The sequence below is a fragment of the Ctenopharyngodon idella genome, chromosome 12 (genome assembly GCF_019924925.1).
Source record: "Ctenopharyngodon idella isolate HZGC_01 chromosome 12, HZGC01, whole genome shotgun sequence".
Taxonomy (NCBI): Eukaryota; Metazoa; Chordata; class Actinopteri; order Cypriniformes; family Xenocyprididae; genus Ctenopharyngodon; species Ctenopharyngodon idella.
In genome coordinates, this window is record NC_067231.1 from 22,107,632 (window position 1) to 22,233,727 (window position 126,096).

A 126,096-nucleotide genomic window follows, 5' to 3' on the forward strand; every position below is an offset into this window, starting at 1 on the left:
GCAATCATAGACAGAGCAGGTTACAATTTAGCAGCAATATCCGTTGGTGTAGGATTTGAGAAGTTATAAGTTGTGTATGTTTTGTATGTGTGTGTGTGTGTGTGTGTGTGTGTGTGTGTGTGTGTGTGTGTGTGCTGTAAATGAACAGCAAAAAGTGAGTGAGTGAATGAATGAATGTGTGGTGTTCTGTCTGTCTTACCAGGCCAGTGGGAGAGTTATGGCTGGACTCGGCTAACACACGGGCCTCTCCATACGCATTGACCAGAACCCACATGACAGGAAACAGAAGAGGTAAAATGGGCAATACACCCATCATCTATTGATCAGAGAGAGCAAGAGAGAGAGAGAAACAGAGATGGAAATTCACTATTAATACCAACATTGTTGTGCTTTAAATGTCATCTCTTTTTGACTTTAATTCTACATATTATGTCTCTCTGTGCAGTCAAGAAACAAACATGCAAAATATTGAAATATGTACGAATTCGGAATATTTACCAATAATAGTCCTTAGATACATTAGAACAGCGATTCTCAACCTTTTTGATTCCAAGGCCCCCCACTGGGCACAAAATTATTCCAGGGCCTCATGGCACTGGATAAGGATTAAGAATAAGGATTTTTAAGGGTTAGTTCACCCAAAAATGAAAATTCTGTCATTAATTACGTTCCAAACACTTAAGACATTCGTTCATCTTCTGAACACAAATGAAGATCTTATTAATGAAATCTGAGAGTTGAACTACCACTACCGCAACTACCACTTTCAAGCCCCAGAAAGGTAGTAAAAGGTAGTAAAGACATCATAAAAGTGGTTTAACCTCAATTTTATGAAGTGATATAAGTTCTTTGTTTGGGCAAAAAAACATAATTTACCACTTGATTTACAAAATATTAATCTCCAAGACGTTCACACAAAAACGTCTGCTTTCACGTCATCACAACACGCATATGTCGTGGTGTTCTCATGAACGCGTAGGAGATTAATATTTTAAAAATAAAGAGGTAAATTATGTTTTTTTGCACAAACAAAGCACTCGCATCACTTCATAAAATTGAGGTTCATTTAAAATTGATGTCTATACTACCTTTCTGGGGCTTGAAAGTGGTAGTTGCGTAGGCTGTCAATGGAGGGAAAGAAAGCTCTCAGATTTCATTAAAAAGTTTTTTTTTTTTTTGCTTTTGAGTGAACTAACCCTTTAACTCTAGTTTTTACTCATAATTTCTACCTGATACAATTTTTTAGAGCTTGGCATAAAATGTAAATTAATAAAACCTTATAATTCTATGGGCATTTTTATAATGAATATACATGACATGGTCTAGAAATCACACCTTTTAAAATAAGACTACCTCATATGGGAGAAATTAAGACAGTGGGAACCCTGATTCTTCATTTAAAAAAAGAAAATGTAAAAATAAAAAAAAGAGTGAAATAGCATGAGAAATATCTTGATTTTCAGTTGCTTTGGCTTGTTTTGATCTTGAGGCTCTTGGAAGTTTGCTGAGGCCCCTAGTGGGCCCCGGCCCTGTAGCTAAAAACCAATGTTTGAGTAATGGTTTTAAAAAAAAAACAATCATAAATAAAATACCTCAGGTTTCATAACATAACACAAGGACGTGCTACCCAGGATCTTGTAGTCATAACAACAAAACTGCTTTCTTAAATTGACCATTGTATGAAGAGCCTTGTAGACAGAAATTTTGCTACTTGATTTTTGTTTGGAACGATCCTATGAGCAGTGTCCCTTTCCCACAATGCCCTTCAAGGGTGCAAAAATGTCATTTGACCAATCACTATAATGGCCTAATATTATATATATATATATATTATAAAAATGTATATATTAAATGAAGAAGAGAACAGCTATGATGGACTCACCCTAACATTTACTATTGTCAGAGTGTGAAAGCAGTTCCCAATTTAATTAAAAAAAAAAAAAAAAATGAAAATAAAAAGAAACATTTGCATTGTGATTAACTATTATCAACCTGCAACTGAAGGAAGTTGAAGGGTCCAGGGGTGAGACCAGGAGTGTCAAAGAAGTACCGGATCGTGTTAATAGAGAAAAAGGCCACCTATAAATAAACAAAAAAGTTGACCAAAGATCATCATCAGCAAACGAACACACATTTTTTTACACTAATTATTAAATGTTATGAACATTAGGCCCATTTCACACATCTTGCATCTGGAGCATGTGAGTGTCGCTAGCTTTCACACTGTCAGCGTTTCAGCTGTGAACAGTTCCATGATTCTATGTTCCTTCATACAAAATAATATTGCAAAAGTTTGTTGATTAGATATTTTCACCTTATTTTCTGCTGAGTTCAGCATTCAGCAGTACTTGTGAAAACAGAAAACTGTTAATATGGGTGTCAAAATGGATGTTGTTTACAGGCAGACACAACATGTGTGAAACTTTGTGACACATTTTGAAAACTTAGAATGTCTATGTGTTTTAGCATACCAATACAGCAGGACAGGCAAATTTGGCAATAATGGACTGCACTGTGAACCGTTCGTTATCAAGGGCTGTGATTGGACGGGAGAGAGCCAGGTCAAGACTGTTCCTATTAGCCCGAAAAAGGTTATTAGTTAACTAGTGTGAGAAAACAAAACGTTCACATATCACAAAAGAAAAAGGTGGCATGAAAAATATGTCTAGTTGTTTGAGTCCACTGAGGTATTAACCTGACACTGTCGAGTATAGGTGTGCGCACCACCCTGAAGAGGCGGTACTGCTGAGGACTGTGGGGGCCCCTCCGCTCATTCACGCGTGGGGAGGGAGGAGGGGAAAATGGTGGAAAAAGGTCTCCTGGTTCCAGCACGATGTGTTCGTCGTCCTGGCAACAGAAGATTCAGTGATTCAGAAGAACAGAGTGAGAGAGCCACAGAACCCGAGAGAAACACTCACTAATGAAGCAAGTATTCTCCAAGGTTTGCTTTTGTACTGTTTCAGATTCCAGTACAAAATACAAGAATATAGTTCATTCTGTTTTAAAGCAGCTCTTAAAAGACAATAGTAAACAGTCATCATTCAGTTGAAATCAGTTCAGTTTGGTTTAATAACTGTGTAAAGTTCATCAATTATGGAGTGAGTTCAATTCAATTCAGGTATAAAGCAGCTCTGGAGAAAACAATCATGTCATCATCCAACTCAGTTCAGTTCTCATCCAATAGTGTCAGTGAAGTTAAGTCAATAATATTGCTGAATATTAAGAGTCCCCAACTAAGCAAGCCAGAGGCGACAGTTGGCAAGGAACCCAAGCTCCATTGGTGACGAAAATGGAGAAAAAAAAAAAAAACACCTTGGGAGGAACCAGGCTCAGTCAGTGGGCTAGTTCTCCTCTGGCCAACGAACAAACACGGTGTGATTATGATTTAGGTTGCATCACAAGTTAGCCTACTGAAATCTAATTGGTCCAACATCCCACTCCACAAATAAAGTTGTACAATAAATATCAAATACTTCCTGATTGGCTGTGATTGTGTCACAGTAGTAACAATACATGGAGATGGAATGTAAATGCATCATCTACGCGACTGAAAGAGCAAACAGTGGGGCTAATAGACGAAATCTCCTATGACAACTTTCAGTATTGCATATCATCGAGGCAGGGAAAAGAACACAACCCTGCAGACAACAGGTAAATGCCGTTATCGCTGTTTTCCATGTTCGTGGAGTAAATATGTTTACATGGCTTTTTAAAAATGCCGGGTGCTGGTGTCTGACATGCGTACACTTACATCATTGATAGTTCCTATAGTGCTGGTTTAGACCCTACTCTGAAGTAGGAACTAATTTAGTTCCCCCAAAAGGAGTTCCTAGAACTAAAATCGTTCCTAGTTCCTGCGGTGCAAACACGGTGCTGTTATTGTTAACTAAAATTACAACTATTAAAAATTGTTTTCATTAATTGAAATAAAGTTGAAATAAAATTTAATATAAATATTAGAAGAAAAACTTAAACTTAAAAAAAAAAAAAAATAGAGGATTAAAAATATTGCCTGGCCAACTAACTGAAATAAAATAAGTAGTAGTAAAATTACTAAAACTAAAACTGAAATAAAAATAAAGCTATTATTAAAAGAAAAAAACTGACAAAAATGACAAAAGCACAATTAAAATGAAAATATACAAATAAAATCTAATTCAAAATATTAAAAAAAAAAAAAATGCTATAATAGTATATAAATAATACTAAAATATCACTTTTACCATGGTAATTGTTATATATATATAGTAAAATAAATCTAAAATTGTTATGCATATTGTCTTTCATAAATCTACACAATACACAAACAAAAAATAATGTAATTCAGATCTGACATTACCTTGATGCCTCTGAGAGATGCAAAGGCTTCCTGGCCTGGCCTAAGAGCGATGACATCACCTTCCACCAGTAGACTGACGGGTAGATTGACCAGTCGCTCGTCTCTGAATGTCCAATGCAGTGACCAGGAAGGGGAGGTGGGAGTGTAGAGGTCAGGGTACAGAGAGGGGGCCCATCTGATTGGATGTCCTGCACTTCTCTCCAAATAATCTGGCAACCCATGAGGGAAAAAGTGAAAGAGTTAAGTGAATATTTACTTATTAAAACTTGGAATGACAAGTCTAGAGACATGGAACAACATGAGAGTGCATAAACAATGACAGAATGAACTATACTATAATTTCAGTTATATAAAAGCATATTTAGCATTGCGATGAAATTAAATGTAAATTAATGGAATGGAAGAACCACAGCATAACCTTCATAATTACTTCCTGAAGCATGACTGATTACTTTAAACATTTATATACTTGCTGCTCTCTCCTCACCGTTCAGCTGTGAGATGATGGACTTGAGCCTCCGCACCATCTCGCTGGTCCGTAACCTCTGCTGCCGTCTGATGAGGAAGAGGTTCAGCAGCAGCAGGAGGAAGAGCGCACCCGCGTTCACCAGCTCTATGCCTTGACTGCGATAAAAAGGAAAGCAGCTTACATAAAATAACATCAAGTGCTAAACCCAACGATTTGATAATGTCCATTGAAAATGCCAATCAAAAGTTTTTTTTGAGTCAAGCCCTGCCCACCTGCCCTCCGGCTGGCTGCCATGACAACACAACAGCCCAACTACCACAACCAGAGTGAGAACAGCTCCTGGCCAATGGAAGCACGAATGCCGGTTGTCATGATGAAGGAAGCTCTTGGCCCACAGCTCCTGCAAAACAAAAAGTAAAACCAAACACAATTTCTCAATCTCGGGCAAAACTAATTTAACTGTGAAGATAACAAGCAAAGCATCCTTAATCCAGAACAGACCTGTATGGTGGATCTTCGCGGGCTGAATTTCTGGTGTTGCCCCAGTAAGTTGGACAGCTGGTCCCGTAGGGTGCACAGAGCCTGAGCCGTGGACAGTCCCAGTGGAGTCGCCTCCTCCTCCTACAACACAACCAAACCAATCAATCTATGCAGGTCACTTTGTTTTTAAAAATGCTGGGGACAGGTGTGATAAAATGGCTTGGCTCATGAATATTAATTAGGTTATGCACAACTAATTGGGTATTTAAGAATCTGAAATGTGAAAAATGTTTCGAAATAAAAAAAAAAAATCAGCAAATTGAGTTTCAACTTTCAACATCATTGTTGCTGACTAAAGGTGCGGTGCCAAAATATCAACAAAATTTTACAGGCAAAGAAACTTCCATTGTCTATTGTCAATAGTGTAGCGTTGTATGAAGCACAGCTCACACTTAAGTCACTTTCAAACCAAGCAGCTTTCTGTTTGTCAACGGGGCAAATCTGCCTGAACATCATGAACCCGTGGAAATCTTTCGCCGATACACTAAATTCCAGACCATGTGAATTAAAGTGCTCAAATGAACTTTTTATTTAAAGCTGCAGTCCGCAAGTTTTGCCTCTTTGTCGCCATCTCTGTTCAATCGAACTGCAATTGCAGTTATTTGCAGAATTATCATCTTTATGCGGGTTGTGCTTCGATACGGCTCCTCAGTGTGGATGAATCTAATGTTTTGTGGAGGATGTGTGGCTGTCAGTCACCGTAACAGTGGATACTGTACTTCAGAATCACAGACTTTAGTCTTGGAAGTATGACCAAAATAAGAATTTTCACCAGAAAATGTCATCTGAACAAGTAACAAATCTGCCACTTTTGTTCTGACCAACTGAAAAAAAACCCATTACAATAAATCACGCTACCAATAGTGATCAAATCCAACGATCGCTTAGCTCATATCACATCAAACCATGCAAATTATTATTGCTATACTTTGTTCTCAAATTGTTAATGTTAATAATATCAGCATTGCGTGACTACATGTATTTAGTGTGTATTAGCATTACCTGTAGATTTCAATTTCTGTACAGTCTAATTTCTAATTGTCCATTTGTCATTCCATACAATCCGCCATCAAATTGATAAGTTTAATTACTCCAGCTGCTGTGAGAAAAGGCTATAAATGATCCGTCACCTGCAACATCCACACATACGATATAGCCTTCTAGCTGGGACTTGTTTTTTTATGTAAACAGATGTGACATAATGAGGCAAAGACAAACGGCGGCATGCTAGAAATTTCCCGCCGAAACCTACCAGTACCACTCGAAATTTAGAAAACATTACTACAAGCTTACCGTTATAAATCGGGCTAAGGTAAGGAGGTAGTTTTGAACACTGGCTGGTTATGTACTTGCTCAAAAATTGATTTTGGATCATTTTTAAACAAAAAAAAAAAAAGTTTAAATCTGACAATGTTGGTCCTTGGATATTGAAAGTCATTGAATAAATGGTACTAGTCTACACACATACAGTGTTTAGGTCATGGTGGTGGCTATACTTTATAAATAATCACTAGTGCAACATTTAGTTGCACTAAAAAGATTGTCCCAATCTGAGAAACAAGCTAATATAAACTTTGTAGAAAGTTGTATTTTAACCTGTAACATTCCATAAAACACAGCCAATCATGACATTATTAGGAAATCACCATCAGTTGTTTTTTTATTAGCTTTATTTACCAGTTCAAAAGCACTGAAGGAAAACTATTAAGGGAATGCAGACCCAGTAACTCAAACCTATTTATTTAGGCAGAAACTTTTATTGCTCAACATGCCAAGTATGGTCACAAAATAAAAGTATCTCTCTCCTCTGACGCATTTCGGCTATCCTACCAGTATTTAAGGAGTAGATTTCTGGGACAGCTAGAGTCCTGTAGTAGCAAACAAGTACCCACCACTATAAATAAACACACACTTTCCCACAGCCAGAGACTGAGTGCCTGCACTAAATCCATTCATGAGCATCACTCACACATCAACGAGCAGGGATTTACCACCAGCTCGCACACGGACATATGCGGTCACACACGGTGGCCCATTACGGGTAAAAACCACTCAAGACCTTTAAAAATGCACCACACAATCACAGCTGAGAAAAGTGCACATGCACCTGGCATGGCACTTTCACCTGTTCACGGTACTCAAGATTAATCACACACAAACAACAGAACTAAGTCTTAGCACATAAGACCTAAATGTTGGATCCCGAACAGTCGGATTCACACAGATCACAAACAACTGAGTTTGTTAGAGGAAGTGTACACAGATCCACTCACTTTATTCTTCCAGAACCAGGTCCCATTTTTCAGGATCATGGCTGCGACTAGTCCCTCTGCTGCCGACAGACTAATGTGTAACTGGTGCGTGTGTGGGTTGGACAGGAGTGTGCCGGGGTGCTACGGGATAATGTATGCTGCTGTTTCAGCACCAGTCGCACGGTCTGGACAGACAGTCTGCGCATTCAGAGGCTCTGTTTTGGGCACGTCCCAGCCACCCTTGTGTAGTCTGCCAGCTAAAAAAGCAGTGCACATTAAAATCAGTGCAACCGACCAGACAGGATGAACACAACTGTTCTTTTCAGCTGGTGACAGTCTCTTAAAAACAGTTAAGCTGAAGGAGAATGAATAGAAAAGAAAGGAGATTTTGTGAGTTCTAGCATTAATTAGTCTGAGAGCTCTGCAGAGGCAGCTGCAGCACTCCGCCTGAAGAGAAACAGGCAAAAAGGGTATAAAATGACAATGAAAAGCTGTAGGGGATGAGAAGGTATCAGGGTTGGGGAGCTTTTGAGAGAAAGAATTAGAGAATAACATGAGGAAGAGGGGCTTGACAGACAAGCAAAATCACGGTGTGCCCTCGCTGCCCTGTCCAGGCATTCATCCATTCCAGCTAACACAGCAATTTACGGTCCTAGCAGTGATGGGGCGCGGCAGGACAAAGAGCATCCTCATTGAACCTTACTGAAGTAGGGATGTGCATTTTTTTAATAGTGACAGATTGATATATATTTAATATATTTCGAATATTTTTAGGTGAAAAAATTGCCATTATTTTGACATTAAATATTAAATATGACCCCCTTCTGGTCTATGTATCCCTGCCTCTGCTATTGCCACAACATGATAATACAAACAACAATAAAATCAAAAATGGACTTTAACGCTCCTGCTGACCGTCCGGGATTCGTGATCCTGGTTCACGCGCATCAATCCATGCAGCGCTTTGCAAAAAGTCAGCGTGCGCCATTAATCTATTTCAGAGTGACAGTATGAGATTAATACAATGTTTCTGCTCAAAACTCACTCTACTGTGACCTAATGCACATATTGCATATAATAAACTGACGCATAAATGTATTATTAGACAGAACGTAGAAGTTTACTGTCACCGTAATGTGAGAATTATGATCACACAATATTGACTGATGGATCGGCAGAGAATCGTCTTTCTGCGATTTCATTAAGAAATTATGGTTTTGCATGATTTTGCATTCCTGGCAGAAATTAAGAATTATTAGTGTCATCGTAACCAAGTATTATCATAAATAGTGGTCAAATAACGAAGCTATCTAATCTATCTAATGCTTCAATGCTCAAGGTCAATATATAGCTCCGCTGTGTTTTTTTTTTTTTTACAAATCTTATATATATATATATATATATATGGGTAAGAGTTGTGAAAAAAAACAGAGGGGGGGGATGTCTATATGTATATATATAGATCCACCTGTTCCTGTCCCATGGCAACAACTATCCCAGCACACTCTCATTACTTCAGCAAAATCAATACAGGTAAGACAAGATCTCAGCAACATCATTACTGTCAAATTACACAGCCATACAGTGTTACAAAGTCATAGTGCCAATGATGCTGTCCAACACAAGCAATGTTAAAATATAAATTCAGGTAAATTTAGATGTTTATGGTACTTGAGTTTAATTGATTGAGGATAAATCTGTCATTCTCTCAATAAATTCAATCACAGAAATACACATATATGAGCTGGTGAAATAAATGATGTGACTGCTGACAAATGTACAGTATTTTAACATGACGATACATGAAAAAAGCACCTGCTTTCACTAGATATAAAGTCACTGGCCCAAATTCACAACATATCAGCCTTTCTTCGTGTCCAAAGTCAAAAGGACAATATGGCTTACACAACCTCTGCAACTTTCATCTCCATTAAAAAGTATCTGATGTGGTTCAAGTTTAACTGTTAATTATTACAGGACACTTCAAAGCAAAATTACCCAAGACTGGAAAATAAGAACAAAACTCCCTTGTAAATAAACATGTAGTAACAAAATATTCATTTTTCTATTTTAGAATTTTGTGTCCCTGAGTTTGATGATTGATCGTGAAAAAACAAGGGTGGTCAAGCGATTAATTTTTTTTTCTAATTACATGATGTGCTGATTAATCTAATTAATCGCACATCAAATTTGGCTGCGAAATAACCCCTAAAAGATCATTTAAAGTCATTATTGTGTTAAATGAGAAAAGCATCAAATAGACATTAGAAAAAGTAGCTTTAGAAAGAAATATTTTATTTGATTCAACATAGAATTGACTACACATAAACTTTTAGGCTACAACGGCCATGATTTATTTTTTTTTTTCCAGAAGCTACATCTGAATTTGTATTTAGATATATTTACAGATCAAAACAGTTTGGTTACCAATATTCTTCAAAATATCTTCTTTTATGTTCCGCAAAAGAAAGAAAGTCATACAGGTTTTAAACGACACAAGGGTGAGTAAATCTAAATAAACTGAATTTTTATTTTTGGGCAAACTATTTCCAAATATGAAATTTTTTTTTTTTTTAATGAAATGATACTCTAAGGCCTGGTTTTACATGTAACAGACGTAGGCTAGTAAGAGCTGTGCGTGTAAACCTCACTCCCCTGAACTCAAGAGATGCTCTAGCAACTGACACTAGAGACTGCAGTCTTTAGCCTCCTTGTTAGAGCGCCCACCTCCCATGCGGACGGGCCAGGGTTCGCGTCCCGCTTGGAGCGGGCATGTGCGAACTAGAGGGGCTACACACAGATAGGGCTTAGATTAAGCCAGGATTAGGCCTTAGTTCAATTAGGACATTTTAGTAGCTTTTATAAACATGCCTTAGAAAAAAAAACATTACTGGAGGTGCATCTTGAGACAAAACAATGGCACTGACATATTTTAAGATATGTCAGTGGAAGCTGCTTTCAGTTAAAACAGCTCAAACATGCATTTTAGTCTAGGACTAGGCTTAAGCCTTGTCTGTGAAACCACTGAATAAGTGGTTCACCTGACTGATTCGCTCAAAACGCGGCCTCGTTTAGAAACGAAACAGATGCAAAAAAGTTCTGCTCTGGCTTTATAGGTAATATTTTCGACGGTAAAATTGAGCAAAAGAGACAATATTGTGTAAAATATAACACAATATTAACTTGATATCTATTGAACTGTTAATAAGTGTTACTGTTAATAACTGTTGGTATAAAAACAATATCACATTTTCACTTGTGCTATTCGGCAAAAGCAGCACTCGTGTGATATTGCTTAACACTGTAAATAATGTTACATATATAATGTTAATTATATATATATATATATATATATATATATTTACTTATTAAACATTATATATTATTAACATACAAAGAGTAGTGTGATAAAATTCCCTTATCTATGTATACTGTAAAGTTATATCCAAAAATTTTAATGTTCAACTCCTGTTGCATTTCTTTAAATGTGATTTTTGTTTGTATTTACAAACAGAGGGGTGGGTCAAAATTATTTTCAGTGGTAATCAACAGTCTGAGTACCTACCCAGGAGGAAAACATTTCAAGAACTTACCTGTTTCTTATCCTGTAGCTCCATGGCAACCGCTGTCTCTCACCATGCTCTGTCGAGCCGCCCAGAGCTGGTAGTTACGGTCCACACTTGTCCCGATCCCAGCCCTGCTGGCAGAGGCAGGCAACTGTGGGCCCCCAGCTCCAAGACGCTGCACCTGCGGGCACTGCCAGTCTGAGGGACGGCTGTCAGGGCTGTAGTCGTTGCCCAGGAAGCTGTAATCAATGAGAGGCTGTGGCTTCTCTATTCTTACATTCAAAGGGATCTGATTGGGGTAGAAAGCATTACAAAGGGAATTATTAAAAAGAGACAATGACCACATTAATATTACCCAAGTCAGGTTTACATACTGCAGACAGTTACTGGAAAATTTCTGTATTCATGGCAATCAGCATATTCCAAAATGAACACATGCACGTTTCCCGCTATTTTCACCGGAAGTAAAGAAGTCAGTATCACCCTGGCCTTTGCTCGCTTACTCATGTACACAAGAGTGCAAAAATGAGCAGTAACGCATTTGAGACAACATGTTTGTGAACTTTTTTTTCTTTTTTAAACGAACATCAAGATTTGTGATTAAAATTAAGGTAAGTCTATCAGGCAAAGAGTACATATTTTAATTTATTTTATATGGTCCTACAGTGTGACAAGTTTACAAATATTCCATATACTCTCTGAATTAATATGGTAATGAAAACTGCATGCATAATAATTATAAAAGCAAAATTAGCTAAATTCTGTCTAAAAAGTTTAGAATAACATGTCACATTGCAAAAAAAGTATTTTTATACTTTTTATACTTCCCAAAAGTATTTTTATGTCAACTACCCAGATATTGATTTTATGTTCATTCTGTTTCTTTTCATGTTTGTGAAGAAAAAAAAAAAAAATCTCTCTATCTGTTACTTCTACTACTGCTTACAACTGCACCCAGAGTTACATTAATTTGGACATAAAACAAATTTCACAAATATTCCATTAGGCTACACCTTATTTCAAATTATGCCACCTGATATGCCACCTTATGCCAACCTGACATAATCCGGTTATGGCAAATTGGTAATCACAAAAGATGCATTTTACACATTTTGTTTAATATGGGAATATTCTTGTGGATATAAATGTGCTGAGCTTCTCTATTTCTCTCGTTGTCATTGTAAACATGACAAATTAGATAATGATAATCTAAAATTAAACAAGATAAATTATATAAGAGTACCAGTAATCTAATGTGGCATTTAATCATTTAATCTTTGGCTTTAGGTAAGACACTACCATATATTTGACAAACAAATCACTAAGAGTTTGGCTTATTCTTTAGAGAGACAAGCAAACTAAGCAATATAACTTACTCTTACTGACAATGAATGTCTAAATTGCCTCAAAAAGCTGTAATTAAGCATCACTGCCGAAAAAAAATAGCAAATAAATCACTGACATAATCTCTTAAATTCAACATATTCAGAGAAAGCAGTATTGACCTGTTTTATAAGGTAACAGTATTAGACAAATATTAGTAACTAGACTTTGATATTTGACTACAAGTGAGTGTAATAATAATGCAGGATTCATCTGAACAAGTCTAAGCAAATGACAGTTCTGTAGAGACATTTGTTTAGTAATATGTATATTACTAAACAGATACACTAAACAAACAGAGGTATTGCATAAAATTATTAAATACAGAAGTAACAGCGTGCATTTAGTTCTTACATATTATAATAAAGTACTATATTTCAGAGTTTTTACGGTATTATCATTAATGTGAAAGACAGCTCCCATGTTGATCGTTTGATCGAGGCTTGCGACAAGGCTTGTTAAAAACCCCTGCTTTATATCTCTGTTGAAATGAGCTGTCAAAGTTGCAGTCATTTCTATATAAACTTCATTAAACCATTTATAAATAATCCAAACAGCTGGTTTTCAGTTTATTAGAGGTGGCCTAGGGGTTAAATGATACTAGCTACATGCACAAATCACAATAAATCAATGTAAACTTACGTTATAAAGCTGTAACATCAACGACCCGCAAGTGGTATCGTCAATCATCAAGAGTGTTTAAACAGAATCAAATAATATTCGTCTCAAAATCCTTGGACTCACTCCCTGGTGACGGCCATGTTAGTGACTCGAAGGGCGTGGTATGTTTGTGCAGGGACGATGAAGTGGAATCTGATTGGCCAGTGTTATATGAGGGGCGGGATTTGTTTTGTTTGTCCTTTGTGATTGGTCAGTACTACGGGGTAGTCAAGTGGCGCTCACTTCAGAGCCAAATGGCATCCAGCTCCTCCTCACTGGACGTAATAGGTGGACCTTCTTGTCCTACTCCAGCTCCACCTCTGTGGATGGAGTTATGTTTAGAGATAGGGCTATGGGTAGTCTTTAGGGTTGGACCGTCTAGTTCCAGCCATTACGTCCAGCGAGGGGGAGCTGGATGTCAAGCTCCACCCAGCCTCTCAATCGGCTTGCCGGCCGCGAGGAGCCTCCGTATGGCGTAGTTACCTTGAATATCAAGGCTTTGATGTCATGTGTGGTTTATAATAAATTAATTGATAAATATCGCTCTTTAAATGTATATCTGCACACAAAACGAAATGATAATTCTTTCATGGTTTTCTGAAGAGGACAGATATCAGTGATTTTTTATTGAAAAAGAATGAAAAATACACTTCAAAAGACATTTTACACTATAATAGTTTAAAAAGATTAATTTCTATCCTAATAAATACTAATACATTTTCTTTTATCTGGATGCAAATAATTAAACATGATTTTAACACATACAAAACAGGTAAGTTTTATAATAAATATAACCTAAAAATCATCCCCATTTCCTATAAATTCATAATGATACTATATTAAACATTTTTGTAAAAAAAAAAACCCCAAAAAAAATTAAAATATAATAATTGTTATCAAATCATTAATGTTCATTCCAAAGAGTTCAAAATATCATGACATTTCTAAACAAATTTATATATGCTGTATGCATCTTCTGTGCAACCCCCAGTATTTTTACAGTCCCCTTGTTGAGAACCCTGGATATAATGAATTAGTGACGTGACGGCCAAGTATGGTAACTCATATTTGGAATTCGTCCTCTGCATTTAACCCATCCAAGTTAGTGCACACAAATTAGGAGCAGTGAGTCGTGAACAAACCGTGGCTATTTGCTGTGGCGTCCGGGGAGTGATTGGGGGGGTTAGGTGCCTCAGTCGTGGCTATTGAGGGTGGAAGAGAGAGCTGTTCATTCTGCTTTTGAGAATCGTACCCGCAACCTTCGGTTACAAGTCAGTCTGACTCTGTAACCATTAGGCCACGACTGCCCCAAACACTAATACTTAAACACCTGGTAAATATTAGCCTTGATCTTATGTAAACTTTTCAACATTTTATGAAAACATAATGTTTGTAATGATTTATGGCAGGAGACATATTTGAACTCAGGGTAAGTCATGGGATCTTAGGTGGTTTGCATATGTTGGTTGTTTAATGAGGGGTTCCGGCCCGACTGGACATGGCGCTGTAGGAGGGTTTCACCACCTCTTCCATAATCACAGCAATGGTGTGGCATAGTTCTTTTGCCTGAGAGAAATGAGAAATCAAAATAAGAGCAATCTCATTAATTAAAAACTTCCTGCTCTTTGAAAATGACAACATGTATATATCCATGACCTTTAGCTACATGTGTACCTGCTTTAGACTGATGCTGAGAGTCCTGGGTTGAGTTTGGCCACTAAAACTGATCTCAACTGATTGCAGCTTGTCCTTCTTGGGACGGATTGAGCGCAAGGACTGCACATCCTCTAGAGACACTGTCAAACATGCGTTCTGTGAAGTTTGTGATAGTTTAGTTGTGGTTGAGCATGGTTAAAACACACAATGACGATCAAAGCATCATCAGAATACTGAATGCTATTGGAGTGTCAGATACCTGTGATTTGGGATCAAGGACCGAGATAACTTCATGGTTGACTGCGATCAGCGAGGGAGAGGGGCAGCCGCGATGACTAACTTTCTGAACAGTGAATATATCAAATCCAAACAGAGGCAGCAAACTGACACTTTCTGGAAAGTTAAAAGAGTTTGTTTGGATATGGAATACAGATGTAAAATCAGTAAATGGAATGGGAACATTTAGCCAGGTTTGCTCACTTACTGATAAAGCGAGCTTTGGCATCAAGATGGCTGAGGGGGCCTAAGGTAGAAAACTGTGCTCGTATAGTAGCAAGAAGCCTTTCATCACTGGACTTGAACCGATCATTCCGGGGAAGGTACTGCTTTACCTCAGCACTGATGTTTGAACATTGATTAGCAATAAATATGTGTCAGAGTGTCAGGTTTAAAACAATTATTTGACTGTTTTGAGTCAGTTGAAATGACTGCAAGTTTAATTAATTATTTTAGGTATAAGACATCACATCGCTTCAGATATATATAATTACTTGGATGGTAGATCAGTCAGTCCAAGTGCAAGGTGTTGGAGAGCAGTAAACTCTGCCACCTGCTGGTAGATTGTAGAGCTGTTCATTGGCAGCAACAGCCTACCTTGCAGATAATTAACCAGAAGCTGAAAAACATACACAAGATCAGCATCCATCAAACATTAAAATGAGAGATATTTGAACTTAGGGTTCATTTATTTGATCAAAACAGTAATATTGTGAAATATTAACTTTTGAATGGTAGTGTATATATATCATTTTATATATATATATATATAATTAATGTAAAACAGGAAAACAGGTATATTTCACATTAAAAAAATGAATTCAAAAGAGACAATTTTTGTACCAGCTGGTAGTGGAACTCCAGGTAAAGATCATTGCTGAATTGGAGTGGCTGTTTCCAGATTAATCGATGAAAGGAGAGGGAGATCGAGCCATCATCCAGCAGGAAGTCAAATAGATACTCATCGGAGTGAATTGGGCGTGTCACATCACCTAAAGAGAGTGTTTAAACGTGTGAACAGTATGAAAGCATAAATTGAATGATATGTTAATGTGTGTTCATGTGTGCATAAGAGTGACAGAGGATATCTTACCTCCTTTTTTAGTAGCATGGATGGAAAATTCCTTTACTTCTGCTGGATTTAAGACACCCATCTCAGCGCAAAAGTCTTTTACCACCTCAAATGCAACCTATAGAAAAGCATAGTGCTACATGTAGACAACGCATCATCTTAAAAGAATAAAAATGGAAAGAGCAGCCCTCACTTACAGTAAAGCTGTGAATCTTGCTGGTAAAATCGTTTCCACCAGGCAGCATGATGGGCAGCCGACGAGTGTTTCTCCCAGCCTGCATGTGATTCAGATATTATGGTAAAGAAAACAATTTAACATGCTTGAACCTTCTCTGCTCATCATCTCATGTGTCTTCACTTACCAAAATGGCCTCCATTTCTGAATGTGAAGGGATGTGCCTGCGTCCTCCAAAATTGAGTGATCGTCTGAGATTCATTGCGCACACATTTGCCAGTTCTATATACAAATATTATATTCACACAGTCACAATCACTGCTATTGTTGTACATACAAACAGGTTCAAATTACTTTCTAATCAGATTGTATAGCAAAATCCACATGTGATGCAAACTTAGATCATGTTGGTGGGGTTATTGAAGCAAGTTATATGCACTATAAATACAGAATAAGATGTTAGAAGTGAGTACTGTACCTTGAAAAGGGTGGTTGGCATCCTGAATAATGGTCTCAAGGTGGCGGGTGCAATACGGAAATAGAGTGTTGGAACAGGGGAAGAATCCAGTCACCAGACTGAACAAACGCCAGCCACGTGTGCAGTTCTCCCTACAAAATCAGCAAACAATATACATTACCATTCAAAAGTTTGGGGTCGGTGAGATTTGTTTAATGTTCTTGAAAGAAGTCTCATATGCTAATAGGTGTTTAAAAATAAGTGTTTCTATTTTAATATATTTACAAATATAATTTATTCCTGTGATGACATGATTACTCCAGTCTTCAGTGTCGCATCATGATCCTTCATAAATGTTATTATAAATGTTGAAAACGTTTACTAAAAAGTTTCTGTGGAAATTGTGATTAAGTTTTCAGTATTCTTTAATGAATAGAAGGCATTTATTTGAAATAGAAACCTTTTGTAACATTATGAATGCCTATACTGTCACTTTTGATTAATTTAATATGTACTTGCAAGTATTAAAAAAAAAAAAAAAACACAACTTACTGCCTACAAAAATTTGAACGATAGTTATCACTCACCTGACTGGGTGTTTGGTGGTCTGCTTGATGACCTGACAGTAGATCTCATCCCTGAGGAACTCCTTCTCTTTTCCCAGCTAAACCAAAACAAGTTGTCAGGTTACAAATGTACAAATTCACAATACTGAAAATGAATATGCTCTAAATTTGGAGGGAAAGTTCACCTGCAAAATGAAGTTAACACAGTCGCTTTCTGTCTGATTTTTCTTCATAGGCTGATCCAACATAAACTGCATCAAAACTACAAAGAGATCATTGTGTAAAATATTTACTCTCTGGAATACTTGATTCTGATTGGTCAATCTGCAATCAAATATTTTGGTATAATAACAAAATATATTTGCAGGTAACCAATTTTTTCTTTTATTTTTATTTATGTTTAAATTTATTATTTTTTTTTTTTTTACTAATTTAAGTAAAAAGTGGGATAATGCACAGTTAGTCTGTCATTATCGCAAAAAAACAAACCCCTACAGGGTGATATAAGATTTTATTTTAGGACACCCAATGACTTTGACAAAATGTATGCTGTTATAATTGGTGAGTTTACAGTATGTCTATGATAACATTTGTCCACTTACACATGAAGTTTTGAGCACCCAGACGATTGAGATCATTGTCTGAGAAAAGGATCAATGATTCCAGAATGGGATTCTAATGAAAGTAAACACAGCAAGCAAAAAGAATCAAACAAACTCACAAAATCCCAGCATATACCGAGTGAGAGACTAAGAGATGCATACTTACTGGAGTGTATTCCACCATCTCATTGAGACTTTTGTCTTTCGTGTCTGGTCTGATAAAAAGAGAAACAGATCAGTGTTCAGTGCAGTTTGATGCAAAACAAGGTTATTTTATGGATAATTTCATCTGGTTGAAGTTTGATTTCCAGAGGTCTTTACTTGGTGATAGAATCTGTGAAGAACTTCCTGGCAAACTCAGTCATGATATGCTGCTGACGTTCTGATTCAGATCTGTTGATGGACGCCACCTCCACACTGTATTCACTGCTGGCAGCCACGGAGCGGGCAACAGGGGTGTTAGAAACTAAGCCATTGGCAGGTATGTTGGTCACAGTGCCATTGACAAGTTTGTTGGGGACGGAGCCATTAGCAGGTATGTTGGGGTAAGAGCCGGTGAGTCTCATACTCTTTTTTCGTTCAAGCTGCCGCTCCATGTTGCTGCTGTGGTAGTCTGGTTGGGCACAAGGCTGAGTGACGTCCACCGGGAAGAGTCCAGAACGGCCCCCACTGGAACCAAACATCCATCCTGCAAAAACAAAAAAACAGTCAACACCGTTTAGGTTTTATGCTCCTTACTTAATCAATCATATACAGGTGATATTCAACATCCCAGCTAACAAAAATGTGTTCTATAAAAGATTTTCTAATGATTCCATTAAGTTAGGCCCTGTTTACACTAGTGCGATTTTGTTTTAAAATGGCGTTTTAAAATAAAAAAACAATCCTCGTTTACACTGCCGTTTCCACAGAGTTTCAGAAACGATCTCCGTCTACACGGCCGAAAACGTATGTCACATGACCGTTCATGCACACTGGGCATGCGCGTACAAGTGTAAACAGTTGCCTCTTGCACATGTAGACAGCTGCAGTATTAAAAAATGCTGAGTTGAACTGCACAATGGCTGCTAAAAATTACAACAAAGCCAGCAAAGATTGCAGTTCAGTCTCCATGTTATTGTTTACACGGTTGTCAAGGATACACAGAGCGAATGTGGGCAGCCACGCCATCGTTTTCAAAAGTCTCAGTTTTTGAGGTTTAAAAACGTTGGTGTAGTGTAAATGACAGGTGTAACCGTAGCAAAACTTACGCGTTTTAAAACGAAAACTCACTAATGTAAACGGGGCCTTAAATTCTTAGAACTTTCTAAACATCCAGTTATATATATATATATATATTTTTTTTTTTTTGGAATATCATGCATAAAATATTCCTGCTTCCAAACAGATATCACTGAAATATGTGTCCTGGAAAATAACATGTCTTGTCACTTATGGCAGACCTAAGCTCAGTAACCTGCAGAAATGAATCTGATCGAATCCTTAATTTGTTAACAAATTAGAAAACTTGTTTTTAACAGTCAGACATGTCAAATTTTAGCTCATTTTAGCTTTAGAGTTTGGGACTTGCAATATTTATTTTACCAAACAATGTAAGACAGGGGGTGTTTGGGAAATCTGTTTTAAAATAATTTTATTTTGAACATGTTTTTGCTAATCTGTTTGGCGTCGCTAATGGAGTACAAATAACACATAGTAGTTTTAAGGAAAGGCTTATGGAGATCCACAATCCCAAATGGTTTTCTCAGGTTCTCTTCTCACCATCCTTGAGTCCGTCCATGTTCAACAGTTTAATGACATCGCCTCTGTGGAAGCTCAGCAAGCTCCTGTCATCTGTTACATAGCTCTTCACAGCGATCACATAGTCTGAGGTCTGCAAATGGAGAATCAGAGAACTTTATTCAAGATATCCACGCAAACGAAAATTTTGTGTCAGGATGACTCAGATTTCACAACAGGTTCAAGAAAGCTGCTTGGTTGTGCTTCATACATGGTTACACTATTGACAATAGAAGATGGACCTTTTTTTGCTAATGAAAATTCCATTTTAATGTTATGTTGACTTTAAGCGAAAAACTAAAGCTACATCGGTGTTAAGGCTAGTATGAGCACCTTAATCAGCTCCATGAGGAAAAGGCGAATCACAGCAGCGATATGTGGAGCCTGTTGGGAGTGAAGTTCCAATTCTTCATTACTCAAAGTGATCACAACTTTTCCAGCTTCATGCTGCTGCACCGACAACACCTGTGAGTAACTGAACAGTAACAACATACGGTTAAATAAACTGCAACACTTGACTTTGAGGTCAGTAAGATTTTTTGTAAAGAAATGAATACTTTTAATCAGCAAGAATGCATTAAATTGATAAAAAAGTAACAGTTAAGACATTTATACTGTTAGATGCTTATACTGTTAATGCTGTTCTTTTGAACTTTTTATTTATCAAAGAAACCTGAAAAAAAAAGTATCACGGTTTCCACAAAAAAATTGAGCCGCACAACTATTTTCAATATTGTTAATAATACAAAATGTTTTTTTGGAGCACCAAATCAGCATATTAGAATGATTTCTGAAGGATCATGAGACACTGAAAACTGGAGTAATGATTTTGAAAATTCAGCTTTGCTGTCACAGGAATAAATTGCGTTTTAAAATATAAAAACAGTTATTTTAATTTGTAATTATATTTCACAATATTACTGTTTTTACTGTATTTTTGATCAAATAAATGCAGTCTTGCTGAGCATAAGAGACTTCTCTCACAATAAAAAAACAATAGCGTAAATAAATCATTGAGGAATGCTTCGGCACGTTTAACAAGACATTTCCATCTCCTCATACTGTATGTTCTGTACCTGTAGCTGTGGAGCAGTTTGAGGTGTTTGGGATATATGCCTGAAGCTCTGGCCACCTTCAGCAGTCTGATTCCTCTATGAGACACTCCCAGAATCTGAGCATCTCCATTCCCCAGCTGTTAAAGCACACATGCAAAAACATTTCAGACAGCTTAACAAATTTCTTCTATGTGCATCATGCAAGAAAAGCCAAGTATTTTACCTTCACATTAAAGAGACGTGAAAAGTAATTGGACCAGTTGTCTCTTGCTGCCATGACAATTCTTTTCTTCATGGCATCATCATCTAGGGAACTGACACTGGATCCGATATGGAAATTTGCTGGTAATAAAGCAGAAAGAAAAACACAAATAAACCATGTTGAATTGTTCATATAATAGCTTATGTGAATTATTATTAGACTGGTGTGGCTTTAATATCATGTGTCCGTCATACCCAACAGGTCTTTCATTTTACGCCGCTCCTCACGTGAAATCCTCAGACAAGAATCCGAGTAAGTGTCTCGCATGATCTGTAGTTCATAAAAACAGTGTGGCCCAGAATTATGAAAGTATGAAATATCTTACATTTTGAATTCTATACACAACAAAAACGAACCTGCTGCTGGTATTGTAAATCAAAACAAGCAGCAATGTTTGCTACTGACCTGCTCACAGAGCAAATTAAGGATGTATGGATGGTTGAATTTTTCTCTGGGATAAAATAGCTGTGTACAAGAGAGCACAAATACAATGAATACACACAAGTAGAGCAGAAACAGCTGTGATAACTGTGTAGGAGCCATCAGTCACATAAAACTGTCTTGACGTAATTACCTCTTTGCGCAGAAAGAGTTTGCCAGGCATATTGGGGTAGGAGAAGTAGACGCTAGCAGAGAATCTGTGCAATTGGGAGCGAACGATCTCCTCCTCTGTCATCCGGCTGAACTGATCTTTAGAAACAGATAGAGGGTGAGATATTAGTGCATAAGATTATATGGGCAAATGCATTCTGTTTACCTTCACATTTGCCTCAAATTTGCATATAGGTCATTCCTGATGTGCAGTACCTTCTGAACTCAAGAACTTTCAAAATATTAATATGTTTGTTGCAAATTAAAGTATTTCTATAAAAGTGTACACCAGTGTATTTTACAAAAGACTAACAGGATGAAAAGATAAAATGAGCATATTAGAAAATCTATATAAATATTCCCAAAAAATACATTTAGTTTGAAACGTTTCGATTGAAGAAAGACCTGGAATATGCTATACATTTGAATACATTTTCTTAAATACTTAATAAATGACTAATTTATCAAAACAGGGAATATTTTGATTGCAGAAAAAAAAATCTTTTTTTTTTATTATTATTATTTCTTAATAAATATCCAGTTTTTCCAGCACCTGTAATGTTTCTGTTAGACAAGGGAAAAGAAACACCTGAATATTTTTTAAATCTATGTTTAAAATTTCTTAACTATTACAAGTTCTCAACACCTGGAATATTTCAAATACAGAAAGGAAAAAATGAAGAAACACCTGGAATATGTTTAATACATTTTCTTAAACTCTTAATAAATTATTAGTTTTTCAACACCTAGAATATTTTGATTTCAGAAATGAATAAATTAAAAGTCTGGATTATTTCTTAATCGTTTTTTAAATGATTTATTTTTTAAATTGCAAGTTTTTGTACACCTGGAATACTGGGGGCAAAACATGGAAGCACTGGGAACAAAACAAAAATGTCAAAATCCGTTCAAACTATGTTCAGTTAATTGTGCTAATTGTGATTATAGAAAACTAAATAGTATGATTTCAATCTTTTAAAACTGTAAATGTAATATTTTATCCAATATATCAAGACATATTTGATTCATATAATTACCTATATATAATATGTGACATCACTTACTAAGTCCAGGTGCAGGTGCCGGAGGCGGGTCAGGGATGCTGGGAGGTGGTGGAGGAGGGATGGGGTCACGAACTCGAGGCAGAGCCTGTGAGCGCTGCGAGCCGAAGAGATCAGCTAGTGAACGCTGCTTCTGTTTCATATCATTGGAGATGGGGCGACGGCTGTGGGACTCAGGGGGCGGAGGGGGCGGAGGAGGCATGTCTACCACCTGTTTCTACAGCACGAGTACATAAATGATTCATGGTGAACTTCTACATCCTTGACACTGAACTCAAGCTCAAAAAGGTCAGAAATTAAAGACAAAAACATGCATGATGGCTTGTCACTTGTCAGTATCATCTACCTTTTGTTGAGTGACAGGTCCCTGAGCTTTGAGAATAGCCAGTGCCTCTTCTTTGGGGTCATTTTTCTTTAAAAAGTGCTTGGCTGAAACCCTGTGAAGATCAAAGTTCACATTATTCCAGCTCTTACAGTCTGGGAATCACTCCAAGTGATCAAAGCAACATAATATTATGCAAGTGTTCAGTAACAGCAGAGGTTGCATTAAGTCAACAAGTCAGTGTGAATCACAGTTTGCACTGCAGACCATTTTACTTCCATAATGCAACATATTTCAGATAGAAACGGGACACACAATGAGAAAAAAATTAGGGCGGGATTTTATCCATTGAGAAATGATTAGATCGTAAAAAGTGGTCTCTAGGTGGAGCAAGTTATTGCTTTACAATAATGTGACAAGGAACATGAATAAGGAAAGTAATCAGGGTCACTTCTTAGCCCACCTGACAGGCTCGTAGGCTTTAGGTTCTGGAGTGGGCCGGCTCTGGTACCGCTTGATGATCTCTCTAATGTTGCTGGTAGGTTCTGGTTTAGGAGATGTGGGTTCTGGAGATTCTGGTTCAGGTTCTTGGTTTTTAGGAGGTTCTGGGAATGGTTTCACTGTGTAAAGAGGAGTTTATGAGCTTCCAGATACATTATTTCGGATGTTGACCATAAAAAAATAATCACAATAAAGGGATGTTAACCACAGGTAAAACCACGCATTGCACCTCTCTACCATGGTAAAAAGTAACTATCTTGTTCCTATGGTTGTTATGAAAACAGTAGCCTAAAGACATTTAGTATAATACAAATGCGCAAAAACTGCTATAGCTTAATAACAAAAAATACTGTAATTATATTCTATTACTCTTTTAATACATGTTGGCATTAATAATATAATACAATTCTATATGAATATCCCACATTTCTGCCATGGTTTCAGTTAGTGTTAATACAGTAAATCATGGTAAATGTTGGCGACTTGTGGATTGAAAAGCCTTCTGTCTGTACCGTTGTGGCTCATTGTTTCTCCTGTTTTCGGCGTCAGTATCGTTGAGAATGCCAGCGCTGTTTCATCCGGCTTTAAACTAGTTTAAATCTCGAGGCATTTGATTTGTGGTTTGTATGGGAGAACTTTGCATTGAACTGGAACACTTTTCACTGGATCTCACAGTACTGTGTAGTGGTCACGTGATTGAGATGGTCAGCGAGTAAACACATTCGCTATAAGCTCACACTGTGGTGTGTTTAGAGCCGAACTGATGAACGTTCCATGTGGCGTGTGGTTCAAATGAGCAGCTTTGTTTCGTTCCGCTTTTGGTATGTTTTCCGTTTAAAGGCCTTTTTTTTTTTTTATAACACTGAAACTCTCTTAACATCCTGATAGCAATCAATAAAAGTAATGGTCTAAATATTAAAACATGTACATATATCTTCTGTGGAAGTCTCAGGACTAAAAATGTTCCTCCAATCATTGCATTACATTCAATTGCATACAATGTCCTACCTGCCTGTCAACATATGTATTTCCTTCCGTTCGCACATCCTGTTAGCGCAGACAACACACATCATCAGCGTGTTCCATAAGGTGATGCAGAGTTGTAGACAGACAGTCACCGAGCGCCACAAACAAACAGCAGCCGCCTTTTACAGTTCCTCCTGAACCAAAACAACGAGCTTATGCTGCATTCACGCCAAGTCATAACCGTAATTAGAAGATGGCAACACGTGATGTTCTACCCGGAGCTGTTCACATCCTCAGACTGGGATCTATGCGTTTCTATGTCAACACTATTAGCGCTGTAATGAATCTGCAGCAGTCAGGTGGTACAAGTAAGAGCTCTGTAAGTCGTTTACGTTCATTATTATTGCAAAGTTATATGCTTTGAGACATGAGGTAATTTAACACCATCTCTCATGATTCTTAGCAGACTTTGCTGTGTGCGTTCATGTGTTTTAGAGGAGGCGTGGCTTTGGAAAGAGAACTCAGAAGGGAGGGTGGGATCTCATGCTTTCAAAGCTAGCTTGCTATTGTTAGCCTCTCCGAAATTACCTACCCTACCTTTAATGTTTGTCATACGCAACAGAAATGGTAGCACTTATCAGTTAGGCAAATTAGTACTGGCAGCAGTGCGACGGTATGCAACGCACAGTACAGCACGCAGCATTATTTGCATAGTGCGTTAACATTATATCGAACACTTATCAAACTTTTGTTATAATTTTATTGAGAAAAATTATATCGCGATAATTATCACTATCATTTTATCACCCAGCCCTAATATATAGTAAAGAAGACATTATAATGACGTAAATGTGAATTCAAATAAAGAATGAACCACTTGTCCTAGGTATTGTGGGTGGAAAAGAGAGGAAAAATACACAAAACAAACATCAACCTCGAGTCTTTACTGGAGGAGGTGATTTGGGTTGGGTCACCGGTGGAGTGGCGTATATCAGTGGCTTAGCAACCTTTGGCGCAGATTTTGGGCGTGCTTCTGACGTACCTGAGATGCATAAAGATACTGTAAATCTTATCTCTTATGCAATTTTGCTACATATTTTAGCCATTTTAACGATTTTGATTTGACAGCGTCCACTCACCAATCTTTTGAAAAAAATCCCTCTTCTCTTGAAAGGACCCTTGATCTTCCGGGGCCTTAAGATCCACCCTTGTCTCAGGCTGTGCCTTAAAGAAAACATTCATATGTAAGAATCTGAAGCAATTAATTACTATACTATACAGTACTAGTAAACACAGGCACTGGTCAAAACCATTTCTTTACCTCAGGGCTGCGGGGCTTTGGAGGGGCCTCTGGGGCTTTTTTCGGGGGCTGAGGGGTGATTCTTTCTGCCTGGGGGCGGCTTCGGGGTTTAGGTGAGGGTGAGCGTGAGCGTGAAGGTGAACGTGCACGTGGAGGAGAGCGCCGCCGCTGGTGTGGTGACCTTCTCTGTGATTCCTTCTCACGTTTTCGCATCTCTTCCTGCTGTTGCTTCTGGGACAGTGTCATTGCCTGCATGGTCATCTGCTGAGCCTGTAGGGGGGAAAAAAATACTTTTTTATGTTAAAAGCACTAATGTGACATGTGAGATACAATATATATATATATGATAAATAGATTTATTTAATATTATATATAGTATTGTATATTATTTATTACATATATATAATATTAAATAAATAAATACATATTATTTATATAATATTTTATGATATTATTGTGAGTGTATATATACATAATATATGTAAAATGATTTTTTAAATTTTTTTATTTATTGACATTTCCTTGATATCACCTGCTCTAATCGTGTTTTGTGACTCACCAGAAGCTGAGCCTGTTGATTGATAAAGGCCTGCTGTTGAGCAGCCATTTGCTGTGTGTTGACAGCCGGTGTGGCAGCAGGCATGGCTTGTGGCATGGCAGTTGGCATCATCATAGCTACATCCAAAACAAGCAGTAGGAAGAGGGTAAGCATTTAACAGATCATGCTATTAGAAAAGCACAACATGAGCAGCAGGGATGCTTACGTGGCATGGGCTGCATCATGGGCATCATGTTTGGCATCATTGGAGTGGCACCATAGCCAGCCATGGCAGGATTCATTGGCATTCCTAAATGATGGGTAACAGGAGGAGTAATCTGTAGTGGTTAGTTCCCATTTTCTGAATTATGTTTTGTTCCTTTTTATAAAAAAAAACTAAATAAAATATTAATAGTAAATAATATAAATTATAAATACATTGTAAATATATATATATATATATATAAATATATACATAAATATTGTGTAATATTGTAAATTCAGCAATCTACTTATCTTTAAATTGTTTTACACTTATCAGCATTAATAACACTGCTCTCTAAATATCAGAATCAGAATGAGCTTTATTGCCAAGTGTGTTTACACATACAAGGAATTTGTCTTGGTGACAGAAGCTTTCACAGCACAGACAGAATCAGAGCGACAAGACACAGATAATAAAAATAGAATAAGTGAATAAAAACTAAAAATATTTAAAAATATAAAATATCATATATATCATAAAAATATCAGCATGACTATCAGTCGACCACTACACACGAATCAAACACATATACAAACTGTACCTGCTCCGGCGTACATGCTGGGCATCATACCTCCCCCTCCTCTCATTCTGCGATTCAGCATGGCCATCCGTTCAAAGTCCTATCAATAAAAAACAATAAATATGCAGATGATAAGTCCTTAGGCCAGATAAAAGGCAATACAAGCAGATCTCAGAGTTAATAAGTGTCAAAGCTATGCAATCTTCGCTGGCTTAATGAATGTTAACAATATATCTACAGTATGTAGCCTACTGGTAAGCACATGTGCTCTGACATGTTGATCTACAGTGCTCACGCAGGTGACATGTTTGAGCTTTCATCCCTCCCTCTATAAATAATGTAAAAAGAATATGTAAAAAAAATCCATTAAATAATCTACAGCAGCATTTATTTTAAAAGAAAGACAGCACAAACACACGTTTCATTTATAATTCACTACAAGAAGTGTTTAATAGGTTTTAAATTATAAATAAATAGAAATACTCTTCAGTTACTATTAAATAATGACTTTTTTTTATTAATGTGAATTCAAAGCAGCTGTGAGTATGACTAAGAACTGCACAATAATATTTATGTATTTGAACTGGACGATACTGACCGGAGGACCTTGATCAAACACAGGATCAAAGAGGTCATCAACGTAAGCATCCATTGGCCGACCTCGAGATCCTAAAAGAAAGACTGTTGCAGGAGTGTCCTTTATAAAGTCATGGTGAAACTCATTTTATTTACTCTACAGGGTGAGACAGTTCCCAACCCTCATACTGCAGCTTTCATCCACTTTGATTTCCTTGATCGTCCCACTGCAAAGCTATGTAACATAGCAATGACTCAAAATTTACTCTGTGTTTCCTAGTAATGGTTGAACACTCACCTTGGGATGTGGAGGAGGGTTCATAGGTGGTGTCCCATGGAGATGCTTCAAAGGAGGGGAGACCAGGGGCCTGCATAGGGGGAGCAGGTGGTATAAAGTCATCCAGGTCTGTGGTTGCCATCCTGACAACAAGAGAAAATGGATTAATAGAAGGAGTTAAACTATAATTTCACAGTCTCCTTTGATTAAACTGTCAGCTTCGAGTCCCACAGAGGTGTACCTGTTGCCTGTGTCACTAAAGAGGTAACCGTTTTGAGCAGGTGGGTGACCCAGGGGCACATCAGCCTCCACTCCAGCCAGGAGATCCATGACAAAGTCACTGCCAGCCAGGTCAGTCCAGCCCTCCCCAGCCAACAAAGACACAGACCAACCCCGTGTAGCTTCAGTCAGACCTCTGAGAGAAAGAAATGTGACATTAATATTTTGTTGTATGAATATCTGAACATGCAATATATCAAAAGAACAGAGCCTATGCTTTTTTGTCAAAGACTACATCTGGATTGGATTCAGAACGATGATCGAAACAGATTGAGTAGATCACTTCCATCAACACCCCCAAAGCTTCACAGTCCTATAACTCGTCCTGGGCTGACATTTCATTCAGTAACGTTAGGCAGTTTTGATTTATATGCTGTTTAATGTTTGATAATCGCATTATTTTAGTGTTTTTATCGCTTGTTTCTGCTACTTTTTCAACTGTGTTTTGATCCGGAGATACTGTATACTCTTCCAGAAGATGCGTTATAGCGCTCCATACCGTATAACAGTAAAAACATGGATTGACGGAAGCGTTGTATCAAACATTTGTCGAAACTTTCGTCAATGGTGGGGAAAGAGTTAAAATCACTGTCTGCAATATATATATATATATATATATATATATATATATACACACACACATTTTATATATTTTTGTATATATATTTTATATATTTTAATTATATATATAAACATAATATATTACATTTAATAAAATAATACTTTAATTATAATTTTATAATATATAATAATTTAATTTAATTAATCGTATTCAAACTTTTGAACGGTAGTGTATATTCAAATTTCAGCAAAGTTAGGAAACACAGAATCTTGAATTTAGTTTAACATACAGAGTTTTAGATGGTTAAATGTTTGAGAATTTATTACATTGTTATAATATATTAATTAACTTAATTAATGCACCCAATTTTGTCACAATGCAAAATATCTTAAAGGTCGTACAAAATAGGCCTCATTTTCTTTATGTTAAAAGTATTTGGGGAGATATATGACCTGGTCGTTTTATTTATTTATTTTTACACCCACAAAAACAGACATATTATCTACCTGTAGCCAAGAAGCCAAGAAGCCAGTTGTTCCCCTGTGGTCCAAGACTCCACCTCCACAGTTAACCTTTCCTCTAAAAAATAAAAACAGTCGACATTAAATAAACTCAATACTCTCACAACACATTTATATTACAACATATTTAATATCCTTCACTCTCTTGGAATGAGCAGTGCAACTGGGAATCCAGTTTTTTTTTTGCTGAAGTTACTCCAGTTATCAAGTACAAAAAACTGCAATCCTCACCAATGAAAGTGTTGACCTCCACCACCATCTTTCCCTTTCTCTGATTGGCTGTCCATTCAAGTTGACTCGGGGGGTGCTGCCTGCAGGCAGGAGAGGGGAGCTGGAGGGATGTGAGGAGCTTGTGCTGGCACAGAGAGCGATACTCCCCTGGACCCCGGTCCGACACATACCTAACAATCATAAAACACACTGTTTTTCATTTTGAAGAAAAGACTGGCTTCTGTCTGCCACTATTTATCTAATGATCAATATGAACATAATTTGACTTTCTAATTCCATCATATTTCAATGGGACAATCCGTATAGTTTATTTAGGAAATGTTCATTTGAATAATAAATCAATGGCAATGTTGTGTCAGTCTGCCGTGATTAAAGAATTAAAATAACTTTACACTTTAGTAGATATAGTTGTAAATGCAAGCAAATGTAAGCGTGCAGATTTTAGTTTAATACAGGATAAAAGTGTTAGCGCTTTAGCATTGAAAAGTACTTGGAGATCTTCCTTCTCTCAGTGGAACAAAGAAATGTAAAAACTGACATATATAATTACAGGAAAAGTAGATGTATTTAAATATGTTATTTTTAATATATACTTTTTGAAATAATAAAAATTGAACTGAAAAAAAAATCTCTTCCTGTTCTAAAGACCACTTTTTTGGGTTTGTGACACTGTAACAGAAGACATACTTGAGCAAAGGTTTCTCCAGGGCAGGAGATGGTGTGAAGGCGCTCAGACAGCAGGCCAGGAGCAACCAGCCCCGCAGGGTGCTCTCCACATTATCCTCGTCCCAAGTGAGGTAGACCAGTTGGGCTAGAATCTCATCTCGCATGCTGGGCCGAGTTTGGCTCTTCTCCACAATGTAGTTCCCCAACATCTGCTCTTGCCAGCCTGTCAGATCTGAGTCACCAGTGAAACGCAGGATCTAAAGAAGAGAATAGATGAGGCAGGATTAATTTAAATTCCAACATTTCATAACCGGTTAAAGGTTTATGTTGAATTTCTGTGGTAAAAGATCTATTTAAAATTCCAATGCAAAACACATATTGTTACATGTGCCAATATGTTTTCAGGCATTGTACTGACCAGTTTATAGATTTCTAGAGCTGCACGGGCATCCTCAGGGTCCAGAGATGTCAAAGGCTTCTGAAGCGGGTAACCCTGCGGTTGGCACCATCCATCCTAATGGAGAGAAAAACAGATAACTGATGTAACAAATGCATTAAACAGATTCACATGTATGACAATTGTATGTAAAGTAGAAGACCACAAAACTAGGAAAGAAGTTTGCATGTTTTTCAAGTTCTAAACAGATGAAACTTCACATTAATATCTTACCTTCAGGACTGTGTTGGCATATTGGGTGAAAGGGTATCTGTCAATGTCTAGGGGCAATGAGAGTTTGTGTTCTGCTTTGACCTTTGGCAGAGCTACTTCAGTCACCCCTGATCCTTGAGGACGCCCTGTAAGGCATCAAAATAAAATGTAAAAAAACACACAAAAAAAAAAAAAAAAAAAACACGGAATATGAACAATGCATTATTGCATGACTTTACTTATGTTGATCATCAGTCACTAAAACACAGTATTTGACCAAAAGCAATGCAGTTTAATAATATCCAGTACCTAAGGCACATGAATTTTATTTGAAAAAGGTCAGTGATGGTCTAAAATAGGCTACTGTTCAACCGTTGTGGGTCGGCAAGATTTTTTTTTCAGTAAGGATGTATTAAATTGATCAAAATGACAGTTAAGACATGTATAATTTCACAAAAGATTTCTGTTTTAAATAAATGCCATTCTTTCTAATTATTAAAGAATCCTGAGTTATTTTGAATTGCAATAATATTTCACAATATTACAGTTTTTACTGCATTTTTCATCAAATAAATGCAGCTTTGGTGAGCATAAGAGACTTCTTTCAAAAACATTAAAAAATCTGAAATGAAAATTGTGAACAGGTTGCTTTTTATCAGTCAACTTTAGTCACATTTTTACAAATGGAAACCTTTTTACAGTTAACTAATTACTTTTAACTGAACAAAATTATACAGCACCTATACATCAACTTAATCAATACTTCAATATTCAATACTTCAATAATGCTTTTTATAAGCAGTTTTTATTGCTTATCAAGGATCTCACCTGCTGCACTGCGTAATCTGGCCGACAGTTCTGCCGGGATCTCCAATATTCCCACATCCTTTAGGAAAAATATAGTATTTTATTCGTTTGTGATGTGCAAAATTAACTTTTATCTCTGTGACTGGTTAAAGTATGTACAATCCCATCATAAAAACCAGGTGCTCAGAGATCTTGAGCACAGAATTCGAAACAAAACAAAATTTAAAAGAGTATCTCACCATCTCTGAAGAGGAAGATATAGGTTTTGCTGCTTCCTTCACTCTGGTTCTATCACTATGTTCCTGATATAATCAAAATACAAACAAAATTTCAGTCTAACATTTAAAAAAAAAAGGTTTAACATTAAATTACCCTCTGTCCATTTGCCTATTGTAGTGTTTCATTCCTTCTTGACTGAACAATGGGACGTTTATTTTGTAAAGCTATTCCACTCATTGGTTCTATTACCTGTCCACAGAATCATATGAAAAGGTAAATAGAACTATTCTTAGCAGCTGGGCTCCTTATATATACCAGGAGGACCCTCCCTCGACTGGCTCCTCCCCAAACAAAAGAATTACATGAAATATGACTCACCCAACCCATTTTTATCTTATCATTTAGTATTATCATTCTGTTTGATTGGCCTTTTCTGTTTTGTGTATCATTGTTGCCATTAGTGGAGAAAACACATTTAAAAAAGGCCTGATCTCCACATATTTTAGAAATAAATCAGTGAGTATTGTGGGGTGTTGACAAAAGATACGCTTCGCCTTTTCCAGTAAACCTTTTTTTATCTTAAATGAACTTCTTTTGAACAAGCAAAAATATAACCACACAATGCTGCTTAACCCACTGAATGAGGATCACATCTCAAACCAGTCTCACCGCTCACCAAATGCAAAACAATTACTACAAAGTGATTTGACAGCAGAGTACATGACAGTTCAGAAGGACATAGTCCAAACTGTATAAAACATGATGGGTAACAAGGAAACAGAACTGAAAGTAGCAGGTTACGTAACTTAGTGGGTCATTGAAATATAATTCACCACCAGTCAAAGGTTTGAACTGAATTTGTGTTTCTGATGAACAGAAATATTTTAATTGCTTAAATGCTTGAAATCAGGTTTGTAGATAAATATAAACTGGATTTCTTTAAAAGCATCCCATGATGCACTTCATGAAGGCTGAGAGAGTGTCCAGAGTGTGGAGAGCTGTCATCTAGAAATTAAGAAATCTTAAAAACATTTTGACATAATTACTTCAAATTGTGTTGTATAATAGTTTTAATAACTTTAATATTATTCTATAATTTTGAAAATTGTACACGGCAAAAAATTATTTTCTTCTTCAAGATTTTTGTCGTTTTCCAGTACAAATATCTAAAAATTCTTAATCAAGATGTATTTACACTGTATTTGAGAAGCAAAATGACTTAACCTTTGTGCGTCAATTTAAAAGTTACTCTGAGGTCTTTAAAGGACAAAAATGTCTGTGTCAAAAAATTGTCATAAAAATTTGAAGTTTGGGAGCACAGACTTACGTTTGGTCCCATTTTAAAGAAGACCCTTGGCAGATTATTGTTGAAGTAAAATAAGTGAAACAAACAAAAATGTTATAGAGGTTTAAGTTCATGAAAATTATTTATAAACCTTATTGTATTATATAAAATAAATGTTTTATGAAACATGTTGAACTCATAAAACTGCGAGAAAATCAAAGCCATAAATCTAAATACGTTTTTTTGAGGTTGATATCTCAAAAAATAAGCTTTCAGTAAGATTTTGTTTGGGCGCAGTACCACATTTTTCCCATTAGAAGCCTAAAAATTTCCAGTGGTATAGACAGCGGTGGGATTTGTGATTTGCAGCACAGTAGAGTTTTTCTCTCTCAAATATTACACACATTTTTTAGTACACACATACAAACCACACTCTGACATCCATACCAACACACCCACACAATTATAGCAGCATAATTTATTCAATTGTCTCTAATACGCAGAAGCAGAAAACAGGAAAAAAGCGAGTATTTGCTTTATAGGCCAAACCTGAGAAAATGGCGCAATCTGGTAAAAAAACAGTAATAGTAACAGTAGATTTTAATTTTGAAGCCTTGCCAACAGAATGTAAGCCTATTAACAAACACTGCATCATTTTATAGTTAAATGCCCCTGGGATTAAAAATTGCAGCTTTAATGGGTTTCAATGGGGACATTTTTGTCCTTAAGGTCCTGAGTGAAACTATTTTGTGTTACTAGTGTAAAATAGATTTATTAATGAGGAAATGAGGGTGAAATAGTATAATTTCAATAAAAATACACATTTCTGCCAAAATGTATGCAGTTGGCATTAACACAGGCAAAATTATTTAAAAAAAAAAAAAAAACTTAGAAAGACAGAAATGTCCTTAAGAACGCACAAGGGTTAAGATGTTTGAATACTTAAAAATTGATCAAAATTAAGTGAGTTTATGCTTAAAAACGAGATGAAATATCTGCCAATTGGGTCAGAAAAATAACCTTGTTTTCCCTTTGAATTAAGTTGACTTTTCTAACCCCAATGGCATATTTTTTTTTTTTCTTATTTTAAGCATAAAATCACTTAATTTGTTTTTTCTGAAAACAAGACTTAATATCTTAAGTCATGTATCTTGTATCTTGATTTAAGAATGTTTAGATATTTGTACTTGAAAACAAGACAAAAATAATTTTTGAGGTATAATTATAAAGAATGGGAAAGTAAATCTAACATTTTTGACTGGTAGTGTAAAGCCAAAAGACTGAACCTTTCAGATGTACTTTTAAAAGATTCCAGCATTCCAACATTTTTGATTACATTAAACAAATCTTAAAGTCTTACATGTATATTATTACCGATGTAATCTCTTGGTTATTTTCCACCCTGAATTCTCTCTGTATCATTAATCTTTCTGTTTTCTATTAGTATGTGCAATATGGATAAATATTAAACAGTACCTACCTAGGGTTATATTAAAACAAACACAGCAGTCCCCATGTAAAGTGCTCTTTAACTTATAAAATTAGTTGGAATCCAAACAGAAAAGAAGTGGTGCTTGAGAGGGTCTAGGCAGGAATGAGAAAAGAAAGTGAGGGAAAAAGAGAGAGACAATCTGGGATCAAAGATGAAAGGGCAGGTAGGCGGGTGGAGCTCACCCCACTGAGCTCACCTCACCTAACTGTGACAGTTGTTACACTCTTAAACAGCCCATGATGCACTAGAGAGGTTGATGCTACATGAATCGGAGTATAAAGATAACTCTATTAATCTTTTTTTTCTTTTCAGTGTATTATTAGTTGTTGTTTTTTACAAGACTGTGGAAAGCACAATTTTTTTTTATATTCTATTTTAAATGAAATTTGAATTATTTTCCTATAGAGGTTGTGCAATAGAAAACTATGGGTGCCATTTCAAAAGCAATAAACTGAATTTCACCAGCTCATAAATTTACTCAGTACACAAACGGGTTCAAAGTCCTTTTAAGACTCATGATTCATAAATTCCCACTCTGACCTTACATGTAATGTAAGGAATAAGCCCAGTATCAGTAATCAGTGAGACACTTGAGACACTTATGACTAACTTAGAAATGCATTTGACTGTCATTGCATTACATAACAAAATATAAAACCAATTGGCATTAATTATATTAATATAACAATTCATTATCTTGAATGGGAAGAGTAAGGCTGATATTTATTGCATCATATTAGCTGTCACATTTTCATAGTGGTTTTGGTTGCCTAGCAATGGCCATTTAGGTAAACAGCTGAAATAGTGAAGTGTGTGTATTTGTATGTGTGCAAATTAGGCCACGAAGAAGCCAAGGACACACAGGGAGAAGAATAGAAAGAGCTAGAGATAGATAGAGTGAAAGATAAAAACTCTCACTCTCCAGTGACGTCTCTTAATGGTGTCTCGGGTGATCATCATAGCTGCCCAGAACTGAGTGAAGGACTGTTTCAGTTTCTTGTAGTACTTCCTGTAACAGAAAGAGGGTGCAACTGTTTCACATTCAGTGCCATATTAACTTCTATTTTATCATGCTCTTAAAATTTATCAAATATGAAATCTCTGCACATACCGGGCCTGGTGGCCCCTGATGTGGGACTGGATGACAATAGCCTTTTGTTTAAAGAAACGGAAGTTTCTTCGGCAGATGAAGCCACGAATGTTTCTCTGGATGGTGACTGCTGCCCATGTTTGGGTGCTACTCCATTTTTCCTCCACCCGCTGGTACAGAGTCTCCTTCATGAACACCTGTGTGTGTTCACATTAAAGGGTTAGTTCACCCAAAAATGAAAATTCTGTCATTAATTACTCACCCTCATGTCGTTCTACACCCGTAAGACCTTCGTTCATCTTCGGAACACAAATTAAGATATTTTCATAAAATCCGATGGCTCAGTGAGACCTCCATTGCCAGCAAGATAATTAACACTTTCATATGCTCAGAAAGCTACTAAAGACATATTTAAAACAGTTCATGTGACTACAGTGGTTCAACCTTAATGTTATGAAGCGACGAGAATACTTTTTGTTCGCCAAAAAAACAAAATAACGACTTTATTCAACAATATCTAGTGATAGGCGATTTCAAAACACTGCTTCATGAAGCTTCGAAGCTTTACGAATCTTTTATTTCGAATCAGTGGTTCAGAGCGTGGATCAAACTGCCAAAGTCATGTGATTTCAGTAAATAAGGCTTCGTTACGTCATAAGAGTTTCAAAATTTCAATGGTTCACCACTGGGGGGGTGTGACTTTGGCAGTTTGATACGCGCTCCGAACCACTGATTCAAATCAAAAGAATCGTAAAGCTTCGAAGCTTCATGAAGCAGTGTTTTGAAATCGCCCATCACTAGATATTGTTGAATAAAGTTGTTATTTTGGGGGGTTTTTTGGAGCGCAAAAAAGTATTCTTGACGCTTCATAACATTAAGGTTGAACCACTGTAGTCACATGAACTGTTTTAAATATGTCTTTAGTAGCTTCCTGGGCATCTGAAAGTGTTAATCGTCTTGCTGGCAATGGAGGCCTTACTGAGCCATCTGATTTTATAAAAAAATATCTTAATTTGTGTTCCGAAGATGAACAAAGGTCTTACAGGCGTGGAACGACATGAGGGTGAGTAATTATGACAGAATTTTCATTTTTAGGTGAACTAACCCTTTAAGGGGTATCATTTGAGGGTGGGATCTTTAGTATCATGATAGTCATTGAACGAGTCAGAATAAGCCAGGCTGAGGGAAAGAGTTATATTACTGTACCTTAGTGAGTCCTAGCTGGTACTGGCCTTCCTCTGCTCCTATAGTCTCCAGTAAAGCCACTACTTGCTCTTCACAAGACTGGTTTTCTGGTCTCTGGGCTAACAACACACCATACCTGAAATTAGACAAAGAGACAGTGCTAGAAAATGGACCCATTAACATGGAGGAGATTACAAAGAGGAAGAAAAGGTATAGTTTTGCATAAAATTAATTTTATAATAACATTATTTAGACATTATTTAAAAATATTTGTAGGTTTTTCATGACTGCTGAAACCCTGTATACTATATTCACAGAATAAGATAATATCATTGGAAAGCTTTTTTAAAAAAAATAATAATAAATAATACTCGCTGCAAGGGTGTTCTGGGTGGTTGCTAGGGCATTGATATGCTGTTGCTAAGGTGTTCTGGGTGATTTTATTATGTTGCTGTGTGGCTGCTAGATGATCACTAGGCTGTTTTGGGTACCGAGATGAATCATTTATAAAAGTAATAGCAGTCCTCTGCTCAATAATAACCTGCACATTATAAGTTATCATTATGCCTGTAACAAAAAAACTCATACAAACAAAGATGGTGATATATGACTGATATCCCACCAATAATGTATTTTAATGTCAAAGATTCTGCCATAGTGTGCTACCTCTCCATGAACAGAGCAAAGGGGATGCGAATCGGAAATCCTTCTTTTCGTATGTGAATGGTCTCCAGTATCCCTCCATGCCTCAGCTGTGTGGTTATGTAGTCTACATCAAATATGCCTGGAAGCTGAAACCACCCAAAAACACCAAACCAATACAGTTGTGCTTGCTAACTCATACACAGAATAATACGTAAATCATTATTTTGTCAACTTAAATTACCTTAACATAGTTGGGCTTAAAGCATCTTATAAATGTAGTTTTACACCTAAAAAAAACAAAATAAATAGACAGAATCAAATCATCATCAGTACATATTCTCACATTGGACCACTACATAACTGAATGACAATACCAAATGTTCTGTGTACAACAAACACAGCAGTCCATTCATACAAAATATTGCAGAATGAATCATATAGTGACATTTGCCGACCTCTCTAAACGAGTGGTGAGCTCTAGAAGTGACTGCTGGAAGTGAGCAGCTACGGTTGACATCTGGTTCCTGTAACCTCTTGCTCTTCCCAGCTCTTTCTGTTGGATGTGACGCTCCTGAACCTTCCGGAAGAGACCCGACACCATCTACACAGACAAGAAAACACACTCATATTACCTGTAACAGGTTTTTGTTACCAAACATTGGTCCTTTAAAACTTAATGAGACCTAAAGCTTGCATAAATGATATCAGTTGTTGCTAACTCTTTTGTTTTGTTTGGGTATGTTGACAGTCTCATGAATATATAATAGTGGACACATTACTGAGTTTCTTGCAATCTTGACACATCACAAATCACTGAGGACGGTGTGAAGTGAGCTTCCATGAACACAAATGAGATTAATTTACCTGTAAACGACTGCGGGCAAAAAGCTCTAATACTTCAGGCCGAAACTGGTCGTGATTTTTATTTAGAAAGTTGTGCACCTGGTGAGGAAAAACAAAATGAGCGATTCTTGGGTAAAATGTCAGGACAATCACGTGGCATGAATACAGAATTTTGATTAGGCTTGCCTGGTACGTGACAGCTCCGGCATAATGATATATTGTGAACACTGGCAGAGGAATTTTGGGCTTGGTGTAGTAGGGATTGTTGCCATGGTGATAGTGACATTTCTGCAAGAATGTGTGGTCTGTAGCCTGGGACAAAAAAAGAGGGAGAGAGAACCAAAAAAAAAAAAAGAGAACGGTGGACAAAGACGGCCCATAAATCCATTGTAGTATAAAACTAATTTGCATTTGAATCACACTGGGTCATTTTGGTGAAAATTCAAGTTTTATGATATTTAAACACCACATTAGACACTTATAAGTATAGAAGAAAAATTCTAAATCCATCACTGAGCTGTAAGTATAAGAGTATTCAAAAGTATATTGATTGAAATGTCTCTGGTTTGAAACTGAAATGTGAAGTTACTTGAGGAAGGCAAGTCTGGTCATCCAGGATGCGAAGGATACCATAAGGCCGTGCTGAGATCAGATCCAGACAGCCATTAGAGTCTTCCAGAACTATTGGATACCACTGGATCTGTTCTGCACTGTATTCCTCCTAACACAAACACACCCAACAAACCATCTGTTTTATTTTGTTCAGTCCCCTCAAGTATTCATTATTTCCATTCTCATCTGGCAAGCCATATTGGTAAATACATATTAAAACTTGTTCCCTTCAAGTCCAATTTGTTCAGAGTCTCCTCCTCAGAGTATTGAGGAGTATTTTCATACTTGCCCTCTAAAGTTGGGGAAAAAAAGTGAGAATAAATTGTCGATATGATCGCTGAGGACAAACTGACCTGCTCTTGGGCCACCAGGGCTTTGTTCACAAACTGTTGCAGCTGCTCGTTGGCAAAGTTTATGCACAGCTGCTCAAAACTGTTCACACTCAAGTCCTGCAACACACATTTGTTCAGTTCTCTCCCACAGACTTCATAAGAGGCTTACTATATTTATTTAAGAGGCTTAACAGGTGGAAATTCAGTGCCACTATGGCACATATATATATATATGCTTCAGCTATAAATGTGAAAAAGACAATTAAAAAGAAATTTAACAGTAAAATTGTCACTTTAAGGTCATAACGAGGGACAGGATACCTCAAAGCCGTATATATCCACAATGCCAACGGTGCTGTCCATCTCTGTGGGGATCAACCAGTCATTGATGCGTTCAAGAATCCAGTCAAACAGCACAGAATACAGCGTCTTGGCAATGGCATCTCTGAATCAATAACAATCTGTCAATATTCCTCGGCTACATCACGTGTCTGATGTAATTTAAAAATTTCAATAACATTTCATCGTCTAACCTGGATTCAATGGCACTTTCCACAGATAGAGGGCAGTAGATCCTGTCATAAGTTGTTTCCTGTGGAAACAAATGACTGTTCTTAGGAGATATTTCTATTGTGTTGAAGGAATATTCTGGGTTGAAAATATATTGTGGCAGAAATCTGAGGCTTATCATTTTATAAAAGCACTTACTCTACCGTTCAAAAGTTTGAGGTTGGTAAGATTAACGTTTTTGAAAGATTACGCTCAAAATGCACATTTCTTACTATCAGTGTTGAAAACAGTCGAAAAACAGTGCTTAATTTTTTTTTTTTTTGGAAACCGTGATACATTTTTTTCAGGATTCTTTGATGAATAGAAAGCTCAAAAGCATTTATTTTAAATAGAATTTAAATTGTGTAACAATGTTGCCTAACTGTCTTCTTTACTGTCATTTTTGACCATTTTAATGTATTCTTACTGAATAGAAATATTCTTTTTTTCTTTTATTTTTTATTTATTTATTTATTTTTTTAAATATCTTTTAAAAAATATTACTGACCTCATACTTTTTCAGTAGCGTACATTAATGCTTCTGTTAAAACTTAAAGTTCTTCTTGTCATTTTTACAGTTTTTTTTAGTGTTTTAGCTGACAAAGTTTACACAGAAATGGTTAGTAAGAATTTTTTTCACTTGTTTCACATGTTAACATGTGTATTGTTTATGTGGTGTGGTTATATTATTGATACAAGGAGCATTTTATTACGAAGTAAATGTTTACAGATTGGCCCTATTCACCTCTCTTTTAAATGCCTCACTGTAACCCATTCGTTGTTTTTTGTTTTTTTAAAGAAAAGGAGGGACGAGTGGAAATTAATTGTTGTGATATTCTACATTATGCCACAAATACTGTCAACTGAGCTTAACTTGTACTAAACCCAGAATATTCCTTTAAGTCTGAGGGCATGAGAAGAAATTAATGTGTATTTGGATGAGAGTGTGTGAGTTGCTTACAGTCACTCTGTGTGTGATGACCGTCTGTAAGGCCTCGGCGGACACCTGCAAGAGGTTTCCCACTCTCCGAGCCTCAGCTTCACTAAAAATACGGGCGACTTCAAACGATTCACTCTAATTTTGTGAAGAGACAAACACACACGCTTATTGTATACATATTTGAAAGGGTTCAACATGCTAAAACTTTCCTTGAAAGGGCATCCACACCTCATAGGAGCTGAAGCAAATGTTGCCCAGCTGCAGGATTGATGACAGAATAGCCCAAATGGTTGCAAGTTGATCTGCATGTAAACCAATTATCTCCAAGCAGTGGACCAAGAGCAGAAAGTCTTGTTTGTCATGCTTCCCTTGTAGCTCACAAGCCCTGCCCTTTAAAAAAAAAAAACATTTAAAACAGGAATATTTAGAAATATTAGGAAAAAATTACAAAGTCAAGGGCTATTCATGGGCTTTTCCTTTACCTGGTTGAGGTAGAAGTACGTTTCAGCTCCTTGCAGGTAAAGATCCTGCTTGTCCCACTCGTTCATCCCAGCCAACAGCTCATAAAACACATGGTAGTTTCTCTCCTCCTTAGCCTAAAGGAACACAGTTCCAGTCAATTCAATTCATTTCATTTCAGATGTCCTAAAGTGCAAGCTAATGAATAAACATCTAACCTGGAAGACAATTCGTGATTTTTCAAGGAGATATTTTGACAAAGATGTCCCGACAACAACACCACTGAAAAAAAAAGAAAAAAAAAAGGAAGATGATATTGTGCTCTTTTAATACTGCCACTTAAATCAGACCAACAACATGCAGTACACTTACTGGCGTATGTGGATGTGTAGGTACTTTCCAAATCGGCTAGAGTTGTTGTTCAGTATAGTCTTGGCATTACCAAAGCTCTCAAGAATGGGCAAAACATCCATTGGCTGATGAGAGGAAGATATTTCTTTGAGTTTTCTATCTTATTATTGCAAAACTTATTATTCATATGGATTAGTAAACTTTACCTGGCGTAATTTATCGTTTCTGCCTTGATACATGGAACTCAGGTAGTGGACAATGAGCTTGGCAGCCTCTGTCTTGCCTGATCCACTTTGCCCACTGTTGAGACATTCACATTCATTCAAATGTATAATATAGGAATATGTATACATATACTGTTATAAAGTACATATATGTAATGGATAATGTGCAGTCAGCTGGTCATTATATATGTATATTGCTATGTATGTGTACGTATTTGCGTATGTACTTGCATATGTTTGTGTATGTATAAATGTAAATGTATATGCATATGAATCATACCCATAATCCTCCTCACCTTATGATGATGCAGTTCTCCTGAGTTGTATTCTGAGATTGGCAAAAGGCGGCATCTGCTATGGCATATATATGACTGCAGGGACAGTGAAAATCTGTCTTTCAATATCATTGCTAATTTCTTATAAAATAAAAACATTATTTCCCTACTGCTAATATGTCAAAAAAATATATCTATAGTCAAACAATGCTTGAGTCCTCATAGTGAAAGCACTCACGGTGGATTATTGTGCTTCTCTTTACCCTGGTACTGCTGTCTCAGATCCTCAGTGTAGATGTTGAGAGGCTTGAAGGGGTTGATGGACAGAAGCATATTGCCTATATACGTCTGTTGGTTTAATAAAATGTTTTAATAAAGTTGAATTTAACAAAGAAGAACATATTTGATTGTATAGAAAAGGTAATGCATACATAAATGGAATCCCGATGAAATCGCTTCTTCAGATTCAGCAGAACAGAACTCTCACACACCTCTCTGAAAAAAGTTTTCATGTTTTAAAACAATTCAAACCGACTCAACTGACATGCAAATTAATATTTTGTTCATATAATTCACTCTTTACTGGTGTGCCTTTTTGTTGACAGTTTACATGAGAAAATGTGCATCAGATTATTGACTCACTCCAACTTTGCCAAATCTTCCACCTCATCCACCTCCACAGCTTGGCTGCTTCCTGGCATCATTACCTGAGGCACAAAGTAAAGGAAGCAGAGCAGATCTGTCACTGAGAGCCCCCAGTGGGCAGACATGTGGATAACACCCACACTTTTTCCCAGCTAGGACTTCCTGCTCTGATTCAAACACCAAACATTGTAGATGTCACTGCATCACTTATTACATCTTAAATGTACACAGAGGTTATTTGCACAATTACAAAAGAGTTCAACACCAAGAACTATGTAAATTATTCTGCATATATCATACCTGTGTGCTGTTAAGTCTTTCCTCCAGCATGTTTTGGGTCGGATCTTCGGATTCCCATGGGCCTCTGCCATTATGGACTGGAATGATGTGGGCATGTTCATCATCTTGATACACCGTCCATTTAGTGAGCTTCTCCACCGTTTGATGGGGCAGGAGGTTCTCTGAACGCAGCCAGTCTTGAGGATCACCACACATCTGCTGAGTCTGAGCCCAGTGTAGCTCCATTGCGGAGGGCAAAAGACCCTCACCCATCAGCTCCGCCACCTCTCGGTCTGCATCTTCCTCATAAGAAGGTTGCTTCACTACATTCCTCCATGTCTCGGGTTCTGCTGATATATCTGCCTTCCTTATATTCCTCTCCACTTCTTTGCTCTGTCCCGCACTTACACCATTAATCAAAGGTTTTGACATAGATAACTTGGTGATGTTTACTTGCGATCCCCCAAGTTTTCCCTTGGCGGCTTGTAATATACTTGTACCACCTTTGATGCCTAATATTTGCTCTTTGTTGTCTGCTTTGACCTCTGGCTGCCCCTCAATCACTCGAGAGTTTGGGCTGCTATTCTTATCACTTTCACTCTCCTGAGTGTTTTTCTTGATGGACCTTAGTAGGCTAAGGTCAGGCTTGACTGGAAGAACCAGACGAGCACCAGGCTTTGGTGGTTTTCGCTCTGTGGTGCCTCCATCGCCTGTGCTGGTGCTAGTAGATGGACCGGTGGTTTCCTTTGCCTTGTCAATTTTGTTCATCCTTGGGAACACAATTGCATATTTGGCATCTCCTGCATTGGCCTTTTCCTCTACGTCTTGTGGAGATAAACAAGGGTCATCAGAAGAATCACCCTGGGGATCAGCAGTAGTACCCTCATCTGTCTTGGAATCCATTGAGGATGATACTTCCTTTTTTGATTTTCCACCACTTGCCATTTTCATAACCATCTTGTGTCGGATAAGACTCTTCTTTGACTTGATGCTGCTACTCCTCTTTTTCAATACCAAAGCAGAGAGCCATTTTGAGATCCCAATCGCTTGGGTGACCGCCGATAATTTTCTTCGAACTTGGATACTCTTTGGCATCTTCTTTTGAATCCATCCTGAGACACGCCGCAATGTCGTCATGCCTCTTTTCCGGGCCAATAAACGCTCTGTTGACTTTGAGGGCATCTCTTCTTCAGGCTCAGCTGCATCTGGCACTATTTTCTCACATGCATCTTGTTTTGGTTCTTCAACAGCATCTACAGTGTCTTTTGGAGTTTCTTCTTTGGCGTTCTTGCTTTTGTCATCTTTCCCTTTGCCTTTCATTGAAAATAGCGTACGAGACTGTCTGTTCAATAATCCTTTCGGGCCTTTTGTTGGGGTTTCTTCCTGTTGATCTGCTTCCTCTGTCTTGGCCATTGCCTTTGTTTTACTTGCCAACTGTAGAATTTGAGACTTACCCTTAGTGGCGCCACCTTTGGAGAGAGCCATTCCTTTAATTTGGACTCCTTTTGAAGACACAGAAGCTTCTTCAGGCTCCTCTCCTTTAGAAGGCCCCTTCTTTTGTAATATCTTGGATTTTAACATCTTTTTCTGCCCCTGGAGATGGACTGTCAGGTTTAGTGGTCCTGGTTTTGTTGATGAATGTGCCGTCTCCTCCTGTGTGCTCTCTTGCCTTGTATCACTCAGTACCTCCTCAGAGTCTATTTCTTCTGCACTGCTAACAGGTTCATTCTCGGGTTCTTTGACTTTACTTTCAGTAGGCACATCAGAGTTGTCCTCTCTCTCACTTTTCTTCTCCTCTTCTTCTTCCTCCTTTTCTGTTTTTTTGTCTACATCTGACAGCTCTTCTTCACCACTTAATACACTTGCGTCTGTCCCAGCAGTGTCCTCGATGCAATCTGACCCCTCCTTCTTGTCATCCTTACCTTCTTCATCATTCTCTTGCTCTGAGCTCTCTGCTTTCTCACTCTCTGATTCATCCTCTTCTGTATCTACTACTTTAGCACCTCTCCTTCTTGCACCTTTTGCAGGAGTTTTGGCTGGATTTTTTTTCTGGTCAGGTTTTGATTTGACAGCTTTCCCAGCTCTCCCTCTTCCCGTAATGCCATTAGTCACCTTAGCAGGTAAGATTTTGCCATTTTGCTTTTTTGCTTTGGCTATTTGCCTAGAGGTCTCTATCTCTTCCTGTTGTGGTGCCTCGGTTTGGTCACTCTTCCCAGTTTTCTTCTCTTCATCTTTTTTGTTCTTCCCTTTCCCAGCTATCGTTTCCTTCTTTACAGATTTATCACCTTTTCCTTTCCCACTTTCATTATTATTTGAGAGGATTTGAGATTCAGTCTTTCCTCCTTTTTTTGGAGGAATTGATTCTTTTTTGTCTGTCTTTCCTGCCAAAGCTTTCTGCTTCCCTCCTCTAGCCCTGGTAGGGGATTTGGCTGGAGGCATGATTCTCGGTCAAAGTAACCTCACAGGTCCTCTTTCTGACTTTTACCCCCAACGTCAAGACATTTCTAACAACCTAAGAATACTAAAATATTTTCAAAGATTAAAAGATCTGTATCAGGAAGATTCACCAACCTTAATATCATTATACTAATCCTTCTGTCTGCAAAACTTTCACTTATTTTGAACTTTTTTGCAGGTCTAGTGAAACTGACGCATATCAGCAACCTTAACTACCATGGGTAGAGATCATGTGTCATGTCTTTCAACTAGAGTGCAAGGTGTACCTGACCTAATGGGTCACCATTAGGACTGGGTTTCAGGCATTTAGCTCTTCACTCTCAATAATGCCAATTGGATTAGAGATGTGACTTTAGATATAGACAGTATAACATGATATTTCCAAGCACTCAATTACCATCTAAATTCCATATCTGTTTCTTTAAAATTGGAAACAGGCATTGATACTTAAATCAAATGACCATTAACAACAAGTACAAACAAAAAACTTACTGCATCTTTGTATTACCGAATGACTTACCGGTCTTCTCAGGTACATACAGTATAAGGTACTGAGGGGGTCTGGTGAGCATTTCTGCTAGTCCCGAAAACTCCATGGATCTATCCTGTGACTGGACTCAAACACCTACACAGTCTCTCTGACAAACACAAACACACACACACAAGCATGCACAAACATTCAAGGGCTCTAGTGAATAATTTATATTTGACGGCACACCATATAGTTATGCACCCATTCATATCAGCAGCTGCTGAACAGACGGTGGAAAGGTGAGAGGCTTCACTGCAAGGGTGACAAAAGGTGTTGATACATGAGAGAGCAAGAGAAAGACACTGACAGATGCTCACACATTTACAATGAAATTCCAGAAGACATTCCTTCCCAAACTTTTCAGAAAAGTCTTTTAAGTTTTCTTTCTCAATCAAGGTCTAGATTAGAATGTAGGATAAAAAAAAAAAGTGACAACACACACACACACCCTATGTATCAGGATAAACATAAATATTGAAAGAAGTTTTATATCAAAGACTTAAATATTAAATATTAAAGTGCATCTGTGTGGATAAATTGTCTTTTAAAATGATTCAGTATTTAAGTTTTAAATTAATATTACTTCACAGTGGTTGTCTAATTAAAAAAAAAAAAAGAAAAAAAAAAAGTAAACTAAAAATATAAATCAATTTTAATCAATTACAGTCATTTTTTTTACCTGTCCTTAAATCAATTTGATCGTTGTTACTAACATCATTGCCATAGTAGGGAAATACAAGTATTATGTTATTAGTTGTTTTTAATTATGTGAATCTCATTCATATTCAGAAGCTACTTACTTGACCATACTAATACAAGAACTCTACCTTTTAATTATCTTGCTTGTGCTGTGTGACACAACATCGTAAACAGCTATTCTCCAGGATTCTTTAAGAGATGGTGTCCAATATCAGGTAAACATTTGAGCTACTGCGATTAGGGAACAAAGCATCTCTCAATAATAGATGATCAAAACTCTTGGCTGAATGTGTATGACAGCTGATCTGACCAAAGGGACATTTCTTTTCAAATGTTTTCAGAAGCTACAACCACCTTATAAGCAGCCTTAAATGACTAGACAGATGCACAGTTATAGTTCACTTAGAAAATAGGGATATAGAGTTAATGAACCAATTTTGCTCTAGCTTTCTGAGTGTAATTTTAGGCCATTTTTAGTATTTAAAACTAGACTAGTGTGGACTTGAACAAAATGCATGTTTTAGATTCTTTATATTTTAAAAAGATAGAGCAAAATGTTCTACCCGCACCTCTACGGCACTGTTGTATTTAATAACCTCTGGTTTTGGAATTCCCCAAACTGAAAATCCAAAATGATGAAAAAGACAGTAGATTGTGTGAAAAATCTTTACTGAGAAGACTGTAGTGTGAAGTTACAAAGAATAATAATTAGTGTTCTCATACATAATCATGTCTCTACAAAAATATATTCTAGACCCCCCCCCAAAGAAAACGCTAATTGCATTTCAGGAGACAGTACCAAAATATTTCCTCAGATCAGAAAATACAGCCCTCCGTAAAAGGAACCCACCGTCAAAACAGGTACGGATTTTCATATACACATATATTAAAACATTTGACTACAATATTTTAAAATTACATTCCTAAATTACATCATTCATTATTGGCATAACAAAAGTTTTACATTAAAAAAAAGAAATTAAAAACCTAGCCCCTCAGAAAGCTGTACACCCTAGAAACTACAGCATATGTACTACACAGTAGTGTACGAGTACCTATAAGAACTTTTATCTACTCACTGTTCTCATTGGCGTGGACGGGGGAAAGGCAACACTACCTGTGGAATACTCAGTAGGGCTTTAAATGTGTATGTGGGTTAAATGCAACGGTGTATTAGCATCTAGTGCCAACACTGTCTTGTAGTCCTACCCTAATTCATCAGCAACAGCTTATGGCATCTTCACCCAGGTATTATACACCATCTATGTAAATTCTGAGGTTCTTAATTTGGTATAAAAGAAAAATCATGCATTTAAAATTAAGTTAAAAAACAAAATTGTCAGTCTTTTTCAAATGCCACTGCTTTTGCTCAGGTTGCTGCACTGGTGGACGCTGGTGGTGTGAAGGGCGGTCGGTCAGCATGTAATGGATTCAGTGGAGATACAGTGATTGGTCTTAGCAGGCACAGTAGGTGGTCCCTCGCTCTCTTCTCTCTGTCGTCTCCCTGGGTGTAGAAGCTCTTGAGTGGGAGGTTCCTCTCTCCAGGGCAAGGCTTTCTCATGGTTCAGTAGTGGTACTAGCAGTAGTGTTCAGATCATAAGCAAGTCTGGAATGAAGAGCGGATCCAGAATAGTTCAGGCACTGGGAATAAAAGGCTCAGTCTGTGGACGCAGCAGAAAGCAAAGAAGTGCAATGAACATAAAGCTCAAAAATTATATAATAAAAGTTGTTTCTAAACACAGATCAAAGTTCAATTAGAACTGTTGTGATAATGACATCTTGGCTGACAAATAAACTGAATATAAGCAAAGTCCTTTTCAAGAAAAGTCACTCAGCGGCCATATTTGCAACGCCTCCGGGCAGCTATTTTAGGCATCCAAGACCAATTCCTATCTAGTTGAATGGGGGAATCCTGAAATCTTAAACTGCTTGTCGAACTCATAATTAGAAAACATTTCAAATCAGCAACAAAATTCGACATGAACTGTCCCATAAATGTTGTTTCTTATGCTCAAATAACGTAAAAAAAAAAAAAATATATATTTTTTCAGGCTAGACGAGCCAATGTGCATGTGCAATTCTAAGCGCGAGTCTCAGGTTTCTATGGGAACCGGAGCCTCTAACGGCTGCAGTGATGCAATGCCTTTATCAATCAGCAATTGGCTCTTAGAAGGCGGGATGTATTCCGCCATATTGCACGCTGCCGTTTCTCCCATTCATAACTAATAGAAGTGAACCGTCTTTCTGTATCTATACTCTTTGATATAATATATTATTGTGACAGGTCATGTGACAATTACATGTGTCATGTGTACATGTGTCATGTGTACAGGACATGTGATTTATTCACTTTGAATTTAAATAAATAAAAACTGATTTCCTCATACATTTACATACAGTATGTTGTAGAATGTCGTTAACAATACTGTAAATATCAACAATACAACTCTAAAGTAAACATTTAAATTCTAAATTTAGATATTTACATTAAAATGAAAAATTAAAATCTCTTTTTGGTATCAGCCCATTTTACATTCACACTATTTTTAGTAATAATATTTAATAGTAATAAATAAATAAATAAATAAATAAATCTTAAAATGAGAACAAAATATAAAAATTTAAAGACAGAGGAGATGAGAATATTGATCCACATTTAATAATAATACAATTGTTATTATTATTATTATTATTATTTATTAATTATAATTATTAATAATAATAATAATAATAATAATAATAATAATAATAATAATATTATGAGAGCAGTCGCTAAGAGAAGTTCTACATAATTATTCTGATCTCCTCTGTCTTTACAAAATATCTTTTTGGTCTTTTTAACTTCACACTGTACTTTGTATAACCCGGCCTTCCTGAATATATAATAATAATAATAATAATAATAATAATAACAATAATAATAACAATAATAATGTTATTATTGTTATAAATATTATTATTAAAGTTGTCTCTAAATGAAATTCTAGAGAAATCTACATATATTCTCTTATCTTCTCTTTCTTTGCATGTCATTAACATTGTATGAAAATGACCTGTACCAACCAAAGAAATTTGGAATTACTCAAATATGAAAAAGTGAACCTAAAGCACATTGTGATTATTATGCAAAATATGCAAACCTGACCCACTTTTAAATGAACAGCACTCTGAGCACCTCCAAACATTTGGAGTGCTTACATAACACACTACTGCACCGGAGCACATACATAAAGATCTGCATTTCAAATACTGAGGAAAAAAAGGCAGTAATCACTGTTCTCTCAAATTCTTGCAATAGGGCTAGTTACAATATAACTACTGGAATAACAATTTATGCTAATTAGGAATTGAAAATAATTACCTCCATTGCTCAGCATTTTGCCTGCTTTTGGCTTAGTCTTCAAACTGTTCTCTAGGAACGTCCTTTAAACAAGAAATTGGCAGATTATTCAAACCTTACGGGCATTAATGAATATTAATAAAGTAATAAAATCTACATCAAGTTAAACTTCCTTACGTTTGATCTCCTTCTAGAGACTTCTGGATCTCCTGAAGCACACCTGTGTGAGAGCAAGATGTGATTCAAACAAATACTCAAAGTCTTTCCCGTAAATCACTAAGACACTAAATACTACGAGTCCAGCAAACACCATCCTCTCTGGAACTGCATGTAAAGTACTGAGCTCTTCTGTTTATAAACAACAAATCATAATTTCTTTTGCACAGATATTAATATGACAATATTATTGTGCAGGCAGATGGGAGTGTTACAGATCATGCGCACACATGACTGCATAGACCAGGCCACGATTAATCATACAGCACGTTTAGATTATTGTTTTAGGCCAATTGCATGTCACAAACCATACACAGCAAGCAAGATACAAACAATCTGATAATGCTCTGAGGTGTTTTACATCTAAACTACTTCAGAATATCCTGTCTAACTGCTGATTCCTCATGTACTCACTCTCATCGTTGAGCAAAGCATGCTCCATTACTTGTTTAGCAGAATTCTCTGGAACACACAAGCACACTGATCAGTCGGGCAAAAGCTTGCAAATGCTTTAAAGAGGAGTTATAAATACAATCCGTAATTGTTGCAACTGGCAGGCCACAACAGTGTTGTTTTAGTATTGTTTATATGCTATAATAGTATTTATTAATATTTTAAATGAGCTTTTATTTGAATATTTTTAGTTTTCATTTTAATTGTAGTTTAAGTTTCAGTAATTTTGTTTTGTGCTTTTGTCAAAAATATTTATGACAATATTTAGATTTAATTTATTTTTCAGTTTTAGTAATTTTAGTACTTCAACAAAGTTTTATTTGAACTTTTATCCAACAAAATTTTATTTCAGTTACTTGCCAAGGAATTTCTAATTTTCGTTTAAATTTTCATTTATATAATATTTATATTTACATTTTATTTGAATAAACAAAAACAATTTTTAATAGTTTTAGTTACCAATAACAACTTTTAATGACAGGCAAATTATCTAATAAAATATAATTAAACAATGGGTCTCATTCACTAACCGTGCATAAGCACGGATTTTGTACGTGAAATCTGCATATGAACGTTTACAAGAACACATCATGATTCATCAATAACTTTTGTTTTAAATTTTAATCTAAATTTTAAAAAAATTAGGGAACAACTGAAACCACACATATGTATAAAAGCACCCAGAGTATGTGATTTTTGCGCATTTCATCTTAAATACATTTTATCATTTATATATATAAAATATATATTTAAATTTAGAATTTAGAGTTGTACTGTTGATATTTACAGTATTGTTAATGACATTCTAAAACATAAATGTATGAGGAAATCATAGTTATTTAAATTCAGAGTGAATAAATCACTTGTAATTGTCACATGAGCTGTCACAATAATATCTTGTATTCAGTTTAACATATATAAAGACTTGATCGTCATTGGTCAGTTGCTGTTTGTCTAATAACAAGCGCAACTTGAAATTATGATATTTCTGAGAGTACATGAAGGCTGTACTATACCATGTAATATAATATAACCAGTATGTATGTATATATACACACTAGTATATATGCTTGGTGCTTATACGAGTTGAAATACAAAGTTTTGCTCTTAGCAAAATTTCAAGTATTAATGTGGCACCGTTTCATCAACTACGGATTGTCTGTAAGCATGGACAGAAGTCTCTTGCATGAGTAACTTATAGGAATAACATGGGGAAGCATTCAACAAAGCACTAAGAACATGCATGTTTTAGAATTGGATGCTTAGTTTGCACAATTCACACAGATCTAGAAAAAGCACACTGAATCTCACCATATCCATCACTCTCCCTTTTGAAATTTCTGGAAAGACAGAACAAACAAACATCAATATAAAACACTTTTCTTAATCCTTGACAACAGGAAAAGAATAATGAATTCTGAACTACTACACAACTAAACACACCTGTGTTCAGTAGGTACTCTATCCGGCTGGTCCCTGTGGACGAGACTTGATGGGGTCTTGGGCCTCATCTGTAGGGGCGCCTCAACCAGACAGCGTGGTTCCACCACCCAGCGGGTGGAGAGAGAAAACCGCTCAAACTCAGACGGGGAGATCAGGTAGAAACCTAAAAGACGACCAGACAGACAGTTTCAGAGTAGATTCATGCTTTTACATAAGTGAGTAAATGGACTGTGTGTGTAAAAGTGAGCATTTCCTACCTTGGCCATATTTGGTGAAAACACAAGATGCGATTCCACTGACGTCTTCTCTTCGTATGCAAGGATAGTGGACCAGCATTTTGATAGAGGGCAGGGAGATGACATGTAGCTCACCCTGATTGGTCAGCACCACCAGGCTGCTCTCCAACTGCTCATCGGTCCGAGAGCCAAACCAAGCCACGCCCACTCGGCGCACACGAGAGCCGTCGACCGCTGTCAGCTTCAGCTTTGACTTACTGCTCACTTTAGGCAGGGTAAACAGCTGTGCACACACAAATATGGTAAGACACACAATCTATGTTGGCAATTGGGGAAAAATATGTTTTGTAGTGCAAATTCTCACCTTAAATTGCTCCTCTGACACAACCAATAGATGATGCGAACCGTGCATTTCAGGACTGCGTGCCAGATCATGGGCCACCTCCAGGGGCTCGGGCAGAGGGGAGCCCTTGCCATCCAAGACCACCAAACCAACCACTGGAGCACGATGCATCAACTGAATCTCTTTAGCTGGGGATGGAGAAGCACTTTTTATAGAAGATCTGTTTATGCAAGCAGGGTTTTGTGCACACTACTGTTCAAAGGTTTGGGGTCAGTAAGATTTTATAATTTATGCTCAAAGTCTGCATTTATTTGATCAAAAACACAGTAAAAACAGTAATATTAAGAAATATTGTTAAAATTAGTACAATTATTATTATTATTACTACAATACAATTATATAAAATAACAGTTTTCTATTTTAATATATACTTTAAAATGTACTTTATTCCTGGGATGCAAAACTGAACTTTCAGCAGCCATTAGCCTTCAGTGTCACATGATCCTTTAGAAATCATTCTAATATGCTGATTTGGTGCTCAATAAACATTCTGTATTATTATCAATCTTGAAAATAGTTATGTGGCTTAATTTTTTTTTGTGGAAACAGGATTTTTCAGGATTCAGGAAGAACAAAATTTTTTTAAATAGATTTTTTTGGAACATTGTAAATGTCTTTTACTGTCGCTTTTGGTCAATTTAACAAGTTTTTGCTAGGGATGTCCCGATCAGGTTTTTTGTGTACCCAATCCGATCCAAGTCATTGAATACTGAGTTTCTGCCGATACCTAGTCCCAATCCGACACTTGTATTTTTCTAGAGCTTGGTGCACACTTCAAGTACATTAAAGTTATTAAAATAAATCCAATGTATACAAGGACGTACAAAGAGTTTCTCAGGGGCTCAAATGTAAAAAAAAAAAAAAAAAAAAAGGCATCTAATCACTACAGAGTAATTTTAATATAACAATAACTACAGCAATTATGTTTATAGGCATAAAGACATGGGTAGATGTAAACATCTGTTATAATGGTGCACTACTGATATAAACTTATATGTACAATAAGCAGAATAATTGCCACAAAAAGAAAAACAGTGGATTTAAGGTTAGAAAGCATGAAGCTCACGGCGTCAGAATGCCAGTCTGTCAGTCAAGTCCGAAGCAAGACGCAACCCATAGCAATGCTTTATGTCAAGGACGTCTCAGACAGTCTGACGGCAGATAAAAATACAGTAAATAAATTACTTTCGAGTGATTCGTTATGGCTGACAAACGCACTTGAAGGCGCATCCCGCCACCTACTGCACGACACTTGCATGACAGCTGACGTAAAATAAAGGATCAGGCTTAGGATAGCCGATACCGATCAGTTAAAATAAATGCCTAATTGGCCCCGATACTGATCTTTGAGATCAGCTCGGGACATCCCTAGTTCTTGCTGAATAAAAGTATTCATTTCTTTAAAAAAAACAAAAACAACAAAAAAAAAACACTCACCCTTTACGGTGATTTTACCATGTTTAAATGTATTGTCAAGTGAAGTAGAGAGCAAAAAAAACCCTTAACTGTAGTGAAATCACTAACACAAAACCTTAGAGTTTATTACTTATAAAACAGCAGAAACAATTTTATTCTAAAAGACACCAATGTTCAGTAAATGTGTTTATTAAATGATTAAAATGTCTGTTCATCTGCTTCAGAGTTGAACAGCTCTTAAAATGTAATATATATATATATATCATTTTTTGTTTACCTGCATGAGCCACTACTGGATCCTCCGCCCTTCGTTCTAGTGATGGCACACGGAGGATGTATGCAAAGACAGCTCCGCCATTGGTTCCTGCCCACAATGAGGGCGTACTGTGAGAACCTGAGGAAGAGAGAGGCAGATGAAGGTCTTCTGCTAGTCATACACACACCATCTGAGAGAATACGTTGGGAAGAAGACTGATGCTAACCCTAAATTTAATATTCAACGATTAGAAACAGCGTGGTACTCACTATCACTGACAAACGTATCTGCAAAGTAGAGTGTTCTGACGAGGCCTGTGAAGGAATCGTCAGAAGAACGGGCTTCGATCTTTCTCTGTACAGGAGCCAACTCCATCTCCTGCAGAGCTTCGGCCTCCAGCCTGGCATTGATCTCCTGCAGCTGCAGAAACATTCCTAATATTCACTATCAAGCCAGAACCTCCGTTTCAACAACTCCAAAGTATGTAACGCTAATCGCTACTTAAAATAACTGCATGCATGATGCCTAGTCACATGTTCATTTGACTGCTGAACAACTAAAGCACTAGAGAAAAAGAGAGCCAATATGCACCTTGGCTGCATTGTTAGTGTGGTGTTTTCGCATGGAGACCCGGCTGCGGCGAATCCTGCGGAAGGACTGTCGCAGGGACTTTTTGATGGACTTGACGCGTGACAGCGGCCCCTCCAAGGCCAGCTGATCACTGGGGTTTAGGGTGCACCTGCAAACAGACAGCAAATAACTATTAGCATTCTATGCAAGAGGGGGAAAAAAACCCCACAACTGATAGAATTTATGATTGTAATGACATTAAATGGTCTTTATCTTAACAGTTTAATCTAAAGTCTTGTGCTCATAAATAAAAGGCTTGAAATTACTTTAACTGACAATTATAAATTGTAGCTACATACGTTTTTTAAAAAGCTAAAGCTAACAAGTGTAACTTTTGCCATATATCAAGTCAAAAGGGAGGCAATTTTGAAAACCTAAAAAATATATGACAGTAAGATTTTTTTTTTTTTTTTTTAAACAAAGAATTCATACTTTCACTCAGCAAGGACAGACTAAATTGATCAAAAGTAACAGTAAAGACATTTATAATTTTACAAAAGAGTTCTATTTCAAATAAACGCTGCTCTTTTGAACTTTCTTTTCATAAAAGAATACTGAAAAAAAAAATGATCACGGTTTTCAAAATTAATATTAGAATCATGTCTGAAGGATTACGTGACACTGAAGACTGGAGTAATGGCTGCTGAAAATTCAGCTTCACCATCACAGGAATGAACTACATTTAAAAAAAAATATTAAAATAAAATATATATAAAAAAAAACAAAAAAAACAGTTATTTTAAATTGTAATATTTCACAAAATTACTGTTTTTAAGGTATTTTAATAAAAATAAATGCAGCTTTGGTGAGTACATTCGACTTGTATTGCACAAAAAATAAATGTAAATAAAAACAATATGGTTTATAGGTTGTGTTAATATTTTAACATGTTTAATATAAAAGAAAATATTAAATATTTTTTCAGACTATCATATGATTAGTGAATCAGACTAGGAGCTGCTTTTCCACTGACGCATTTATCATGTTAAAAGTACACCATGGTGACAAACACTATAGCTATAATAAAGACTTCCCCTTTTTGAAGGGAAAATTTCTTGAGACAATTGTGGTGATCACATCAGAACACATATTCTCACACATCCTCAATCTGAACCAGCTCAATTGTGCTCTATATTTCAGATTAATTTTAAGGATATTCCTTACTGTTCATTTGTATCCCCTGACAGTCATGTGTTTTAACAGTGACAGATCAACATTTTGTACTAATAAACCTGGAATGCTATTTAAAATGTTTTTCTTCTCACTTGACCATGACGCTATTCCTCTGATGGTAGTCATATAGACCAAAGCCATGGCTGGTACCGAAGGCCACCAGTTTCCACTCTGAGTGCAGAGCGATTGCCGTGACCACAGCGGGCGGCTGGCACTGCACCAGTGCGAAGGGCTGGAAGCCTGGAGGGAACAGCACCGGATCCTCCCGCACATCTAGACGAGCCTGGCCCTTCCAGCGGAAGCCTTCCTGACCCTGCAGCAGGTCCACCACTGTAGCCTCAACCATCTGCTCGGCAGCCTCATCGTTCAGCTCCAAAACCAAAATCTGAGTGGGAGGAGGAAGACAAAGAGAGAAAATATTTATTCAGAACATTTTGATAGGAGCAGATGAAAATAAAACTGCAATATCTCACTACTGCAAACCAAACCTGTAAAACAGAGTACACTTTTTTTTTTTTAATCCTTAAAGCACAATTCATATAGTAGTTCAGTGAAAGGGCAGAGCTATTGATCCTGAAGAGTGTTTTTTCACCGAGCTCATCTCATTTCCTAATGGCAGACATGATGTGTAGTGGACTGTTAATAAGCTGCTAAATCAGAGAGCTTTAGTCAAGTTCTCTCTCATGATTAATTATCAGCAGCGACTAAGAAGTATGAGAAATCAGATGACAACTGCGTGAACTGGAGGTCAAAGTTTAAGGTCAGTGTTTTTTTTTTAAAAGAAATTACTAGTTTTACTAGGGAAAGATGCATTAAATTGATCAAAAGTGACAGTAAAGCCATTTATTATGTTACAAAAGATTTCCATTTTAAATCAATGCTGTTCTTTTGAACTTAAATGAAATAATCTTTATGGAAACATGGTTTCCTCTCATAATATTAAGCAGCACTACTATTTTCAACATTGATAATAATAAGAAATGTTTTTTAAGCACCAAATCAGCATATCATAAGATTCGGAAAAATTTTTCTCAATATTAATGTTTTTACTGTATTTTTCATCAAATAAATGCAGCTTAAACTCCCACATGTGAACTCACTTGTCCTGCAGTTCCGGCCACTGTCAGATATCCGCTGTATTTACACAGATGGATCTTCTGAATACCAAGCCGAGGGTCGTCACTATATGGGTCAAAGCAACCCACCTGATATATTGAAAAATAATAAATACACTGAATCAAATGTTTGATGAAATCAGTAAACAGCTGTGCTAATAATAAGATGTTGAGTGTGAGTGAAAATACTTTTAGGCAAGACAGACCTTGCGGAACGGAGGCCACTCTCCCTCACTGCCCTGGTTCATGTTGTCATTTGGGTCGGCATCTGTGTGGAAGACTCCCGACGTGCTGAGCTTGTACATGGGGTAAAGACAGACCCCTGAGGCGTCCCAGAAACGCACCGTGCCATCTTCGTGCCTTTTAAGAGGAAAAGGGATACAAAATAATTAACATGAAAGGTAAGATTCATTTTAATAATCAGTTCCTCATTGCCTACAGGTGAAACTATTATAGCATTTTTCCTTGTTATTCACATGGTTGCCATGAGAAGGGAAAAACCCAAATGTATTGAGCAAACATTTTAAACAGGGACCAAGTACCAACAGGACTTTCAAGTACCACATGAGAGTAACAATTAGCTTTAAAAAAAACAAAACCGAATTACTGTACTAATACTCAATTTTAGGAACTGTAAAATAATCTATGATGCAAAGAACAAGAATCTGATATTTCCTGATTTTATTATCTGATGAAAGTTATGCACGCGAAATGAAACAGACACATACAGGCAAAAAGAAAAGCTCTATTAATCTATTATTGTGCATCTACTAACAAAATCTCATTTTATTTTATAAGATTTAAGATTATTTATTTATTTTAAGAAATTTATACTTTTATTTAGCAAGGATGCATTAAATTAATAAAGTTGTTAAAAATATTCCAATTTCAAATAAATGCTGTTCTTTTGAATGTTATATTCATCAAAGAATCCTGGGGGAAAAAAACAGTTTACACAAAAATATTAAACAGCACAACCATTTTCAACATTGATAATAAAATAGTACATAATAATAATAATAATAATAATAATAATAATAATAATAATAATACATGACCCCCAAATAAGTTTATTAGAATGATATTTGAAGGATCATTCCAAAAAGTTCTTCATTTTCACATGTTTATAATTATAAACAGAACAGTTCTGCATATTTTACAGGTTGAAACTTTACAGGGAAACCAGTAAATTCAAGACTGTAAGATCACACCAAGACCGACAGCATTAGATCACACACGTCTACTCACCCCGTGAGGAGAAGGTCTCTCTGGGGAGGGTCTGGGGCAAGATTCTGACCTCCATTTATAGGCCAAGGCTACAAAAAGACAGATTTGAAATCAAGAACTGAATAGTTGTCCAAGGTTCTGCTAAACAGAAACCATCACAACCACACTTGGCGCATTTGTGGGCGCGTTCTGAAGCCAACAGCAGCTAACATTTACCCCAGAAAAGTTCAGTTCAAAGCACTTCATTTGAGCATTCTCTTCCTGGTGAGTGGTTTAATTCAGTAACATGCGATCTGAGCTTAATATTTCTGTATTTGTGCATGCATATTCTTGCGTACTTTCTTGGAGTAGTGTGTGCTTTGCTGGGCTCCTGCAGCTTGCACTCTTTCCCACAGTTTGAGTGGGATGGAGGAGACGTGGTGCGAGCAGGTGATGGCTGAACAGTGTAATGGCACCAAGTAAGGCGTCTGGATGACGGGCCACCCCTCAGTCTGCAGATCCACCACCACAAGCTCCTCCTCCACCAAAACCACAAGAGCACTTGGCTCACCTGCAACACATTTAGACCATAAGAGGAAGTGCACTGACTGCAGCTCAGCTAATATGATTGTTTAAGTAGATGTAGAAGAAAGCATGTAAAGGTGTGTTTGACATATTTAAAAGAAGAAAAGACCAATGAGTCTCTCAGCATCAATCACTACCTCTGCGGTTCTCTCCCTCGCGAATAACGAAGAAGTCGATAATACGGGAGGTGAAGTCAAGTGCCTCGTGGGTTTTGCTGTGGATGACGGAGATGCAGTGTCTGTCCCCGTAACTGGCCCTTGGCATCCCTCCGCTAAAGATGAGGAATGGGGGACTGGGAAAAGAGGACAGAAGACACATTATTTTGGATAAGAATGTGTTTACTAGATGACAAATTCCCCTTGGATCTTCCAAAACTTTCCAAATATTTTGATAAAAAAGGAGAACAATAAAGCAACATGAAAGGACAGTATGATAAAATGGGCTAGAGATTAGTGTTAAAAGAAAAATCAGATGGAGGATCTTAATGTAGAGTGGAACATATTAACGTCTATGGAAGGTTTAAATATTAAACCAGAAGTTGTGAGTCATGGTGAAGCACTCTGGGTTAATGACACCACAAGCAAACACACCTGTCTCAGTTTCAGTTAGTGAACACTCACTGTACTGTCTAATAAACAATATACAAGACTCACCCTTGTTTTGATGGCAGCTGTATAATTTTGGATATGGCCTTGCAGGGGAAGGCACCTGTGCAGAGATATAGTTCATTTAAGGACGTAAGGACAGATAGCTCAATATGCATACATTTTACCAGTCAAAGACACATGGCTTTGTTCCAAAACCTAGTGATCTGCCTATTATGACAGCATTTTAGGCATCATATTAGGCACCAAAAAGTAGGCAACAACATTATGCCACCTTAAAAGATGCCTTGTTTTGGCCAAATTCTAAGGTAGCATCGCATGATGCAGTCCCAACATGCATTACGACAAGATCTTTGGAAAAAGAAAATCATCACAGATAGCAGATGAATTTTGATTACAAAAATAAAGCTAATTCAATATCATTGTATTCTTTTATGATTTATATTCTTCAAAGAATCCTGTATCACAAGTTTCCTAAAAAAGTATCACAGTTTCCACAAAAGTACTAACCTGATTTCAACATTGAAAATAATAAGAAATGTTTTTTGAGCTCCAAATCAACATATTAGAGTGATTTCTAAAGGATCATGTGACACTGAAGACTGGAGTAATGGCTCTAAAAATGAAGCTTTACCATCACTGGAATAAATATAACTAAAATATATCAAAATAAACAGTTCTAAATTATAATAATTAGTGCTGTCAAATCGATTAATCGCATCTAACATAAAAGATTGTGTTTATATAATATATGTGTCTATACATATACCCACACATATACTATATAAACAAACTTTTTTTGTTAGATGCAATTAAATTGCGATTAATCGATTTGACAGCCCTAGAATATTACTGTTTTTACTGCATTTTGATCAAATAAATGCAGCTTTTAAAAATCATACCGACCCCAAATCGTTGAAATGTAGCGAATGTACATATGGACTGTATTCACACTACAAAAATGTATATTTATAGAACATACTTTCTTAACGGTCAAGAGTTTTTTTTATTAAATGTAGTACATATGCAGAAAACACAATTTCAGACAGGGTAGGTTTTCGAACAGAAGTACATTGTCCATGTTTAAATTGTAACTAAAAACAAGTCATTTCTGTAATGCAGTCTTACCATACGGCACCTCCTGTTTCTCGGGCTCCGTTTGCGGATCCTCACCAGTGACTGTCCACTGGCAGTAGCTCCCATCACTATGAGAACTGAGAATGTTCACACCATCCTCCATCCAGCAAACACTCTCTAGTTGCTGCAGAGAACACAAAATGAAAAAATTACAAGCCACTTCTTAAAACATTCTTAGAATGATTGATAAAAGTTTTGAGTTTCAGAGTTTAAACGACAACATTTCAGTATTTGTTACCTGTGTGCTGAGAAAGTGTTGGATGGGACGCTGCCGATCCAGATCCCACAGAACCATCAGGCCTCGGCCGTAGCCAATCAGCACCTGCCGCGGGTTGAGCGGGTTCTCATGCAGCGCTTCCACACACTCCAGATTCCTGCGGCCAGCATAATCCTCTGGAACTCTGGGAAAAGTAGAGATGAACAGATCAGCGATCACAAAGAGTAACTGTAACAGTCGTCTCAGGCATGCGAAAGTGTTGCATAATACCATTCCAGAGAAACTATTTGAAGAATGTATGCAGCATGTGTATATAGGCAAAATTAATTGAGAGATTACAGAACTGCAGGTCACAGGGTCACAGAACAAAGAAAGGTATATTATATATGCTAATTTTAGTTCTTGCCTTTAAATACAGTGTTTATACTTAAAGTGACCAAACATTTATTTAACACTATTTTGCAAAAGATAAAAGACTGAAATATTAAATATTATTATGATTATTATTTCATCATACACCTTTAGGATATATATGCACTTTAGTATTCACAAACCCACAATTTAAAGCCACCATGTGTGTTATTTATAAAGAATAGTACATATTACTGAAAAAAAAAAATGGTCCTTTTGGCTTTACATGAATTCATAAGTCTGACCAATGTGATGTCTGACCTGTTCTGTACATCATCCACGCTAATGTTGTTCTCCTCTAGTTCTCTGAAGCCTGGCACTTCCACAACAAACACGTGTCCTCCCTCCGTGCCCAGCAGCAGCAGCTCACCCGATGAGTGTGCCAGGACGGCCGTGACCCGCGTCACACTGGGAGGGGCGCTGTCACATCACAAGGGGGTCAAAATGAAAGCGCTAGTGATTTGTTTTCTACCCCAGTTACGCTTAGATGAGACACTGGATAGACAGATTAGACTGCTGGCTCATTTTTAGGTCATATACACTTTTTTCATACAATGCATTATAAACATTTTTCCTATTTAGAATAAACATCAAAATGCATCTTTTCTATATTATATATACATATACATATTATAAATACAGGCTTCAAGTAAGGCATTAGAATAATCATTCATGGATGGATAGAATATGACATCACAGATTGCAAAAAACAGCTACTTTGAATCATGGAAGTCACCTGTCAGCATGTGTACGTTATATATAGATTTGGAGCAAAAGTTAGTATCGGTAGCGTCTGGATCAGCGTGAGTCAGTGCTTATGTCTCATTCTCTGGGTGTGTGTGCATGAGCATCCCATCAGATAAAAAAATAAAAAATCTTCAAACATGATTATATTAAATCGAGGTGAGTATGTAGGTGTGGGTTCTTGACTCACCCAGGTGGACCAGAGAGAGTGAAACGTCCTATCTCAAGCAGCTCGGACATGCCGCTATGGGCCCGAAGTGTCCACATGTGCAGACTGTTGTCATCCAGTAATGTGACAAACTCCACCTGGAAAAAAATAAATAAATAAAATACAGACAATAATCAGTCAATCAATCAGTCTTTTTGTTAAAATAATATATACAGTTAATGTGATTTCTCATACCGTGGTATATTTTGCTGATATGACCTCCCTAATTTTAATCTATGCATATCATTAAGATGTTGCTTTCTGTGTAACTTCTTGAAATGGCAACCTCTCCAAAAACCACTAATGATTCATTGGAAACCAAATCCCAAAAACTGGAATGAAATCCAAATTAAAGGGATAATTCACCTAAAAATGAAAATTATCCCATGATTTACTCACCCTCAAGCCATCCTAGGTGTATATGACTATCTTCTTTCAGACGAACACAATCAGAGATATATTTAAAAATATCCTTAGTCCTCCAAGGTTTATAATGATTGTGAATGGGGGGATAATCATGGGATAATTTTCATTTTTGGGTGAACTACCCCTTTAACATGCAAAAAAAAAAAAAAAAAAAAAAATTCTATGTGAAATCAAAAGGCGTCAGGATTAAAGTTCAAAACCGTACCTGGTTTGGCAGGAAGTGCACCTGTGTAACTGCCGCATTCTCATCGTGAAGTCCCATGAACTCCACACCTGGAGCTCCATACCTGAAAACTGGTTAAGGAAACACATGGCAAACACAGCACAGAGGACTGAAACAACTTATTTTTGTGGGGTTCAAAAGTCAGACAGAAGCAATCCATTGGGGGGTTCAAGCACGTAGAGCTTAGGATTTTCAAAGATCAACATATTGCCATAAAAGTGATCAGGCAGACCAAAACGTAAGTCGTAGAGACTTAAAACTTTGAGGGATGGTAGTACCCACCCCACCTACAATGTCAACAAAGCTCTCCCCAATCAGCCTGATGGTGGCGCTACAGGGCTCAAAAGTACAAAAATCGCTCATAACTCCTAAAGCGTTCGTTGCAGACTCGAGCGTCTTATATCATTGCAATCCTTGGCTCAAGATGGACAAAACACTCACACGCTTTTTTTAAGCACGTAAATGATTGTATATTACGCGATTTTTCATGCAAGCAAGCAATATTCATACCGTAAGATAGATCTCCTCGTTCTGAACAACTTTGCCTCTAGGACCACTGCTGTCAATCAAATCGTTCATTAAATATTGGAGATTATTTGAAAAACCTACTTTCGCAAACTACTAGTCCTAGATTCTTCGCTCAACCTCGACAAAACCACTGCAGGACAAATATCTGGATTCTCTAGGTCAATAATTATTAAAAAAAAAAAAAAGTTGAACTTTAGCATTTAGATAGCTATAACAGGGTCATTTAGAAATCAGTCCTAAATGAAAACTCAGAACTTTACGAAATTAGGTGAGCACATGCGACATATGATTCTAAAGAAGCATGCAAACTTTTATGGAGATTGGGCCATAGGTGGCGCTATAACTGTTAAAAAGGTGTAAAATGCTATATTTCTATGCCAAATCACGATATGTCTGAAAAATTATGTAGAACTTCACGAAATTAGGTAGTACATAGTATAGTTATAGTATAGTCATAGTTATAGTAGTATAACTTTTATGGAGATTGTGCCATAGGTGGTGCTATAACCATTAAAAAGCTTTAAAAACCATATATTTCTTTAGAAATGACCTGTATTGGCTGTAAATGGTCTTTTCCATCTCTGATCTAGATGGTTACAGGCTTTTTTTATGCATGTGCTTAAAGGCCTTAAAGCACTTGAACCCTGTTAATTGCAGCTTGTAGCTATATTCCAATTTGCTTTTTTTTTAAAAAATTAAAACCAAAATAAATCAAATATATTAAAAACATAAAAATAAATAAACAAGTAATGAAATAATGAACAAGTAAATAAAATACCAGGCATGTAATGTTGGCCAAACACCAGTTACTCATTTCTATTTCCTCAGTAAATGACTAACAGAGAAAATTACGCAACAGTATGGGAAAAAAAATGTTACAAGAACATGCGTTCTCAGCTCTACACACTAATATAAACTGTTCCGCCTTTCAAAATACCTGCATGATGGGTGTGTACAATTGAGCCACTAGAATGAGCTACCGGAAACCTCGCTTCATCATATCACATTGTAGTCACTTTGCCCTCAGGATTCAGAGACAGGGGAATGGAATGTGACCGTGGTATAATTCAAGTCACGAGTAGCTTTACACACAGATCAAATAACCCAAAGTGTGGAAATGTCTTCTGGTTGTTGAAGGATACAGTTTGATTGCTCCTGATCTGGTACCGATGGCCAGGAGCTCCAGGCTGGGGCTGAAACCCAGAGCACTGGGCTGATGGGGGAAGCCATGTTCTACAGTCTAAAGACAGGACAGAAATGAGAGCATCATACATCACATATATAGAGCTGGACACACTTAGCTCTGGTATTAGCAGACTACATGTGCAGCTTACATTTTAAGACATCATAGTCGTACATAGTCTGTTCTAAAACGGAACATATTTAGGGAGCACAATCGCGCTGCCTTTTAATAGGTTTCATTCTGGGAAAATTATATAGCAGCATCGCATGTATCCTCAGCAGAGAAAGCACTGTTTTACAAATTGAGCTTAGGAAGAAAAACCGTCTTTAAAAATGTAGGGCTGCATGATTGATTGGAAAAACAACAAAATTGCAATATGGCTCAGTGTGATTATCAAATTGTAAAGGCTGTGATTTATTTAAATATGCGGTGCATGTTTGAGAGTGAAACAATGCACTGTTTTCAGTATCTCTGTGCAGCTCGGTTCACAGTAAACGCTGCTCCACATGAACTCATTTCTGCATCTGCTCTGAGTTTGGGTCACTTATAACATGCATTTAGGAATGTAACTTGCGTCAACCATCTTCCTAAACTTATAACGAGAAGCCCTTATAAACCGGCTATGGTCAAGAGAAGAAAAGCTTTAAAGTCTTCTTGTGGTTTTCTGTAAAATCATAAGGTTGATGATTTACCATTTGAAAATGAAGAAATGAGAACTGTTAGTATTGTAATTTTAGAGTTACAATACAATAATTAATAATAATAATAATAATAATAATAATAATAATAATATTATTATTATTATTATTATTATTATTATTTATATTTTTATAACACTCATTTTTTATTTTACAGTAAAATTGCAACATTTCTTATATGTTCTTATTGTTTTACATTTTAATTTAGTAATAATAATTTTATTTTACAGTACAGTTATTATTATTATTATTATTATTATTATTATTATTTCATAGTCATATTGATATATAAAATCACAAAAAATGTAGGCCAAATTGCACAGCCCTTCAAACAAGCACAGAAAACCTGGAGCTTTAAATTTAAAAATAAAAAATTAAAAAAACATAATGCATTTTAAAATCGCGATTTTTAACAGGGAAAAAAAATAATTTCCCACCAAACCGTGCAGCCCTACCAAAATGGCAGACAAAGACAAACTTAAAATACATTAAAACGCCAAAAAAAGATAAAAATTGTTAATTAAAATAAAAAGGATGGATAACTACACCCCAATATTTGTGTATGTGTAACTGAATTTCCCACATGCTTTGTGTGATTAATTCTATTTGTATGACATACAGAGTTTCCCGCCTATATAGACAGAAAATTTTTTTGTCACTTCCGAATCAACAGACAGCAAGAAATATATAAAATATCACAAAACTGCTGAAATATAGAACTTGTGTATGTGTAACAGCAAAACAAACTTTCTACAGAAGATGTGGGCTTGATTACCTTGTTGAACTGATAGAGGTCTTGTTTGTGCTTGTCCCTTTGAGACTCATGCCCATGACGCCTGAACCTCTTCATCGTCCCTGAACGAGCAGGGACCTCACGCTGCCCTCTCTCACGGTTTCTCCTCAGCCACCTGACAAGAAAGGAGGGATACAGGGTTAATCAGTCAAAAATAAAACATTATGCTTATGAACAGCGATGATGACGACGACAACAAAAAGGAATAATCAAGACTTAAAGCGACAGTTCACCGAAAAAAAAAAAAAAATTCTTTGAAGGATTAGTTCATTTCAGAATTAAAATGTCCTGATAATTTACTCACCCCCATGTCATCCAAGATGTTTATGTCTATTCTTCAGTCAAATAGAAATTAAGGTTTTTGAGGAAAACATTCCAGGATTTTTCTCCATATAGTGGACTTTAACAGTTACCAATGGGTTGAAGGTCCAAATTGCAGTTTCAATGCAGCTTCAAAGGGCTCTACACGATCCCAGACGAGGAATAAGGGTCTTATCTAGTGAAATGATCTGTCATTTCTAAAAAAAATAAATTAAAAAGTTATATACTTTAACCACAAATGCTCATCTTGCACCAGCTCTGCGATGCGCCACGTATTAAGTAATCACGTTGGAAAAGTCACGTATGACATAGGCGGAAGTACCGAGCAAGTGTTTACAAAGCAATCGTGCAAAGACTAATTTTGTTCACACCAGATGCGAATGAAGCGTTAAGCGCGAGTGATTTACATGTTAAATCAATGGAAAGACGCGAATAGACATCCTGCAGCGAATTTGCGTCTGTTGTGAAGTGAATTTCACGCGCAAATGAAGCGAGTAGACTCAAAATGTTCAAGCGTCCAACTACGCACGAACAGCGCGATTTATTCGCGCAAGTCGCGTCTGGTGTGAACGCCCCAGTCAAACAGCCTTTACCCAAAAAAAAAAAAGAAAAAAAAAAAAAAAAAAAAGTAAAACAACGATGTTGGACAATTTTGAAGTTGGAGGAGAAAATGAGAAGTTTTTCGCTGAGTTTTCGCCCTACCGCGGTACTTCCGCCTACGTCACGCGTGACCATTCCAACATGATTACATAATGCATGGTGCATTGCAGAACTAGTGCAAGATGAGCATTTGTGGTTAAGAACTTTTTATTTTTTTTTATTTTTTTTTTTAGAAAATGACAGATTGTTTCGCTAGATAAAACCCTTATTTCTCGGCTGGGATCACGTAGAGCCCTTTGAAGCTGCATTTAAACTACAATTTCGACCTTCAACCCATTGGTAAATGTTGAAGTCCACTATACGGAGAAAAATCCAGGAATGTTTTCCTAAAAAAAACAAACAAAAAAAAAAAAAAACTTAATTTCTTTTCGACTGAAGAAAGAAAGACATCTTGGATGACATGGGGGTGAGTAAATTATCAGGAAATTTTAATTCTGAAGTGAACTAATCCTTTAAAGCCCATTCACTTACATTGTATGCAAAAGAGCATTTTGCTGAACATCATCTTTTGTGTTTAGGGCAACAAATTCACTCACTCACTCACACACACACACACACACACACACACACACACACACACACACACACACACACTGAAGCATCACAAAGGGTGCACAACTCAAACAGACCTTCCAAAGGGTTATGTGTGTATTCCACTGAAATACAATGGGATCTGATAGGATCTGATATGATCAGGAATTTCAAGGAAAGGGTTGTGTTTTTTTTTTTTTTTTACTGAAACTTCACCCCCCCCTCACCCCTCAGTCCTTCGCTCTCTCTGCCCAGCCCCCGCAGGGAGATCGCAGATCTCTGCAGTCCTCACTGAAGCAGCTTTTGTTCGGAGCTGAACGCTATTACAATCCCTCCCCTCATCTGAGCAAACAGCACCTGATGAAAACACCTGTTGCTCTGGGAAAGCCGAATCAGAATGAGCCTCTTTCAAATGGACAGAAAAAGGAGGGGTGCTACCTGCTTTCCATTAAAGAGACCACTCAGACTATAACAATACACAATAACCTGGGAATGGACATAAGTTTCTCTCACCTGGAGCTTGAAACCGTTTGTTGTGGGTGAAAACAGAAAGACGCCACTGGCTATTTTGCTCATTTTACAGACCCTTATGAACATCTACCACAACTAAGCATCATTATTACTATTATAACTACATCAACAATGCCTTACCATTGTGGTGGCAAATTTTGCACATCACACATTTCCTTCAGGTTTGATCTCTTTAATGAAATTAGGGGCTAATATCAAGTTACCACAACTTTAGGGCATAATACGCAACTTAATACAAGTTTAAAATACAACTTACAACTTTTTTCAGCATTGATAATAATAAGAAATGTTTCTTGAGCACCAAATCAGCATATTAGAATGATTTCTAAAGGATCATGTGACACTAAAGACTGGAGTAATGATGCTGAAAATTCAGCTTTGCATCACAAGAATAAATTACATTTTGAAATATTAAAACAGAAAACCGTTATTTTAAATTGTAATTATATTTCACAATATTACTGTTTTGCTTTTAAAATGTAGTGTGCCTGTACAATACCCATAGAAATTTGCAGAAATTATGGTTACATTTTAATAAGGGGAAGAAGTGCTAACATTCTATATGCAAATGCGTATAGTGTGTACACACAAAACACACACATACATATCAGCAATTCTGAAGGGAAAAAGTAAGGCTACCAGGATACAGTCAAGGAAAACAAGAAGAAAACAAACACAGAGGCAGAGTCTATAACAATGATTATTGACAGTAATATTCAGGTAATTTATACGTCACATCACACTAGAACTCCACTGAGAGCGTGTCTAGACATGAATGCTCTCATAATTTATCACACTTTCTGGAGGGTGATTACATCAGCAAATCAACAGGAAGAGGGACCTCTCCCCCCCTCCATCCATCCAATCACAACCAAACATAACCTTCTCAGTGAGTCAGTTGCCCCGCTCAGCTCAGACACATATTTCTGTGATTATCGCCATTATTAGCCAAGAACATTTAGTCATCAAGCATGTGGCTACAAATGCTTCCAGAGAAGGGAAAGAGCTCAGATTTCCTTATTTTTAGAACCCGAAATCCAAGGGTTACAGGACCCTGAAGAAACCAGCTAAGAAACTAAACAAAAAAAAAAAGAGAAAGTCTGTAAAGCTTAGCTTAAGGGACAATGGTAAAGTGGGAGGTCTTCTACTTAAGAGTAAGCTAGGCTTTATGAGGGAAAACTCTCAGCGGGAGAGCTGGAATGGAGTGAAGGAGGGAAAAAAGCAGCGATTCATTCAGAAATAAGGAGGCCAGCGAGTCTAAAACAATCTCTGAGCACCACATTGATCATTGGGACTCCTTCATGAAGCAGCTTCAGAGAATTTTGCTCTCTGAGATCAATATTACACCTCCATCTATCTAATCCTCAGTTAATTAGAGGTAGAAAAAAAATAAACTGTGGTTTGTTTTGAATCCTGCTGGGAGGAATTATGGCGGAGGGGCATGTGAGGGCATTGATGTGGGAGTAGTGGCTCTAGCTTGTCTAAATTAGAGGTAGGAGGCCTGTGTGGAGAGTTCATAGACGTTAAGGAGAAGTGGTATGTGGAACTAAGTAGCCAACAAAGAAACACTCACTGTAATCAGCTCAAACATACAGACGACAGATTCATAACAGTGGAATATAAAATTATGTGGCACATTAGCAGAGGAAATAACTACTGATTGATTAAACTGCAGCTGTAAACAGAGGCATTCATTTGATGCCTAGAAAGAACCAACTTAAATGGGTCATGACATGGATTTTTATATTATTTTAATATGGCTCACTAATGATGTTTGCACAAAAAAAAGCCAAATATATATGCTGAAAAACATTCTGACCCTCCGTTTCCTTTAAGGCTTGTCAGTAAACGCCTAAACGGCCACTATTATGATTGGCTAATGTCATTGCATAGGAAACGTATCAACGGCCACTCACTATTGTGTTTTGAAAACATTAACCATATAAAACCATCATTTACAGACAAAGCATTATGAAATCATTTACTTACAGTTTGTGATGCAGCTGCTATAAGATCCAATACAGTTGGCTGCTTCATCTTTCAAAACAAAAGTTTCTTTGTGAACTCTCCATTACACTGTGCCTCGTTTACAAAACAAAATGCTCAGAACAAACATATAATCCTCCAACATGACCAAGGATGGCAATAAATTAAACCATCCACTTGTTTCCGACGCTGGGATCCTTCTTAAGTCTGTTACAGAGACGCAAACGAGCATTTGTCCTGTTGTCGACAGACTGTAGTACGTGTACTATGTCAGAAACAGAACGAGCATCTGCTGTATTCAGTGTAGACAGCGTCAGTGATTATAATGGGTTCCATTTACTTTTGACGCAACGCTCACATCCAGCGTAGGCAAACGTCAGCCGCTAAGCAACTGAACGCCAGTGGGCGGGGCCTATGGTGCAATGATGTATAACTATTCATCGATGTCTTGCTCTGGAGGCAGTCATATGCAAATGTATTTGCCAGTGACTTTACAAGTCACCCAATATCAGAACAAGCTTGATTAAATAAATGCTTGTTTATAATGAGGCCATAAAAGGATGTTTTAATGGTACAAAGACATATTATATGTCAAAAGATCAAAAGGAAAGGTCATTTTATGACCCCTTTAAGGCAGAATTTAATTATTTATTTACACCTTCAATTAAAGTAATAGAGATTTTAAGAACCTGTTTTATCATGTCAGGTGAAAATAATCTTTTGAATTGCTTAGAAAAGTGAAACCACACTTCTCCTTAACAAGTGCCATGATTTGAGGCATCATTCATGTCAGTAATACAAAAAGTATAAGAAAAGTTATGCCCAGTCCTATATGTAGGGTTACAGGTTTGTTTAAATATCCACTGAGCGAAAACAGAAAAGCATTTTAAACTAAACTTATGGCTGTAAGGAAGCTGAATTTCTACAGCACAAATAAACCCACAATGCTTTTTTTAGAGAGCCAATTTTCAAAGCCCTGCGGTAAACAGTGACACTATTGAAGAATCGATACGCTTAGAGATTCCTCTTTTTAAGGTCATGGTGAGGGGTGACATGATATTACGCAAGCACGTCAACATGTTCGACGACTACCTCGTTAAAGTGTTACTAGCTTAAGACTTACAGCCTCAGGACAGCAGCCAGAAAATAGCACCCATGGTCAGGAGAGGTCAACTGCTTTTTAGTTTAAAAACAGCCTGCACACGCCCACAGTAAATTCGAGACCGACAGCACACTCATTTCATGACACAGCACAACACAACACAAACTGAGGCGAGTTGTCAGATCCAAAACGTCCCACCCTGCTTGACGGTTGTTATTACAGTAGGCTACATATACTACTCATATAGCTTACTTCTATTGCTAGTTGCACAAAGCAATCTTTAAAAAGAGTAGCAACAATTCAGATGTAATTTCAGGTGTTAAAGCTTCAGTTTCTGATGGCCAGTTTCAGTAGAGCAGGTTCCACTTCTCCATGACTTCACTCCTTTACAGAGGTGCCTCTGTTAAAGAACAATAGTCTCAGAGGACAAGCGCTCACAACAACAGACCTGCACCTAAAACCAAAACAGGCTTCAGCAAAACTTAAAGACATTGAAATTAAAATGAAAACAGATAATGTGTTATTTTAAAAAATATTAATGCATGAGAGGACAAAAAAGTACTTTTCATTCATTATTTATTCATTCTACTGTTCAAAAGTTTGGGGTCAGTAAGGTTGCATTTCATTTTGAAAGAAATTAATACTTTTAATCAGCAAGGATGCACTGAATTGATCAAAATTGTCAGTAAAGACTTTTACATTGTTACAAATTTTTTTTATTTTGAATAAATACTGTTATTTTTAAATTCTATTCATCAAAGAATCCTGACAAAAATCCATCACGGTTTTCACAACAAAATATTAAGCAACAACTGTTTTCAACTGTGATAATAATAAGAAATGTTTCTTGTTATTCTAAAGATTTTTGAAGGATCATGTAACACTTAAGACTAAAGTAATAATGCGGAAAATTCAAGTTTGCCATCACATGAAAAAATTATATTTTAAAATATATTAAAATAGAAAAGAGTTATTATAAATTGTAATAATATTATTTTAAAATATTACTATTATTACTGTATTTTTGATAAAATATATGCAGCCTTGGTGAGCATATGAAAAAAAAAAAAAATCTTACTGGCCCTAATCTTTTGAATGGTACATATACATATACATAAATAATACAAATAAAATAATAATGAAATTAAATCTATGTTTTTTTAATCACTCGTATTATCACCTGACAGGCAAAAATTAAGTCTGACTACTTAAAAAAAAAATAAAAAAAGTACCCTATTGAGCAATAGTATTAGTGCAGCCTCAGCAAGTACAAATAATGAATAAAGCAATTTAGATCTCAAACTGCTTTGTCTTTTGTACCTGAAATACTTCTCATTGCATCAGATAAGGAGTTTCAGCTAAACTTAGTCAGTTTGTCAGCAAACTGTCCCAGCTAATGCATTACTAGTGACATCACTACATTCTCAGCATAGCATCCCACAGGAAACAAAGATCAGAGGAGAAGGCAAGATTGGAGAACCTGTCCTGACATGAGCGTGGAACTGTCAGTGAACTCTCTCACCATAGACTTTCTCCCTCTGCTGCATAACCTGGTTTCACACGGCACGTTAAATATGTCATGCCGGTCATTCTGGGAAATCGAGGAACTGCATATCCCATTTTAGATTCAATATGGGTAAAAGGGCACTAACAAATTAACTAAATGCTATTTGAGGTCAGGAGAAAGTCAGTCAAGTACAAATAGGTCAAGCTGCAATAAACATCAGCTACACCCTGATTGAGGGAAAAAAAAAAAAAATATATGCAAACACAATGAAAACCAGTTCAACTGCCACAAGATGATACGGATGGAGAGAATCTACTATTGGAAAAATCTTTGTTTTAGGACACTAGGAGTCTGCGGGTTCTTTGTTTTTAAATAAACACTTTCACTCATAATTCAGGGCTCAACAATTAGAAATCATCCTTCAGAAATCATTCTAATATGCTGATTTGCTGCTCAAGAAAGGCAGCAAATCAGCTTTTTCAGGATTCTTTGATTAATAGAACCTTTGAATGTTCCTTGGAACATTGTCTTTAAAAACACAATCTTATTAACCCCAAACTTTTTAATGGAAGTATGTAAAAAAATTACATATGTTTTAATCAAATGTTAACAAATGTTTACAAAACATTTTATTATGAACATTTATTTAAATATTATCAACAAGCAAAGTATTTTATTATGGAATTATAAGACTTTATGCAGTGGTATACCTGTACTAAAAAAAAAAAATCAAATAAAAAAAAAAAATCACAACAATTAAACCCAATACACGACAGGAAAAAAAAAGTAAGACATAAAAACACATTTATATGATCTACAAATAGGGTCAAACATACTGGTACTAAAAAAAAAAAATTGACAGTACCAGCATTTCTGCAGTAACGGTAGTACTGAGTACTGGGCATATTCGTTACCCGCTGATAGACGATGCTTTCAAGCTCTCTCATTCGTGTTTGTTTGAGACGCTCTCAGAGCGTCAAAGGTTTCTATTCACAGTGTGTTTTTACAAGCATCGAGTACTGTAGCCAATCACAATCATATCTGTTGAGCACATGAACGCAATGGCCTTTCAGAGGTGCTAGTCAGTAAATTAGAATCAGCTGAACACCGCTGAAAACGCACAAGGTTTTGTTTTCTTCAACGCGAGTCGCACGCTCGAGAATACTTTCAAAGTGTAAGCAAGATGTAAATGAGAGATTCATTGAACAATTAAGACAGCTTTTTTAATTATAAAAATAACTTATTTTCACAAGAGTGCAGAATTCAGTGAGCTTGTGCTTTAAAGACTGACAGCCTTAGTGATTATAAAGGGAGATTTTTCTCTTGGTTTCTTTTTTATTACCCATTCACAGTCTAAATACAAGGTTAGTTATGTTGCTACATACACTGCAAAGTTTCTGGATTAACAACTGTATTTAATTGCACAATTGAATAAAAAAACCCCCGCGATGACAGTGATAACCAATAGATGAGACATAACGGAACAAAATATTTTAAAGAATTTAATTCAACAGTTTTTGCCACAAAATTTTACTGGTACCAACTACTGAAATTTTGTTACCGTGAAAACCCTATCTACAAATATCATGCATGACAACAGAGCACTGGCCCCGGGCCTGTGTATTCTGAGGAAGTCAATACTGTCATAAAAGATATCGCAGCCAGCTACTCAATATAACAAAGTCCATAATAAGTAACTTATGACCAGCGGTTAGATCATAGATGGTCCATTTTTATTTGGTCAAAAATGTCCATCCTAGTCAGACATCCACAAGACAAAAGTTCACAGTGCTTAAAAAAAGAACAGCTGAAGAGGATGAGGAAGTGTTGGATGAACTTCCTCTCATTCTTATTGGTCATTGTAAAGCTGATCTCTCCCTGCATGCTATCACCCACACCAACCGTTTGTTGCTGTGGAAGTGAGAAGCCTTTGTTTACCTTCTCTTCCTCTCGGTAAAAACTCAAAAATAAGATCTTGTCTATGGCTGCAGGGTGTGGCCCACCACAGGATGTCAGTCCCCAGACTCAAGCCTTTCCTGTCTTCTCTGAGAAGGGCCATGAAGAAGCATAAAAACCACATTTACACCCAAACGTCTCAAACTGATAAATCTGTTGCAGTTGATACAGGACATCAGCTGCTTGGGTATCAAGTCAGGTAAAAAGTAAATACAGAGACGTAGTACTTTATGTAAACAGTCAACAACTATTTGTAGCTCTTCATTAACCGACTGCAACAAGTTCAAGTTCTCTGGAGCACAAATACTTAAAATATTAAACTTTGGACATGCAAATGAGCAAGAACATGAGCATTCTTCTTATAAAATTGTGGCCTCTTAGGGCAGCATTAGCTTCGAACCAAACAGGTGTCAAACAAGTCAATTTCTACACTGATAAAAAGTTTGGGGTTGGTACGATTTTTAAATGATTTTAAAAAGAAGTGTCTTATGCTCAGCATTAAGGCTGCATTTATTTGATCAAAAACAGTAAAAACAGCAGTATCGTAAAATATTTAAATTGAAAATGACTGTTTTCTTTATATTTTAAAATGTCATTTATTCCTGTGACAGCAAAGCTGAATTTTCAGCATCATTACTCCAGCCTTCAGTGTCACATGATCCTTCAGAATATATTCTAATATGCTGATTTGGTGCTCAAGAAACATTTCTTATCAATATTGAAAACAGTTGTGCTGCTTAATATTTTTGTGGAAATTGTGATACACTTTGTTAGGATTCTTTGATGAATAGAACATACAAAAGAACAGAATTTATTTGAAATAGAAATATTTTGTAACATTATAAAGGTCTTTACTGTCTCTTTTGATCAATTTAATTTTAATGCATCCTTAATAAAAGTTTAAATTTTTCAAAAATAATAAAAAAAAAAATCTTACTTTTAGATGGTAGTGTGATTGACACTTTTCTCTAAATGTGCTTTGTGCTTCATTTCACACAGTATCCGTCTCTGACGCGCATTTCAGGTCAATCCTTGTGTCAACAAGCATGACGGATTTGAAACGAAGTCTAGTTTGTCAGGTACATTAACACAATTTTATGTGTGTTATCTGAGGTCACACTGTTTATGTACTTTGCATTGGCTCTCCTAAAAGGGGAAAGCTCAATCCAGCCATACATTACAAGCGGCTTCTGAAAGAAATTACCCAAGATTAATTACATGTGACGCCAACAGTTCTAATCAACCTATTGTGTATGGCACAATTGCTAGTTGTAGTCTGCAACAATATGTTTAATACACAAATTAACCATGAAGGTAAATGACTCAACTTTAGTCGTTTTGCAAATGAGAGAAACAGGACATCAGGAACATGGCTGTGTGTGAAGCAACATGAGAGGCGGAGGCTTTATCACTCTCGATTCTCAACCTGTCAGACCGGTGGGACAGCCTGCCATTCACCAATCTATGCCAAGGACAACCAATTCCCCAGTCTTTGCCAAAGCACTTTAACTTTACACTCAAACCCAGGTGCAGCACCATAGCCTCTGATCTGAAATAGACAAATAATGACGCTGCCCAGTGCCCAATGTAGTTCTACAAAATCCAAGTTCTTTATTGTCCAGCCTACCCAATAACAGCTCCATTTTGCAGGTCTCACAGCGGTGTTTGCAGGTCAAGTAACATAGCACTGTTTAACAATTACTTAACTTTTTTAATAAAAAGTGAAAAAAGTGTATATTATTATTACTACAATAACTAAAAAAAAAGTTCTCACTAACAAAATAAATGGTCAAATCCATTGAAACACCTGTAAGCCATTGAAAATATAGTAACAGAACAGGACAGATAGTAACCAGAGACCTAACAATACATTCTCTGTTCCCTCTTTCAGAAGGATGCCGTTTCATGATAATAAGGGCAACATTAGAGAACACGGTCAGGACTAGGTGTTGGTTTCGGTTTTAGACTGAAGGTTATTTATTAGTTAGCTGAATAACACTCAAAATGCAAAAGAAGAGACTAAACTACAGATTAAAGATGAGGTATGTAAACAGACAGTGTAAGTATTCCATTATAATAACATATGTTAAGTTCATACAGAGCTGGAAGTTAGAATTCACTGACTTTATCTTAAAACCTAGTGAGCTTCTTATCTAGACAGCATTTCTAGGTATCATATGAACATTTGTGCGTTCGCAATCTAGGCAGCCCAGCCCAGTACGTTTTGAAACACATCCATACAGTCGGTTAGTGGAAACACCTGTGGCCGGACAGCAGTCGACGGGCCCGGGCAGGACTCACCTGATTCACCGCGGCCTGATGTCCCGGCACTGTCCACGATTCAGGCGGGTTTACTCAATTATCCTGAGGTGAAGAGGAAAACCACACCGGGCGGTGAAGGAGAGCAGCCTCGAATTATGTTTACCTCGGCTTCGAGGTCTGTGTATGAACACAGTGGTGAAGGATTATCAGTGAAGTGTTTCCTGCTGCGCTTACTGCTGATTTGCGCTCTGGCTCCTCCCTGAACAAACGCTTTCCGGGACAGTTCAAGTATGCGGCCAGCAGGGGGCGCACACGCTATAGAACTCATTAAAGCACAATCTCTATGACCCACTAACACTGTTTATAACAAAAACAATACATCATAAAATTATGTTTACGTGTATTTTAAACACCTGGGGCCCGTTTCAATAAAGCGGTTCAACAAACTCTGAATTAAAACTTGAACTCTGAGTTTTTGGTTTCAGAACAGCTGAATTGAGTTAGTTCAATCAACTCTGAGTAGGTTGACTCTGAGTTAAGTGTATGCACCACGACTATTAAAAGCCATGATCAATGGAGCTCCGATATTACAATTCACCATGGCAACAGCACCCAACAAAATGATTTCTGCATACTTCCGAGTCAATATAAGTTTAATTCTTATTACTGTTATAATATCACAGGTGAAAACTGGCAGAACGGTAGGTTATTGAACTAATAGGCTATTCATTTTCATGGTATCCCATTGGCAAAAAATATAAAATAAAAATAACAATTTAAGTGCATTTTTCTTATTTTGCAAATCATTTGCCAATAGGCTAAGAAAAATACGGCAGCGGCTATTTACACTTAGTGGAATTAGCATACTTTCTTAGCGATACATCCTATTTACAGTAAGTGCAAATAGCTCTAGATGCTATTTACACTTAGTGAAAATAGTGATATATTCTATTTACCATTTAAAAGTAGCAGTTCTTTGCAATATGAGTAAATAGTAGATGCTATCTATACTTTATACTGGCAGATACATACTATTTGCACCTCAGTATTGTTGTACATTAACAGGATGCAATAATAACATTAGTGTAAATGATGATATTTATTAAAATTATAAATACTTTTAGCATTATTAAAGACTCGATAGGCACTTTACTTCCACTTTTAGAACATTTTCTTAATTTGTATTGAAAATAAATTCTAATGTGATATGTGATGGGAAAAGGCAGAAGAGTGAGCTCGGCAAAAGCCAAACTTGAACCCGGTTAATCGCGTCACAAGCTAGTTCTCCTTGCCCAACGTGTTACTGCCTATACCACTGAAGTCGTTAATCATGCACATAGTTTTTAACCTTGTGTGACATTGGAGGGCGGAGCTACTGTAAATTTGCACTTAGTAGTAGACACTCCGAATAATCTTGTTTTCCATTTGCATTAAGATTATTTTTATTACCACACTGGCAGATAATTTTACTTAAGTAAACTGCACTTAATTTAGATCCCCCCAGGAAACAAGACTAAATATCTTATATCATTTTCTTATATAGAAAATCCATCTTGATTTAAGAATTTTTAGATATTTGTACTTGAAATAAGAAAAAATACTCAGTAAGAAAAGCATTTTTGCAGTGTGAATGAATGAATGAAGTTTTTAAACATCACTTGCACTTTAAAAAGAAGGTGGAGGAGACTGACAGAAACTCTGAGTTTACCGAAGAAAACCTGCTCCTGACCAGGTTAGGTTCATAGACTAAGTTACCATGGCAACTGACTGTGAGTATAAGTTACCTCCCTTTCAGAAACGGGCTTGACCTAACCTGCTTTCTCGGGTTTGTCATACTTCCCATTCTGAAACAGAAAACCCAGAGTTTCCCTCATTTCAGGGTTAACATACTCAGAGTTTTCACTTAACCTCCTTTCTGAAACGAGCCCCTGAGCTCCACATATAAGAAATATGTAAGTAAATAAATAAGATAATATAGCAGCACATCCCCACTCCATTACCGCAATGCAACAAAAGTATAACATCATACATATGAGTACATAATGTACACTTATGCTAACACCTAAAAATTACCACCTAATTCAACTTTCAAATTTTTGAGTATAATTAAATTAGTTTCAACAAATTATTTAAAATCTTGTTTAATTGAATCTCATTAATAAATAAAGGTTTGGTTAAATAAAGGCAAACACAATTCCTTTTATTACATAAGTGCTTTATTACAAAAAATCCTCTTTATTTTAAACATTAATCATTGTGGGAATTGGGTTTCTGAATGCAAGACTGTAAAGAATACACAGATGTTAGACAAATGTATGTACTAATATTCACAACATTTGTGGCATTGATTGGAGAGAACGGATTCTGATTAGTACATTGTTGAGGAAAGTTACTTTTAAAAGTACATTACAATATTGCATTACTCCCTAAAAAAGTAACTAATTGTGTTACTTAGTTACTTTTTATGAAAAGTAATGCGTTACATTACTTTTGCATTACTTTTTCTCACCTGGGCTGGGCTTGCTTGTTTGTTTTTTTTGGCAAATGTTAAGGCCCTTTTACACCAAAAGTGAAATGAATAAGCCTCAGGCTGAAGGAAATGCATATTAACACCTGTACAGTAGAGGGCGCAGCTCAAACAAACCTTTCAGCTGTGCTGCCATTCTGGATTAAAGAAGAATAGGATACAGGAGAAGGAAGTTCAACACTCTTATTTCTAAATCTAAAGTAATTTCTGCTTAATAGTATGGTTGAATTAGATCATTAAAAGGTCAGAACCAAAGACATTGGTTAATAAAGTATACCTGTGTAACACACAGCGCACACAACACCTCTGCACTTTATTTCTCTCAACATGAGCACAGGAAAGCTGTCAGTCAATAAATGTGAAAAAGTAACTTTGATATTTTGTTGTAATTTGAAAATGTAATGTGTTACTGTACTAGTTACTTGAAAAAGTAATCTGAATATGTAACTCAAGTTACTTGTAATGCGCTACCCTCAACACTGGATTAGTATAAGATGATTAGTGATAAAAATGTAAATTACAGTGAAAAATCAAGAACAAGTCACTGGTTAAAAATCATAGACTGAGAGCATGAGCTCCTTCTGATGGTTTAGTTATGAAGAAAGTTGGAGAGCCATGATATTTCTCCTGAAAATACACAGATTTTAGACAAATGTATGTACTAATAATACTCACAACATTTGTGGCATTGATTGGAGAGAATTGACGCTGATTAGTATAAGATGATTAATGATAAAAAAGTAAGTAACAGTGAAAATCGAGAACTTAAAAAAAAAAAAAAAAAAAAAAATCACAGACTGAGCGCACGAGCTCCTTCTGATGGGGTAGTAATGAAGAAAGTTGGAGATCCATGATATTTCTCCTGTAAATACAGAGAAAAAGTATAGCACTAAGTTACAAATAATCATATATCTTAAAATATACAGTAATTTCTTTGGATGAAATTGTCAAAAGATTCACAGAGGATCTTAAACTTGTAAAAACCTGAATGTGTTTCACTGCTTTCTCCGTGGCATGAGCCTGAAGCAAAGTAACTGTGCATCCACCGAACCCTCCCCCTGTCATCCGACTCCCGAACACCCCATCCACCTCCAGTGCTGCCGACACCAGCTCGTCCAATTCTGGACAACTGACCTCGTAATTATCCCTAAGACATACAATATAAACCCCATTCAGAAAATGCATCATTAAAAGCCATTTAACCGAGAGTTACCCCCACCTATCGAACAATTGGGTTAAGCAAACAACATCTCAGTCACTGAAAAGCACTTCTAATCTTGGGATGTTTTCAAGGAGTTGACTTCTGTTAGTCTTCCAACATGATAATCTTGCTTCGACTGTAGATGTTTACCTAAGAGAATTGTGGCTCTCCACCATCAGCCTCCCAAACTCTTTGTAATCGCCTCTCTTGAGTGCCTCAGCAGCTTGCGCTGTGCGTTCGATCTCCTCAATCACATGACGTGCCCGTTGGTATGTCACACTGTCCAGTTGATCCTTGGCAGCTATGAATAAATTCAGATTTTTACAAAATATTTATATTTTATTATGAAATGACCCTGATTAAAGACATACATTATGGTGTCTGGTTAAAATCTTTATTTTTCTTACCCTCCAAATCTTTCAAAGTAGCCTCTCTCAGACTTTTCTTGCCCAAAATGGCTGCTGCGTCCTCACATTGTTTTCGTCTGGTGGGATACTCGCTGCCTGTGAGCGTATGTCTAACGTTGGAGTTAGTGATCAGGATTACAAGTCCAGGGTCAGCTAAAGGGACAGCAGTGGCTTCCAAAGATCTGAAACGATTGCATTTCATTTTAGTAATAAATATTTATTACTAATATAATAAATATATAAATATTCATTTAGTAATATATAGTTTTGATATTATTTTTGTAAATGAGCAACTAAATACAACTGATTCATTCTAATCTGACAGAAGAATACTGATTGGCAAATCAATATTCTTACCTGCAGTCAATGAGTAATGCATGGCCCTCTTTACCCAAAACAGACACAAACTGGTCCATGATGCCGCAGGGCACAGCAGCATGAGTGTGTTCAGCCTGCTGACAGGCCACTGCCTTTGCTACCTGATTCCCATCATCTGTGGAGGGGGGGAAAAGATGTTCACCAAGGCTGCATTTATTTTATCAAAAATACAGTAAAAAACAGTTATATTGTAAAATATAATATTGTAAAAATTTGTGTTCCGAAGATGAATGAAGGTCTTACGGGTGTGGAACGACATGAGGGTGAGTAATTAATGAGAGAAATTTCATTTTTGGGTGAACTAACCCATTAAATGCTTTGTATGGTATTAGTAAGTCAATTTCTCTATGGAAAAAATGAATGGGAAATTTACAGAGACCATTTAAAAAGTGTGCGACAGACGATTACCTGGACACAGCTGCTGCAGGAAGGTGTACACAGCCACTTCAAGTGAGGCTGAGCTGGAGAGTCCGCCTCCTAGTGGCACACTACTGGCTATTACAGCTCTAAAGCCAGGGATGGGCCGTGCTGTGTAAAGAGAAGAAACGACAGCAATACTATTAGGCTGGATCAGGTTCAGTTTAGAAATACATGCATGTACTCCATTCTGCAATAAGTATATATTCAATCAATGGTTACCCTCAGAGTAAGACAACAGTGTGCTCAGCAACTATTCTGCAAGTGTTGCAAGTATTGGAAACATTGCATTAAAAAGTTAATCCAAAGTTGAGTTCTCAGCATGGGCCCCTAGGGTCATATTTTGTGCTAGTGACAGACTAAATGTACACGTCCTCATTACTTCCCCCCCCTTTTTTTTTTTTTGCCAGATAGACAAAAAATGATTGCAAAAGTTTACCTCTGTAGTGCTGTACAACTCCTTTTACATAATTGGCCCAGTTTGGCTGCCCTCTTAAAAGTGGGGTCAGTTCATTTGGGAGATCAAAGTCCACCATCCTGGGCTCATCAGCAGCTTCAGTCAGAGTTAAAACAGAGCACTTCTGGCCAGAAGTTTTGCTGCCCACCATAACAGTCACCATCGGCAAGGCCTGCAACCATTCAAACAAACATTAGAAAACATGATTATTCCTATCACAATTTTTTATTAATGAGGAGAGTTGAAAGGGTGTAAATTGACCACGCTTGTCAATCTTTTTATCTAAAATAGAAAGTATTATCAAGGATGTGTAAGGACAGTCCATAATTTCCATTGTTCAGATATCAGTTCTGCAAGACAAGATACTTTGCATATCGGACAAAGATAAAACATGTCATAAATTTGACCTAACACAAGTCTCTTGACATTAGTGCTGGGAAGTCTGATTAATTTCCGGGAACCAGTTCTTTCGAACAGTTTGGTTTAAATGATCGGATCATGTCAACGCTGCATAATAACGTCATCACAAGTTTCATCAAAAGCTCAATTTTCCCTCCCAATTACATTTTTATTAATAAGGATGTTGCAATTGTATGTGCCCCACTTCAGCTGCTTCCATGATTAAGCTCAAAGTCACTTTTCGTTTCAAAAGAACGATTCATGCTACTTTGCGTCAAATATGGCCACTCAAAAATCACACGAGAATGCGTATCAGTAGTATGCGAGTGTAATCTCGTAGAATATATACGCCAAAATGAGTTTATAGCATATAATACGCTTGGTAGTCTTGGGCATAGATATACATAATAAAGGCTAGATGTCTTACGGCGGAGTCTCTAACGTCATCACCGGCGGCCATCTTGTCACAGGCAAGCTTTCTGGCGGGCTCTGTGGTACCTGATGTAAGGTGAGTGATCTGCATGATCACAAATACTCTTATGTCGCTGAAATCTTGATGGATTTACAAATGGTTTGGTTTCTTACAAACGATGCTTGAACATGTTGAAATTGCAGCTTTTCTTTTCGAAAAACGACTTAATCGTGCAGCATAGTTGTGTATCACGGCTACTTGCGCAAGTTATCAAAGCTGAGACCACAATCGAGCTGTTCAATTATATAGGTTTTACTGACACCAATAACGATTTTATGACAACTAATCTTTTGTCTAAATTACAATCTTTGTGGATGTGGTTGTAGTTATTAGCTGGCTAATAACAAGAAGCTTTGAGTGAGACCTAGTAGTTACAGTTTAGCTGCTACCCAGCAATTTTACATCAGTGGGAGAGGCAGAATTGCTCTTTCTTTTCAATATAACTTAAGTTGCACATGATTTCCAATCGGTTTGGTTTGTTAAAAACATCTTACATTATGATACAGGAAATTGCTGGCTTTATAGGAGAAGATGCCAGACTTTTGTGCAGCCTACGGATGCTCCAATCACCGTAGTCTCAAAACGAGAGCCCGTGGGATCACCTTTCACCTGTAAGATATGACAATATTATGATTATATTTGGGATAATCGTTAGTTACTTAGTGGATGTATGTACAATATAGGTCCTGTTACACAGGAACAGCGGGGCTATGACATAATAGTATTACAAGATTGTTGTTGACCCAAAGCTTTTTACAAGTTTGTTTACACAATCGCAGAATGTTTCTTTTGGACACCTTTTTTTTTCTTTTTTTTTTTGGAACAGTGATCTCTGAAGTAGGCACAGTGCAATGTCGAGGGGAAAAGCCTAGTAAATGGCCCAACCCTGAAGAAGTTAAAATAAACGTAATAATTCAAATTATTTTATTATAATAGTAATATTCATATTATAAAAGTGTATATATATCTCATGTTGCCATTCTGTACACTGAGTTTTAGTAGCCTGTATATTGATTTAACATAAATACCTTGTGCGTGTGTATATTCATTGCACCTATCTGTTCTGTTCAATGTTATTTTCATATGTAAGTCCATGGTTATAATTATTCATAAGTATGCAGTGTCATAAGTACATCTCTGACGTTTATAACAAACCAAACAGTTTGAAAATCGGTAGAAAATTGAGCAAGTTATGGTTATTTAAAAAGTACATGCACCATTAAAACACAATGTTACGAGTGAGCGAGCTGACTGTTACAAGATGGCCGCCAGGTGCGGACGTCGACCTCCATTGGCCAGCAAGCGCGGACGAGTCATCTAGCCTTTATTATGTATATCTATGGTCTTGGGTAGGATTAGTGGTGTGGGGTTCGTGCCCATTGTACGCCAAGTGCGTATCATATGCACGCTAAAACTCATTTTGGCGTATGTATTCTACGAGGTTACACGCACATACGCATTGATACGCAATGAGAATAGGTTCCAATAATTACTTTACAGCATATTACATTTTTCTTTTATTTATACTTTACCAGCACTTGCTGTTAAATAGGAGTTAGTCATGAAAGTGTCATTACCATTGGGAGGACAAATCCTTCATTATAATCGGTGTGTTCTCCGATTAAATTCACACGTCCTGGGGCGCAAACTGCAACATTTGCATCATCTCCGTCAAATGTTTCCCGGTACACACGACGAGCTTCAGAAACTAAATCTGCAACTTTTTTAACTGGACAAATGTTTGCCATTGTGGCGCAATATTTCAGTTACTTCTCGTGAAAAACAAAGTAATTCTATGTTTTCGACAGATTCCCGTTAGCTGAAGTCATGCAATTTAAATCACGAAGCAACTCATTTACAGCAGTCAATAAGCGATATAAGGCGAATGGAACTGAATTAATCCATACAGTTCATATAAAAAAACAGAAACCAGCAAGTCATGTGCAGATACTTCCTATAACCGTCCTGTCCTGATTGGTGCAAAAAGTCATATGACACGTTTCTCAACACGCTGCAGTGGCAAGGTTCAAACCAACACTGTAAGAAAAAGGCAAATATCCATGAAATTTTATTTTCAGACCAAGATCGGATTATAAGAACACGTGCTTGGACATACAAATAAGATGTTTTAGATTATTGCCTAGGTACAAGTTATTGCCTTGACGACTCTTCATAAATTTTAAGGTATCAATAAAACATTAAAGCTCCATTTAAGACATTCATTAAGGGTGATGTTTTCACACACACACACACACACACACACACACACACACACACACACACACACTAAACTGTTAGAACTGTTTACAAAACACTTTATTAACAGTTTTCACAGGCTCCTCACAATAGCTTATTATTTGTGACACATTTCTCCTACAGTAACCTTGCCAATGAAACAAAAATAGATCACATTACATTTTTGGACATAATACATAAAATGGATTTACATTGATGAAATGTATGGCACTATCCCTACAAATGCAGCTTTAGGGTCTTGTATCATATTTTAAGTGTTTTAAACCTTTAAACCATCAAATACTTTTGGAAACAAAAATAATTTGTTTCATTTTGATGCATATAAAACAACAGTGTATGTATAAAACATTGCATAATCTTTAAGAGGATCTAAAAATACTAACATTCATTGAGTGTCATTTACTCTTTTATACAGTGAGACAACAGGACGTATTGCTAACCAACAGTTCTTACACAAATCCATCCAAACCACCTCTATAAACAAACAGTGAAGTTTGTTAACATCATCACATTACATTCTCATGTATTACACACGTTTTATTTGAATTCATGCGAATAATGAATTCTCTGGGCTACTGATTATTTCCTTTTCAATCCGTGGAACCTTTCCTGCCCTTAGCCCTTAACTGTCTTTGAGGTCTTGGCTTTGGCAGGCTTGACAGGTTTCTCACTTGTTTCTTTGAGTTCAAACTCCTCGGTTTCCTCTGTGCTGTTATTCTTGTCCACTTTCACCTTACGTAGTTTCTGCTTTCCCTTCACAGGAGCAGAGAAGGTAAGCGAGGCTTTATTAAATTCTAAGGGAAAGATCCCCACGTCCCCATCAAAGCGGTTCTTGGCCACCTGAAGGGACCTTCGGCCAGGACATGTCACCAACTTCTTCTCTTGAAGGATGAGCACGTTATCTGCCTCTTGACTGGCCTAATATGAGGAAAACTATACATTAGACCTGGTAGATGTTTTTATAGTAGTAGTAGTAGTATAGATTTTAAAGCCATGTCATAATCTGAGGCTATCTTCATTACAAAAAATACAAGAGTTGCATTAATACAATAAAAATAAAAACCAAACAAAAAGAAAAGAAAAATACAGCAGTTAAGATTATATAAGATGTTTTATATTTACATATCATAAAAATTCTAAAACCTTTTCTGGTAAAATCTTACTAAACAAGTCCTTAAGTGAGTTTACTACATAAAAAGTATATTTTCTTCTAAATGGAAACTAGGCATATACATGTGAAAATCTGTATACACTGTTTACTCAACTACAGTTGCAGAGGAATAAACATCCAAACATGGTCTTTATCTACCAACCTTGGCTGTGCCAAAGATGGATGCTGTCTGCAGTTCTTTATCATCCTCTTCTTTCCGAGGGTGGATAATTAAAGTCACGTGACAGCAGCTGTTTGTGGCAAACTTCCTGAAGGCTCCAATTATGTGGTCTTGTACTGCAAATCTGAGGGAAAAGAAAAAAAACATTTGTAAGAATACATTACTATTATTTGTAATCCATATATTATATATATATATATATATATATAAAAATTATAAATAAATGTTCCCACATATTTGGGGCAATTGTAATTAGCTGTTTAAAGGGTTAGTTCACCCAAAAATGAAAAATTCCTTTCCTTTTCCTTTCCTCTCTTCTGCCTTCGTTCATCTTCAGAACACAAATTAAGATATTTTTGTTGAAATCCGATGGCTCAGTGAGGCCTGCATAGCCAGCAATGACATTTCCTCTCTCAAGATCCATAAAGGTACTAAAAACATATTTAAATCAGCTCATGTGAGTACAGTGGTTCAATATTAATATTATAAAGCGATGAGAATATGATTCTCGAATCATGATTCGACACGCTGATTCATAACGCTCCGAAGCTTCAGGAAGCAGTGTTTTGAAATCGGCCATCACTATATAAGTCGTTATTTTGCTTTTTTGCTTTTCAAAAATATTCTCGTCGCTTTATAATATTAATACTGAACCACTGTACTCACATGAACTGATTTAAATATGTTTTTAGTACATGGAGGCCTCACTGAGCCATCGGATTTCAACAAAAAATATCTTAATTTGCGTTCTGAAGATTAACGAAGGTCTTACGGGTGTGGAACAGCATGAAAGTGAGTAATAAATGACATTATTTTCATTTTTTTGTGAACTAACCCTTTAAGTGGTAAGGAGGATTTAAAAAAAATAATTTTATAGAAATCTGACTCAGAAAAAAAAAAATCAAGCTGAAGAAATATATAATATGATAACGGAGTATAACTAGAAAAATGAATATTGACTATAGAATTTCCATGACCATTCAAGATTTCATTCATTTCCATGACTTTTCCAAGCATGGTAATCCCACTTTTGAAATTCCTCTATGTTTCCATGATTTTTTTCAGGACCATGGGAGCTCTGAATAAATAGCATATTAAAAATGTTGCCTCACTTGTCCAGAGACAGGTTCTCTTGGCCCATCATAAACTGCAGGTTGTCGATGATCACATGACTGATGTCATACAGGTAAACAGCATGCTGCATGGTATCCAAAACAGTCCTGCACAGGGACAAAAATAGCAGCTCATATTTAAAGACCATGATAAGAAGCTGGTCCTCTACAAAAGGAAAATATCAAAATCATTCCAGTGTTTTTTTTTAAATGTAAAAGCCTATATTAAAAATCCATAAGACTTGCAATACAATACCTATTTACAATAAAAAGAATGGAATGGCAGTGATTTACTTGATGTTCTGCTGTCCATGGAAGGTCATAAAGTAGAGAGGCAGGTCCTCAAACTTATCAGCCCACATGTCATATTGGTCCAGGTTCTCCTCCAGCCTTTGCTTGGCAAACTGGGTCAGCATAATTTTGGCCAGGCGCACATTGTTGATTTCAAAGCTGCCCCATAATGTGTTGACACCCTGCATGCACAGATCTAGAGCACACTCACTGATGAAGGTGGTCTTTCCACTGCCTGTGGGACCTACATATACAAATATACACATAAAAATAAATACAAAAATTATATTTATGTAATATTTATTGTTTATATAATATTCATGCACATATTTTATTTTTATATTTTACACATTTATATAATAATGAAAATAATAATTTTTATAAATATTATTATTTTGCATTTTTATATTTATTTAATATTTAATTTTTTTTTTTTTTTTTTTAAGAAAAATGGTTAGAGTGCAATTAAGAAATACAAAGCAATCCTGTGTTGACTGTACCAGTAAAAACTGTCAGCTCCCCCTTGCGATGACCTTTAAGGATTCGATTAAGCTCAAGGAATCGAGACCACTGTATCCCAGCCACCTGCTCCACATTAGCCATTTCCCCGTACACATCCTCCCGTAACTGTTTGAAGGACACAATGGACTTGTGGGCAGCAGGGATGGAAGCCTTGACAATTCGCACCAAGTTTCTGCCCTGGGCCAAAGCCTCACTGGGGCACGGCTGAAACTCCCCTGGCCGAATCAGAGAGCAGCGTTTCAGTCCAAGTTTCCTGGAGAATATTTTTGAGGCTTCCCAGGAGCGCATATCTCCCCCCAGCCACAGTGTGACTTTCTTGAATTGCTCAAGATAAGGCAGGAGGATCGGGGGCAGACAGCTTACACCCCGCGGCAAGGCCAAAGACGGAAGACCGGTCACCTGACTCACTGCCATGCTGTCCACCTCACGTCCCGTGAGCACAACCTCACCATCTTTCCGTCCTATTAAAGGCAGGCCGAAGAGGTTGTGGTACCTGGAGACTTTTGGAACCGTGGCTTCAGTGTAGACCACCTGTCTGTCATCTTTCGTGGCAGCAGAAAGCAATTTAACACCCCGGAGGCTCGAGTCACGTCCACTAAACCAGGGGAACACCAAACTCTTGGTGGGTTTGAAGAACCTGACCCCAAATTTCTTCAGTGTGGCATTGGTGAGTTTACCGATCTGGAACATGGTTTTAACAAGCTGAACTTCCTCCTCCATGAGGTCAGAAAAAGGCACAGAGCTGCTCCATATTCTTTGCACCTCCTTCATCTCCATCTCTCTTTCTTCTTGCTCCTCCAAGCTCTCAGGAAACCCCAGCAGCACATTAGGGCTGATGGACGTCTGACCCTCATTCAACATCACCTCAATGCAATCCTGGAGATCCTCCCAGCTCCCCTCCACTAAAGTCTCTTTACACAGAAACTGTCCGGTGGTTTTATCGATAAACAGCGAGTAGTTCTCTCTTCCAGATCCCTCAGGTGCTGGTTCCAGAAAAATACTAGAAGCATGTAAGCAGCTGTAGCCATCATGGAAAGGGATATCTTTAGAACGAAGATACTGCTTGATATCAGTCACTGTGAGGGGCTGGACAGGGAAATCGATGATAGATTTTGCATCTTTTCTCAATGTTCTGCAGAAATATAAGGCAACAGCGGGTCTTAATCGCTTTTCAAAACAATGCTTTTCAAAAGAGTTCTTCAGGACTGGCCTAAAGCATGGCTGGTAAAAAGATAGATATCTCCAGGGAGGAAGATGAGAGGGTTTACAAGGACTACAGCCCGTCCCCTGCAAGAGACAGCCTGCCCCCCTGAGAAACCTGCTCCTCCACATTTGCTGTTAATTCAGGACATCAGACCTGCATTGATTATAGAAAATTTGCACAATTACAATATGCAGTTTAAAAAATGTGGCTGAAACAAAACAAGAAAAACACTTAGATGGGATCATGAAAATGTACTGCATAACAGCAATAATATATAAATACATATATTATTAATGCATTATTGCAAATGTCATAAAACTCTAATTCGTATATATTTTCATATATGAATGCACATTAACTATTCTAATGCTTACTAGGGATTTATTAATTAGACTTGTTATAAAGCGTCACCAAAAAATAACTGTATACCGTATATGCATGACCCCTAACGTTATTATTCAACAATTATGTATGTGTATCCATAAAATTAATAAAGCCAGTGAAAAGAAACATTGGCGGGAAATATGTACAAGAAACGCATATACCGTAAACGTGACATAAACTTACAAAACTATAAGAAGGGCGCCAAACTGTTATCTTGCGTCTGCATGTCCCACTGAACACGAGGTCCGAACTCCAAAATACTTCCGTGTGAAACATGAAACTCTTGTCGTAGTGTGTCAAAACAAAGCGAATTAGACTGTGAAGCTTCAAATCGTAATAAACACGTCTTTATAAATAAGTAAGCTGTCACGGTCAAATAATTTGTTATAAAGTTGTTGGGAACTTTCTGTTTGTTACAAAGGTATATTTCAGTCACATCTGATGCGCAGCTTCTATTTCCACCCGGACGACAATTTGTAACGTACCTGACATTACACATGTCTTCTGTAGGCTGTCCTCTAAATCTAATAATTTAAAATTACTCTAACCAATTCTGAGCAATCAAAGAGTAAGTTGAACTGAATGTAGGAACTCTGAAGAGGTGGACATGACTGCTCGAGGAACACCGAGTCGTTTTTTACAAAGCGTTCTTCACAATGGAGTGGGTCGCTATGTTTGTCAGCTAAAGCGAATATCTCTGATCTTCTCAAAGAAAGGACAGGGCTCTTTAGGAGTCAGGTGGGTTTATCATGTGTCGATCGTGTATAATAACATTGTACATAGACTACCCATAGAATATTCACGTTGTATGGACAGTGAATATCTGATTATTTGTTGTATTTTTTTTCTTTTTTAGTTAGTATGTCCGAGATAATATAATATAACATAACATAATGGATCATATAACGTTTTAATATTCAAAAATAAAATGTAAATTGTCTGGGGCTTAATGATAGAAAAATGTGAATATTTATTTAAGTATGTGACATTTTATGTATTTTTTAATTTGAAATCTGTTACATTTTTTTTAAATTAAAAAAAAAAATGAAATTTTGCTGTTGTTTAGTATATGTAATACAGTTCATGTTACAAATATTTTGAGGTAATTTAATTTATGTACCACGTTTCAGTGAGATCATTTGACATTGTGCATAATTTGTGTCGCTTATTGTAAATTATTTATTTCTAATGATATATATTCCTCCAGGGATTTCATTGAGGAAGGTGTGGTGGATTTTGCCAAAAATAACCCAGGAACTGTGATTTACGTCTCTCCTCAGTCCTGCAGAATTCCTAAAATAGTAGCCGAATATTGTAAGTCTGACCTTCTGTGATGTTTTATTCAAATGTTTTAATCTGCAGGCTTACAGGTTCACCATATTGTTGTTTCCTGCAGTATTGACTAAATGTTTATACAATTTGAAGTTGTCAAATATATATTAAATACCAGTGTACTTACTGTTTTTATTTGATCTGTGCAGTGAACGGTAATGTGAAGGAGGAGACGGTCACCAACAAAACATCGCAGCAAATTGCCGAACTTATAACCAAGATGTCTAACCAGTCAGGACTGGACATCATCCGCATTCGAAAACCTTTCCACACAGACAGTCCCAGTATCCAGGGCCAGTGGCACCCCTTTACAAATCGACCCCCCAGCATCGAGCCAGTGGGCCGACAGACAAAATAAGGACTTTGCTTTGTATTTATTTCCTAATTGCTGTGCTGACCTGTTGGATGAGCTGTGAATTTCCTCTGCCACAGCACAAAAATCAACACAAATTCAACAGTACTATGATAATTTAGATGTTTTAAGCAGTGAACTGTTACTTGACTGTTAAAGATAATATTTTCTGTTTGATGAATTACAACAGATTATTTGTGGCTTGATAAAGTTTATACAGCAATTAAATTCCTTATAAGATGCCCATCCACTGAGAAATATAACTGTTGCCACTGGGAAATAAATTTTTGAACCTAAAATGCTTTTGTTCCTGATTTATTTTGACATTATTGCACAAGTTTAGATGTCAAGCTACACCCATGCATAGCTATTTTTGTTTCCCCAAAAAAAAACTTTCAGTGAAAAGTTATTAAAAGAACATTTTTTTTTCTTTGTGTACATTTTAACCCTTTCACACATAGGTCATTAGAGCGCATAGCTAATTAAAAGCCATTTTTCTTGTGTATGCATTGGCATAGTTGCATATCAAACACTACAGTGGATTCTAGTGGATCGTCCTATACACTGACACCAAGTGGCAAGCCGTTGTATGTGATTTTTTTTTTTCTCCAAACAAAGAAATTCAGAAATGCCAAGTTGCTCTGGAATATCCATCCATTCCTTATATCCTAGGACAGTGGTTCTCAAACTTTTTAGAGTGGAGAACGTTACCCCCTGAAGGGATTACAATCCTTCTGCGTACCCCCTCTCTTCCACTTAGACTGCAGTCACACCTTTTCCATTAAGGGACAATATTTGCCCCCTAAATTGATTTTCCAGTGCATATTTTTAACTTTATGAATAACTTTATACAATAAATAATGTTTAAATAAAAAATGTTCAATAGAGAAATATGCAATGATGGTAAAACAAAATGATACTTTTAAATATTAAACTAAAACCACCAGTATGTGGCAGCAAGTCACTGTTTTTATGAGTGAGTCATCGAGTCATTCATTCAGTAACGAAGCAAGTGGCTGTGAATGAATCATTGAATCATTGACTCTCACGATTCATTCAAAGCCGCAGCCGCATTCGTGTTGTAGTTCTGCTGTGGTTTTCGTTAAATAGAGTAAATACTGACAGTACTGTGTTTAAAATGTACGTTTTGTTTTTTGACCTGTTGTATAATAATGTCACGTTTGCAGTCGTGGATATTTTGGAACAATTGCATTCTTGCTCGTTATCAACACTAAATACAAGAACTAACACAAGGTATGTTTTTGCATCGAAGAAAGTTTGCGTCTTAAATCGATATCAATCCACTATCTTTGTCTGTATTTGTTCTTCATTCGAGTAAGTGCTAAATCCCCACTTTTACAAAGATGCATTGTCGAGAACGGCAGTAATTTAGCGCGATTTGAGGCAGCGGACTGCTCGCAATCTATCATGCTGCTTCTGTGGATGCAGTCATTTTTGACTGCAAAACATGAGGTAATTTGATTAAATGTAATGGATTTATGGCATTTTGCCAGTTAGAAACACATGCTCGGTTTTAATATTATTTTAAGGTATGGTAGAGTTAAATGAACTACTCAGCATTTTGTTCGCGTACGTACCCCCAGGGATAGGCCTACGCGTACCCCAGTTTGAGAACCACTGTCCTAGGAGACTCTTGCAGGTAAAAAAAAAAAAATGTTGTAACATCAAATAACATCTAAGGAGTCATATCACTGTTAAATTTTCCAAGTATTGATTTTAGATTGGGAGGACATTCTGATTAATAATCTGTCCGCTAAATTGGACATCATGCATCACTAGCTATATTTCAGCTACAATTCATGCTATTACTGTGACTGTTGTTCTTGAAAATACTTAAAGGGTTAGTTCACCCAAAAATGAAAATTCTGTCATTAATTTCTCACCCTCATGTTGTTCCACACCTGTAAGACCTTTGTTCATCTTCGGTAATTAAGTGCTGTTTATGGGGGAGTCAGAGAGCCATCGGATTTCATCAAAAACATCTTAATTTGCGTCAGAAGGTGTGGAACGAAATGAGGGACAGAATTTTCATTTTTGGGTGAACTAACTCTTTAATATGCAGTAACTTTTTTAGCTGTAAATAAATGTATTTGTGTTATTAGATTGTAATTTGCAGTTACGTAAAAAAAGTAATTTGATTGCGTAAAGCATGTTACTTGTAATGCATTGCTTTACTACATCAAAAAAGTAATCTGATTACGTAATGCATGTTACTTGTAATGCATTACCCCAACACTGCTCATTTCAGCTGAGATTTAAAAACAGTGGAAAAAAGTTTTTCCACTGTCAGAAAACATAAATAGATCAATGTAGATTCCAGTCTGAGGTTTTCTCAGAGAGGAGAGCTAAATTTGTCCATTTTGAACATAATCAGAATTATCAGCTAATAAGGGTAAATCACCATACTCTAGTAGATTGGAGGGAGCGTGAGCGTTATCTATGTAGTCTGAGTTGGGTTTCCACAGAGTTGTACCGAGGTCTTATGTTCGGATATCAAAGACATGCAACGTTCAACTTGTATGAAGTTCTTCTCTGTCTGCTGGTCAAATGGCAACAAACTCAATTGCGTTTGCAATAATTGAAGCTGTATTATATATATTTTTTATATATTTGATAGTTTTCACATGATTTTATATTATTTTATTTTATTAAATGGTTTGTTATTACTGTGCTATTACTGTATTATGTTTAATACAGTATCTCTTTAGGTAAAACAAAAAACACATACTGTCCACTCAAGTGGACATCTGAAAATCTCTTTGTAAATTGGGTAAAAAAAAAAAAAATTCAAAGATCAATAAGAAAATAAGAAAAATTCTAAGATCAATAAAAACACGTAGGGAAAAAAATCCTAACCGTGGTTATCATAATCCATGCATGAAAGGGTTAATAAACTAAGAACCATTTTCCACTATAAAGAACGTTTTGTGCAATAGAAAGTTTGCTTGGATGCTAAAGGTTCTTCATGGAACCATTAATGCCAATAAAGAACCAGAAAACTATTCTTGACAGAATAATTTTGAACTTTGTCAGTAATAAGTCAAGGTATCTCATCTTTGTTAAAAAAAAAAAAATAAATTAATTTATTGAATGATTTTGCAGGCCCATTACAATGGTGACAACTGGCAGCTGTTACACAGAACAGAAATTTGGGGTCAGAAAGTACAGGAAATCATACTATAGCAAGGCTGTAACCACATATTTCTGATTTTGTGGAGGAACAAATGTAATACTTTTAGAATAGACCATTAAAAAAGCCTCATTGGTTGATTATTAATCTGAATATTAGGGGAAGAAGTGTTTCCCCCTCAATATCTATGTTGGTTATAGTCGTGTTGATTGCAGAAGCTGAGAAACCGACATGCATTGTGTGCGTTTAATCTACTCTGACAGCGACACAAAGCTTAAGGACACGGGAGAAATGCTTTTCTCACTCCCACGTATTACTGGCAAAAAAGCAATAAACACAGTATGCCACAGACCTTGATCAGGTTGGGGGCAGGAACATTAGAATATGTTGGCTGTAATCAGTATCAACAGTTTTGGCACTTAATTTTTTTTAATGTTAAACTCTGTTAACAAAACGTTACTGACTACTACGGGTAACATTCAGTGCACAATATGACTTCGGTAAGCTTAGTTGTTTTCTTGCGGCTGCAGCTCGAACAGCAAGGTAGAACAACTGAGTTTCCACAGAGATGGATTGGTTGCTGGGTAGTCACCTAGCAAGATATCCTGAGGCTGGGCATCTAATCAATGTAAGCCATGTTTTAATGAATCAGTTCACAAGAGGGAAGTATATTTATTATGTCCCATTTATTACAACCAGATGAGACTAGGGCTCTGATCACATCTTTTCTCCCCAGTGAAAACTAGCTTGACCTATTATGTGGATTAAAGAAAGTTCTAAATTAAGAGCTGTGTTGCTAAGTAACGGATACATGGGGGACATACCAACAGGCCCGATACAGATGGGGATCTGGTTAAAATCTCCTACTGTGACAGTCAGAGGTTTCTTTCTTGCATGCACAATGATCTTCAACCTTTGGGGTGCACAAGTACAGAAGCAGTGACAATGATTATAAATGCTTTAATAGGATGTACACATCAGATATCATTTTGTAAGTATAAGCTCTAAAATATTGAACCAATATGTACGCGAATACACACCGTGACTGACGTGTAAGCATAGCAAAAACTTTGGGAAAATATTAAGTGCAAAACGTTTTGTACGATTATAGGGAAGGCAGTGGATATTCACAAACACAAAGACAACAAACCGCTAATATTTCAATCATGATGAATCACAGTTTATAACTAGAAGTACACCATAGGTATTGTAATGATGGGTCGAATGCGTGAGGATCCATTTGCAGCTTGTTTATTAAAAGTACTTACAGAGTAGACAGGGCAAAGGCAGAGACACTAACAGGGACAGGCAATGGTCGAGGCAGGCGGCAGACAAGCAGAGTAAAGTCACAGGCAATGGTCAGGGCAGGCGGCAAACAAACACAGTCCAATAAACAGTCCAATGGCAACAGAAATACAATCCACAAGAAAACGCTCAGAAGTGATCACCGGGGCAAATCAAGACTTCGCCAAGGGTGTGTGTGTGTGTGTGTCTTAAATAGTCCAGGTAATGATCTGCAGGTGTGTGTGGCAATTGGTGATTGGTGCATGTGATTGGAAGGGAGGATTATGGGAAGTGGAGTCCAGGAACTGACAGGAACAGACAGTGATCGTGACATAACGCCCCCCTTCCGGAAGGCGCGTCCTCGCGGCGTAAATGGCACAGATAGGGAGGGGGGGTGGGTACATTGGAGACCTGTTGGCAGACGGGAACGGGGTCTCCAATGCAGGTCCAGGAACTCGGGCAGCCACGGGGGGTCAGGTGCCACGGGCAGCCACGGCGGGTCAGGTGCCACGGGCAGCCACGGCGGGTCAGGTGCCACGGGCAGCCACGGCGGGTCAGGTGCCACGGGCAGCCACGGCGGGTCAGGTGCCACGGGCAGCCACGGCGGGTCAGGTGCCACGGGCAGCCACGGCGGGTCAGGTGGCTTAGGCAACCACGGCGGGTCAGGTGGCTTGGGCACCCACGGCGGGTCAGGTGGCTTGGGCACCCACGGCCGGTCAGGTGGCTTGGGCAACCACGGCCGGTCAGGTGGCTTGGGCACCCACGGCAGGTCAGGTGGCTTGGGCAACCACGGCAGGTCAGGTGGCTTAGGCGGCCACGGTAGGTCAGGTAGCTTGGGCGCCCACGGCAGGTCAGGGTCCGTAGCCGGCCACAGCAGTTCACAGGCGGTTGAAGACCGTGGGCGTGTAAGGTCCCCACCCGCAAGCTCAAGCAATTCGGAGGCCGCTGATGATCGCGGCCGTGCAGGGTCCCCACCCACAAGCTCCCCACCCTCAGGTATATGGCCCCCCCCCAAAAAGTTCTTGGGGAATTCAACGGAGGCCGTGGCGGTTTCGTGGGTAAGGAGCTCGGGTGGCGCCGGCAGGGCGAGGAGCTCGGGTGGCGCCGGCAGGGCGAGGAGCTCGGGTGGCGCCGGCAGGGCGAGGAGCTCGGGTGGCGCCGGCAGGGCGAGGAGCTCGGCGACGGCCTCCGTGGCCGTATCAGGAAGAGCGGGCTGCTCTGGGACGGCAGCGGACCGCTCTGGGACGGCCTCCGGGCTTACAACGGGCTCTGGGACGGCCTCCGGGCCTACAGCGGGCTCTGGGACGGCCTCCGGGCCTACAGCGGGCTCTGGGACGGCCTCCGGGCCTACAGCGGGCTCTGGGACGGCCTCCGGGCCTACAGCGGGCTCTGGGAAGGCCTCCGGGCCTTGAGGGATGGAGGAAGCCTTCTTCCTCCTCCTCCTCCGTTTACATGGTTGAGGCGGTGGCTCTATGCCTACCTCCTCTGAGGGCGCTGCAGCGGGCTCACGGGTTGGAGCGGACTCGCGGACTGGAGCTGGTTCTGGAGTGGACTCACTGGCTGGAACGACCCCTATGTTCCCAGACACTGGCGGGGCGGCCATCTTGCCCGTGGGCACTGGCAAAGCGGCCATCTTGTCCATAGCATCCAGAGAATTTGAGTGCGTGGCAACCGGCGAGCTTGAGTGCGTGGCAACCGGCGAGCTTGAGTGCGTGGCAACCGGCGAGCTTGAGTGCGTGGCAACCGGCGAGCTTGAGTGCGTGGCAACCGGCGAGCTTGAGTGCGTGGCAACCGGCGAGCTTGAGTGCGTGGCAACCGGCGAGCTTGAGTGCGTGGCAACCGGCGAGCTTGAGGGCGTAGCGGCCAGCGGGCTTGAGTGCGAAGCGGCCGGCGGAGGCTTAGGAATGCCAGCCGCTCGTGCTGAAGTCAGCGGTGGATCAGCCACACTGGAACGCAACCCACTCCGCTCCCAAACAGATCCAGAGACGTGATGTAATTCTAGAGGATCAACGGAGACTTGACTTGGCTCTGGAAGATCAGCAGAGACATGATGTGATGATGTTGTGGCCGCCATTTTGTGAATGCTCTCTTTAGAGGCAGCCATTACATGGGGGAACGAGGTGTCGCGTTCCTCCGCGACACCCACAGTAAACAGTGAACCAACAGTAAGCAGAGCAAAGTCCAGAAATTCCACGAACGACCCTCGGGGACCATTAATAAGTAAGTAGTCCTTCAATGGTTCGTTTAATCCATAGCCAAAGAAGTCAATGAGGGCACAGTCAGGCAGGTCAGATAAATAGGCAATGTCTAGAAACTTCTGAATGTGGTCCTCGAGTGTAGAATTACCTTGCCGAAGGCGGACGAGACGTATTGCTGGGTCCATGCTGGGGCTGGAAGCGCTCGTAGAAGCTGCTGGATCGTTTGATGGCGAAGTCTTCTGTAATGATGGGTCGAATGCGTGAGGATCCATTTGCAGCTTGTTTATTAAAAGTACTTAGAGAGTAGACAGGGCAAAGGCAGAGACACTAACAGGGACAGGCAATGGTCGAGGCAGGCGGCAGACAAGCAGAGTAAAGTCACAGGCAATGGTCAGGGCAGGCGGCAAACAAACACAGTCCAATAAACAGTCCAATGGCAACAGAAATACAATCCACAAGAAAACGCTCAGAAGTGATCACCGGGGCAAATCAAGACTTCGCCAAGGGTGTGTGTGTGTGTGTGTCTTAAATAGTCCAGGTAATGATCTGCAGGTGTGTGTGGCAATTGGTGATTGGTGCATGTGATTGGAAGGGAGGATTATGGGAAGTGGAGTCCAGGAACTGACAGGAACAGACAGTGATCGTGACAGGTATACAGCACTTAAATACGTGTTTATATTGTGAACAATTCATCAGTGCACATTATTCCACAGAAAAAAAAGTTTATCCTTGTATCTTTCTACACCTTTTCATCTGACGTCCCTAATGCTCTTATGCTCACGTTGCATTTATTTGATAAAAATACAGTAAAAACAGTAATATTGTGAAATTTTTTTAAGGATTCGTCCTTGGAATAAAAGTACTAATTTCTTTCAAAAAATAAATTACTGACCCTAAATGTCTGAACAATAGTTTAACCCTGTTTTACCCTTGTATAATGACTTAATGTATTTATATCAGTGAAATGCATTTTTGATGTAACATCAACATACTGACTCATATATGCAAAAGTCTTAACAGAGACTGCATTACGCATGCCAGACAATTAGTTGGCGATGTCACTTAGTAAAGAAAGATTACGCACCTGCGAATATGCATTCTTTATACAGTGCACTCACGCCAAACACGCATGCCTATCCACCTTACTTTTATAGTTTACTGCACTTTGATATTCTTCTTTTTATCAAAGTCCCTTTAAGATAAGTCGTTTCAATCGGCGGCCATCTTTGAAACGCCTCTCAGGCATGCAAGTGCAGCTCCTATCTCTTTAAATGTGAAAACATCAAATTCTCCAAAGCTTTTCGCCAACCTTTCGATTAAATTTCATATTTGAAATCACCAATGAAATCTGACAAAATGAATCATGACAAAAAAACTGCATTTTTCAGGCTGGTTCAAGCTAATGCGCATGCGCAGTACTAAGCACGTCTGACTGTTTCTATAGGGTATAGGTGCGTTCACAACACCTCGTAATTCCTGTAATTACGAGATTCTAGCTTGTAAAAAGTGTTCACGTCCTCGTAGAGCTCGTAATTACAGATTGTAGGCTGGGAGTTTTCTGAAAGCTCCCATGTGTACCACGTGGCTGCTGTACCACCTGACCGCTGTAGATTAATTTAGGCGTTCATAGTGGTGCCATAGAAACGCATAATTCCCAGTCCGAGGACGTGAACAGCTCCGAATATAACGTCATGTGTTGTCATCACAAGATTCCGGTAAATACGAGGTGGCGTGAATGCAGCATATATGTCGAATGTCACATGACCAAACCAGAAAACTGGTATCATTGCATCCGCTTGTCAGAGAAAGTGTTAACAGCAGTATGAACTGATGGCATATCTATGGACTTTTAAGGTAATCAGCGAAACTCCCTAGTTCATATTGTTATAGGTGTTTTAATCTATTAAATATCTAAACATTAGTGTGAAGAAGAAAAATTAAAAAAGCTTTTAAATATCAATCTACATATGCGGGGGACATCAGTTATGCTCATCTTTGCTTGCTCTTTTAATTGCTGTTTTATTCAAGTTATCTTGAATAAAACAGCAATTTTTTTCATGAAGCACATACAAAAGACCTAAACCGGAAGCGATCTGATCTGTTTTACAGAATACAGAAGTTAGATTGCGCATAACCCCTAGAGGAACCAGAGCTTCTAACGGCCACTGCAGTGACGCGATGACTTTACCAATCGGCGGTTGGCTCTTATTTAGAAGGCGGGACTTATTCTGCCATATTGTGCATTGCACTTTCTCCCATTCATAATAATACGAGTGCACCGTTTTTCTATATTTAAAGTCTTTGTTATTATTTCCCTGTAGCGGCTGATAAATTGGAAGTCTCGCACATTCACAGAAATACTTTAATTCCACGTTGACAAATAAGGTGGGTAGACTAAACACGTAATATGCATGTGCCTGCTGTCACCGTTTTCACAGATTCGCGTTTTTGCAGTTCTGAACGGCCAAAACGCATAAAAAGTGATCCGTTTTTAGTTGAAAATGGTGTCGTGTAAACAGCCCCTTAGATCAGACAAGTGGTTAAAGTTTGTGGATGCAACATAACATCTGAATGAGAAGAAAAAAGTAAGAGAAGGTGAGGAAGAGATGAGCTGAAGCACATTGAGTCAGTGTGATGGTGCTCATGTTAGCATCACGACTTTCTGGCCAAAACAAGCACATCATGCTTCTCTCCCTCCTCTTTCTGCTGTAAAGAAAAGATGCCACTGCTCTCTCTGCATCTTGATGGAGTCCTTGCAAAGCAGTGCTGTTCCTGTCAGCAACACTGACAAACAGAGCAGCATGAACTGGGAAAGTCGCTAGGGAGAGATGACAAGAGCTGACTCAACATCTCTGTGTAACATTGTTTACAAACCAGCAAAAACCAGGGTCACAATACACATGGCAGAAATAAAATATACAGCTATATAGATATTAGGCCTGTCTATTTAAATGTAATCAAATTAATTATGATATGCTGAATGAAATTAATCTCAATTACTCACAAATGAAAATAGTTCAGTGTTTATAGTAGTAAATTAAAATAGTTATGAAAATAGTTCAGTGTTTATAGTAGTAAATTAATAAATAGACATAACAAAAGGTCAATATGTTGTTTAATTTGCAAGTATTTTTTTTTTTTACTTTTTATGTTTGAATCAGGGGTTAAAATTTGTATTAGAATTAACACATAGACACATAGATGCAAACTCCTCACCTTTTGGTGAGAATTCACCTTTTTGAGATCAAAATAGGTCACCCACGAGATTCGCGCAGATCCGATGAGAAAGTGTTGTAGCGAATCAGTACAGGTATTTAATTAATTTATGGGTGAAATATATGAATATAATAAATCATAAAGCTTTATGATTAATTATAATACATATACCGACCCGAGAGGGAATTATACATATATTGTGAATTAATTACAACGAATTATAATCAATCACATATATGATTAGTTCTGGTTTGATAATAATTTAGAGAAACTATTAGTTTGTCCAGCAAACCGTTAGCTCCTCATAGCCGATTATAAAAGGAAGGTTTTTCTCTGGCCACGAGAAAGACTTCCTATTCTAGCATCAATGCGTAAAGCAAGGATACTGGATCGAAACGTTAAAGTGACCTGGGTTTGTTGCATGAGCAAAAAAAAAACAATCGAGCATGAATATAATGTATTTAATATATGAAACTACGGATACAGAGGCTATACTACTAAACATACACAAACAATACACATATATAGAAAGCGAAAGTAAAGTCAAGAAAACAGAGGTGATCAAAGGAATGGCAACTTACTAACAGTTAAAACCTTTGAGAGCCAGCAAGGAAACTCAGCTTACACATCGAGCTTAAAACGCTTTGGAAAGAATGGTTCTATACTTGCATAGGTTCAGGTGCTGTGGTCGTTTCGTGTTTCTGCAGGAGTTTCGGTGCGTGCGGCTGAAGCGATTGGTCCTTTTCCGAGAAGGTTTTCTTCGGCGGGATTTTCAAACAAGGGTTTAACTTAAGAGTAAGATAACCGGAAAAGAAAGAAAAAGAGTCCGTCTCCTAGGCGATGAAGAGTGAAGACTTAGGGCGACGGATGAAGAGGGTTTGACAAAGAAACTTGTTGCCAAAAGATGGTCGTCCCGAAGAGAGGGGGCGCGTGATGGAAGCGCGGTCGCCGAGACGTCCGGGAGAGACGTGTGTTAAATGGCGAGAGACAATCGAGAGACAATGAGAGATGCGTGTCGTTGTGTTTTAAGGACAACAGGCCAGAACGCCTCCTGGGATACATCAGCCAATGATGAGGGTGCGATTTTGGCGGGCAAACTCTTTCTTTGTCTCCATTTATGACCTAATTTGCATGGTTTGCGAAGTGTCCGATCTGAGTACATTTTCTTCAAAGTACCATTAAAAATAGAAGAATGCATTTTACAGTCATGTGACATACATTTTCAATTAGAGCATAACGAAAGCTTTACAATGAGACCAAACTTGTCAGATGGCAAAGACATAAAAGGTGAGATACAGTTTATACTTGAGTTTTATCGTTTAGAAGAAAACTAATACAACTACAGTCATAGCTAAGCTTATATACTAGGGATAAATACATGCACCTTTAAATACAGCGACGGGTACATATTGGCACAGTCATATTTGGAGGATAAATGTACATTCACAATCTCCATGCGTGTTTGTGAGTGTCTGTATGTGTGTGTGTATTGGGGTTGTGGCCAGTGTCTGTGACCATATCACCTTTAGTCCCACCAGGGTGACTCTTTGAAGTCTCTGGAGCTGGTGAGAATATGTTCTGTTTTTCTTTACTGGGGTAACAAAGGTGCCAATGGGGCAATTGGTCCCGGACTTGCCGGAGCCGATTCGTGATTTACATGCACAGTTCAGGAGGCTAAAAGCATTCTGAAATGTCCAACGTTGATTGACTAGCCGGATCTATCCAGACGCTACAATCCCCCTTTCGGCCAACGAAGTTCCTGTGCGGACTTCGTTGGACGGTAACAAGGTTCGATGGCACATGGATCCGGATGGTCAAGCAGCAGGTGGTTCCTACTGGTTCTCTGTCCATCTCGATGAGGCTGGGCATTTTCTTTGCCTTGAAACTTCCTCTCCTCTGTCTCCTTTTGAAGCCTTGAGGAAGGGCAGATAGGCACTTGTCCATGGACTCTTGCATCCCTTTGGTCCCTTCGGATAGGATGGAGGCCAGGCCCAGGGTGAGTGCGTACTTGATTGCTATGGAGAGGCAGAGGGCTGTGTCAGCAGCTGTCCAAGCCTGGGCTATAGGTGAGCTGGTCAGGACGGGCAGTCGGGAGAGTGCTTGGAGGGCTGTATCAACGGGAGTAATGTCAATTAGCTGGGACCCCCTTTTCTCAATCATCAGTTCCAGTTCTGGATCTAAGGTGTGGTTGTGATTTCCGGTTCTGACGGGTCCTCTTCGCTTGAGAGACGGTACACTGCCAGATTGTTGAGGTGAAGGATGGAACCCAGGGGTACCTGGATCCACATACTTTGATTGGACAGGCTGACACGAGTGGCCGTGTCGTGCTGATTGTAGGTTAGGGTGTTGATGCGAGTGGGGGTGTGGACGAGCAGTCGATCGCCCACAATCTTGGCTTGTGTTCCGATGACTGGGGTGTGAGGCTTGGCCTCGGCGGGGCAGCGTGTGTCGCTGATCACGGGCTGCAACCGGCAGATTCCTTCAGTGTGTTCTCTGAGGGAAGGCTTGTTAGAGCCGAAGCAGTGAATGTCTGTGGTCAAAATGCACCTGCTCAAATGGGGAGCCAGATACAGCTGTGGGTCGCTGTAGTGGTAGACTACCACATCTGAGGTATGTATCTTGGGATGGATGTTACCTTGCCACCACCTGACATTGACCTTGTCTTTGGGTCTGTAGATGTTATCTGGTTCACCGATGGGTGGATTGAGAAGGACGCCCACCTCATTCTGCTCTGGGTTGGCGCGCAGTAGGATGGCAGCACCCAGAGAGTCAGCGATGTGGGCTGGAACAGTCTTGGTGGGTCTGCCAGTAGCAAAGTCCAGCATAGTTTGTACAGGGTACTGAGGAATCCTATTTACAGCCACGCTCTCCATAGAGAAGCTAACTTCTCGCAGCAGGTATGTTATCAGAGCTATACCCAGCTGACTTTGGGCAAAGTCATTTTGGAAGACTGTAAACAGTTGCTTCATTGAGTTCACCGTTTGGGTCAGCAGGGAACTGTGAGTACCGAGAACCACCACAATACCTTCCCAGGATTTGCCGATGGTTTGCAGGGTTTGACGCTGCTTTGCGAGTTGTTTTCTCAGCTGTGGGCGGAGCTCGTCGAGGTGCTGGTGAGTGGAGTAGGCTGTAATGATGCTGGGGTCTCCTGGTTGGTACAGGTGCACCGGCAGCGTCACCTGCCGCGCCGTCATTAGTTCAGTGGGGGACACCTGAGTTGACTCCGGTATGGTGTCCGTGGTGGCTATGAACCCCAGAGGAAGTTTTACATTCCAGTCTTTCTGGTTGACTGACCATGAGATTGTGACTCCTCTGCGTTGCAGTGGGGTTCTGGGATTTGTGTTTGCAGTTTGGACTTGACAGCAAACCTGACATCCTCTGGCATCCTCTGCCACATCCTGCTGCATGCTGGGCCAGTACGCCACTTGTTTTAATGTCTCATCAGTGGTTCTGGTGCCATGGTGTCTGGCACATGGTGTGTCGTGGGCGTATATCAGTTCACCCCCCTTTTGGCCTTGTGGCATTACAAGCTTTGGCGCTGTGAGGTCGTCAAGGACATGTTTTAGGATGTTTAGTCCCACACGCAGCATGTGGTTGATCCCATGCAGCCGTTTGTGGCTAGGGGTCGCCGTGGGACCAGATGCCGTGATCGGGAGGTTGGAGGGGTTTGAGTGGTGGTTTAAAATAGTTCGTAAGGAAGTGTTGGTAATTTTGGTTGTCAGTGGCAGTGGCCGTAAGGCGGGAAATGTTGCAGGAACAGAACGCTGGCTGCAGGTTGCTGCTGCCACACTAAGGGTGGGTGACTGGGGTGGGGGTGACCGTAGATTGTTATGCAGCGTGCCAGTCTTGGCACGGGCAGTAGTTTGGTCGTTTGCACCTTTGCCACGCCCTGGTTGTTTTGAATGTCTGTTCACCTTTTCCCAGTAAACGATCATGTCATGTGTTTGGGTGATGTCATCACGTGTTTGGAACAGGTGTTGATGTTTCACCGACATGTTGTATTCAGTCCTGAAATTAGTTTGTTTCCAGCCTGGAAGATGGCATGTGAAACTAGGTCTGGCATTGCATGAGTCTGTGCAAATGAGGAGTTCTTTGATGTTATGGGCTGAGGCAACTTGAAGGGTTATGAGAGTAGCTGCTACTTCAACATACTGACGTGACTGGGGACCCCACCTGAAGTTCTGTGGTTGGCAGGGTTGGTTGTTTAACCATCGCACCCCTGCACCTGCCTGTAGGATGCCCTCATGGCTGTAGGAATGTCCATCGACGTAGGCCGTGGGCATACCTTGGCACGCATTCTCTTCGAAGTACTTGTGACAGGTTGGTTGTTGTTGTTGGGGTACTTCTACCTCAAATGTCAAAGCTGGTGTGTTGTTTAGGGTTTGACCACGTCTCATGTTGAGCCGAACAGCACCCCCTTTGGTGTAAGCTGGTACTACAGCTTCCTGTATGTTGAGCAGGATGCAGACCTCTGGGATGGTCTGGTCTGACAGGAAATTGGCAGTGTTGACGGGAACAACAGGGGACTGTAAAGTCATTGGAGCCCACACCAACTCATTAGCACTGTCCATATGAGCCTTAGGGTGCATCAGGGAGTCCGGAAAGACCAGGAAGTGATGGGTTAGACGCAGGTCATTCCATTTCAAGTTCAAAACGCAGATGTTTTTGGCAGTCGTCATGGTTGGCAGACGAAAGTCCAATGGGAAGTGTGTGTGCTTGTTGACACATGGGAGGTTCGGTGTTCCCTCAATAAGAGCACTTAACAGCGTGTGGCTGAAGGCTGAGTTGTCTGCCCACAGTGTGCGAATAATGTCTGTTGTAGTCACATCATTCAGCTGTGAGTCTGTGGTGACCTTGGAACAGAAGGAGTTAAAGTCTATGGTGAGTTTGAGTGTGCAGGATAGCGAACTTGAACTTTGCCCTGAGACGGGGTTCCCGCGGCTAGCTGCAAGATTTCCCGTGACCTCTGTGACCTGACAGTCTGGCTCAGGTGACCTGGGTGACTGGAAGGGCAACGGTTCTCGTACTTGAGCCCAAATTTTCAGCTGTCTGAAGTCCAATAAGGGCTCAAAGCGATCTAGCAAGTCTTTGCCAATGAGCAAGGGAAACGTGTCCATTGGTGAAATGTATACGGGGTGTACCAAGCTCATTGGCCCGATGGTTAGATGAATGGGAGCTATTTGTTCAAGTTGGACCTCATTTTGGCTGTACGACTGCACATTTAGCTCACATCTTTGTGGTTTGAGAGTTCGATTTTGTCTCTTGGCTTTATCTCTGAGTATTTCAAAGAGGTTAGTTGACATCAAAGTGAGATCTGCTCCGGTGTCTACGAGCGCTTCAATTCTCACATCATTTTCCACAGTGATGGCTATGTACAGCTTTCGGGCCACCCCCTTTTCGATAAGGTTCCCCAGGAGTCTTGGTACCGGGGCTTGGGTGCTGACCGGTAAGCAAGTGGGGCTGGTGTCATGTGGTTCGTTAGGGAGGCAGACAACCAGAACAGCACTTTCTGGTAACTTGGAGTCTTGGTCATCGGTGTGATGATGTGAGTTGGTTGGCTCTGGATGTGCAGTTGTCAGCTGAGGTGGCTGGGTGGCGCGGTCACTTAGTGATGCGTTAACTGATTCTGTGGTTAGTGGCTGGTCAGCAGTGATTTGGGTGTGAGGTTCTGTCGGAGGTTTGTCAGGGCAGACGTTGGGGGTAGGTTTCCGTCCTAGTCATAAGGAGTTTGGCTTGTCTTTCTGGTCTTCCTTACGGTGCTTTTCCTGAATCAGCTCTTTTAGGGCCTTCAGGATCTCTGCAGACTCAGACATAGCTGCACTGTTCTGCTCCTGTGAGCGCTCGGACTTGGGCTTGTTCGGTGCACGTCGAGAGGCATTCTGTCTTTGGCGGTCGGGGCTTGAAGTTCTGGCCGATGAAGATCTGCCATTTCTGGGTCGCCGGCTGGCCTCCCATGTGGCACTGCCTTTGGGTTGCTGGGTAACCGGGACTTGTCCCAGACTCTTTCAGAACGCCCAGTCTGGTGCTTGGGACGGACACCCTCGTAGTGAGGCTGCCCTCTGTTGGCCGGGAACTGTCTTGACTCTCTGTGAAACGGTCTGTCACTGTGGTGCGTGTGTGCGCCCTCTAGGGCCAGTTCTGGACAGTGATCAGAGACCGGGTAAATGGTTGGATTTTTAACAGTCTTTTCAGATGCAGCCTTTTGCTTAGAATAAGCCTTGTGGGCTAAATCTCGCAGCTGTTGAGTAGACATACTCCGTGGGCAGGCCAAGACTCCCAGATGATGACTCACCGCAGGATGCAGATTTCGGAGAAACAGAGTCTTAAAGTTGAAATCTTCCTCCATTCCTGGCTCGTTACGTGCTCCGAAGTAGGCCCTTCGTATTCTGTTGTAGTACGCTTGTGGGGTTTCCAGTCGGCCCTGTTTAAGGTCCATGGCTGCGAGGAGCCCTTGGTCCGATTCAGGGTCAGAAAACTCTCTGATCAGAGCCTGTCGCAGCTGCTGGTAGTCTGATTTGACAGCTTCTGGCTGCCGATCTAGAAAACTGCGCACATCACGGCTAGACGTGATTCGGAGTAGGTACAACCTGTCCCATGCATTCACGTTGGCCACATTTTGCAGCAGAAAGTCAATGTCCTGCAAATACGCGTGCACGTCAACGCCCCCTGCTGGGTCTGGGGTGAAAGTGGGGATATTCTTTGCTAGCTTGTCCAGATCTTTGGGAGCCATGCCGTGGCTAGTGGCACGGGTTTTCTGGAGAGGCTCCCAACCTTTTGCTGTTGAAGAAGGTTCTTGGCCGCTCGTGAGTGGCATCTTGGGCAGTGGACTTTCAACACCCTTTTGAACTAGGGATTCTTGACTGGGCCTACTGGCCAGGAGAAACTCTGTGAAGTGTGCTTCCCCTCCCAAGTCACCTTGCAGTTTATAAGAATGTTTCAGTTCTCTGTGAACAGTGTCCAATTCATCTCTTAAATAGTCTCTTTGCTGTTTCAAAGCAAGGATCTCACTTCGGGCCTGTTTAAGATGATTTTCGCAGGCCCGGGCCTTAGCGTCCCTTTCTTTCAGTTCGATCTCTGCTCTTGCTAGGAGAGTTTCACCTTGTTGGAGTTTTCCAGTTAGTTCCTCCCTGGATTCCTTTTCCAACTGCTCTTTACGCTCCGCCTCCAAGTGGAGCTCTGCAAGGGCTTTTTGGAGTCTCTCTACCTCCTCTTGCAGCTCGGGGTCGGATTCATCCGCTGTCCCACGCTGGTCCTGGGTCTCGAGGAGTAGCTGATCGAGGTGATGTTGAGTCTGGGCCTGATTTCTTCTGGCCTCCCCGGCCTGAAGCTTGAGCGCCGCTGCTTCCTGCTCCAGGAGAGTGTTGCTCCTTTCGCTAAGCCTCACCTGGGCAATGAGGTTGTGGGCAAGTCCGCCAATGAGCTTGGCCCATTCTTTGTGGTTGTAGCTCTGCGTCGGATCGTGGGCCATTAGTCGATTTAGGTCCCCGTCCAACTGCTCACGGCTCAGGTGCTGGAGGTCACCGGCGGCGTTGGGCAGGAATGCGTTGGTCATGACGCCCAACCAGGTCTCGAGATGATCCCAGTGGGTGTCAGGGCTGGATGCTCGCGACATAGTGGCTTTACTGTTGACGAGAGAAAGACAGCACAAAAGAACCAATGCAAGCTCGCGCAGGACTAGCGCGTTACGTAATACGTAATTAGCTAAACTTTGTGTGTGCTTCCAGTTAACTGGTGCAGGACAGTTAGTGGAATATAGGCCAGACACTTATTGTCGATGGCCAGGAACGACCACGTGGGTTAATTTGTGTCGGCGAGTGCTGGATTTAAATAAAGATCTTGACAGGCGGAGGCTCTACGAGTCTACTAATGACTTTGGCTGCTCGGCCGTCTATCTATTATTCAGCTTCCGTGATGGCTCTCACAGGCTCTGCCTTTATGTGAAATAAAAGAGACAAACAGTAGAAAAACAGAACAGAACAGGATGGCTGCAATTTATGAGAAATAGAACAGTAAACAAATAGGAAGGAATGAAAATAGAATAGCAATAAAATACCACAAGAAGGGCTAGAGGGGAGAAGTGAAACTTCAGCTTATTACCACAGTAAGGGTTTATGACCGGGCCTGACGAGGGCGCTGTCGCGTCATAAAACCTAGAAGGATAGTATGGCTTAAGAGCAAAAGGGGTTTTGCCAACACTTCTGATTGGAGAATATCAAATATTCTGTGGCTTTCACTGAGCGAAGGGACTGTATGTCCTTAATCTCGGCCTGGGGTGATTTGTGATTGCTCAGACAAGAACTCAGTGGCGGGGGCAACCTCTCCTAGACGTTCCAACACTTGGCTGCTGTGTTCCTCGGCACCCTGTACCTTTGCACTGCGATGCAACCTCTCAAACAGGGACTTTCAGCACAATTGCGTGTTTGGGCAAGGTGTTTGCGCCAACGGCCAGATTGGCGGCCAAAATTGTATTTTTCCCAACCCCAGAGTCTGACCCCGCAGGCAGTTACTCAAAGGGCGGTTCTGTCGTGCAGAACAGGGAAATTAAACAAAATTGCCTTTGTTGCCAACCTGGACTCGTTGCCTCCTTGCACCTGACACACCCAACCTGCTGATGTCCCTGCGTGTTGCCCGCGGTACGAGGTCAGAAGTGACCGAGGTTCACCCACAGCCAGTGAGAGATCCGCCAGGCTAGTTTACTCCGCTCACTGGAACTCACTGGAACAACCGTCAACTCACCACCGGTCGCTAGAGGGCCCTATTTGCAAATACACAAGTGGTCACGCAAACACAGCTTACTTGTAAATTTAAATCTTAATTTAAATCTTGTTTAAACTGAATTTAAATAATCAAGTGTGTAGGACGAAAGAATAGGGGTCTAGAATGACAGTCAGAATGAATTAGCTGAAAGCAGAAAAGGAAAAAAAAAATAAGGCAAAGTAAAAAAACAATTCAGAGGCACTTGATTCAAATTTGAATTAAACTCTGTTCAATTGAATTTAAATAAGTGCGTAGAATAACAGAATGGGAAAAAGAAAGGAGAAGGTCTTCCCTATTGGAGAATTCCCTAAAGGGAATTGCTTCTTGAGCAAAATGCCAACTGATTGACACTACTTAATTTTAAATCTCAATTAAATGTTTTAATTAAATTTAAAAATAAGTGTATAAAATAAGGGAAACTTGGATGTGAGAATGCTGTTACCAGCAAATCACAAACAGGACACAGACCTAAGAGTGGATAAAAAATAAAAAGTAAGTAATAACAAGAAAGGAATTTCCAAAGTAAAAACTCAAGAGAGAAAGAGAGTATAATGAAAGAAAATCAAGTAGAATAATAAAATAACATAGAGCAGAGAAAATCTGTGAACACAGGAAAAGCAGGAAAGGGGACAAATACTCAGAGACGGGAACTAACTTATGTGGGAGTGTCCACCAGGGGGAGCACTTTCAGAAAGTGAATTCTCTTGTTGGAAGGGAAACTTAATTTAAATTAAAAATTTAAACGTATTTAAATCAAATTTAAATCGGTAAACCACATTCCAAACACGATTGAAAAGCATAACCATCAACAAACATTTATAGCGGCAAGCTAGATTAAAGTAGCCAAAAGGAATTTGGAAACACTTCAGCTCAGCGTATGGAGAGCAGAGTTAACCCAGAACGTCCACACGATGGCGTTAGTGAGTCCACACAACAATGAAGTAGGGAGGGGTGCCGCACACCTGAACAGATTGCCTTCTGGCGTCTGGTCAGAGGTACTGCATCCACCTACTTTAATTCGTGATATTTTAAATTAGCGCGTCTGTGGGGTTCTGATTCCCTTACGGCTGATTTAACTGCACTATCACGGTTACAAACTTTAGAATCTCGGCGGATTCTTTGGTGCCAGGTTACTGGACACTAATATGCCACTTTAATACGGGTACACAATTTTGGGGATTAGTGGACCCCTGTTTGTGCAAACTTAGTGCACACGAATATGTAACTTTTGCAGGATTTCTTCGCTGCTGTTACGAGTCACGCTGGATCAGGTCGTGGCTGGCTCCCAATTTTTACACATCAATCGGATTTCAGATAAACTGTTTTCAGATTAGATTTGCAAGAGGTAACGTGATTGGTTAGCAATGCCAATGACGTTACCCAGGGAGCGAGACGCTATTTTGAATTATTGGACGACACAGTAATTCAAATTTAATAGCGCTACAGTTATGAGGCCTTCAGAAAGAGTCTGTGAGAAACTCGTCACAGCTCCTTTTAAAAAAAAATACGCTGAATACGATTCAATTCGTTTATTCAAGCGGAAATTAATATTAAACTGTATATTGCAAAAAGATTGTCGCCCTTTGCAGATACGAGTTTGAAATATTAATTGGACTGCAGTTTACTTTACGGTCAACAATTGACTACAGTGTTTCTAGGCACGAATAGCTTGTTAACGTTTTTTTCAGAATGAGGGACGCGTTGTCGGCTCACTCAATAAGGCGCGCATATACACATTAAATCACACAAAATTATTCTAGGTTGCTCATACACAAAACCAAGTTTAAAACGTTGCCCGCGTTCTCCACCAAATAATCTGTAGCGAATCAGTACAGGTATTTAATTAATTTATGGGTGAAATATATGAATATAATAAATCATAAAGCTTTATGATTAATTATAATACATATACCGACCCGAGAGGGAATTATACATATATTGTGAATTAATTACAACGAATTATAATCAATCACATATATGATTAGTTCTGGTTTGATAATAATTTAGAGAAACTATTAGTTTGTCCAGCAAACCGTTAGCTCCTCATAGCCGATTATAAAAGGAAGGTTTTTCTCTGGCCACGAGAAAGACTTCCTATTCTAGCATCAATGCGTAAAGCAAGGATACTGGATCGAAACGTTAAAGTGACCTGGGTTTGTTGCATGAGCAAAAAAAAACAATCGAGCATGAATATAATGTATTTAATATATGAAACTACGGATACAGAGGCTATACTACTAAACATACACAAACAATACACATATATAGAAAGCGAAAGTAAAGTCAAGAAAACAGAGGTGATCAAAGGAATGGCAACTTACTAACAGTTAAAACCTTTGAGAGCCAGCAAGGAAACTCAGCTTACACATCGAGCTTAAAACGCTTTGGAAAGAATGGTTCTATACTTGCATAGGTTCAGGTGCTGTGGTCGTTTCGTGTTTCTGCAGGAGTTTCGGTGCGTGCGGCTGAAGCGATTGGTCCTTTTCCGAGAAGGTGTTCTTCGGCGGGATTTTCAAACAAGGGTTTAACTTAAGAGTAAGATAACCGGAAAAGAAAGAAAAAGAGTCCGTCTCCTAGGCGATGAAGAGTGAAGACTTAGGGCGACGGATGAAGAGGGTTTGACAAAGAAACTTGTTGCCAAAAGATGGTCGTCCCGAAGAGAGGGGGCGCGTGATGGAAGCGCGGTCGCCGAGACGTCCGGGAGAGACGTGTGTTAAATGGCGAGAGACAATCGAGAGACAATGAGAGATGCGTGTCGTTGTGTTTTAAGGACAACAGGCCAGAACGCCTCCTGGGATACATCAGCCAATGATGAGGGTGCGATTTTGGCGGGCAAACTCTTTCTTTGTCTCCATTTATGACCTAATTTGCATGGTTTGCGAAGTGTCCGATCTGAGTACATTTTCTTCAAAGTACCATTAAAAATAGAAGAATGCATTTTACAGTCATGTGACATACATTTTCAATTAGAGCATAACGAAAGCTTTACAATGAGACCAAACTTGTCAGATGGCAAAGACATAAAAGGTGAGATACAGTTTATACTTGAGTTTTATCGTTTAGAAGAAAACTAATACAACTACAGTCATAGCTAAGCTTATATACTAGGGATAAATACATGCACCTTTAAATACAGCGACGGGTACATATTGGCACAGTCATATTTGGAGGATAAATGTACATTCACAATCTCCATGCGTGTTTGTGAGTGTCTGTATGTGTGTGTGTATTGGGGTTGTGGCCAGTGTCTGTGACCATATCACCTTTAGTCCCACCAGGGTGACTCTTTGAAGTCTCTGGAGCTGGTGAGAATATGTTCTGTTTTTCTTTACTGGGGTAACAAAGGTGCCAATGGGGCAATTGGTCCCGGACTTGCCGGAGCCGATTCGTGATTTACATGCACAGTTCAGGAGGCTAAAAGCATTCTGAAATGTCCAACGTTGATTGACTAGCCGGATCTATCCAGACGCTACAATCCCCCTTTCGGCCAACGAAGTTCCTGTGCGGACTTCGTTGGACGGTAACAAGGTTCGATGGCACATGGATCCGGATGGTCAAGCAGCAGGTGGTTCCTACTGGTTCTCTGTCCATCTCGATGAGGCTGGGCATTTTCTTTGCCTTGAAACTTCCTCTCCTCTGTCTCCTTTTGAAGCCTTGAGGAAGGGCAGATAGGCACTTGTCCATGGACTCTTGCATCCCTTTGGTCCCTTCGGATAGGATGGAGGCCAGGCCCAGGGTGAGTGCGTACTTGATTGCTATGGAGAGGCAGAGGGCTGTGTCAGCAGCTGTCCAAGCCTGGGCTATAGGTGAGCCGGTCAGGATGGGCAGTCGGGAGAGTGCTTGGAGGGCTGTATCAACGGGAGTAATGTCAATTAGCTGGGACCCCCTTTTCTCAATCCTCAGTTCCAGTTTTGGATCTAAGGTGTGGTTGTGATTTCCGGTTCTGACGGGTCCTCTTCGCTTGAGAGACGGTACACTGCCAGATTGTTGAGGTGAAGGATGGAACCCAGGGGTACCTGGATCCACATACTTTGATTGGACAGGCTGACACGAGTGGCCGTGTCGTGCTGATTGTAGGTTAGGGTGTTGATGCGAGTGGGGGTGTGGACGAGCAGTCGATCGCCCACAATCTTGGCTTGTGTTCCGATGACTGGGGTGTGAGGCTTGGCCTCGGCGGGGCAGCGTGTGTCGCTGATCACGGGCTGCAACCGGCAGATTCCTTCAGTGTGTTCTCTGAGGGAAGGCTTGTTAGAGCCGAAGCAGTGAATGTCTGTGGTCAAAATGCACCTGCTCAAATGGGGAGCCAGATACAGCTGTGGGTCGCTGTAGTGGTAGACTACCACATCTGAGGTATGTATCTTGGGATGGATGTTACCTTGCCACCACCTGACATTGACCTTGTCTTTGGGTCTGTAGATGTTATCTGGTTCACCGATGGGTGGATTGAGAAGGACGCCCACCTCATTCTGCTCTGGGTTGGCGCGCAGTAGGATGGCAGCACCCAGAGAGTCAGCGATGTGGGCTGGAACAGTCTTGGTGGGTCTGCCAGTAGCAAAGTCCAGCATAGTTTGTACAGGGTACTGAGGAATCCTATTTACAGCCACGCTCTCCATAGAGAAGCTAACTTCTCGCAGCAGGTATGTTATCAGAGCTATACCCAGCTGACTTTGGGCAAAGTCATTTTGGAAGACTGTAAACAGTTGCTTCATTGAGTTCACCGTTTGGGTCAGCAGGGAACTGTGAGTACCGAGAACCACCACAATACCTTCCCAGGATTTGCCGATGGTTTGCAGGGTTTGACGCTGCTTTGCGAGTTGTTTTCTCAGCTGTGGGCGGAGCTCGTCGAGGTGCTGGTGAGTGGAGTAGGCTGTAATGATGCTGGGGTCTCCTGGTTGGTGACGCGCCGTCATTAGTTCAGTGGGGGACACCTGAGTTGACTCCGGTATGGTGTCCGTGGTGGCTATGAACCCCAGAGGAAGTTTTACATTCCAGTCTTTCTGGTTGACTGACCATGAGATTGTGACTCCTCTGCGTTGCAGTGGGGTTCTGGGATTTGTGTTTGCAGTTTGGACTTGACAGCAAACCTGACATCCTCTGGCATCCTCTGCCACATCCTGCTGCATGCTGGGCCAGTACGCCACTTGTTTTAATGTCTCATCAGTGGTTCTGGTGCCATGGTGTCTGGCACATGGTGTGTCGTGGGCGTATATCAGTTCACCCCCCTTTTGGCCTTGTGGCATTACAAGCTTTGGCGCTGTGAGGTCGTCAAGGACATGTTTTAGGATGTTTAGTCCCACACCCAGCATGTGGTTGATCCCATGCAGCCGTTTGTGGCTAGGGGTCGCTGTGGGACCAGATGCCGTGATCGGGAGGTTGGAGGGGTTTGAGTGGTGGTTTAAAACAGTTCGTAAGGAAGTGTTGGTAATTTTGGTTGTCAGTGGCAGTGGCCGTAAGGTGGGAAATGTTGCAGGAACAGAACGCTGGCTGCAGGTTGCTGCTGCCACACTAAGGGTGGGTGACTGGGGTGGGGGTGACCGTAGATTGTTATGCAGCGTGCCAGTCTTGGCACGGGCAGTAGTTTGGTCGTTTGCGCCTTTGCCACGCCCTGGTTGTTTTGAATGTCTTTTCACCTTTTTCCAATAAACGATCATGTCATGTGTTTGGGTGATGTCATCACGTGTTTGGAACAGGTGTTGATGTTTCACCGACATGTTGTATTCAGTCCTGAAATTAGTTTGTTTCCAGCCTGGAAGATGGCATGTGAAACTAGGTCTGGCATTGCATGAGTCTGTGCAAATGAGGAGTTCTTTGATGTTATGGGCTGAGGCAACTTGAAGGGTTATGAGAGTAGCTGCTACTTCAACATATTGACGTGACTGGGGACCCCACCTGAAGTTCTGTGGTTGGCAGGGTTGGTTGTTTAACCATCGCACCCCTGCACCTGCCTGTAGGATGCCCTCATGGCTGTAGGAATGTCCATCGACGTAGGCCGTGGGCATACCTTGGCACGCATTCTCTTCGAAGTACTTGTGACAGGTTGGTTGTTGTTGTTGGGGTACTTCTACCTCAAATGTCAAAGCTGGTGTGTTGTTTAGGGTTTGACCACGTCTCATGTTGAGCCGAACAGCACCCCCTTTGGTGTAAGCTGGTACTACAGCTTCCTGTATGTTGAGCAGGATGCAGACCTCTGGGATGGTCTGGTCTGACAGGAAATTGGCAGTGTTGACGGGAACAACAGGGGACTGTAAAGTCATTGGAGCCCACACCAACTCATTAGCACTGTCCATATGAGCCTTAGGGTGCATCAGGGAGTCCGGAAAGACCAGGAAGTGATGGGTTAGACGCAGGTCATTCCATTTCAAGTTCAAAACGCAGATGTTTTTGGCAGTCGTCATGGTTGGCAGACGAAAGTCCAATGGGAAGTGTGTGTGCTTGTTGACACATGGGAGGTTCGGTGTTCCCTCAATAAGAGCACTTAACAGCGTGTGGCTGAAGGCTGAGTTGTCTGCCCACAGTGTGCGAATAATGTCTGTTGTAGTCACATCATTCAGCTGTGAGTCTGTGGTGACCTTGGAACAGAAGGAGTTAAAGTCTATGGTGAGTTTGAGTGTGCAAGATAGCGAACTTGAACTTTGCCCTGAGACGGGGTTCCCGCGGCTAGCTGCAAGATTTCCCGTGACCTCTGTGACCTGACAGTCTGGCTCAGGTGACCTGGGTGACTGGAAGGGCAACGGTTCTCGTACTTGAGCCCAAATTTTCAGCTGTCTGAAGTCCAATAAGGGCTCAAAGCGATCTAGCAAGTCTTTGCCAATGAGCAAGGGAAACGTGTCCATTGGTGAAATGTATACGGGGTGTACCAAGCTCATTGGCCCGATGGTTAGATGAATGGGAGCTATTTGTTCAAGTTGGACCTCATTTTGGCTGTACGACTGCACATTTAGCTCACATCTTTGTGGTTTGAGAGTTCGATTTTGTCTCTTGGCTTTATCTCTGAGTATTTCAAAGAGGTTAGTTGACATCAAAGTGAGATCTGCTCCGGTGTCTACGAGCGCTTCAATTCTCACATCATTTTCCACAGTGATGGCTATGTACAGCTTTCGGGCCACCCCCTTTTCGATAAGGTTCCCCAGGAGTCTTGGTACCGGGGCTTGGGTGCTGACCGGTAAGCAAGTGGGGCTGGTGTCATGTGGTTCGTTAGGGAGGCAGACAACCAGAACAGCACTTTCTGGTAACTTGGAGTCTTGGTCATCGGTGTGATGATGTGAGTTGGTTGGCTCTGGATGTGCAGTTGTCAGCTGAGGTGGCTGGGTGGCGCGGTCACTTAGTGATGCGTTAACTGATTCTGTGGTTAGTGGCTGGTCAGCAGTGATTTGGGTGTGAGGTTCTGTCGGAGGTTTGTCAGGGCAGACGTTGGGGGTAGGTTTCCGTCCTAGTCATAAGGAGTTTGGCTTGTCTTTCTGGTCTTCCTTACGGTGCTTTTCCTGAATCAGCTCTTTTAGGGCCTTCAGGATCTCTGCAGACTCAGACATAGCTGCACTGTTCTGCTCCTGTGAGCGCTCGGACTTGGGCTTGTTCGGTGCACGTCGAGGGGCATTCTGTCTTTGGCGGTCGGGGCTTGAAGTTCTGGCCGATGAAGATCTGCCATTTCTGGGTCGCCGGCTGGCCTCCCATGTGGCACTGCCTTTTGGGTTGCTGGGTAACCGGGACTTGTCCCAGACTCTTTCAGAACGCCCAGTCTGGTGCTTGGGACGGACACCCTCGTAGTGAGGCTGCCCTCTGTTGGCCGGGAACTGTCTTGACTCTCTGTGAAACGGTCTGTCACTGTGGTGCGTGTGTGCACCCTCTAGGGCCAGTTCTGGACAGTGATCAGAGACCGGGTAAATGGTTGGATTTTTAACAGTCTTTTCAGATGCAGCCTTTTGCTTAGAATAAGCCTTGTGGGCTAAATCTCGCAGCTGTTGAGTAGACATACTCCGTGGGCAGGCCAAGACTCCCAGATGATGACTCACCGCAGGATGCAGATTTCGGAGAAACAAAGTCTTAAAGTTGAAATCTTCCTCCATTCCTGGCTCGTTTCGGGCTCCGAAGTAGGCCCTTCGTATTCTGTTGTAGTACGCTTGTGGGGTTTCCAGTCGGCCCTGTTTAAGGTCCATGGCTGCGAGGAGCCCTTGGTCCGATTCAGGGTCAGAAAACTCTCTGATCAGAGCCTGTCGCAGCTGCTGGTAGTCTGATTTGACAGCTTCTGGCTGCCGATCTAGAAAACTGCGCACATCACGGCTAGACGTGATTCGGAGTAGGTACAACCTGTCCCAGGCATTCACGTTGGCCACATTTTGCAGCAGAAAGTCAATGTCCTGTAAATACGCGTGCACGTCAACGCCCCCTGCTGGGTCTGGGGTGAAAGTGGGGATATTCTTTGCTAGCTTGTCCAGATCTTTGGGAGCCATGCCGTGGCTAGTGGCACGGGTTTTCTGGAGAGGCTCCCAACCTTTTGCTGTTGAAGAAGGTTCTTGGCCGCTCGTGAGTGGCATCTTGGGCAGTGGACTTTCAACACCCTTTTGAACTAGGGATTCTTGACTGGGCCTACTGGCCAGGAGAAACTCTGTGAAGTGTGCTTCCCCTCCCAAGTCACCTTGCAGTTTATAAGAATGTTTCAGTTCTCTGTGAACAGTGTCCAATTCATCTCTTAAATAGTCTCTTTGCTGTTTCAAAGCAAGGATCTCACTTCGGGCCTGTTTAAGATGATTTTCGCAGGCCCGGGCCTTAGCGTCCCTTTCTTTCAGTTCGATCTCTGCTCTTGCTAGGAGAGTTTCACCTTGTTGGAGTTTTCCAGTTAGTTCCTCCCTGGATTCCTTTTCCAACTGCTCTTTACGCTCCGCCTCCAAGTGGAGCTCTGCAAGGGCTTTTTGGAGTCTCTCTACCTCCTCTTGCAGCTCGGGGTCGGATTCATCCGCTGTCCCACGCTGGTCCTGGGTCTCGAGGAGTAGTTGATCGAGGTGATGTTGAGTCTGGGCCTGATTTCTTCTGGCCTCCCCGGCCTGAAGCTTGAGCGCCGCTGCTTCCTGCTCCAGGAGAGCGTTGCTCCTTTCGCTAAGCTTCACCTGGGCAATGAGGTTGTGGGCAAGGCCGCCAATGAGCTTGGCCCATTCTTTGTGGTTGTAGCTCTGCGTCGGATCCTGGGCCATTAGTCGATTTAGGTCCCCGTCCAACTGCTCACGGCTCAGGTGCTGGAGGTCACCGGCGGCGTTGGGCAGAAATGCGTTGGTCATGACGCCCAACCAGGTCTCGAGATGATCCCAGTGGGTGTCAGGGCTGGATGCTCGCGACATAGTGGCTTTACTGTTGACGAGAGAAAGACAGCACAAAAGAACCAATGCAAGCTCGCGCAGGACTAGTGCGTTACGTAATACGTAATTAGCTAAACTTTGTGTGTGCTTCCAGTTAACTGGTGCAGGCAGTTAGTGGAATATAGGCCAGACACTTATTGTCGATGGCCAGGAACGACCACGTGGGTTAATTTGTGTCGGCGAGTGCTGGATTTAAATAAAGATCTTGACAGGCGGAGGCTCTACGAGTCTACTAATGACTTTGGCTGCTCGGCCGTCTATCTATTATTCAGCTTCCGTGATGGCTCTCACAGGCTCTGCCTTTATGTGAAATAAAAGAGACAAACAGTAGAAAAACAGAACAGAACAGGATGGCTGCAATTTATGAGAAATAGAACAGTAAACAAATAGGAAGGAATGAAAATAGAATAGCAATAAAATACCACAAGAAGGGCTAGAGGGGAGAAGTGAAACTTCAGCTTATTACCACAGTAAGGGTTTATGACCGGGCCTGACGAGGGCGCTGTCGCGTCATAAAACCTAGAAGGATAGTATGGCTTAAGGGCAAAAGGGGTTTTGCCAACACTTCTGATTGGAGAATATCAAATATTCTGTGGCTTTCACTGAGCGAAGGGACTGTATGTCCTTAATCTCGGCCTGGGGTGATTTGTGATTGCTCAGACAAGAACTCAGTGGCGGGGGCAACCTCTCCTAGACGTTCCAACACTTGGCTGTTGTGTTCCTCGGCACCCTGTGCCTTTTGCACTGCGATGCAACCTCTCAAACAGGGACTTTCAGCACAATTGCGTGTTTGGGCAAGGTGTTTGCGCCAACGGCCAGATTGGCGGCCAAAATTGTATTTTTCCCAACCCCAGAGTCTGACCCCGCAGGCAGTTACTCAAAGGGCGGTTCTGTCGTGCAGAAACAGGGAAATTAAACAAAATTGCCTTTGTTGCCAACCTGGACTCGTTGCCTCCTTGCACCTGACACACCCAACCTGCTGATGTCCCTGCGTGTTGCCCGCGGTACGAGGTCAGAAGTGACTGAGGTTCACCCACAGCCAGTGAGAGATCCGCCAGGCTAGTTTACTCCGCTCACTGGAACTCACTGGAACAACCGTCAACTCACCACCGGTCGCTAGAGGGCCCTATTTGCAAATACACAAGTGGTCACGCAAACACAGCTTACTTGTAAATTTAAATCTTAATTTAAATCTTGTTTAAACTGAATTTAAATAATCAAGTGTGTAGGACGAAAGAATAGGGGTCTAGAATGACAGTCAGAATGAATTAGCTGAAAGCAGAAAAGAAAAAAAATAAGGCAAAGTAAAAAAACAATTCAGAGGCACTTGATTCAAATTTGAATTAAACTCTGTTCAATTGAATTTAAATAAGTGCGTAGAATAACAGAATGGGAAAAAGAAAGGAGAAGGTCTTCCCTATTGGAGAATTCACTAAAGGGAATTGCTTCTTGAGCAAAATGCCAACTGATTGACACTACTTAATTTTAAATCTCAATTAAATGTTTAATTAAATTTAAAAATAAGTGTATAAAATAAGGGAAACTTGGATGTGAGAATGCTGTTACCAGCAAATCACAAACAGGACACAGACCTAAGAGTGGATAAAAATAAAAAGTAAGTAATAACAAGAAAGGAATTTCCAAAGTAAAAACTCAAGAGAGAAAGAGAGTATAATGAAAGAAAATCAAGTAGAATAATAAAATAACATAGAGCAGAGAAAATCTGTGAACACAGGAAAAGCAGGAAAGGGGACAAATACTCAGAGACGGGAACTAACTTATGTGGGAGTGTCCACCAGGGGGAGCACTTTCAGAAAGTGAATTCTCTTGTTGGAAGGGAAACTTAATTTAAATTAAAAATTTAAACGTATTTAAATCAAATTTAAATCGGTAAACCACATTCCAAACACGATTGAAAAGCATAACCATCAACAAACATTTATAGCGGCAAGCTAGATTAAAGTAGCCAAAAGGAATTTGGAAACACTTCAGCTCAGCGTATGGAGAGCAGAGTTAACCCAGAACGTCCACACGATGGCGTTAGTGAGTCCACACAACAATGAAGTAGGGAGGGGTGCCGCACACCTGAACAGATTGCCTTCTGGCGTCTGGTCAGAGGTACTGCATCCACCTACTTTAATTCGTGATATTTTAAATTAGCGCGTCTGTGGGGTTCTGATTCCCTTACGGCTGATTTAACTGCACTATCACGGTTACAAACTTTAGAATCTCGGCGGATTCTTTGGTGCCAGGTTACTGGACACTAATATGCCCCTTTAATACGGGTACACAATTTTGGGGATTAGTGGACCCCTGTTTGTGCAAACTTAGTGCACACGATTATGTAACTTTTGCAGGATTTCTTCGCTGCTGTTACGAGTCACGCTGGATCAGGTCGTGGCTGGCTCCCAATTTTTACACATCAATCGGATTTCAGATAAACTGTTTTCAGATTAGATTTGCAAGAGGTAACGTGATTGGTTAGCAATGCCAATGACGTTACCCAGGGAGCGAGACGCTATTTTGAATTATTGGACGACACAGTAATTCAAATTTAATAGCGCTACAGTTATGAGGCCTTCAGAAAGAGTCTGTGAGAAACTCGTCACAGCTCCTTTTAAAAAAAAAATACGCTGAATACGATTCAATTCGTTTATTCAAGCGGAAATTAATATTAAACTGTATATTGCAAAAAGATTGTCGCCCTTTGCAGATACGAGTTTGAAATATTAATTGGACTGCAGTTTACTTTACGGTCAACAATTGACTACAGTGTTTCTAGGCACGAATAGCTTGTTAACGTTTTTTTCAGAATGAGGGACGCGTTGTCGGCTCACTCAATAAAGCGCGCATATACACATTAAATCACACAAAATTATTCTAGGTTGCTCATACACAAAACCAAGTTTAAAACGTTGCCCGCGTTCTCCACCAAATAATCTGTAGCGAATCAGTACAGGTATTTAATTAATTTATGGGTGAAATATATGAATATAATAAATCATAAAGCTTTATGATTAATTATAATACATATACCGACCCGAGAGGGAATTATACATATATTGTGAATTAATTACAACGAATTATAATCAATCACATATATGATTAGTTCTGGTTTGATAATAATTTAGAGAAACTATTAGTTTGTCCAGCAAACCGTTAGCTCCTCATAGCCGATTATAAAAGGAAGGTTTTTCTCTGGCCACGAGAAAGACTTCCTATTCTAGCATCAATGCGTAAAGCAAGGATACTGGATCGAAACGTTAAAGTGACCTGGGTTTGTTGCATGAGCAAAAAAAAAACAATCGAGCATGAATATAATGTATTTAATATATGAAACTACGGATACAGAGGCTATACTACTAAACATACACAAACAATACACATATATAGAAAGCGAAAGTAAAGTCAAGAAAACAGAGGTGATCAAAGGAATGGCAACTTACTAACAGTTAAAACCTTTGAGAGCCAGCAAGGAAACTCAGCTTACACATCGAGCTTAAAACGCTTTGGAAAGAATGGTTCTATACTTGCATAGGTTCAGGTGCTGTGGTCGTTTCGTGTTTCTGCAGGAGTTTCGGTGCGTGCGGCTGAAGCGATTGGTCCTTTTCCGAGAAGGTTTTCTTCGGCGGGATTTTCAAACAAGGGTTTAACTTAAGAGTAAGATAACCGGAAAAGAAAGAAAAAGAGTCCGTCTCCTAGGCGATGAAGAGTGAAGACTTAGGGCGACGGATGAAGAGGGTTTGACAAAGAAACTTGTTGCCAAAAGATGGTCGTCCCGAAGAGAGGGGGCGCGTGATGGAAGCGCGGTCGCCGAGACGTCCGGGAGAGACGTGTGTTAAATGGCGAGAGACAATCGAGAGACAATGAGAGATGCGTGTCGTTGTGTTTTAAGGACAACAGGCCAGAACGCCTCCTGGGATACATCAGCCAATGATGAGGGTGCGATTTTGGCGGGCAAACTCTTTCTTTGTCTCCATTTATGACCTAATTTGCATGGTTTGCGAAGTGTCCGATCTGAGTACATTTTCTTCAAAGTACCATTAAAAATAGAAGAATGCATTTTACAGTCATGTGACATACATTTTCAATTAGAGCATAACGAAAGCTTTACAATGAGACCAAACTTGTCAGATGGCAAAGACATAAAAGGTGAGATACAGTTTATACTTGAGTTTTATCGTTTAGAAGAAAACTAATACAACTACAGTCATAGCTAAGCTTATATACTAGGGATAAATACATGCACCTTTAAATACAGCGACGGGTACATATTGGCACAGTCATATTTGGAGGATAAATGTACATTCACAATCTCCATGCGTGTTTGTGAGTGTCTGTATGTGTGTGTGTATTGGGGTTGTGGCCAGTGTCTGTGACCATATCACCTTTAGTCCCACCAGGGTGACTCTTTGAAGTCTCTGGAGCTGGTGAGAATATGTTCTGTTTTTCTTTACTGGGGTAACAAAGGTGCCAATGGGGCAATTGGTCCCGGACTTGCCGGAGCCGATTCGTGATTTACATGCACAGTTCAGGAGGCTAAAAGCATTCTGAAATGTCCAACGTTGATTGACTAGCCGGATCTATCCAGACGCTACAGTGTTTCGGGCAACAGCTGTATATTTTGCCGTCGGATTCTGTCCCACATACACAACATACTCAACTCAAGTCAATATGAAATTAAATATAACCGAATTGAGCAGCACCTGCACATTTCTGGCTTACTTAAACACAACCGTCACTAAGCAACAAATAAAGGAGCACTGGTTTGTTTGCTTTGAAGGGAATAGTGCAGATCCAAGAAACTAAATAATGTGGGGTAAATAACCCCAGTGTAAAATGCAAAGAACCACCTCGCAACAATGATTTTAGCAGACCCTGGCCAGATATAAACACCGATTTTGCAGCAGTGATCAAAATGAGTAAATGACCTTTGAAACTAATGTTACGCTTCAAATAAAGATTGTATTACATTGTTATGCCAGTAAGTGGTGACCAGTGACTTTTAAAATGTACTTAATAGAGATTCGTTAAAAATCTCTGGACGAAACGAGTCTTCATGAATCAATTTCAAACAATTTTTTTTACACAATGAATTAATTTAAAAGAAATATTTTTAATAACATTTTAAACATTTATAAATAGATTTATAACATTGAATAGAACATTTTGTCAGAATCTCAAATAACATGTTTGTTTTTTAATACAGATCACGATTCTGACTCTGAAAACAAAGCATTAGACAACTAAACAAAATAACATGTAATAACAGTTCCCGATAGCCTTGTGGACAGTGTGCTGACATCTGGTGCTGTTATGCACCATGCAGGAATCCTGAGTTCGAGTCCTGCCTCATGGGCTTTTCCGGATCCTGTCTGACTTCTCTCTCCAATTTTGCTTCCTGTCAACATATTTCGTAATATAATATAATGAATGGCAGCAAGGCAAAAAATAAACATTTAAACTGATGCTAGTTAAACTCCATCCACACACAGGATAGATGTTTTAAGTGTATCTCTCATCATATGGGGGAGGGGGGAGGGGGGTTAGCAGATTTCGACAGTTGTATATTTTGCCGTCGGATTCCGTTTAACCCCATGAGGTTCTAATATTTATCAAACTGGCTGAGCCTTCCAGAATTCAACGGCAAATATACAGCTGTCGAAATCCGTTCTTTGGATTCTTTGTACGCAACTGCACCACGTGTCAGCACACTGTCCACAAGGCCATCAGAAAGTGCGAGAGT

At 39.1% G+C, this 126,096-nt stretch overlaps 7 protein-coding genes across 26 annotated transcripts in view; 2 read left to right on the forward strand and 5 right to left on the reverse strand.

Moving 5' to 3' along the window:
- tmem94 (transmembrane protein 94) overlaps nt 1–13,354 on the reverse strand; it is a 30,086-nt gene extending 16,732 nt beyond the window's left edge. For both annotated transcript variants that reach the window (XM_051913973.1, XM_051913972.1), the window contains exons 1-10: nt 13,192–13,354; nt 11,194–11,455; nt 5,310–5,429; nt 5,081–5,208; nt 4,827–4,963; nt 4,340–4,548; nt 2,696–2,847; nt 2,472–2,574; nt 1,993–2,079; nt 200–316 (exon numbers count right to left, since the gene is read on the reverse strand). In XM_051913973.1, coding sequence (XP_051769933.1) covers nt 200–316; nt 1,993–2,079; nt 2,472–2,574; nt 2,696–2,847; nt 4,340–4,548; nt 4,827–4,963; nt 5,081–5,208; nt 5,310–5,429; nt 11,194–11,217 — 1,077 coding nt within the window. In that variant the 5' untranslated portion in view covers nt 11,218–11,455; nt 13,192–13,354. The remainder of the gene's footprint in view (nt 1–199; nt 317–1,992; nt 2,080–2,471; nt 2,575–2,695; nt 2,848–4,339; nt 4,549–4,826; nt 4,964–5,080; nt 5,209–5,309; nt 5,430–11,193; nt 11,456–13,191) is intronic.
- Nucleotides 13,355–14,066: 712 nt separating this feature from the next.
- myo15b (myosin XVB) lies at nt 14,067–39,822 on the reverse strand. Of its 3 annotated transcripts, XM_051913969.1 has the most exons (50): nt 39,766–39,822; nt 39,466–39,561; nt 39,090–39,221; nt 38,522–38,812; nt 38,113–38,258; nt 37,899–37,944; nt 37,679–37,803; nt 37,034–37,148; nt 35,849–36,024; nt 35,656–35,746; nt 31,981–32,043; nt 31,763–31,820; nt 30,956–31,080; nt 30,704–30,799; nt 30,307–30,542; nt 29,620–29,789; nt 29,374–29,446; nt 28,268–28,441; nt 28,048–28,169; nt 27,772–27,842; nt 27,195–27,273; nt 26,615–26,698; nt 26,410–26,525; nt 25,872–26,120; nt 25,690–25,774; nt 23,547–23,703; nt 23,108–23,198; nt 22,765–22,978; nt 21,684–21,799; nt 21,515–21,574; nt 21,304–21,379; nt 21,071–21,189; nt 20,869–20,984; nt 20,126–20,267; nt 19,775–19,886; nt 18,335–18,701; nt 18,180–18,228; nt 18,014–18,086; nt 17,597–17,673; nt 17,433–17,509; nt 16,867–16,997; nt 16,576–16,670; nt 16,411–16,488; nt 16,235–16,331; nt 15,985–16,133; nt 15,636–15,760; nt 15,350–15,483; nt 15,125–15,258; nt 14,884–15,021; nt 14,067–14,775 (listed from the first exon to the last, which is right to left on the reverse strand). In XM_051913969.1, the coding sequence occupies exons 1-50, from the start codon at nt 39,805–39,807 to the stop codon at nt 14,680–14,682; spliced, it is 6,084 nt and encodes a 2,027-aa protein (XP_051769929.1). In that variant the 5' UTR covers nt 39,808–39,822; the 3' UTR covers nt 14,067–14,679. The 3 variants fall into 3 exon arrangements, with proteins under 3 accessions (XP_051769929.1, XP_051769930.1, XP_051769931.1); XM_051913970.1 differs by lacking the exons at nt 35,656–35,746; nt 35,849–36,024; nt 37,034–37,148; ... (5 more) ...; nt 39,466–39,561; nt 39,766–39,822 and adding exons at nt 25,485–25,592; nt 34,726–34,865; XM_051913971.1 differs by lacking the exons at nt 35,656–35,746; nt 35,849–36,024; nt 37,034–37,148; ... (5 more) ...; nt 39,466–39,561; nt 39,766–39,822 and adding an exon at nt 25,485–25,592 and having other exon boundaries at nt 31,981–32,198.
- A 7,684-nt stretch (nt 39,823–47,506) lies between these two features.
- Nucleotides 47,507–77,626, reverse strand: llgl2 (LLGL scribble cell polarity complex component 2). 2 transcript variants are annotated; one of them, XM_051914560.1, is made up of 26 exons: nt 77,395–77,626; nt 66,482–66,614; nt 64,968–65,065; nt 63,280–63,361; nt 62,631–62,746; nt 61,958–62,116; nt 61,307–61,469; nt 61,060–61,192; nt 59,980–60,034; nt 59,464–59,618; nt 59,101–59,312; nt 58,784–58,851; nt 57,742–57,895; nt 57,521–57,625; nt 56,513–56,805; nt 55,209–55,356; nt 54,887–55,037; nt 54,639–54,755; nt 52,907–53,073; nt 52,564–52,825; nt 52,307–52,469; nt 52,175–52,203; nt 50,825–50,872; nt 50,372–50,414; nt 50,216–50,277; nt 47,507–48,515 (listed from the first exon to the last, which is right to left on the reverse strand). In XM_051914560.1, exons 2-26 carry the CDS (start codon nt 66,554–66,556, stop codon nt 48,511–48,513), a joined length of 3,063 nt encoding a protein of 1,020 aa, XP_051770520.1. In that variant the 5' UTR covers nt 66,557–66,614; nt 77,395–77,626; the 3' UTR covers nt 47,507–48,510. The 2 variants fall into 2 exon arrangements, with proteins under 2 accessions (XP_051770520.1, XP_051770521.1); XM_051914561.1 differs by lacking the exon at nt 50,825–50,872.
- Nucleotides 77,627–79,553: 1,927 nt separating this feature from the next.
- Nucleotides 79,554–85,593, reverse strand: galk1 (galactokinase 1). 2 transcript variants are annotated; one of them, XM_051914855.1, is made up of 9 exons: nt 85,191–85,428; nt 84,108–84,222; nt 82,725–82,914; nt 82,277–82,396; nt 81,848–81,983; nt 81,491–81,672; nt 81,234–81,384; nt 80,867–81,029; nt 79,554–80,744 (listed from the first exon to the last, which is right to left on the reverse strand). In XM_051914855.1, the coding sequence occupies exons 3-9, from the start codon at nt 82,903–82,905 to the stop codon at nt 80,673–80,675; spliced, it is 1,005 nt and encodes a 334-aa protein (XP_051770815.1). In that variant the 5' UTR covers nt 82,906–82,914; nt 84,108–84,222; nt 85,191–85,428; the 3' UTR covers nt 79,554–80,672. The 2 variants fall into 2 exon arrangements, with proteins under 2 accessions (XP_051770815.1, XP_051770814.1); XM_051914854.1 differs by lacking the exon at nt 84,108–84,222 and having other exon boundaries at nt 85,191–85,593.
- A 318-nt stretch (nt 85,594–85,911) lies between these two features.
- Nucleotides 85,912–91,142, reverse strand: twnk (twinkle mtDNA helicase). Its single transcript, XM_051914856.1, has 6 exons — nt 90,897–91,142; nt 89,104–90,482; nt 88,607–88,847; nt 88,313–88,420; nt 87,183–87,324; nt 85,912–86,787 (listed from the first exon to the last, which is right to left on the reverse strand). Exons 2-6 carry the CDS (start codon nt 90,455–90,457, stop codon nt 86,485–86,487), a joined length of 2,148 nt encoding a protein of 715 aa, XP_051770816.1. The 5' UTR covers nt 90,458–90,482; nt 90,897–91,142; the 3' UTR covers nt 85,912–86,484.
- A 32-nt stretch (nt 91,143–91,174) lies between these two features.
- On the forward strand, nt 91,175–92,696 carry mrpl43 (mitochondrial ribosomal protein L43). Its single transcript, XM_051914858.1, has 3 exons — nt 91,175–91,451; nt 91,921–92,027; nt 92,195–92,696. Exons 1-3 carry the CDS (start codon nt 91,321–91,323, stop codon nt 92,401–92,403), a joined length of 447 nt encoding a protein of 148 aa, XP_051770818.1. The 5' UTR covers nt 91,175–91,320; the 3' UTR covers nt 92,404–92,696.
- A 4,420-nt stretch (nt 92,697–97,116) lies between these two features.
- On the forward strand, nt 97,117–121,666 carry LOC127523627 (keratin, type I cytoskeletal 9-like). Of its 15 annotated transcripts, none has more exons than XM_051914551.1 (3): nt 97,117–97,444; nt 97,499–97,525; nt 97,580–98,244. In XM_051914551.1, the coding sequence occupies exons 1-3, from the start codon at nt 97,117–97,119 to the stop codon at nt 98,242–98,244; spliced, it is 1,020 nt and encodes a 339-aa protein (XP_051770511.1). The 15 variants fall into 15 exon arrangements, with proteins under 15 accessions (XP_051770511.1, XP_051770515.1, XP_051770504.1 ...); XM_051914555.1 differs by having other exon boundaries at nt 97,117–97,417; XM_051914544.1 differs by adding an exon at nt 117,040–121,666 and having other exon boundaries at nt 97,117–106,441.
- The last annotated feature ends 4,430 nt before the right edge of the window (nt 121,667–126,096 follow it).

Coding starts and splice junctions, on each gene's coding strand:
- galk1 (XM_051914854.1), bottom strand. CDS start 85,361: ATGGCAAACATTTGTCCAGTTAAAAAAGTTGCAGATTTAGTTTCTGAA. Junction 81,673..81,847: donor GCATTACTCATTGACTGCAG/GTAAGAATATTG, acceptor CAATCGTTTCAG/ATCTTTGGAAGCCACTGCTG. Junction 81,385..81,490: donor TACTTTGAAAGATTTGGAGG/GTAAGAAAAATA, acceptor ATTTATTCATAG/CTGCCAAGGATCAACTGGAC.
- llgl2 (XM_051914560.1), bottom strand. CDS start 66,556: ATGAAGAGGTTCAGGCGTCATGGGCATGAGTCTCAAAGGGACAAGCAC. Junction 53,074..54,638: donor TCCAGTAGTGGCTCATGCAG/GTAAACAAAAAA, acceptor CTCCATCCCCAG/CTAAAGAGATTCAGTTGATG. Junction 52,470..52,563: donor TTTCACCAAATATGGCCAAG/GTAGGAAATGCT, acceptor GTCGTCTTTTAG/GTTTCTACCTGATCTCCCCG.
- mrpl43 (XM_051914858.1), top strand. CDS start 91,321: ATGACTGCTCGAGGAACACCGAGTCGTTTTTTACAAAGCGTTCTTCAC. Junction 91,452..91,920: donor CAGGGCTCTTTAGGAGTCAG/GTGGGTTTATCA, acceptor ATATTCCTCCAG/GGATTTCATTGAGGAAGGTG. Junction 92,028..92,194: donor TAAAATAGTAGCCGAATATT/GTAAGTCTGACC, acceptor TGATCTGTGCAG/TGAACGGTAATGTGAAGGAG.
- twnk (XM_051914856.1), bottom strand. CDS start 90,457: ATGTGGAGGAGCAGGTTTCTCAGGGGGGCAGGCTGTCTCTTGCAGGGG. Junction 88,848..89,103: donor GGAGCTGACAGTTTTTACTG/GTACAGTCAACA, acceptor TTGTATATGTAG/GTCCCACAGGCAGTGGAAAG. Junction 86,788..87,182: donor CCATCTTTGGCACAGCCAAG/GTTGGTAGATAA, acceptor TCCTCATATTAG/GCCAGTCAAGAGGCAGATAA.
- myo15b (XM_051913969.1), bottom strand. CDS start 39,807: ATGGACAGCACCGTTGGCATTGTGGATATATACGGCTTTGAG. Junction 39,562..39,765: donor TGGATATATACGGCTTTGAG/GTATCCTGTCCC, acceptor TGTGTGTTGCAG/GACTTGAGTGTGAACAGTTT. Junction 18,229..18,334: donor TTCACAGATTCTATCACCAA/GTAAAGACCTCT, acceptor TCTTTTTATCAG/ACCAGACACGAAAGACAAAA.
- LOC127523627 (XM_051914544.1), top strand. CDS start 97,117: ATGGGAAGTGGAGTCCAGGAACTGACAGGAACAGACAGTGATCGTGAC.